The sequence below is a fragment of the Octopus bimaculoides genome, chromosome 3 (genome assembly GCF_046866305.1).
Source record: "Octopus bimaculoides isolate indiv1 chromosome 3, ASM4686630v1, whole genome shotgun sequence".
In the NCBI taxonomy this organism is placed as follows: domain Eukaryota; kingdom Metazoa; phylum Mollusca; class Cephalopoda; order Octopoda; family Octopodidae; genus Octopus; species Octopus bimaculoides.
This window is the reverse complement of record NC_142930.1, coordinates 50,260,975-50,393,629: the sequence shown is the minus strand read 5'-3', so window position 1 is coordinate 50,393,629 and position 132,655 is coordinate 50,260,975. Positions and strand designations below refer to the sequence as shown.

General features: G+C 36.4%; 2 protein-coding genes across 10 annotated transcripts in view; one reads left to right on the top strand and one right to left on the bottom strand.

Moving 5' to 3' along the window:
• The first annotated feature begins 11,224 nt into the window (after nt 1–11,224).
• Nucleotides 11,225–110,846, top strand: LOC106868417 (tubulin monoglycylase TTLL3). Of its 5 annotated transcripts, none has more exons than XR_016241030.1 (21): nt 16,336–16,448; nt 22,801–22,917; nt 37,746–37,898; nt 41,448–41,584; nt 55,566–55,758; nt 59,023–59,072; nt 61,754–61,882; nt 66,282–66,396; nt 71,223–71,399; nt 72,737–72,858; nt 80,157–80,212; nt 81,817–81,968; nt 86,170–86,265; nt 89,832–89,976; nt 96,374–96,487; nt 98,965–99,070; nt 99,915–100,062; nt 103,032–103,624; nt 108,731–108,771; nt 108,904–109,028; nt 110,637–110,846. XR_016241030.1 is itself a non-coding variant. In XM_052966487.2 (18 exons), the coding sequence occupies exons 2-18, from the start codon at nt 22,809–22,811 to the stop codon at nt 103,697–103,699; spliced, it is 2,670 nt and encodes an 889-aa protein (XP_052822447.2). In that variant the 5' UTR covers nt 11,225–11,279; nt 22,801–22,808; the 3' UTR covers nt 103,700–104,185. The 5 variants fall into 5 exon arrangements, 3 of the variants coding, with proteins under 3 accessions (XP_052822447.2, XP_014769148.1, XP_089205097.1); XR_016241029.1 differs by lacking the exon at nt 16,336–16,448 and adding an exon at nt 22,118–22,276; XM_052966487.2 differs by lacking the exons at nt 16,336–16,448; nt 108,731–108,771; nt 108,904–109,028; nt 110,637–110,846 and adding an exon at nt 11,225–11,279 and having other exon boundaries at nt 103,032–104,185.
• A 13,465-nt stretch (nt 110,847–124,311) lies between these two features.
• Nucleotides 124,312–132,655, bottom strand: part of LOC106868416 (pro-neuregulin-1, membrane-bound isoform-like) — a 258,580-nt gene continuing 250,236 nt past the window's right edge. For all 5 annotated transcript variants that reach the window (XM_014913660.3, XM_014913661.3, XM_089348969.1 and 2 more), the window contains exon 8: nt 124,312–132,655. This exon is cut by the window's right edge and continues 53 nt beyond it. In XM_014913660.3, coding sequence (XP_014769146.1) covers nt 131,899–132,655 — 757 coding nt within the window. In that variant the 3' untranslated portion in view covers nt 124,312–131,898.

Here is a 132,655-nt window from a genome sequence, read left to right as displayed (position 1 = left end):
TTTTATATTCTGGTGAATTTATGTCTGTGAAAATAATTGTACATAATACTTAGTCCCTATGGAAATATTGTTTGTTATTGTGAATAACATAATAAAAAAATAATTTGTAATTTGTACCAAAGATTAAAATAATCAAGTTGAAACTAGTCCCTCTTATCTTTAACAAATCTAATAAAATCCAAGCTGACGATTAAGGTTGTACTACAAATATATATATGTGGGGAATGATGTGGAAATTTACAGAGTATAATGTTTAAATCACTTGTAGCAAGATAAATAACTTGTTCAATCCTGATTTAAGCAAGCAGCTTTAAGATCAATGTGTAGTTTGAATCTGATAAATTCAAATTTTGAGTTCAAATATACAATTATGAATAGATATCTACTTCCAGAGATGCTACGACTTTAATTATATCTATATACATCCATCGAATATAAACTAGAAAAAGTTTATAAGTTTCAGTAATATCATTGTAAGTTTTGGAAATTTTGCTTTCTATATTATATCAAAATTACTGTGAGATATATGTAAATAGCTTAAAAAAGATTATCAATTATGGAGAATCTGATAAAATTTACATCGAAATATATTGTTAAAAGCTTTATTTAGAAAACTAGGCTTCAGTATATTCTGCATCTACTTGTTAGGAATTTATAATGTTTATGCTATCCCATGAAATAAGGCTTGAAAAGAAAAGCATGAAAAAGACAATTCTTATGGTCTTAATCTTAAGATTAGCTGCTACTTGTATTACTATTTTCTTACAGGATAGATTGAGGCAAATACAGTGCTGTAAAGTTTGAACAAACTATATATGTCATGCATTCCTCAATCAGGGGATTAAGATATACCTTATATGCATACACATTTTTGACATTTAAACATTTCTCAAAATTTTTTTTAAATATATCTCTTAATTCATTCTAGTTAAAATTAAAAAATTGCATTTTGAGCAATTCATAATAAATATTTGTTTCATGTTGATAGTTTTAAGTTATTTATATAAATTTTTGAGGTTAGCTCTCATTTATGCCTAATTATTGGAATTATACTTGTTAGAGTGAAGATTTATATTGGTAATTACTTTTATTAATTAAAAAGAGACCTAGTTTTACTTTTGTTAGAGATAAGCAGAATCCAGTTTTATAAACGTTTTGTTTAAGATTATTGATTAAATTGTGTTTATTATTAACTGTACTGTAAATTTTATATTTACATTATTATATGCATTGATATAGCTTTCAGCTTCTGTCTTAGATAACTTTGTTTTTGCTTTATTTATACAGATAAGTTGTGTGAGATATATTCAGCCATGTAGTGCCTTATGGAGGTTTAAATAATTTTGGTAACTTGGATTCTATTCTTGGTTTGAATATTTATTTGGGATATAGTAGAAAAGCTTGCTCATTTATTTAATTTACAGTTCTTATAGCCATTCCACTTATTAATAGCTATTACATTTGTTGTTCATTTCCAAATATCAAACATTATCATTTGAAATATTCTGTCTATTCCCACCATAATATGATGAGACACTCCTAAACCAATTGTCAATGTTTGACTGTTGATAACAATATTTATTTTCTTAATTTCTGAGAGAAAAAAATACGTCATCTAGGATCTAGGACTTGAACAATAGAATGGTAAATTTTATAATTGAAACCAGAAGATATCAGTTTCAAATGTTTACCTCTGTACCACTTTAGTTGGTAATGGTTGCATATTTAACAAAAAAAAAAAAGATATTTTGAAGGTATCCTTACAAGTTTCTGATAATGTACATTGGCAGAGAAGTTCTATAAGATATTGCAATTAAAAAGTTTGCTCATGTTTGTGAACATTATTCCTGCAAGTTCTTTTTAATTCCTTAGTTGTTGAACTTACTTGATCTGTGTCTGTTAAATGTTGTATTAGATTTTCTTAAAGCATATAATTTAACCATATGCATTTAAAAATATACTTTCAATGTAACTTAATCTGTTATTGTCATCAAATTAGTTAAGTTTCTAAATTGTAAGATTCAGTTGTGACTTATTTTAATTATAAATAATGAGATGTTGATTAGGGTATGGTAGAGAGGATTCTTTAGAGGATTCTCTAGTTCAGGTGCCACAAAATGCATCTTATACACTCTTTAAAATGGTTGGTATTAGAAAGAGCAATTGGCCTTACAAATGGAACATACAAGGTTTTCCTTGACTGATTTAGGAGGTAGCAATACTAAAAAAGAATTGAATCAGTTTTTGATGACATGTCCAAACCATGCCAGCATGAAGAAGCAAATGTAACATATTTATCTTGATGACGCTTCTTGATTCTAACTGAAATTTTTTCACTAATGCTATTGGAAAGACATGGATGCCCAAATTTTCTGTTTGAACTCACCACATAGCATTAAGACATCCTGGATATTAGGACATCCTTAAATATTAATTTAGGTTTTCTTTTTGTTTCAAAACACCAACCACTTTACAATGTAGGGGATGCATTTTACTATAGCATCAGCACTTAGGTAATCTTATCCCTAGCTAGACTAACAAATCCTGTCCGTCTTACCCTTGTCAATAACTCAATATTTATAATTGAAATAATACATAACTAAATCTTGAAACTCTTGAAACATGACAATGAAAAGAATAACCCTTTAGCATTCAGATTACTCTGTCAAATATAATGCTTATTTATTCGCATTGTCTTCAATTGATCTGGCTGGTTTAAAGATAAAACAGTTAGAATATTTTGGCAGGATATAGCTGGTTTAAATGCTAAAGGGTTAACATAAACTGAAAGTATTTTGTTAAATTATATATATAATATTTAACAGACACAGATCAGGTAAGAGATTCAACAACTGAAGAGTATTTTATTACTAGATTCTCAACACCACCACCCCCTATTTATTCATATTTTGTACTTTTTAAGAATTAATATTTGATGAATATTTTTTTACTGTAAATTCTTATATTTTATCTTATAAAATAAGTAACCCATCTCATCATGTATAGACATGTATCATGCTCTTGTTTTGCTATTCCACTTAAAATTAGTGATCATAAAACATTTAACTGATAATAGAACTTTTCTTAATCTTTTTACCCCTTTTCTAATTACAAGTGAAATATGACCATGCGAGAGCACTGCAACCTTAACTAAATTTAAGTTGAAATCTCTTTCTGATATTTCATGTATTCTTGGGCCAATAACGATATTCATGTTTTGGTATTCATTCTTACTTTCGTTTGCCCCCCCCCCCCCTCGCTTCCCCCTTCAAAGTGATCTTACACTATAATAGTAAAGATGGTGATTTTAATACTTTGAAAATTTAACTTTTGTAGAGCTAAAGAAAAATTGTGTATTTTCAGTGTTTCAATTTTTTCTTCCATAGCTCTCTATCATCTGCTGACCTCGTTATTGAATTGGATGCATGTTAATACTTGTTGACTGTGGTTGTGAAATACTGCCCTTTGTGTACCACTCATTAATGAACAAAAGGTTACGCATGTGTATGTTTGTGTTGTGAGTACACTCTAACTTCTCTCTCTGTCTCAAACACACACACACACATGTGTGTATGTTTATATATATATATATATATATATATATATGTATGTGTGTTTTATGTATATATACATATATGTTTATATATATGTGTGTGTGTATGTATGTTTTTATAGATATATTTATTATATGTATATATATATATATATATATGTTTATATATATATATATGTGTGTATGTATGTTTTTATATATATATATATATATATATATATATATATATATATATATATATATATATGTGTGTGTATGTATGTTTTTATATATATATATATATATATATATATATATATATATATATATATGTTTATATATATATATGTGTGTATGTATGTTTTTATATATCTATTTATATGTATACATATATATGTATGTATGTTTATATATGTATGTATGTATATATGTATGTATGTATGTGTGTGTATACATATATGTATACCTTTGTTGGATATTCAGACATATAATTATATAAATATTTACAAAAGGTCTATTACCTTTTTTTCTTTCATGACATTAGTTTACTAAGGTTTAATTTCTTTTCTTTTCTTGACTGAAAGTAAATTTATATCAGAATTATAATTTCAACACTGATGAAAAGCAGATTTTAATGTCTGAAATAGAAAACTAAAATAACTCTCATTAGCAACCAATAGCTATAATTTTCTTACTAATCACAGGATTCTTTTCTACAATTTCATGATTTATTACTTACATATGCTATATTGATAATAATATAGTTACAGAGCTATGTGACAAGTTCTAGATGACCTGGGTCTATGGTTTAATGTTAATACTCATTTGGAGCCATTTGATTATACTAATGCTGCTAATACTCTTGAGAAAAAAATAGAGGCACCATACAATCTTATTTCCCTACTTTTATAATTCTGAGGCCTTGTATTTATAGTTGGTTTAGAATTGATTTCTGGAAGTAATTAAAAAAATACATCAGATTTCATTTGTATCCTGCAATTTCTCATTATTTACCTTCATTTCTTGTTGAAATGAATTTAAAATAATGTAAAACCACTCTAGTGAGAATTCTTATTTCCAAAACTGGAATAAACCTTCAGAATATCATAAGTAATGGACTGATTCTACATTATTTATGAATACCATTAAACAAACATTCTTATGCAATGAATTTAGCATTGCAGTCTTGCTATTTTTCCTCAATTGTGTTCTCATAATACTATACTGTTAAGTCATAGATCTAAATATTATACTGGGATTAATATTTGTTTGGATTAAATGAAACCACTTTATATTTTTTCCTACAAATGACATTTGCCTGAACTATTTTGCCAAATGTTTTCATGAAAATTTGTTAATGTTTAAAGTATTTTATATAAAAAATTTTATATTGTTTTATTGTCATTATTTATTTCACTCTCTGTAAAATACCACTCAGGTTGTTCTATGTTATGAATAAAATATTTCTTCAGTATTAAGAATTATTTCCACTCAAGTAATTTTTATTATTCAATAAAGTATACCTTTTCCCCAATTACTTAGATGATTTCTTTTCATTTTTCTTTTCTTTTACTATAAATGATTTAACTCTCCGCCCCCCCCCCCTTTTTTTTTTCAACATTTGAATTTTATACATTACTGAAATTTCTGCCATTTCAAGAACGGTTTTAGGTATTTCAAATAAATTAATATAATTTTGATAAATTACTCATAAATAAAATTTCTGAATAAGAGATTAGAAATGCAGACTATTATAAATAACACTGTGTAACAAAATTTATTTATTTAATGTCTTTGGCCAGTAAGTGTTATTTCTTATTTGTTTCTATCTAGAAATCAAAGGAAATGACTACTATTCCCTTCAAACTTTGCTTTTGTTTACTTGGACATCAATGTTTTAAAACTGATCTATTTTCCATTACATCTCAGACAGATTCAGTGCTGAGTTGCTGAAGCAGAAATATCGTTATAGCAAATATTCTGCTCAATATCACAGATTTGCTTGTCAGTTGCATGACCTTAACCACTTGAGCATGTCCCTTAGTAGCTGATAATATGTGCATCTCTGATCATGAGCAGGAGTAGCAGGAAGCATCATAGCCATGTGTTTGAATAAATATTGTAACAAAAAGCAAAGTTTAAAGGAAATATTAGCCATTTTTCATACTTTCTAGGGATGAGCAAATAGGAAATAACAGTTGCTACTCAAAGACAAAAATAATGTTACACAGTGTAATTAGTAGCAGATTCCTTTAGATTATTTAGGAAATTTTATTTATTTGCAAAGCAGCTTTGGTCTGAGGTCATGTGTGTTGAAACTGAAATTGTTAAAGAGTTGTTATAAACATATAAAGCACACACACATGTACACCATTCTATTGGTTTATATTTTACTTTGTAATAGTTTTATTATATTATAAAATAACTGGAATAGAATATTAGTGACTAGATTGTATATGTATGATGAAAGATTTTGATAATTGAGTAGGAAACCATTTTAGTATATGGGCAAATTTAAAGTACATAAAAATCTATAGGGAGGGGGATTGCTTTGCTGAGAAAAATAATGGATCTTTAATTTCACAAGTTCATTGGTAAAGAACTTATATTAAATTACTGCTTTATTATTAAGGTTTCAAGTATCTTCAACAACTGGTGTTTCAAATTTGGATGCAGCTGAAATTTTGCCTGAGAGTGAAGGGTTCCTGAACTTTGTTTTAAGTATTCAAATATTATTAAAAGTAAAACAAAAGTGAATATAAGAATAAAGATACATACCACAGAAAGAGAAAATGAACCAAGGAGAACAAGAGGAGACACATGGGATAAAGAGTCACTGAAGAGATCACAGGATGTGTGATGAAAGAGCTTTGACAAAGAAACAATAACAATAATAATGAAGTTGAAGTAAAGACCAAACATACAGTGCATGTGTTTAAATGGCAAAATATGACCATCCCCAAGTATAACAATAAAAATGAATATAACTGTGTTTTAATTCATAGCTCTACCAAAATGCAATTGTTATTTAAGGTCAGTACACTGAAATAGTACACTTTATCATGTTTAGCTTGGAAGATAATCCTAAAAGGTACAAAAAGGGTATAGTTTCTGATAAACTAAAGAAGCTAAAGACAAAAGTAATTGATGTAATTATGAAAGAAGTTTCGTTATTTGGTTTGCAAGATTCTTTATGTGAGTTCGTGTGTTGAAGCATATTCTGTTGTGTCTGGGGAGAGTCATTCTCTTTTAGTGCCTTATAATTTAACACACTCAGCAACTGTTGAAAAGGTTGCAAGACACAATGAAAATTTTAGAAAAATAAATAAGTAAATGAATGGAAATTTTACCAGTGGGTGTGTTAAATTATAAGGCATTAAAAGAGAATGACTCTACCCAGGCACAACAGAATATGAAAGAAGTGCTTAGACATAATATTTAAAAAGTTATGTTTTTGTTTGAAATTAATGTGACTTATTTCCATCTGAAATGGCCAAAAGTGCATAAGTGTGCTTGAAATTATTGACATATATACTACCAACATCTTGACATATACTCTACCAACACTTAGAGTTGTTTGTAACTAGTAACAAGTTGGTGAATAAAATTGGTAACTGAATATTAATGTTCTAAACTTAACCATATGTATATATATAGAGAGAGAGAGAGAAAGAGAGAGAGGGGAGGTGAAGCTCATCAAGTGGACAAGGTGTTGAACTACTGGCCAAAACACCTAATGTCCACACCCTATATACAACAATACAGGATATACATGTTCAGTATACTATACATACAACATACTTTATATACAACAATATACTGTATACACAGTTGTTACACTTAACTCAGATACATTAGTCCACTTTGCTGTTGATAGGTACCATGGGCAGAACATCTCACAGCCACATGTAAGGATGACACTATATAATTATTTTCTTACAAGTCCACAACTGGCAGGTGTAGGGTTTACTCTGTTGAATTGATCTCAGTATGTGACTGGTATTTATTTTAATGATTCTTGAATGGACTTGAGGTAGAATTGACCTCAATGACATTTGAATTTTGTATGTCAAGCAGAGGTTTTCAAATTGTGTCACTGGTACTTTCTAGTTATGTCATGAAATTAAGTTAAATCTCACCAGTTTTTAAGAACAACTTGGCTGTAAAGAATATTTAAGGTCTGATAACTCTGCCATTCAACACATGACTGGTGACATGTGATACAATATTTTCTTACTAACAAAATTTAATGTATCCTGAAAAATTTTATTATTGCAATGTGTGTTGCCAATATGAAAAATTCAAGAAGTATGGTGTAGTGGGATGAAAATAATGCTTTAAGGCAGGGGTTCTCAACCACCAGGCTGGGGACCAGTATTGGGTTATGGATCATTTACTCCTAAGCTACACAAGAAGAAGAATTCTTAAAAATTTGGGTTGTACTATATATATATATATATATATATATATATATATATATATATGTATGTTTGTATTACAATATAATCTTAGTTTAAATAGATTGTGTGCAAGAGAGAAGACTGTGCTGCTTTGTTCATGTGATGTGGATGGATGTAGACAGATTCATAAAGATGTGCCAATCACTTAGAGTGGATAGAACTCGTGGAAGTAGGAGACCCAGGAAGACATTGGACAAAGTACTGAAGGATGACCTCAGGACACTGAGCCTTATGGAGGAGATGACAAAGGACCAAGATATCTGGTGCCTTGCTATACTTAAGAAGACCCAGCCTTCATGGCAGAATCGTTACTGCCACTCCCCCTGATGAAGAGGATTGGCCTGCAAGAGCCCTGTGCTGGTGCCATGTAAAAAGCTCCCATGCTGGTGCCACATAAAAGCACCCATGCCAGCATCATATAATAGCACCCGTGCTAATGCCACATAAAAGCACCCATGCAGGTACAATGTGAAAAACCCAGCACATTCTGTAAAGTAATTTGGCATTAGGAAGTGTATCCAACCATAGAAACCATACCAAAATAAACAATCAGAGCCTGATGCAGCTCTCCAGTTTACCAACACCGGTCAAATCATCCAACCCATGCCAGTATGAAAAAAGGACATTAAATGATGATGTAATAATTACGTTTGCATTATATATGCAATAATTGAATTATATATATTACACACTTTGTATTTTGTTGTGTGTGATCTCCCAGTCTGTGGGGGAATTATCTTGCATAAAACTGGTCCATTGTGCAAATGAAGGAAATTTTGTCAGCTTGCAATATTGAATTCAAATTCTCCATGAATATTGATTTCAAATTATAGCACAAGGCCTGCACTTTTGGGGAGGCAAGTAGGTCGATTACATCAACCACAGTGCTTAACTGGTACTTATCTCATCAACCCTGAAAGGATGAAAGGCAAAGTTGATCTCAGCGGAATTTGAACTCATAACTTTAAAACATGAAATGCCACAAAACATTTTGCTTGGTGTGCAAACAATTCTGCCAGCTCGCTGCCTTAAATTTTCCATGAATATTGCAATGTTGTCCTGAGATCAGCCTTCAATACTTTTCCTGGGCCTTCCACTTTAAGTGATCTGTACATGGCTCTCACAGCCCTCACTAACCATTCTTCTACCCCTAGTTTCCTCATTGACCACCAGATAATGGATTGGGGGACCCTGTCAAAGGCTTTCTCCATGTCAACGAAAGCCAAGTACAGAGGTTTATCCTTGGCTAGGTATTTCTCCTGCAGCTGTCTTACCAGAAATATAGCATCAGTGGTGCTTTTCCGTGGCACGAACCCAAACTGCATCTCATCTAAGCTGACTTGTTCCCTAATTAGTTGGGCTATGACCCTCTCTGTGACTTTCATAATCTGATCTAACAACTTGATACCTCTGTAATTATTTGTATCTAAAGCGTCCCCTTTACCTTTGTAACAGTTGACTATGGTGTTGCTACACTAGTCATTGGGTATCACTCCTTCGTGTATCACCTGGTTAACAATACGGGTGACTAGGCTATAGCCGACACTACCAGATATTTTGAGCATCTCTGCAGTGATTCCTGATGGGCCAGGGGATTTCCTTGTCTTCATACTCTTAATTGCTTTATCTACCATGGTACTGTCAATTCGGATAACTGGTCCCTCTGTTGGGTCGACATTCGGCAGACCCTCTTTCTCCCATTCATTCTCATTATTGAGCAATCTTTCGTAGTGGCATCTCCGAACCTCTTTCTTTGCAGCCTTGTTTAGTGCAAGTGTACCATCATCCATGCGAACACATTTCTCTCCCACAACATCACGATTCTCTCTCACACACTGTCTTGCAACACGAAATACTTCACTGTCAATGTATATCAATTAATTCAGAAAATAATCAAGAATTTGAAAGGGTTTATTTAGCAAAATAACATTTTTCATCATTAATCAGGAGTTTGGATTAAATCATCATTAATTGTAAGTTAACAAAAAATTCTTACATAAAATTATGATGAAAGGTTTGAATTGAAATATTATTGCTTTAAAATACATTTTGCATGACAATCAGAACCAGAACTCTTAATACTAATCCTCTTGAAAGGATTAGTATTAAAAGGGCTAATATGATATTCAGCTCATTTTGTCTTAGTTCTCAAGGCATGGTAGTTGTCATCATCGTCATCAGATGCTTGCCCAAAGTGACATGCAATAAGATGAAACCTGAAACTGTGATTATGTCACCCTTGTTGACTTCTGTCAACTTGAGTCTCTACATGGCTAAGCCTGTGCCCCCACCCACCCAAATGAGTTTTTACAATGACATTTCATAATGGCAGTGAAAAAAATGCACTGAAGTAATCATCATCATCATCATCATTTAACATCCATCTTTCTTGCTGGCATGGGTTACATGGTTTGACAGGAGCTGGCAAGCCCCAGGATTAAACTAAGCTCTACTGTCTGCTTTGGCATGGTTTCTATGGTTGGATGCCCTTCCTAATCCTAGTCAGTTTACAGAGTATACTGGTGTCTTTTTATGTGGCTCCAGCACCAGTGAGATCACCAAGTAACTTGCAAGACAAAAACCCCCTCTGCTGAGAGAGGAGGTGTGGTATTGGGGGAGGTGGCTTTGTGCTGGGTGATGAGAGGTTTAACCATGATAGAAGGACAGAAACAAGTAACTTGCTGTAAAGGAGATACATGGGTACTCAAGTTGGAGAGAAGAGAGAGAGAGGAGAAAGAGAAAAGATGGTGATGATGTTTTAGAGCAGGAGTGTTATTATAAATAGCAAATGAACACAACCTTTGCTTTGTCTGTTTTATTCATAGGTACACCAATATTAACTTACCAGCTACATTTAAATCCCATGCAAGCTGGTTTAAGTAATCAACCATCCACCAAACCAAATATTTATCATAAAATTAGTAACAATAACAAACAAAGATAATTTTAGTATTGCAAACTCCTCTCTTACAGAATCAAACATCTTGTCTAATTCAAAAGAAATCAATACATCCTTCACATTTTCTTTACATATTGTCAACAAAAACTAAAGTATCAGACGGAAAAAAAAAAAAAACATCAGTATTGATTGCTGTATATAAGTAATTTGGTGCAAAATTGTTGGCAATGATGATGGCTAGTAATATGTAAATAACACAAGGCCAGAAAGTTGACAGCATGTGAGAGTGGGTGGATGGATGTTTGGTTAGTGGGAATTTCTGTTGCTAAGTTTCCACTTCCTTTCCCCACCAACAACTAGCAACAATTTTGCAGGTGATAATTCACAGGTAATTTCTAACTTACCTTTTGTTTTCCATTGAAAGAATTACTAGATTTCTTTTTCAGTTTTGTATATATATTTATAGATTTACATTTATTTTAAATAAGCATTTGATATGGTTTTAAATGATTATAGTTATGAAATATTTGTGGCTAGAAAACATAATTCAACTCTCAAGTGAAAGAATATTATTACAGACACAATGATACAAGCCAGTAAGAACACAATTACATCATTTCACTTCCTCACAAAATTATCACACGAATCCCCCACACATACACACACACACACTCACACACATTTATTGTTATGGGATGAAATTACTAGCCATCGTGAGGTATTGAATTTTCTAGTAACACCCCCATCCTCCTCCAAAATTGTTACTCTATGGTTATATTGAGTTCTCTCTTTAAGTTAGCTATACATAGAACATTATATTTAGGCTTATATGTATATGTGTGTGACTGGCGTTGAGCCAAAATAAGAAAAGTATACACGTGCATGTATATATATGTGTGTGTGTGTATGCATACATGCATATATGTATGTATAAATGTATGTGTGTGTGTATGTATATATATATATATAAAAGGTACATAGGTATGTGATTAGAAAGCTTGTTTCCAAACCATGCAGATTTCTACTTTAGCCCCCAAAGCCTGTGAGTGGATTTGGTAGATGGAAAATGAAAGAAATCCGCTGTGTATACATATACATATATATATATGTATGTATGTATGTATGTATGTACATGTGTGTGTGTGTGTGTGCTTATATATACTGTTGTCTAGACATCACCTAATTGTTCTAAATCAGCATCAATGTCATGCAAGTGAGTTTTTTTGCTTTTAGTCTGCTGTGAAATGCATAAAATATAACCTTGCTTGGAAATAGGAGAAAGTGGGCAACAAGCAGGGCATCCACCATTGAATATCTGCCCCAACAAGCATAGAAAGTTGGATTTTAAATAATGATGACAGTGATGATGATGAATATATATATATACAAATTATAATTAAGGGTGTCTAAAAGATACCACCATACTAGAGATAGCAGTCAAAACTTGACTCTAAAACCACATCAAGTATTCATACAGCAACAAGAGAAAAGACTTTACTCCTGGTGTTGTATGAATACTTGATGTGGTTTTAGAGTCAAGTTTTGACTGCTATCTGTAGCATGGTGGTATCTTTTAGATACCCTTAATTATAATTTTAATGATAATTATTACCTATAAGGTTTTTATTCCCATGCTGGCCACTTGATATGATCGGTATTTTAAATAATGATCTTATCCTTATATATATATAAGTATATATATATATATATATATATATATATATATATATATATATATATATATATATATATATATATATATAAAATTTATTAATAAGGGTAGAAATTGATATTAATCAATTAAAACCAGTGGTCTAGCATATTAAAAAATCCGAAGATTAAAATTATATTACATACAAAAATAAGAAGAATGACCAGCAAAAGTGAACTCCTATATGCTAGAAATAGATGCCAAATAATCTAACCATGAAAAATATGTTCTCAGTAAAAATTTAGCGACACAACAGACTGTAAAAGGGCAAGACAAATGAAAAAATACTAAATAAAAAACGATTAACCTACGTACCATGGTTTCACCTGTTAAAATTTACATAAGTAAACATCTGCAGGATCATCAGCGTAGTCTGTCGATTTATAAAATATAATTTCCAGAACTAGACACGAGACGTCCACCCGAAAGGGAGCACGTGTAGAATTCTACAAATTACATTCAGTATATCCTTTCAAATGTCTTCAATCTGGCACGCTAAGTCCGGAAATAACTCTGCAGTTAATAAATTTTTGCAGCTAATTTACCGGTTTGAGAACATCATTATTTAAAATTTATTAATAAGGGTGGAAATTGATATTAATCAATTAAAACCAGTGGTCTAGCATATTAAAAAATCCGAAGATTAAAATTATATTACATACAAAAATAAGAGGAATGACCAGCAAAAGTGGACTCCTATATGCTAGAAATAGATGCCAAATCATCTAACCACAAAAAATATGTTCTCAGTAAAAATTCGGATTTTTTAATATGCTAGACCACTGGTTTTAATTGATTAATATCAATTTCTACCCTTACTAATAAATTTTAAATGTTAATAGCTGCCGTTGATTTGTTTCTATAGATGCAGGTATGGCTGTGTGGTAAGAAGCTTGCTTCTCAACCACATGGTTCTGGGTTTAGTCCCACTGTGTGGCACCTTAAGCAAGTGTCCTCTACTATAGCCTCAAGCTGATCAAAGTCTTGTGAGGGGATTTGGTAAACGGAAACTGGAAGAAGTCTGTTATATATATATACATACACATGTGTGTGTGTGTGTGTGTGTGTTTGTGTCTTTGTATCTGTTTGTCCCCCATCACTGCTTGACAACCAGTGTTGGTGTGTTTATGTCCCCATAACTTAGCAGTTTGGTAAAAGAGACTGATAGAATAAGTACCAAGCTTAGCAAAAGAAAAAAAAATTAAGTACCAGGATCAATTCATTTGACTAAAAATTCTTCATCACAGTGCCCCAGCATGGCTGCAATCTAATGACTGAAACAAGTAAAAGATGAAAAATACAAGATACAAAAGGGTTTTACAACCCAATATTTACATGCTGTTCTCTATGGCTGTATCTAATGTGCTTCCAGAACATTTATTCCAAAAACACATTATCTCACATACTCTGGAAACTTTATAAAATTCTTATGACGTCAACAATAAATATTAATGTAAATAGTTTCTCCATCTGCCCATGCAACTGCGTATTTAAAAAAAGCACTGGCTTAGGGGTGCTATTTGATCAACTAAATCAGTGGTTCTCAACTGGAGTCTATATGACTCCTGGGGTCCCTATAAGCAAAATCGTAAATAGAGGACCCACAGGAGTATATTAATGGTCCGTGAAAAGATTTTGCTTTAGATGTATTTATTGCAAGAAACAGATGGATTTCTTTCTTTAATATTTTACATAGTTCAACCTGCACAATCGCTCATCGCTTAACGTCCGCTTTCAATGCTAGCATGGGTTGGACGATTTGACTGAAGACTGGTGAAACCAGATGGCAACGCCAGGCTCCAATCTGATCTGGCAGAGTTTCTACAGCTGGAGGCACTTCCTAACGCCAACCACTCAGAGAGTGTAGTGGGTGCTTTTACGTGCCACCGGCATGAAGGCCAGTCAGGCAGTACTGGCAATGGCCACACTCAAAATGGTTTATTTTATGTGCCACCCGCACAAGAGCCAGTCCAGGGGCACTGGCAACGATCTCGCTCGAAAATCCTTACGATCTCACTCGGTGTGAAAAACAAAATTGTAATTTTGAAAGAAGTATCTATAAAATTAGTCTTTAAACATCAAATGGTTATGAGGGTCCACTAGAATAAAATAGTAATCATAGATTAAAAAAATGGTTGAGAACCACAGAGCAAAAACTTTCAAGACTATGGCTCAGCATTGCTGTAGTTCAATGACTGAAACAAGTACCAAAATAAAAGGACAAAAGAACAAATTTACTTAAGTTCTTAGTAAAAATGGGTTTATAAGAATAAAAGAATAGAAAAATAAAAGAACTAATTTATTAAGTTTTTAGTAAAAAAGTGTTTATCAGAATAAAAAAAAACAAAAGAACAAATTTACTTAAGTTGTTAATAAAGAAGGTTTATAAGAATAAACGAATAAAAGATAAAAGAACGAGTTTATTTAAGTTCTTAGTAATAGAGGGTTTATAAACTGTCTCCTAAGAATACTCAGTTTCTAATAATTTTCCAACACAGGATTGAAATTAACCCAGTTGATCCCCTCTTTTTTGTCTATAATGATATGCATAAAGTCAAGATGTTTATACATGTCTGTTACATAAAATGTTGGCTAACAACTGTAGTGTAGGTAAAGTATTCTATATAAACTGAATAATGTTACTGACAAGTGTCCTGTTTTTGTCTGTTGGATGTTTCCTTTATATTTAAATAAATTGTTATTTATAATTTAATTATCTATTAGTCGTCTGTCTGGCTTGCACCAGATTTTTGTCTGTCTGTATGTGTGCATGTTCAGGCATGCGTGTGTGTGTGTGTGCACAAATGGGATGTTTTCACAGGTGTTTGAGTGAATATTGATGACACTTCATATCCACTGAGAATTATTTATAGTTTGCAAGGCATCAAATCATACACTTCGTATGGATTCAATTGCATCATCATCATCATCATCATCACCACCAGCACCATTACATCATCATCATCGTCTTTGTTTTAACATCCAGTTTTCCATGCTTGCATGAGTCTGATGGAATTCATTGACATTGATTTTTGATGGCTGAACATGCTTCCACAGAAGATTGCAAATGAAGCACACTACTTGTAGGAAAAGTAACACTCATTTACAACTATCACATGGTATCAAGACGATGCACACACACACACACACACACACACACACACAGCTAGATAGAAATGATGAGCTCCTTTCAGTTTTGGTCAACAAAGTTCACTCACAAGGCTTTGGTTGGGGCAGGGTCACAATAGAGGACACTTACCCCTTGGTGCCATGCAGAAAAACTGAATCTGAAACCAAAAATAGTCATAAATCAGTTTCTACATATGCCCATAAAACTGTGCCTTGAAAAAATCCTACACACACACACACACACACACAATAGATTAACAAATGGAAGGGCAACAATTCCACTCTCACTAAGCTATCAAGGGCAGGCAAGAGATTAATCACAAGATTAAAAAGAAAAGGAATGTATTATTGAGACTAATAAGATATATTTATATAATACTAATATCTTAACTATTAGAAGGACAAGACTCTTGTTTGTATGTGTGTACATGTGCTCATGTCTATCTGTCTCTCTTGTACAGACTTGTTTCTGAAGAATGTCTATAGTTATTACTTGGCTTGTATATGTAACATCAGAAGAATGAGGCTTAACAGTTTACAAAGAGCATTATCAAGATTGGTTGTTGCTTGGAAATATACAAACAAACACAATCAATACATGTGGCTTAGAGTAATGACTAGTTGAGCCTACATTCAAAATGATTTTATTTGTTTATATCATCTTATACAAATCTGCATAAGAGCAAGGAATATAACTAACAGAATTTAAAAAAAAAGGTATTTGCTGTTATTTCATATATAATCTGAAAGAAGTTATGTTTTGCCTTCATATATGTACATTGAAACACTCAAATTTAGGGAGGGAAATTATTCATGGTTATATGACTTGGTAGAAATAGCAGTCATCTCCTTCAAATTACACTTTGCTGTCTTGAAAAGAAAAAAAAAAGGCCTGATTGAATAAAACTTCCCAAGGATATACTGTGTGGAAAAAACAAACAAACAAAATTGAGGAACGGTCATAGCTGTAACATTTTTGATAATAGGTCTGCTGGATTAGGGCTGACTTGGGGTTAAACAACAATTGTAAAACCCATGAAATACATATAGACCCACAGATACAAACACACACACACGCACACTCACTCTCTCTCTCTTTCTCTTTCATACACATACTTTCTCTCTCTCACACACACACGCACGCACACACACACACACACACACACATACACAAACAAGCATTTAAGTAAATGTTTGTGTTTACTAGCAACAGGAAAATGCACTCAATATAAGAAGGAAAGCTCATAGTTTTTTTTTAATATATTTTGATGTTGTTGCTTCTCAAATAACAACTTATTATTTCATATTACCTATCTTTCTCAAAAGTTGGAAACATGAAACTAGCAGGTTCAAATTATGGAAAAAAAAGCATATGTTTACACCATACCAAAATGGTAAAAAGGTATAGAATAATGATTAAGGTTCCTTTAGTCTTGATTCACTTAGGACTTACCAGCTTCCCTAATGCTGGAGCCACAAGAAAATTCAATAAGAAAGACATGCAGCATTAAAAACCAAGCTAAAATGACAGATATGAAAACAGTGGCTTTGAAACAGTGGATTTCAAAAAGAAATGTCTCAGAGTATGAGTACCTATCCATCCCATACTAACAGGAACATGTATAAGTACAATTGTTGTCAGGGGCCATTTAGCTTTATGTTAGAGCATTCTGCCTGTATCTGAAGGGTACAGTGTTTGACTCCCCTGTAGCTGCCTGCTGGTAACTTTTTTACACTCTTTTAAGGGTTAATACCCAATCTTTCTCTGCTATTTTCACAACTATACTGTGTTTGAAATTTACTTTCTTGTCTGTAAAATAAGTTCAATATGCTTCAGAGTTGTCAAAGACATGCTTCAATGCTTCAATTTCTCTACAGTTGAATAAAATAAATAAAATAATGAGGAATACACGTGTACTTGTACATGAGGAACAAAATGAATAACAACAACAAGAACAATAATAGTTAATTCTGGTTTAATTGGCCACAAGGCCTAACATAAATCAAAAACATGTAAGGACAAACACAGGACGAAAAGTACAAAGGGTTTTGCGAAAAAGAAAGGTCCATGTAAACATTAAAAACAGCAAAAAGTATAACAAGTAAAACTCCCAATAGGGGGAGGCGCTTTGAAAGGTTACTCGTTGAAAAACCCAAAAAAGCCATGGGAGCCTGGTCAAATGGGGGAGAGAGAGCCCCTTCTCCTTTTATATTACCTTTTTTTTACAGGTGTAACTTCAGAATTGGTCCGTTCATCATATTGGCCATTTTACCAACATTCACCCACCTTTCAATAAATTTGCTATGAGACAGCACTTCCCTCTCTACTTTCACCTTCCTTTTCAAGTGGATGAGGCCAAAGTTGATGAGGCCTTGGTCAAAGAGGAAAGTGTCTGACCTTAGCTTTTCAAATGGGTCCACCATACCACCTCTTTTGCTATAGCCACCAAACAAAGGAAAATTGCCTTGCCCTCCTGGTTAAAGGAGGTTGGTGGGGCAAATCTTCACTATGGATTCAGCTGATAGCCGGATCCATCATACATGCGCCAGTAGTTGTTTGACATAAACCCACAGGTCAGTGATACTCGGGCATTGGACGAGTGCATGCAGAATAATTTCATTGTCCTGAGTGCACCTCGGGCAGGCCTGGCTGATGGCACTTCCGTGTGTAGCACTGCCCGGCGAGGGACCTTTGGAAGTTATCCATGGGCCCCGGCTCAAAAGTTCTTCCAAACAGACAGTTAAGCTGATTATCATTGAAGTCTAGAGTTTCCCCGAGAACATCGTTGTTACTTTTCCTGCCCTAACCCTCTATAGAAGGTTAGAGTGGAACTACTACCGATTGCATTGCCTCCTTGGTGGAGGGCGGTGAGAACTTGATGGCACTCGAGGTTCCAAGCGCCCTTTCTCGGTCTGTGTTTAATCCAAGACAGCAGCTCAGTTAAAGAGATGAGCTGTGGAAAGTTGTGTCTAACGGTGAGCAGGTGTCAGACTTGTTAAAGAGGACAACAGACATTAAGGCAAGGCAAACATCTCAAGTCGTATACAATGTTATTGGGAAAAGTTCAAAGTCTTTAACAAGTATATATCTGCTGCACTGGAAATCTCCAACAGCTCCATAACTACTGTCTCAGCTTTAACCTTGGAGCCCTAGTAATCTGTTACAGCACTTACCTCTCGTACCTAATCGTTTAGATCACCTGTGAACTAAATCTCCATACTTTGTGTATATATATTGAATTCTCCCTGTGTGTATATATATATATATATATACGATGGCTTCTTTCAGTTTTCATCTACCAAATTCACTCACAAGGCTTTGGTTGGCCTGGGGCTATAGTATAAGACACTTGCTCAAGGTGCCATGCAGTGGGACTGAACCTATGTGGTTGGGAAACAAGCTTCTTAAGCACACAACCACACCTGCACCTATTACAAGGCTTTCAAACACACATACATGCATACACACACACACTAGAGTACAAATATAAAAACAGAAAACAGCATACAATGTGTCATTTAGGACATATTTGTAAGTTAGCAGTTAATGACTTCGAAGAACATTACCCAGATTTTCATAGATACCCAGATACATGTCCATGAAATTCTGTTCAATTACCATGTAAGTGACTTTATCCATTAACTTACACACAGACACACAAATTACCACTCAGATGTGTGTTCATACATATATTAATCTTTCATCTAAAACTTTCACTGTCAAACTAATATGTTCACTGTGTACATCCATTTGATTTTTGTTGTTTTTGCTTTTGTTCTAAAATTCACTGTTCGTCACTGATTTGCCTAAATACATATGTTCATCCTTTTCATTTTTTTATTCGTTTATTTGAATTGATTTTCTCTCTCTCTCTCTCTCTCTCTCTCTCTCTCTATATATATATATATATATATATATATATAATTTAGATTCAAAATTGAATGCGGTACTTATGTTTAGGCACCAGAATATAGTATGGTATTATCCAAACAATTCCAAAAAACAAGGTGATCAAAAATCAAAAAAAGCAGCACGGATTTTAAAGGTTATTGCAGTACACACGTTTCATGCTACTCCATTTATTTAAGTAATGCGAGCATTACATTAAATGCAAAATGCAGAGCAATCCTCAGCTGCATAAGGATATAGAAAATTTACTGAAAATTTCATTTCAGCAGAATGGACATATTTACTGTTGTGACAACATTTAAAATCTAAGTGGCTATGTCAAGATGGTTTTTATGGATTCTTCTTTCCCACTTAGATTTTAAATGTTGTCACAACAGTAAATATGTCCATTCTGCTGAAATGAAATTTTCAGTAAATTTTCCATATCATTGTGCAGCTGAGGATTGCTCTGCATTTTGCATTTAATGTAATGCTCGCATTACTTAAATAAATGGAGTAGCATGAAACGTACGTACTGCAATAACCTTTAAAATTCGTGTTGCTTTTTTTGATTTTATATATATATATTCAGTAATCTTTCAGCTTCTGAGTATGTTTTTTACATGACAATTCGTTTTTACTACAAAAATAACCTCAAAAACGAGGTTAGGTTGCACAATTTCAAGGTCTTTAGCTAAGGGAGGTAACTCTGCCCAAACAATCTTTATGTCTTAGACAGAGCATAATGAGAAAGTGTTTAAAATACATGGAATTTTACCAGGGAATGAAATGAAACTTCGAAGATATACTGTCAGTTTTATTAGGATTATTTAGTAGATAATCTTTTAATGTGAAGTATGTTTGTCAGCGTTTTGTTTAGCCCAGAGTTGCCTCTGATGTAGCAGACCCATTGCAGTCTTCTTTTTTTTCTTCCTGAAATATTGTAAATCTGTGTCTTTCTTTTGATGAAAGAGTGTGTTTTAAGAGAGATTTGGCTGCTATTTGTTGTAGCTCAAGTTACCACAGAGACACCTGTGTGTGTGTGTGTGTGTGTGTGTGTGTGTGTGTGTGTATTTTGCTGTTGTGAAAAAAGTACTTTTTTTCAGAAGGTTTTGCACAATGATTTTTAAAGAAATCTGGAAATCTTTCTTACTGCTAACCATTCAACTTCAAATTACAATTGTTAATTGTTGGAAGTCAAGTACAAGATGTACTTATAGTTATAAAATAGAGTGGAAGTCCAATACAAAATTTTGAACTCATTATCTTGTGGTTAGTAATCCATTACTTTAAATTTTAAGCCATTAAGTCTTTAAACATTATTTTACTAGGTTTAGTCTTTTGACTGTCACCGTGGTGAGATATCATATTCAAAAGTTTAATTGATCATACTGACCTCAGTATGTATTTCAATCTGGCATTTATTTTATAGATCTCTGCTTGATGAACTGCTAACTTTGAGTCATAGTGGGACACAATACTCGATCTAACAGCAAATGTAAACACACACACATTAGGTACAAGAATGACTGTGTGGTTGAGAAGTTTGCTTCCCAACCGCCAGAACGTCTTGTTGACAAACCACAGCAGTAATTGTTTTCACCTCAATAGACGTCATTGATTGGTTGAAATTACCGAAATACAACTTTAACACGAAATAACTTCGAAAATAAAGAATTTTCTTAAAAACGCCAAGAGTAAATGTTTTAAATGACACATTCTACCATATACGAAATTTGAAAGTATTTAGTTACAAAAAATTATTTTTTCTATGTGCCGGCCAAAAGGAAGAGATCCCTTTATTAAAGTTGTTTTTGTTTCAATCTACGTGGAAAAATACGGAGATTAAGAATATGGAAAAAATAAAATTAAAAACGGCTACACTTTGCTGATGCGGTCCATTAAGTCGAAACGTGCTGTGATAGAAATTAAGGAAAGGCGTACGCAGGAGGACGGTGTTACCCTGTTTTCAGCATATTGTGGCGGGAGGCTTATTGCGGTTAACTCTTCTCTCTTTCTCAATTTAAGCTTTACGTATCAAAGGGTATACCTAATTCATAAAACTCATTTCCGTCACTGAACATATCCAGAATTATCACCATACTGTTAAAGATTATACTCATTCTAAGCTGCTGTCCATATTTAATAAAAAATTTTTGTGGAAAGTTTGGCTGACTACATCAAGTGTGCGACCGTTCATTTTACTCATAAGTTTTTCTGCAGCAGGCGTTCCCGAGTACTTTACTTTTAATCATTCTTTCAAGTTATAATTTCGTAAATCGCTCTCGCGCACACACACACACTTGAAGAAAAGATAAAGAAAAAAAAAAACAAGAATTCGCCGTAAACCAAATAAGACGTTTGCAACCCAGCCGCAAAATTTTTTCACCGACCGCTCAACAAAACAATATCAAAACTTCCATATAAAATAAAATTACGGACTTCTGGATGGCATATCCTAAGGATATCGAGGAAAAAAATATAAACCTAAAGGAAGCTGAGAAACCGAGGTTACCAACATCATCGCCAGTAGGAACATAGTTTATTTCAAATGGAAACGCTGTATTTACGGAGAACATTTCTAAGACGTTTTTGCGGGAGATGATTTTCAGTTTCAAAAATAGGAATTAATGTATGGACATGACTAAGTTAAACGGTAAATAAGTTTTTCTCTCTGATAAAATAGTGCAAAACAAAGATAAAAGCACAGGATTATTTTTTTTCAGCGGATATGTATCTAAGACGATGGTTACCTTAAAGGAAAGAATTTATCCATGAAAATATTTTTAATAACGATGAATACGAGCTGATAAAGGGGTACTCTCTACGTAGATGGTCTCGCTCGACTTGAGCAAGTCACTCTCAAATCAGACCCTCCAGTTTTAAAAAGACGGGATGGTCGTAGCTGGAAGGCTTTTGAACTTAGGTTCAAGCCTTGGACCTAAGCACCAATACTATACAATTATGTGAAGAGTAATGTTTAACTATCGGCGAACCGAATAAATGGTTTGGTTTAGATTCTCTGTTACAACAGTTTGAGTTCACCAATATCACTAATGATCTTTAAGAAAGTGTTTAATGTCGCCGTGCCTAAGCTGGTTTGGAAGTTTCAACATTATTTTGAATTTAAAAGTTGAAACTGAATGCTCAAAACCATTTCTTATTTTTCTTTTTTTATAGGTGAAACCATGTCACATCAAACTGGTCAGAAAACTTTACAAACTGGATGTTCGGAAGGATTATCAACTGTTGGTACTGAACAGAATGCTTCGCAACAATCGTATAATTTAGATTCTGGTAAAGGCTCTTAAACCTTCTTTAAAATAACATTGTTAATATAAGAGTCTGTTCGTAGACTTTTGTGGAGGCGCAATGGCCCAGTAGTTAGGGCAGCGGACTCGCGGTCATAGAATCGTGGTTTCGATTCCCAGACCAGGCGTTGTGAGTGTTTATTGAGCGAAAGCACCTAAAGCTCCACGAGGCTCCGGCAGGGGATGGTGGTAAACCCTGCTGTACTCTTCCACCATAATTTTCTCTCACTCTTACTTCCTGTTTCTGTTGTGCCTGTAATTCCAAGGGTCAGCCTTGTCACACTGTGTCACGCTGAATATCCGGGAGAACTACGTTAAGGGTACACGTGTCTGTGGAGTGCTCAGCCACTTGCACGTTAATTTGACGAGCAGGCTGTTCCGTTGATCGGATCAACTGGAACCCTCGACGTCGTAAGCGACGGAGTGCCGACAACATAGACTTTTAGTTTTGTTTCTAAAATGAACAAAATATGTTACTAATTGATTAACCCCAGGTTATCCACTTGATCGGAGTGACCTATGATAAAAAATAGTCATTCCTATGAAGTATGCCAAACGTAGTATGTCAAGGATTACACTATACAATGTTCTCCGACTTTTTTAAGGGTGAAACTCGAGGTAGATGGTACTACTAAATCAGCGCTGATCCGAACGCGCAGTCGCGCGTCCGCGCTAGCTAGTCGTGAGTGGTCGATCCTAACCCTAACCCTAACCCTAAACACGTATTCATTTGCACACGCGGGTTAGGGATAGGGTTAGGGTTAGGATAGACGACTCAAGACTAGTTAGCGCGGACGCGCGACTGCGCGTTCGGGTCCGCGCTGCTTTAGTAGTACCAGGTAGATTTGGTTGTTAATTCTAGCGGGCCGAGTGATTGTGGTGTAATTTCCTTAGTTCACTTAAAATATTGTTATTTACGGTGTTCCATGTTTGAATCAATTTTAAAAAGCTCGCTTTGCAACCACATGGTTTCTGGTTTAGTTACATTGCGCGGCATCTTCAGTGTCATCAACTATAGTCCCGGGCCGATCAGTGCCCTGTGAATGAATTTGTTAGACGGAAACTATATAGAAGCCCGTCATGTATGTGTGTGTGTGTGTGTGTGTGTGCTCGCGCGCGCACTCCCCCTCCACTGCTTAACAACCGATGCTGGTTTATTTACGTCTCCGTAACTTAGCTTTTCGGCAAAACAGACCGGTAGAATAATTACCAGACTTAATAAGAGATAAGAATAGGGAGTCGATTTGTTCGACTAAACTCTTTAAAGTGGTGTTCCAGCATGGCTGCAGACCAGTGAGTGAAACAATTAAAAAAATAGATTGAAATGAAAAACACTTTGTAATATTCACTGGAAATTTTCGACTCTTGGATCACTAAAAGAAAATTATTAAAAAGTAATATAATTTTGGAAAATGTGTTCTATCAATCAACTTTGTGTTTGAATAAGTTACTTTACAGCCAGTCTATTTTCTGGGATGGAATTCTGGTTTTAAGTACCCCTTATAACCCTTCATAGCTTTTAGATTTGTTTTGAATTTTCAGAATTTTTTGCGATTTTTTTTCTACAACAGGAATTCATACTAAAAAATATTAAAAAAAAATTTTTTCTTTAACTTCCCCCACCTCCACAAATCCTAAAATGTCCGCTCTTTTACGAATTTTTTTTTTGTTTTAATCAGTTTAAAATACGAACAGTCCGAATTTTTTTACTTAAATCCCTGCGATGGACCATTAAATGAGTTTACGGGGGCACAAATATTGAAAAACATCAATATATGTCAGAGTTACAAAGAAGTGAAGAAGGTATCAGATGATCGTGAGATGTACTAAAAGAGCCGCTAAATCACCCTTCAATCATCACACGCAATTTTTTTCCCCCTAATCGAATGAATTTCTGTGTGTAGAACAAAAATTCGCAAAAATTATCTGAAAATTCCAAAAAATATAAAGGTACTTAAACCAGAATTCCACCTTTCCTGGTTCATTCACATTGCACAACACCCTGATCCTGTCTTCTACCACAGTTTTCTAACAGTGCAATATGAGCCACTGAGAGAGCTTCTATGTAGTTGCTCGACCTATCCTACTAGAAACAACAGTCAAATATCCGTAAACTCACACCATTCAAGGATAGACTGAATGTGTTCATGGATTCTTAACAGATAGGATTGGAAAGCCTTTCATTTTAGCATCTGATCAATGAGGACTGATCTGAAGTGAAATATATTTTATGCTGAAAGAAAAAATATGTGTGTGTGTGTGTGTGTGTGTGTATATATATATATATATATATATATATATATATATATATATATATATATATGTGTGTGTGTGTGTATATATGTGTGTGTATATAAACAAGAAGTATAAACGAAATTTTTACAAAGGACTTGAGAAAGGAAAAAGCAGAATAGGATCTAAGAGATTCATATTTATCCTTATGAGAAGAAAGATATGGATAAATATGAATCTCCTAGATCCCATTCTGCTATTTCCTTTCACAAGTCCTCTGTAAAAATTTTGTTTATACTTCTTGCACTGAAGAGTACAGTGATATATAATTAATTTAATTTAATCTAATTAATTTAATTAATTCTTTTCAACCATGAATTTGCATGATTTTTATATCACTGTACGAAGCGATCGTCTGCATGAATTAAAATTCTCTTATATATTTTAACATCTCTTCTCCATTTTTATCAAAATTGTTGAGTTTTATGGGATTTCTTTCCATAAATTCACAACACACCATATACAAGTATTATTTTCATATTCACAATCTTACGCCAGTAAGCTACCAGCAAAATATGAAGAATCTATATTAGAAATCTTTGTTTGGAAACCTCCAAATTGAAAGACAAATGTAATTCAACCTTTTCACACACACACACACACACACACACACACACACACGCACGCACGCACGCACGCACGCACGCACGCACGCACGCACACACACACACACACACACACACACACACACACACACACACACACACACATGTATATATGGGTGAGGACAGCTGCACGAAGAAGTGCCATGCTCTAATTGTGGAGAGTACCTGTGGAAGGGGTAGACCCAGGAAGGCATGGGATGAAATGGTGAGAAAAGATCTTTGGATGCTGAGCCTCACTGAGTAAATGACAAGGGATCGGGAGATGTAGTGGTTTGTTGCATTTGATAAGACATATCAAGCTAAGTAAAATCTTCTTCCACACATACTGGCTTGTCCTTTCAGGTGCCAGTGCCACTTAAGAAGCACCTGTACCAGTGCTCCATAAATGCACCCATTCTTGTAACACATAAAAAGCACCCAGCACACTGTTAAGTGGTTGGCATTAGGAAGGACATCCAGACATGAACCGTCCAACCCATGCTAACATGGAAAGTGGACATTAAACGATGATGATGATGATTTATATATATATATTATCTGAAGTGTACAGTATTATATTTCTATTATGGCTGATCTTACCAATCTATTTTGCACAAGGTATTCAGCGGAGCATTAGGTAACAATCTGATTATGTAATCCTGCACTCATCAGAGGTAGCTGATATGAAATGAAAAATGGAGATCCAGAGATGTTCAATATAGAAAACAATTAGTAGCACTCAAGTGATTTGAACTTAAACTCTGAAATCTTTACCGAGGACTAAGTCTGCCGGGTAAAGAGTGACTAGAAGAGGAATCCAAGTGAGCAGATATGAAGATAATGATGCAAATAAGGAAATGAAACTGCCAGTTCTGGTGCCATGTTAAAAGCATCCAGTCCACACTCTAACATGGTTGGCATTTGGAAGGGCATCCAGTTGTAAAAATCATGCCAAAACTAACCTCACCTGTGCTAGTACCACGTAAAAAGCACTGAGTCCACTCTATGGAGTGGTTGGTGTTAGGAAGGGCATCCAGTCGTAAAATACCTGCCAAAACAGACACAGTAGACTAGGGTAGTTTTTCTATCTGGCCAGCTCCTGTCAACTATCCTATCCTTGCATGCATGGAAGATTGACGTTAAACGTTGACAATGATGAGGAAGAGGATGATATACATGTAAATAAAGAGAATACAAAGACTGGAAATATCCAGATAATGAATATTCATGTGTGAACATATAGATATATATTTACACATGAATGTTCTTTTTCTGAATATGTGCAGTCTTTGTCTCTATATACATGTATACAGTAGTACCCCAGTATTCACGGAATTTACGTTCCTAGAGCACCCACAAATAGTGAAAAACCGCAAATATTGGACGTGGTCCATAAAAATGCCTATAAATGTCAAAATATAATGTAATATATATATATATATATATATATATATATATATATATATATATATATACATATATATACATATATATATATATATATGTACATATATATATATTTATATATACATATATACTCTCTGAGTGGTTGGCGTTAGGAAGGGCATCCAGCTTTAGAAACTCTGCCAAATTAGACTGGAGCCTGGTGTTGCCATCCGGTTTCACCAGTCCTCAGTCAAATCGTCCAACCCATGCTAGCATGGAAAGCGGACGTTAAACGATGATGATGATATATGTATGTATATATAAAATATATGTGTTTATATAATATTTAATAATAATTTAATAGAAAATAAAGTAAAATGCACAGTTACTTACCAATAATGAATGATATTGATTTAAGATGATGATGATGAAAATAATGAAGGTAATGACTGCTGCACAGCAGAGAAGATTTAAACTTCTTCAGGTGATGCCTCTTCAAGTGTTTTAGGGGATGCCGTATCTTCGTGCCGTATCTTGGTGGGCTTGAGGAACATTGTGATGAGAAGTTGCTGTCGTTTCTTCATGGTGGTGAGGAGAGTTTTATATGTCTGTATGGCAGCATTGATGGCACTTTTAAAATGGAGATATAGGGATTCCATGCTTTCACCTTCCCTTGCAATTCCTTTGCTGTCCTTAAAAGGTTGGACAGACGTTCGATTGCCAGGCTCACCTCATCCTCCTCTGGATCTGGCACTTCCTCTCCTTCTTCGTTGGCAGACTTCGTTAATTCCAGCAAATCTTCATCTGTCAGGTTTTCAGAATGGGCATCGATGAGGTTGTTGACCTCATCTCACCTGATGGTGTCAAAACCTTCACCACTGCATTGTTGGCAGCCTTGTACTGAATATCTTCAGGTGAGAAGCCCTCATAGTCTTGGACACACTCTGGCCATACCTTCTTCCAGAATGCGATGTAAGTTTTTTTTTTATGTCTTTAAGAGCAGCGTGGATGACTGACAGGCATGTTGTGATCGTGAAGTTAGGCCAGTACACCTTTACTTGAAATTCTTGTCTGAATCCATTGCGTCCACATGGTGGCGGAGAAAGTTCCGAGTGTAAAGTGCCTTGAAGGCAATGATCATGCCTTGATCTATAAGCTGGTTGAGGGAGGCGGTGTTGGCAGGGAGGAACTCGACTTGGATACCCTCATGATTCAAATCCAAAGAGTGACCTCCAGCATTATCCATCACAAGTAACACCTTGAATTCCATGCATACATTTTGGAGATATTCCTTGGCTTGAGAGATGAAGCATTGATGGAACCAGTTCAAAATTAGACTTTTTTAATCCAGGTCTTGGGGTTGTGCATCCAGTGGATAGGCAGAAAGTTTTTAGTCTTATTTTTGAAGGTCATTGGGTTCGTGGACTTGTAGATAAGTCCTGGTTTCATCATGAAGTCAGCAGCATTGCCACACATAATTAGCGTCACTTTGTCCTTCTGGGCCTTAAATCCTGGGGTTCTGGCTTCGTCCTTCATGATGTACATTCTGGAAAGCATCTTCTTCCAGAAGAAGCCAGTCTCATCCATACTGAAGACCTGTTCTGGCTTGTATCCCTTGTCCTCAATGATCTGCCTGAAGGTCTTGAGGTACTTCTTGGTGGCTTCTTTGTTGCCAGATGTTGTCTTTCCATGCAGGGAAACACTTTATTTTAAACCGTTTCTGGAAACAGTCAAGCCATCCCTTGCTGGTTTGAAAATCTTTGTGCTTGGGTGCTGTCAATTGTCTTGGTTGTAGTTCTTCAGTGCCTTCTGCTCCGTCTCCTCTGTCAAACTGCTGGTATAATTTCCGCACTTTCTTGTGGATCATGTTACTGCTCAAAGGAATGTTTTTCTTCTTGCAGTCACTGATCCACAATGCCAAGGTAGATTCCATCCTGATGAAGTTTAGCATGTTCATTGAAACTTATTGCTATGGTAGTCCTAGCTGCCACCTCACTCTTCTTTATATAGCGTATGGTGCTTTTGTTGACGACATAATAGTTACCTACTGCAGCATAACTTTTACCTTCCCGGAGCATATCCAGCAGTTGTACCTTCTCATGGAGCATCATAACCTTTTTCTGGTGCTTAGGTTCACTGCCAGAAGCCTTAGAAGGTGTAGGGCATTTGGGCAGCATCTTAGGGCTTTAAAGATGCCGCCCAAATGCCCTACCCAAGGTGTCGGAGAGAGTTCCGAGTGTAAAGTGCCTTGAAGGCATGGATCATGTGAAAAACAAAACACTCGAGATAGCTGCTGGACACAGTTAAAAGAAAGAACATACAAAAAATCTTCCTTGCCTCTAATATGCACATACCACAGATGGGAGATTGAGTAGAGATTAAAAATAATCAGTTTGTATTACCACTAGACACAGTAATCTATACTATAATAATAAGAGTGAGTATATTGGCTCATGACCTTAGAAATTCTTTTGTTATATTTAAAATTAATTGAAAGAAACACAGAGCATCTCAACAATAATATGGTTACAAAAGGGTTCAGTTGGTGTTTGGAACATAAATTAATGTGAAATTGTGGTGGAAGGTTTTAATTTACAGGGTGGGTGAAAAGTAAGTAGGTATTAAAAACTGATAATAAAATCCATTTTCCTTTTACAAATTTATTGAAATAAATGACACGTGTTCTTTATTACATTGGAAAATGACAGTAAATCTTCATATTTCAATGTAAGCACCAGTGGCATCAGCCAGTTTCCTCAAACTGGTAGGGGTGGAATGAATAACTTTCTGAAGGACGTTGTCTGGGATATCATTGAGAACCTCCTGAATCCATGTCTCCAAGTCCTCCAGTGTGTGAGGTTTTGTCTTGTATGCCTCCTCTTTTGTGTAACCCCACAAGTAAAAGTCACATGGAATGAGATCTGGGCTTCTTGGAATTTTGGACTTCTGTGGTTACAGTCTTCAGGTTTTAACTCCTGCACATAATGGGGTTTCTACAGACAAAAATTCAATTCTTTATGCAACACTGTACATTTTGTGTCTTGTTAGTTCACTTTCACGAGCTGCTTGATGTGTTGATTTTTGTGGGCTGTGACTAAACGTTTCCTGCACTGTTGCCACGTTCTCCATTGATTGGGATATGGTTGGACAGCCACTTCTGGCATTGTTCACAGAGCCTGTGATCATGTAATTTGCATGACAACTTTTTATTATCTCCGGACGTAGTGTTGCATGCTTACCTTTTCCATGTACACCACATCTCTGAACCAAAACAATAGGATTCCTCACTTCATAAAGTGCTGCTATCTTAGCTCGCAGCTGAACAGTTAAGCGACCAGTGATCTAGAAAACAAGAAATAAGACTAAGAACTCCCCATTAGTGTTGTCTGTTTAAAAAATGTTTTCATTATGACTGCAGTAATACTAAAAATTCTATAAACAATTTCTAATGCCTAGTTACTTTCCACTCACTCTGTAGATCACTTTAAATAGGAAGTTTGTATTGTAGAAGTAGGTGCAGTCTCTGTTGGGTTGATGTCAGAACAATTAATCATTATTAGGGTCACTTTGCTTTTCATCTCTATGGAATCAATTAGTACTGAAGATCAGAAGCATAAAGTATTCTAGACTGCAATAAAGTGTGCCAAGTGAATCAAAATATTGAAAGTGAAAAATGTGTTTGAAATGACAGTGGTGTAATTAGTTTCATTGATGCCGAGAAGAAAAAGTCCTTGAAATGTTATTACAAGAAGTTGCTGAATATAAAAAAATATATAGGAAGAAGAGGATCTATTCCAAGTAGACCCAAAAGAGAGACCAACTTTTGAAATAGACATTGAAAATGACCTTTAAGAATATGAATTCATAGAAAGCTGCCAGACCATCAGATATAGCTGCTGAGATAATGAAAATATCCAGCAAAGTAGAGATGTTGAAAAGATCCAGCAAAGTGAAGCTCATTTTTCATTCGCTGTTGACTGAATTAAATATTTGTTCTATTAATTGTATTAAAAACAAAATTATGGCTTAGTCATAGAAAGAAATGCAAGCCCATGACTCTTTTCAGGGTGTCTGAGACTGGTGGATGGAAGGGAGGAAGTTATTCTTAGATTGTAGACTGGCCTGAATACTTTCATCAACCAGATGGTGGCATTAAATCAATCAAGAGATTAAGTATATGACTCAAGATTTTTGGTGTATGTATGTATGAATGCTTGTGTGATAACATGCATGTCTGTTAGTCTGTAGCTTATATTGTATCTGTACATTGATGTATGTATTTTGAAGTGACTGTCTGTTGTGGAGGTGTATATGTATATACACAATTATATTCATATGCTAATTATATTTAAGTTAATGTTGTACAATCTTGCTAATGTTATAAATATATTTGTGGCATTAATCCTATTGCTATTTCTAATCTTTGTATTAAATATTCATCTACTCAAACCCTTGACATGATATCAATTTCTAGTGGTAAAATATGATGATGAGGCTTTTATCTTATTTTGCCCCAAATATTGGAATGCTTTTCAAACATAAGGGTAGGTTTAGAGAGAGAGAGAGAGAGACAAAAAGGGAACAAATATATTTGGAACAAAGAATTTGGAAAGAACAGTGGTTATCTTTGAGGTGTATTGCTTGAGAGTAATAGGAAGTGCAAATGGCTTTGTTGTTTGAAACGACTAGAGATGCTCTAGTACTTGACACATGGTGAATCTAATGGAACAGAGAAGGATTTTGGAAGAAATTTATTGTTTGTGTGGAGAGAGAGAGAGAGAGAGAGAGAGTTAGGTGCAAAGTGGACAGCAAATGTGGTTGGATTCTCTACAAGAACCCTGTTTATAGAACCATAATTTTGAGGAGTGGAGAGAAGGATTTGACAGAATTGGTAAAGACCATTTTTGATAAGAAATTGGAAGGACTGGCTGCATAGAGCTGAGTGAACCACTTGAAGGGTTTGGAGCTTTGAGTTGTGGTATGTGAAATGTGGAAAGACATTCCTAAAAGGATAGTTTCAGGTGGTGAAGGTTGGATCACATACCGCAGAGATAACAGAGAATGGGCATAATTCCAACTAGTCAGCTGATTTGAAGAGTCATAGGGTTGGGGATGTATTGTATATGGGTGTGTGGTGGATCACTGAGATAAGCCAGTAGTTGAACAACTGATAGATGCAGAAATAGTGATGAATTTTGGAAGTGAGAAAAAGATCAAGGATGCTTAGAGTGTCTTTGTGTAAGCCAAGGATGAATCTAAGAGATAAAACTAATTTGTGTAGAGTTGAGGATTTCAAAAGGTCCGGTTTCTGTACTGGCAGCATCAGTGTAAGTGTGAGAGCCAAGAAGAGTGGTGAGTGTTAGTCACTGAGGATGATGATTTGATGGGGGAGTAAAATGAGAAAAATATCCTTGATGCAGGAAGGGATATGGTCAAAGAGTTGGAGGGTAGTAGAGAAAACAGATGTATTTAGATAAGTAGAAGGTGGAGACTGAGCAAGAGTAACTGGAAACCTTTGTTGATGATATCCAGGTGACTGGGTGCAAGATTTAAAAAAGATGTGCAGACACTACCTTTCAGAGTGAAGTTTGAGTATAAAGTGTAATCTGAAAAGCAGTGATGATTTGCCTAAGGGTAGAAAATTTGCTATTCAGAGAGGAACAGTATGTGTATTTTGTGTGTTAATAAGAGAGGATGTGTAGGTTCTAGGTTGAATCAAAATCTATAGCTTTTAGAAAAGAGGAGGGAAAATTATCCAGCAGATTTACTGTTGTTATTTGGCATTTAAAGAAGTGTAGTGGTTATTAGAGTACTGTGAAAGCACACTAACAATAATTGTAATCCTATCATGAGTTTGGTCTGAATGTTTCTGAACGTAAACTTCATGAGAGGCACCTATTAGCCAGATGATGACAGAAAATGGTAGAATGATGTGGCTGCCCCCTCACTTAAACAATGCGATCAGAGAAGAAAATCCAAAGAAATTGATAAACAATCTAATGTAGTACAAATTGCAAAAGAGACATAGTGTGTATATGAGGTTGATAGATGTGTATTGGGAAGAATCCTTGATGTAGGAAGTGCAATGATTGGATTTGATGAAGGTAGTGGTGTTGGAAATGTAAGAGGAGGTGTGGCTGCAGGGATGAGCATAGGGGAAGAATCTAGGAGTGGGTTGGAGTTTGGAGAAGGAAAAGCTGTGGATGAAGAGGCTGCTTAGGTTACAAACCTGCTTAACTCAAAACTTGGCAATGAATTGTCTGTCTTTCAATGCTTTTAATCAGCTGATCACTCTTCTCAGTATCTCTCAGTCTTTGGTTGGGCCTCCAGCATCAGATTTCCTGCCACTTGCTTCCTGAGAGAACAAGAGGTCATCTTTCTGAAAACACAAATACCTTTTTATTGTATGAATTCATCCCTCTATTTTTTTCCAGCTTCCACTTCCTGATCTCTACTCCCCTTTTCCCTTTCACCCTGCATTTCTACCCACTACTTACACCTCACTCCTCTCCACTTCTGCACTTACTTCTACACATTAACAAGGCTTTCACATACTCTTCCCTTTGATCATCTATCCCCTACACATTCACAACTTTCACTTATGCATGCATATACACACATATTTTTACCTACCATCTTGTCTTTTTGGTGTACACACATACATGCACCAGCACACTGGCACACTCCATCACATGGCCATACACCAGCTCATAGACATAGACCAGCACATACAGCATTACACACACACACACATACACCAACTGACAATTACTCCTTACCCACTCTTATTCACCTACCATCATCTGTCTTTGACACATGCACACACACATAAGCGCATATTCAAATACTCTTTACATATGCACACACACACATGCACACTAATTGGTACCCTTTTACATATTTTCTTCCCTTCACTTACATATACTGGTTCCTAGCTAATTGTCTTTTCATGTTGGGGATCAGATGATAGTCAGGGTGATCAACTAGTTCAAAGCCACATTCATGCACAGCAGCCATTGAAAGCAAGGACTTGTGAGCTGGAGCACTGTTCTGATGGAACAAAACTCTTTTCATCAGTTTTCCTGGACATTTGGTCTTGATAGCCTTTTGTAACTACCTTAGTGAGTTGGCATAGTACTCTCCATTGATGGTGTGGCCCTTTTGAAGATACTCAATAATGAAAATGCCTTGTGCATCCCAAAAAATTGAGGCCAACACCTTCCCTGCTGATGAAAATACCTTGGCCTTGGAGTAGGTGAGGAGCAGTGTTTCCACTGCAAGGATTGTCTGTTTGTCTCTGGCTGAAAGTGATGAACTCAACACACATTATGGGTTAGAAAATGTTTAAGGAAACCAGCTAGATCTGCCTCAAACAATGTCAGATTTTCCTGTGATATCAACCTGGTGTGCTTTTGATCAGGTGTCAGAAGACGTGGCCCACACCAAGTAGAAACCTTCGTGATTGCAAGTTCATTATACAGAATATTCTCTACTCTCTTACAAGATATGCTAATAGAATTGATTATTTGATTTATAATCAATCGCCTGTCATCCATTAGTATGTGGTGAACACGGTCGCTATTTTCCTCATTAGTGGCAATTGCAGGACATTCAAACCCTGGGTCATCTTCAAGGTTCTCTGTTCCCCTTCTAAATTTAGCTGCCCACTTTTGCACAGTTAATAAAGCTGGAGTGTTATCCCTTAATGTAGTAACCATGTCAGCATGAATATCATTGGGGGCTAAATCCTTTTTTTACAGGTACTTGATAACATTGTGATGTGAAATTTTGTCCATTTTTCACGAGAAATCACTACTAGTTACATTTGAAATCTTTTTTGAACAGTGAAATGTCAGTTTACCCTGAAAGAAATGATGCAGTTATTAAGAAGAGTTGAAGTTAATGCATGCAAGATTTCACAGCTCTAGCATCACTCTTTCTTAGTCAGCTTATGAACTTTTCAGTCCACCCTTGTAAAACCAACTGAATCCAAGATTCTAACTAACATTATAATCCCAGTTGTTCTAAATAAGCATTTTTTGGTGAAGAGTAAATTGAAATCTCAATGATCTTTTTTCTTTGGCACCTTTTCTTTGACAAACTTTGGCTATATTTAGATGGTGTGCCTGCTAGTTAGTGGTTGTACGCAGCCAAGATCAATGGCTACAAAAACATACACTGCTTGACTTAGGCTACAAAATTCAGTGACTGCTACACCCATCTCTTATGGACACTAAAATGGATCCACTTGCTGGTCTCACATCCCTTTTCTATTGTTACCAGAACTACCACTGTTCTTTCATTATGCACACTTTCATATTACCCAATTAACAAAAAACTCACACATACACATCAACATGCTCCACTCTCATTAACCAATGTTACAATACTTGCATGCATTTATGCACATGTTGTTGTTGTTGGTACTCCGTCACTTACGACGTTGAGGGTTCCAGTTGATCCGATCAACGGAACAGCCTGCTCGTGAAATTAACATGCATGTGGCTGAGCACTCCACAGACACGTGTACCCTTAACGTTGTTCTCGGGGATATTAAGCGTGACACAGTGTGACAAGGCTGACCTTGTCACAACAGAAACAGGAAGTAAGAGTGAGAGAAAATTATGGTGGAAGAGTACAGCAGGGTTCGCCACCATCCCCTGCCGGAGCCTCGTGGAGCTTTAGGTGTTTTCGCTCAATAAACACTCACAACGCCCGGTCTGGGAATTGAAACTGCGATCCTATGACCGCGAGTCCACTGCCCTAACCACTGGGCCATTGCACCTCCACATTTATACACATACATGCATCAAACTAACACACACACAAACAACTTGAATTACCCTGGATTATCACCCAGATTACAAAGGATTAGCAGGTTGGGCAAAATGCTTAGCAGTATATTGTCTGTCTTTGTGTTCTAAGTTCAAATTCTGCCAAGGTTGACTTTGCCTTTCATTCTTTTGGGGTTGATGAAATAAGTACCAGTTCAGTACTAGGATTGATACATTATTCATATTTGACAGATATTTGTCCTCATCTTGTTTGTTGCTAACGTTTCGGCTGATATACCCTCCAGCCTTCACCAGGTGTCTTGGGGAAATTTCGAACCTAGGTTCTCATTCCTAAGGTATTTTCGATGTTGTTGTTGTTGTTGCTGCTGTTGCTGTTGTTGTTGTTGTTCAGGTCACTGCTTGGAATCAAACTCGGAATCTTGGGGTTAGTAGCCCACGCTCTTAACCCCAAGATTCCGAGTTCGATTCCAAGCAGTGACTTGAATAATAATAATAATATCGATAAATACCTTAGGAATGAGAACCGAGATTCAAAATTTTCCCAAGACACCTGATGAAGGCTGGAGAGTATATCAGCTGAAACGTTTTAACAACAAACAAGATGAGGACAAATATCTGTCAAATGTAAATAATGTAAATAATGTACATAATTCCTCATCTCTTAAATATAGAACTGTACTAGGATTGATGTAATTGACTTATCCCCTCCCCCAAATTGCTGGCCTAGTGCCAAAATTTGAAACCAATATAATGGGGTTACAGTGGCAAATAGTGACTACATACTAATAATATTTGAAAGTGACAAGGGACCAGGAGATGTAGTGATTTACTGTACTTAATAAGATGTGTCAGCTAAGTAGAATTGCTGTCTTCCACACATACAGGTTTGTCTTTTAGGAGCAGGTGCCATTTAAAAAGCATCTGTGCTGGTGCTGCATTAACACACCCATACCAAGCGAAATTGTGATGGCACCTGTACCAGTAAATCACTAAGAGCACCGTCCGAGCATGATCGTTGCCAGAGCACCAGCTGTCTGGCTTTCGTGCCGGTGGCACGTAAATAGCACCATTTGAGCGTGACCGTTACCAACGTCGCCTTCCTGGCACTTGTGCCAGTAGCGCTGGACTGGCTCCTGTGCAGGTGGCACATAAAATATACCATTTCGAGCATGGCCGTTGCCAGTACCTCCTGACTGGCCTTCATGTCAGTGGCACGTAAAAGCACCCACTACACTCTTGGAGTGGTTGGCGTTATGAAGGGCATCCAGCTGTAGAAACTCTGCCAAATCAGATTGGAGCCTGGTGTAGCCATCTGGTTCACCAGTCCTCAGTCAAATCGTCCAACCCATGCTAGCATAGAAAGCAGACGTTAAACGATGATGATGATGATGATGATGATGATACGAGCGCTATGTAACTAGCAACCATGCCAGTGATGTGTAAAAAGTATCCAGCACACTGTTAAGTGGTTGGTATTAGGAAGGGCATCCAGTCATAGAAACTATGCCACAACAGACAGTTGGAGTCTGAGCAGCTCCATGTCAAACTGCCCAACCCATGCAAGCATGGAGACTGGACATTAAATGATTATGATGACATTGTAATCATATTGCTTTATATTGATGTTCACTGAATCTTTCTCTAATGTAAACATTACCTATTGCTAAGATACCTAAAATTATAGACTTGAGAATCATTTTATATGATAAAGCTCTTTGACAAACTATCTAATTTTATTCTATTGTATTTTTTTCCAGAATATAATATGATTAAATCCTATACCCGAATTCCCTTCAAACTGTGGAAACATCCAGCAAGTCTGGATCAAATAAAACTGAAAGGATCAATTGAACATGCACATAAAAAAGTTCCAAAACCAAAGAATAGCAAAAATGATAAAGACAAGAATGGTAATGATATTTGACAATTGAATTTACTCTTATTGCCAGCTTATCAAGCAACTGCAAATATAATTAGACTTCATAAGTCACTCGAATGATTTCTGGTAGGCATTGGGCAAAACCACTATACTGCATCATTACATATTTTCTGGTTATGTATGGTTTCCAGTTAGTTCATTCACCAGAAATTTCCCTATACCTATTATGATTGCATTATATTCAGGAATTCCATCCTGTAGTGTTTTGTCTAATTCCTTTCAAATGAAGGACATGTATTAGAGCATTGTCCTGATGAAACAAGACCCTTTTCATCATTTTACCTGGGTATTTGGTCTTGATAGCCTTATGTAACTGCTTCACCGAGTTGGCATAGGACTCTTTGTTGATGGTGTGGCCCTTTTAAAGATAGTTAATAAGCACAATGCCTTTTGCATCTCCCAAAAATTGAAGCCATCACTTTCCCTGCAGATGAAATGACCTTGGCTTTGGAGCAGATGAAAAGCAGTGTTTCCACTGCATGGATTGTCTGTTTATCTCTGGCTCAAAGTCATGAAACCAACATTCTTCCTGGGTTAGGAAATGTTCAAGGAAACCAGTTTCAATCCCTTTTTACATTCTATTCCCAGATGGATCTTACTTCAGGTTTCATCTTTTTGGAGACAGGACCTACAGATACAGGTAATCTAAAATATAATGGAAACATTCTAGCCTTATATAAAAAGAATAAAAGAGATTACCATACAGAATTCTGGAAAAAATATCGAGATCTCAGTAGGCTAAAAAGAAAAAAATAGTATACTTTTGAAGAAATTGCTCTTTCCTTCAAGCTTATTCAAAAATGGCAAGTCAAGGCAGCAAAGAAGCAGAATCATGAGCATGCTGGCAAAATGCTTAGCGTCATTTCCTCCATCTTTACATTCTGTGTTCAAATGCTGCTAAGGTCGACTTTGTCTTTCATCCTTTTGGGTTCAATAAAATAAGTACTATTTGATCACTGGGGTCAATATAATTGATTTACCCCCATCCCCTGGACTTGCTAGTTTTGTCCCAAAATTTGAAACCAGCATATTGACATATCTGTATTCTATGTCTGGACACCAGTGGTTGTTGCATCTTATCCTCTCCACTTTCATTACCTATTAGTTTATGACTTTATCACCTTCATAACTTAGTCCTTCAGTTTGAAACTTTCCCCTTGCAATTTCTTTCAGTCTAATGCACACCTGCTATAACTCTTGTATTAACTGGCCATCAGGGATAATGCCTTACACAATCTCATTAGATTAATGACTGGCTAATATAATAATCATCTTGCAGCAACCATCTTTGAAGGCCCTGCAGTTTTTCTTCTTTTTGTAGCCTTACTTACTTTACGCACTATCCATTTTGTCATCAATACAGCTAGCACCCCACAACTGTTTCTTGTGGATCCAATGTGAATTAACACTTTGTCTAGTTGCATCTTTTGTTTAGCCTCTCATAGTAATGCTTTCATGCACCTTTTTTTATTTATTCATTAAAAGTGTGATTAAATTATTTCAAAATAATTTCATTCTCTTCCCTCTCTCTTTCTGTGTCTGTCTCTATCTCTCTGTGTCCATCTGTCTGTCTCTCTCTGTGTCTCTCTGTTTGCCTGTCTGTCTCTCTCGCTGTGTCTGTCTGTTTGTCTCTCTCTTTATGTCTGTCTGTCTGTCTTTCGCTGTGTCTGTTTGTCTCTCTCAGTCTGCTTCTCTGTGTGCCTGCCTCTGTGTGTTTGTCTCTCTCTATGTCTGTCTGTGTGTGTGTCTGTCTGTCTCTCTCTGTGTGTCTCTCTCTGACCTTCATAACCTGATCCTGTAGTTTGATACCTCTATAATTTCCTAGCTCTAAGGCATTTCCTTTGTCTTTGTAGCAGCTTACAGTGATACTCCTATGCTAGTCATTGGATACAACACCTTCCAGTATAACTTGATTAACTAACTAGGTGGTAATCATGTATCCTACCTCTCCAGATACTTTGAACATATCTGCAACTATCCCTGATGTAACTGCAGCTTTACTTCTCATGTCCTTAATCACATATTTACCATGCTGCTGTCAACTTGAATAGCTGCCCCCGTGCAGGGTCAATTTGAGGTAGAGCCTCTTTATTCCATGCATTCTCCCTGTTCAGTATTCTATCATAATAAGACTTTCATACTACTTTCTTCTCTTTCATATTAATAGCAAATATGTCTTCATCCTTTCAAATATACTTCTTGTTAATGGCATCTTGATTCTCTCTCACTCACTGTCTTGCAACCCTGAATGCTTGTTTGATTCTCATGATGCATGACATACACAAGTAACTTCCTTTCTACTTCACCCTTAGCAAGGATATCTGTCACTTAGCAGCCCCTCTAGCCATTTAGTAATGTTCTCTACTACTATCATCCTTCTAGGCTTTTTAAGCCTTTCTCTTAGTCTTTATTGCTCTATCAGTGGTATCATTCCACCTCCACATCGTCTTCTGTTTGGCTAGGACTTTGCCCCAGTCATATGTCTGATCTCTATCTATAAGCAGGTTATTTTGTAGAAATTCCCAGTTGTCATCTATGCTGCATCTATCTAAATCTTTCTCCCTAGAGTCATATGCATCAATTTGAATTTTTCTAAACCCATTCCTAAGTGTGGAATCTTTTGGCTTTCAAATCTTTCTTCTCCATACTGTCTTGTTTTTGTGTCTACCTAACTCTGAAGTCACTAGCCACTCATCTATATTATATTGAGTATTCTTCATCAGGAAAGGCTGTGGTATTGCAATAACCCTTCTGTTCTATTTCCTAGTAAGAATAATTCTGACTTGTGTGGTCACCTGTTTGGTAGGTGGTAAGGTTGTTGGCTAAATACTATAAGAGAGTTGCAAATTGTTAGATTATTTGCATCACAACTCCAGGAGCCTTACACTCTCCTCATTTCTTGAATTATATTCATAGCTTTCATGTATGTCACAGAAGTCATCGTTGTATTGACTAACTGTACCAAACCTTGCCTATTAGATATTCATCTTGCTCTCATCTAGTGGACACTACGAAAGTATTTGCAGGAAAAAGTTCAGGTAGGTTTTCTTTCTTTGCACTGTTTCACAACTGGACATTGCTGGTTGATATTAGTATTTTTTTAGTTTATTAGTTTTATTCGTTTTAGTTTACAAGGCTGGGCAAGAGGAGACAAAGGATAGGGAGTCACTGAAGATATCACAGAAATGTGTGACAAAAGAACCTTGATGAACAAATAAATTAAAAATAATAATAACAATAATAAAACTAAAGTGAAGATCATGTAAATAGTGCATGTGTTTAGTTGGCAATAGATGACCATCCCCAAGTATACCAATATCTATTTCAGCACACATTTTCACATTGAGAATCTTTCAAAACAAATATATAAATATAAAAAAATACATTTGATACAAAATAATAATTTAAGAATCCACATCACTAAACCTTTAAATGTTATTTAAATTTGAATAAATATTATTATACTTAAATTACTGTTTTAGCTAAAATACAAAAATTATTGATTTTTTTTTTTTTGCAGCTATCAAAAGCCCTCAACATTCTTCAGATGATAAACTTTTACCTGCTGTTAATGTGCACAAGATATCAAAAATAGTTCCTACTTTCAATGCATACAAGCTACAGCTTGCTCGTGAAAGAACAGAAAATGCTATAAAGGTTATATTTTACAATTTTTAAAACTTTTATATGTAAAATATTCTACATTTCTGAGATAATCTATATTCATTCTAAGGTGGTGATCTGGCAGAATGGTGTTCGTCAGCATGCTGGGCAAAATGCTTAGCAGCATTTTGTCTGTCTTTACATTCTGAGTTCAAATTCTACCATGATCAACTTTGCCTTTCATCATTTCAGGGTTGATAAAATAAATACCAGTTGAGTACTGGGGTCGATGTAATTGACTTAACCCCTCCCTTGAAATTGCTGGCCTTGTACCAAAATTTGAAACCAATATATATTCATTCTTCTTAGAAGTAACTGGACCTCTTCCTGTATAACCAACTTTTCATTTTTTGCATATACATACTTCTGCTTTGATTTCTTATTAAACAAATAAATTTATATTAGAAGAGATGTCAAAGATGAGTTGACTATATGTTGTTTGTTTCTTCTCGAGCCATGCTTGGCTCATAAGGGCTGCTTTCCCGGTTTCATTGGCGTATAGGTTCCCCACCTGGACGGGATGCCTGTCTTTCACAGGTGAGCTGCTAGATGCAGGAGGAAAGAGTGAGAGAAAGTTGTGGCAAAAGAGTCAGCAGAAGTTCACCATTACTTTCTGTCAGAGCTGTGTGGAGCTTAGGTGTTTCGCTCATAAACACACACATCGCCCAGTCTGAGATTCAAACCTGCGATCCCTCGACTGCGAATCTGCTGCTCTAACCACTAGATCATGTGCCTCCACATTGACTATATACTTATGAGTAAACAGGGAATTATTAATATCTATTTATCTATGTACAAGCTGGATCTATAGGCATGGACATGGCTGTGTGGTAAGAAGTTTGCTTCCCAGCCACATGGTTTTGGTACTTTGGGTAAGTGTCTTCTACTATAGCCCCAGACTGACCAAATCTTTGTGACTGTATTTGGTAGATGGAAACTGAAAGAAGCCCATTATATATATATATATATAAATATATATATATATATATATATATATATATATATAAATATATATATATATACACAATATATATACATACACATACACACACACACACATACACACTGTGTGTGCATGTGTGTGTGTGTGTGTGTGTGCATGTGTGTGTGTGTGCATGTGCATGCTATTGTCTCCTTGCCTTGACTACACATGATAATTGTAAAACAAGTGCCACTGTCATGCAATTCATTTGGCTAAGAATTCTTTAAAGCGGTACCCCAACATGGCCACTGTTTAATGACAAAAACAAGTAAAAGATCAAAGATAATAAATAACCTAAATCTTACCTTATTTGACACCTGGGTAGAAGTAATAAGGTTCAACCTAAACGATAAGAAATTAATAACAGAAGAATGTGCATTACAGTTCCCAGTGTAAGGATGGCACACAGTCAGGGAAAATCATCAACATCAAGGTGAGATCAACAAATTTTGACTTTACACTGCATTCTTGATTCATTATCAATAAACTATCCTAGCTTTTGCTTAAAAATATTGGTATTTTGTGTAGCTTTGTTGTCATCAGACAAACTACTGTACGCAGAATGTGCAGCAAAATCTAACATGTTCTCTAATCTATTTAGACTAATTTTCATCATCATCATTTAGCATCTGCTTTCCATGCTGGCATGGGTTAGATGGTTTGACTGAAACTGGTGAGTTATAGAGCTGCACCAGGTTCCAATCTCATTTGGCATGGCTCTATGGCTGGATGCCCTTCCTAACACTAACCACTCCAGGAGTGTAATGGGTGCTTTTTATGTGCCACTGGCACAAGTACCAGTTACATGACAAGGGCATCTGACACTTATCAATGAATATTTTGTTCTGGTTTCTATTTTCTCAACCATTCACTTTGAAGTTGGTCATTTTGCTCAATGAGAAAGACATTTACATATCAAGTTCAGTTTAACTCTGTCTTTTACCCAATTTAGTTCATTCCTGATGTTTCCTATTCAGAACCCATGTCTCACTGCTAAATAGTATTGTTCATGTTATTCAGGCATCAATTTGTCTTTGCTTAGAAAGAGTAACTTGAAAATAGGCAATATCTCCCTCAACCTCATCTATATTCTTACTCAGTCTATGATACTTTCACCACAACTGCTTACATCACAAATCATGTCACTTAGATTGTGGAAAGTATTATTTGAATTGTCTATCTGAGTAGTACATGGATTTCATTATATGGCTGTCTTGTACCTAGGATGCTGTTTCCTGTCAACCTACCATAAATTCACTATAATTTTTTTTTTTCATCAGTAATTGTTTCTACTGAATTTCAACCAACCCACTTCTTACATATTGTGCCAGTTTACTTCTTAGTTAACACTTGGTGTTTGTACTTTCTCACAAATAACCAGTACCATGTTTTGCCATGTTTACATTTAGGTTTTTCCATTCTCATTCTGATATCAAATCTTATATTCTATTATGAGAAACAACTCAGAAGCATATAAAAATTCCACTAACATCTAATCTTGAAAGCTATAATTTAGTACGAGGGGGTGCTGAAAAGTTACTGCTTTTAAGGGTATTGTGAAAGGATAGAGCTGTTACCTTTACAGGGAGATAAGACAACTCTTTAGAAGATATGCAAAAAAATCACGATGGCATACAATATATCTTTCTTTTTTTCGCAGATTTAACGCATGATGGCAACTCCAAAAGTGGATTTTGGTACAATTGAAGCATGAGCAGTCATGAAGTTCTTCTTTGTGCAAGGCAAAGGAGTGGCAAAATCCATAACACGATGAAGAAATTCTTGAAAAATGGCTGCCCATCTTACTTCACAGTGAAAATCGGGGTGTCAAGGTTTCAGACTAGTCATTTCGATGTCAAAGATGAACCCTGGTCAGGATGACCAACTTCTGTGAGAACAGAGGATAAAGCCAATGCTGTGTATATCATGATTTCTGATAGAGTCATAGCTGAGACTGAGGAATTCCTGAAAAAGAGTTGGCCACATCATCCACAACATTCTGGTCATGAGAAAGTTTTCTGCAAAATGGGTGCCGAAATATCTGAACATAGATGAGAAGCACATCAGAGTAATAACATCAAAGGCGATTTTGGACTGATTTGCAGTGGGAGAGGCTTAGTCACTATGGATGAAACTTGATCCCCAGACCAAGCAGCAATCAGTGGAGTAGTGCCACTGCGGTTCACTGTATCCCATGAAGTTTTGGACCCAGAAGTCAGCTGGAAAGATTATGGCTTCAGTGTTCTGGGACAAAGATGGAGTATTCCTCATAAAATACCTGCCAATGGGTCGGACCATCAATGCAGAATACTACATGTCTCTGTTGGATGAACTGCATGAAGCTTTGAAGCAGAGACACCATGGAAAGTTGAGCCATGGTGTCCTGTTTTTGCAGGACAATGCACCAGCACACACAGCACATGAAACTCTATGGAAAATATGCAACTTTGGCTTCAAGTTGGTAGACCACCGACCTTACTCTCCTGACTTGGCTCCCTCTAACTATCACCTCTTTCCACAATTGAAGAAACATCTCAAGGAACAAAATTTTACTCTGATTCAGAAGTGATTGATGCTACAGAGGCCTGGTCAGAGGCCCAAACTTCCAAGTTCTTTTTACAGGGCATAGAAAAACTAAAGGACTACTATAATAAGTATGTGAATCTAAGAGAGGAATATGTTGAATAAAATCATAATTAACTTAACTGATTCTCCTGTATTTTCTTTTACCCAAAGCCAGGAACTTTTCAGCACTCTTTCATAAATAGTATTAAGAATAGAACCATAGTAAGCACTATTTGTAGACTAGATTCTTAACTGAAATCACTGCTATTTCCTGATGTTGCTTATAAATGGTCTGAACAGTACCATCCATTTACAACCATCTTTTCCAGTTTGCATCAGACTACAGAATCTAGGACCTTCAAAGCAGAATTCATTGTTCTTAGTTGAAAATTTTTCTTGCAGATAAATGACTAGAAGTATGGAAATATGGAAAGATCCTTGACCTGGTACATACTCAAAGCAACTCTTATGGAACCCAACTTTGTCTTTAGCACGATTCTGTACTAACTTGACCCAACAGCCAAGTCTTCTTGTTTCCTTACTCTTGTTGTTGTCTCCAAATAGGCTCTGATTGAGTAGACCTATAATCATCCTCCTGTGAGGATCTTTGTCTAAATATCCAAGACCACCTTGTCTTATTTTGGTGAATAGTAATATCATAGACTACTTCATCTAGTGTATTCTTTTTTTAAGTACTAAGGTGTAATTTGAGGGGTATATGGCTTCTATTTCTAACAATTTGAGCCATCACATTGAGACTCTTTTGGTTACTCTATCCACGAGTACCAGCTGTACTGCTACATAAGTTAATGAATGGGGTCAATACTTTGTGTCAAAGAGAAGCAAGATAACATTGAAGCATAATTACAATGTATGGGTTAAAATGAATGCTTAGAGCTAAGAGATTAAGTAATAAATATTCGAAGCATTTTAGTTAATAGGTTTAAAGTATAAACACATGTTTCTAATGTAGTGGAAGTATTTTACCCTAAGTTCACCACAGGATTTATTAAGAGCATTACCTAAACATTTAGGCAATTATGGAATCCTAATATAATCTAATGATTTCTACACCTCAGCAGCTGTCCCTAATAGAAGTGCACCTCTCGTTTCATTAATTTGTCTTGTATATATATCTACAGATTACCTCTCTGTTGATTCCTCTTGAGGCTGACCCTCATAATTCTATTCATATTCTTTGTTCAGAAGAGACTTCTATATCTCTTTCTTTTCAGATTCACTGATTTATCAGTTTTATTTTGAATATAATTCTTTGTAATTATCTCTTTTATCTTTTATCTGTTTCCATCATTAGACTGCAGCAATACTGGGGCAACGCCTTGAATTTTTAGTCGAATGAATCGACCCCAGTAATTTTTTTCAGCCTGGTACTTATTCTGCCTGCTTGACAATGTAGCAGTTTGGCAAAAGTGACCGATAGAAAAAGTACAAGGTTTAGAAAGAATAAGTCCTGGGGTTGATTTCTTCAACTAAATAACCCTTTAAGGCAGTACTCCAGCATGGCTGTAGTCAAATGACTGAAACAAGTAAAAGACTATACATATATATGACGGGCTTCTTTCAGTTTCTGTCTACCAAATTCACTCACAAGGCTTTGGTTAGCCCAAGGCTATTGTAGGAGACACTTGCTCAATATGAATACATTATCCTGCTATTTGGAATTATTTCATGCTGCTTATTCTAAAGGCACAGAACACTAGTAATCTTGTTTTTATCTTGGTTAAGTAAATCTTAGCTCACTTTCCGACCCTTGATATTGCTTCATGGTTTCTACTTTATTCACATAAGTTTGGCAGCCTGTTCCAGTGACAGGACTGATCAGTGGCTTGCATCCAATTGTCCATTAGGAATACCTACATATGTATCCTTTATCCTTTACTTATCTCAGTCATTAGACTGTGGTTAGGCTGGGGCACCACCTTAAAGAATTTTTAGTTTAATGTATCGAGCTCAGGACTAATATTTTTAACAGCCTGGTACTTATTCTATCAGTCTCTTTTGCTGAACCACTAAGTTATGCGACATAAACATACCAGCACCAATTATCAAGCAGTGGTGGGAGACAAACACAGACACAAAGATGCACACACATTTATATATATGCATCTTTATGACAGGCTTTTATCAGTTTCCATCTCCCAAATCTTCTCACAAGGTTTTGGTCAGTTCAAGGCTATAGTAACAGACATTTGCCCAAGGTGCCACACAGTGAGATTGAACCCTGAACCATGTGGTTGGGAAGCAAACTTCTTACCACACAACTATGCCTGCACCTATATCTGTATATTAATATAGTAGCACATTCCTACTTACCTTTTCTATCATGCTTGGGAAAGTAATTCATAAGAGGGAGAGAAAAAAGAAGGGAAGATAAGAGATGTTAATGATAAATAATGATGGCAGCGGTGAAGATGTTTGTCATTTGTAACAATTACTTGCACTAAGGCACATACAGTAAACCATATAATGCTTTTTTTTCTTTAAATTTTAGCTAAAAATTAAATTGTTAGCTGTTTGTTCTTCACTACTTACGTGAACCACCACCACCTTAATGCTCTAATCAACATCATCACCACAACAAACTATTACAGTTCAATATGCGAATATATATATATCATCGTTGTTTAACGTCTGCTTTCCATGCAAGCATGGATTGGATGATTTGACGGAGGACTGGCGAAACAGATGGCTACGCCAGGCTCCAATCTGATTTGGCAGAGTTTCTACAGCTGGATGCCCTTCCTAACGCCAACCACTCAGAGAGTGTAGTGGGTGCTTTTACGTGCCACCGGCATGAAGGCCAGTCAGGCGGTACTGGTGTATTTTACGTGCCACCTGCACAAGAGCCAGTCCAGGGGCACTGGCAACGATCTCGCTCGAAAGTCCTTGCACATGCCGCGGGCACAAGTGCCAGAAAGGCGATGCTTGGCACAGGTGTCATCACGATTTCGCTTTCGCTTGCCCCAACAGGTCTTCGCAAGCTGAGTTTCGTGTCCAATGAAGGAGACGACGTTGGCATGGGTGCCAGTCGTCGAATTTAATTCGATTTCGATTTTTTTTTTTTTTTCTTGTTTCAGTCATTTGACTGTGGCCATGCTGGAGCACCGCCTTTTAGTTGAGCAAATCGACCCCCTGGATGCCTAGTACTTATTTTATCGGTCTCTTTTGCCGAACCGCCAAGTTACGGGGACGTAAACACACCACCATCGGTTGTCAAACGATGTTGGGGTACAGGCACAGATACACAAACATATAAACATACATATATATGACAGGCTTCTTTCAGTTTCTGTCTACCAAATCCACTCACAAGGCTTTGGTCGGCCCGAGGCTATAGTAGAAGACACTTGCCCAAGGTGCCACGCAGTGGGAATGAACCCTGAACCATGTGATTGGTAAGCAAGCTACTTACCACACAGCCACTCCTGCGCCTACATATATATATATATATATATATATATATATATATATATATATATATATATATATATATATATATATATATATATATGTATATATATATATATATTTGTTTTGCAAGACTTTTGATGTGAAATCGTGTGTTGAAACAGATGTTGTACTTGGGGATGGTCATATTGCCAGTTTAGCCAATAAAAACACACGCACTGTATATTTGGTGTTAATTTGCTTCAGCTTTATATTACATTAATCTTAATCTTATTTCGGCCAGAGTTCTTTCGTCACACTTCTGTGACCTCATCAGTGGTCCTTTGTTTCCTTCTTTCTTATGTGTGTCTCACCTTGCTAACTATCAGCCATTTTGTATTTTGTATTCCTATTGTATGTGTCTACGCATGCGTGTCCTTCAACGTGTCTATGTCTTTTGTAAGTGCATGTGTGTGTATGGGGCGTGTCTGTATCATCTATATTCTCTGTTAATACGTGTTCGTTTGTATTTGTTTTTATTTATTTATTTGTTCATGTGTGTGTGTGTGTGTTTTTTTTTTATCTACTGTTTTTTTTTTTGTGTTTAATTAAATTTTGTTAACGTATGTAGTATTTAATTCCATTTGTTTATCTATGTATTGTATTATATTTTGTTCATATTATTATTGGTTTATGGGTAACTTGTTGTCACATGTTGTGGTTTGTGGTTTGTTAGGGGTGTGTGTTAGTGTTCCATTCTAGTTTCCTATTCAGGCTAGGTTTCTCTTCTATTATGTGTGTAGCTTCAGTAATTTGTCTAAGTGCTGCATCACTGCTATGTGTGGATGAGATTTTAATCTCTATGTTGTTGATTGAGCCTCTATGTTCTTGCTCAGTGTGCTGGTACAGAACTGATGAGTTCTTCCCTTCCTTAAGTTCCCTCCAATGTTCGTTTGCCCGCTCCCCTATGCTCCTTGCTGTTTCGCCTACATATGTCATTGTCTTATTTCTGCATCGTCCATCTGTACATCTTATACTATAGACCACATTTCTGGTTTTGCAGTTCGTTTGTGGGCTAAATCTATATACGGTACAGTTCCTATCAGTGCAGGGGGTTCTACTGAAAGGGTATGTTCTACTGATAAGGGATTTAATAGGGTTGCCTGGCCTTTCAACAACCTTAATTCTTAGCTTAAGTTTGTCTAGGGCCCTTCTAAAGCGGTATGCCAGTTCGCCTCTAGGGGTGATGTCGACGAACATGACGCTCTGGTACTTGTGGCTATCGTACCGTGAGCTTGCCTTCCCTATTTTCTTCTTAGTCCTTTCTATGGTGTTCCATGATTTGCTCCTATAGAGTGGGCAAATCCCATTCCTATCGTTGCGTTTGATTGTTTCAAAATTCTTCATAGCTCCTTTGTATACCCTGATCCTTTCTTTATGGCTGTAACCTGAGAACTGCATGCGGTGGACGAAATGTTGTATATGTCTCTTTAATTCTGTAGGGTCGCACATGCAGGAGACATTTCGCATTACTCTGACGAGGTCTGCCATCAATATGTTGAATTTGGCATTGTCCGCAATAGCCGAGTTCCGGTGGATCAGGTATTTGGAGGCCATAGGTTTTGTAGTGTGAATGGAGGATTCTGGTTTTATTGTTCTTAGTTTCTAGCCAGAGTTCAGTATCTAATACAGGTAATCTATGGTTAGGGTGTTTAGTAGGGTAGTCTATCGTAACTTTAATACTCTGGTGGATGGAGTTAGCTATTTGCTGGATGCTCTCCATAGTCTTAGTTTCTATTTCTATTTCAGGAGTACTCTCTTGTGGGGGTGTCTTTACCACTAAGTTGATATCATCGACATATCGAGAGTACACATTCACGAGTATGGAGTTCTGTGTCAAGCGTTCCTTAAGCCTTCTGTCCCACCATACCATGAAGAGATTGGCCACATCACCGGCGATACTTTTACCGATGGCTGCCCCCTCGTCCTGGGCGTATAATTTGTTGTTAAATTTAAAGGTGTGGCCTTTTAGGGTGACCTTTATACTAGCTCCTAGTGCATGTGCGATCATTTTCTTTACCTGATGGATATTAGTGGGGGTCCGTATGGTTCTGGTCCATCCACTCCATCTCTCTATAGGGGTCTTCCTAGCCATAGAGGTAATTGTGGGTGGTCTACCTCTTAGACGTCTACTAGGGCAGAAATCTCTAAGGTCGTATCTATCTAGATATACATCGTCATATGTCAATCTAAGTAGGAGGCCCAGTTCTTCTGTATTGACTTTTTGGAACTCTACTTCGCTCTCGTTGATCATCTCCATGCACTTTTCCACTGCAAAATCCACGTCGATAGATGGGTATAGTGATACCACATCCATGCTACCCACTATACACCCTGTCAGGTTGCAAGTGTTGTTACAGTCGTTGATCCTGCTGAGGAGATCTTCCGTGCTGTCACAGACATCAGGTGACATCTGGATTATGGGGCGTATGATCATTGAGAGGAAGTAGGAAATCCTGTAGTTGCTAGCGACATTCGCTCCACAGACTGGTCTTGTTGGTGGTCCCACATACATACATACATATATATATATATATATATATATATATATATATATATATATATGTGCACAGTCCTTCTGTTCATCATCTAGTCCAGCAATGTGAAGCATTTACAGAGATAAATGTCACTGTTACATTATACAAGACTATTCTTAACTTGATAATCCTATCACATACCCTGACTACCTCAATCACCTTATCTACCCACTTCTCTGCCAAAAGTATACTTATACTGCCTACCCCATCACTACTCCCTATTCAGAAGAATATATATTTATGCTCTTTACCCAAAAGCAGTCTAGTTGAGGCTCCCTACCATCATACCTCTTTTATGCAGCAAACCTACACATTTCTTCACTTGAACTTTTCAACAATCTCACTAAATCTGCCTTTCATGGTACTGACATAGATTGTGGCTGTTCTAAGTTTGTGGACTTCAAGGGAATGTGAGAATATACAGGGATTGTGTTTGACATCTGTGAAGAAGAATACTTTATCGGGCACTTTCCTGGAGGCAATGGGGCCTTGCGTATGTCAAGGAAAGCAGGTATGGGTAAATATGCATATGCTACTCAATGTTTACAGTCTCCCTGCAAGTCCAAGTCTTCAGAAGACAAGCTGTAACAAAACAAGGTGGGATGGGGCAGGTGTGGGTAGGGCAGTCATAGGGCACCAGTCAAATTCTAGTGATATTGAAAGTAGGTTTATATATATGCTTTCTCATATTTGTATATGAAACATATATATATATCTGCTTAGGCATAAAAGCATATTTACACATATGAGGGGGTGCTGAAAAGTTCCTGGCTTTGGATAAAAGAAAATACAAGAAGATCAGTTAATTATGATTTTATCCTACATTCCCTCCTTAGATCCACACACTTATTGCAACAGTCCTTCAGGTTCTCTAAGCCCTACTGAAAAACTCAGAATGTTGGGCCTCCAACCAGGCCTTTTGCGATACCCTTAAAGCCAGGAACTTTTCAGCGACAACTTCTATATATTTGTAGATATATGTAAACAAGGTGGCGAGCTGGCAGAGACGTTAACATACCGGGCGAAATGCTTAGCGGTATTTCGTCTGCCGTTACGTTCTGAGTTCAAATTCAGCCGAGGTCAACTTTGCCTTTCATCCTTTCGGGGTCGATAAATTAAGTACCAGTTACGCACTGGGGTCGATGTAATCGGCTTAATCCCTTTGTCTGTCCTTGTTCGTCCCCTTTATGTTTAGCCCCTTGTGGGCAGTAAAGAAATAAGATATATGTAAACTAACATAGGTGCTTAAAACATCAAACTATGTCTTGTTATGTAGACAACTACATAAACCCATTCACATGCATACATGGTTTTGTGCACTTTTCATTCACACATATGTGTATATGTGTGTATCTGACATTAATAAGGGTAGAAGTTAGGTGAGTGGAAGGGATAAGGAGAAATAGTTTTGGTAGCTGCTCATTTAGTCTTTGTTTAAATAGGCTCCTGAACATGTAGATTCATCCTGCATGGAATTTAAGAATATATATACCTGAATGGGAATTTCAATAAACTTCATAACTACTACTTCGGCAATGAATAATATTAATAGTCATTGACATGGCATCTGTTGAGACAGAGAGGAACTATGGTGAATTGACTCGGACATTGAAATGAATTATATCGAAATATTTATCAAGAATATTCGAGCAATGATAATACAGGAAAAACTGAATCAGGGATTTTATGTTAATGAAACTGGAGAATTAGAGAGGGAAAGTGAAACAATTGGGTTGCAAGTTACATTTTATCGACAAGGGAAAGAGAAATTTGTAGAGTGGCTTATCTCAGAACATGGAGATTGAGGGAAAAGCAGATTTTAGCTTACATCTTGGTCAGAAATATATAAACAATTACATGATGCTTAATTCAATAGGTAAATATTGGCTATGTCTAGGTCAATGTTTAAAATTTTACCTCATGGTGGTGGATTATATATTAAGATCATAACTTTTATGACCGCATTAAATAAATAAAATTTTATCGAAACATTTGTTGTAAATTTTAAATGCCATTTGTGTTTACTTCTTATACCCATGCTGCACCAAGGACCCACCCCTGAGTGAGATCTATGATTTAAATTGTATTTGGTACTTGTATATCTATGATATGCTACTAACACTTAATGTATTCAGTGTTGTTTATTTCACTATGAGCTCTATTTTATTGTACCTAGCTGTTTCTGGCAACCTGCGAGTTAATGTGCCTTACCTCCATATTACAAAAACGTGTGTTTATGTATGTGCACATGGATGCACATGCATATGATTATACATCTGCATCAGTTCAATAGTATTTCATTTTGTTTCTTTTTTCCTCTCATATTCCTCTTTTTATCACTGATCACAACTTCCTCTTTCATCACTCCCTCCTCCCTGCTCTCTCTCTGTATAATATATATATATGTATATGTATGTGTGTGGTGTGTGTATTGTTCAGCCATGGCAGTGGGTAGATTTATTCTTACGGTCAACTTTTGGTTACTCACAAGCACTTCTAAGCTTCATCAGTAATTCAGTTATTAGCCAAATTGAATGTGGGTATTTTTTTGAGACGAAATAATTTAAATTTGGTTCTTTAAAAAAATGTTTGGTCAAAATATGAGAGGTCAAAGATGGGAGAGTAAGGTGAAAATTGACTGAAAGAAAAATCTAGATTACTTGGGTTTAAAAGAATGTGCTCATTGAGAAGAATCCTTTGGTGAAAACCTTGTTAAAATGTATTAGCTAGGGAAAATGTAATTTGGCTTTAAGTAAAAAGAAATGGTAACCCCAGAAATTGACTTTGAATCAAAATATCTCAGTTATTGTTAAAGAAAACTATACAATAATTGTGTTGAAACGAAAGAGCTATATGAGATGAATCTTATGGTAAAAACCTTCAAAATTTTAGCTACAAAAAAGTGGTGTGGCTTTAAGCGATCATTTTAACAAATTAAAATATTTTTGTCATTTTAATATATTTAGTATTGTAAAAAACAGTATCTGATGTCATGAGAATTTTTTGCAAACTTGTGTTCTACACATGGGAATTCATACAGTTATGAGAAAATTTTTTTAATATTTTTCAACCCCTTCACGAATATATCCTAAAACTTCCACTCTTTTTTTGAATTTTTTTTCTTTAAATTGGAGTTTAAAATACAGCCAGTCTGAGTTTTTTGCTTAAATCCCAACAGTGGATCACTCTTGGGTGCATCATCATTCCATTAAATGTGTTAATGTGGAGAAAAATATTGTAAAACATTAATACATATCAAAGTGACAAAGAAAGAGGATGGTATCAGGTGGTCGTGGGATGTGCTAAAAACAACAGCTAAATCATCCTTAAATCACATACAAAAATTTTTTTTGCTTTCTTTTCGTAGAACACAAATTTGCAAAATTTTCCAAATATTGCAAAAACTAAAAAGGGTTATGAGGGTGATTAAACCAGAATTCCACCAAACTTATTGCATTTCCTTATGGAATAAAGTTTTAAATAATCTTACTGCTACCATAGATATAATATGAAGAAGAAAGTTTCCTTTGGCTCAAGGTAACATGTCTTCAATTTAGCTAAATGTCTGAGTCAATAAGATCTGGATCTAAACTGTAGAGAACAAGCTATTTAGTGGTGTAAAGTTTTCTATATATGGATGGTACTCAAATTCAGGAATTGTTCCATATTTTTCTAAGGTAACTAATTGACAGACTTGTGAGAACATTGGATATAATGCTTTGTGGTATTTATTCTGCATTCTGAGTTTAAATTCCTCTGAAGTCAAATTTGCTTTTCATTTTTTGACAGTTGATAAATACCAGTCTTGTACTGGAGCTGATTCAACACTCTGTTTGCTGTTTTTCTCTCTTTCTCTTACTTTCTCTCTATAAATTAAGAGTTGCTTTTTTTTAAAACGAATCCTATGAAAACTTGTTTCAAAGAAATCATTAGTTATACTCTTGAAGTTTTACTCAATATCTGGTTTTTACTAATATTCTGGTAATATTTATTTCATTAAATTCTGTGAGATGAGTGAGCCAATGAGGAAGTGTTTACATGGTCTTGCAATTGGTTAGAAATAGCATCCAAATCTTTCAATAAATCATGTTATTATCATAGAAAAAGGGAAGACAGTGTGGGGTACACTATACTAGAAAAAAAAAAGACTTGTCATAACTAGAAAGCCTGTGATCATAAGTTAGCTGAATTAAGGTTGACACTGGGCTTAACAACAACAACTGAAGTGTGAAAGACTTATTGTTTGGTGCAACCAGATTAAAAGATGTTACTGAACAATTTAATCTTAGAATACGTTTTAGCCATGTTTGATGGATAAATGTAAGTTCATCATTACTTATGATAAATCATAATTTATTATTATTTTTTTCTTTTTGTTAATGACATTTCTGAAATATATATATTTTTTTCTTTTTATTTTCAGCTGAACCAAATATTTACTATTCAAGGAGGCTATTCGACTGTACGATACTGTCTACGACAACGTGGCTGGGTGGAAAATTATTTTCAAATGACTAAAATTTGTAAGCAACCTCAAGTAAAAACCATTCCTTTGGATGGTATTCAAGATGCTACAGAGGATGACGCTGATAATGACATTGATGAAAATGATAATGGTAGTGTTTTCAGTTTTTTATTCCTAATTTTCACTCTTATCTTTTATCTTTTACTTGTTTCAGTCAGACTGCAGTCATGCTGGAGTTCTGCCTTCAATAATTTTTTAGTTCAATGAATTGACCCTAGTACTTTTTATTTTTTAAACCTGGTACTTATTCTAGTGGCCTCTTTTGGTGAACCGTTAAGTATGGGGATGGAAATACATCAACACCGTTTGTCAAACAGTGGCAGGGGAGACACAGATATATATATACACACACACACACACACATATATATATATATATATATATGGAAAAAAGACAAAGTAGAAAATGCTAAAATACTTTTATAAAGAACATTACAGAACCGGTTTCGATCCTTGAGATCTTTTCAACAGTAAATATGAATAATAAGTTTTTGAAAAATTATTGAAAAATTAAATTTTGGTAAATTTAAAAGAAAAGTCTTTTTAAAAACATATTTGTATAGTATTCAAATAACAGGGGCATTTTTCTTGTTTCTGCCTGTCTCTGTTTCACTTGTTAACTCTTGTGGGTTCGAAAAGACTTTTCTTTTAAATTTACCAAAATTTAATTTTTCAATAATTTAAAAAAAATTTATTATTCATATTTACTGTTGAAAAGATCTCAAGGATCGAAACCAGTTTTGTAATGTTCTTCATAAAAGTATTTTAGCATTTTCTACTTTGTCTTTTTTCCTTATATATATCTACTCGTGTGTTCCTCTGCAAACTTTTACATATATATATATATATATATATATATATATATATATATATATATATATATATATATATATATGTGCAAACACCCACACCCACACACACACATATTTTTTTTAACAGAGTAAACAACAGGTTGTACGGTGCACTGCATGGATAAATCAGGAATAGGACAGAAAGAACACAACAAGCGGAAATACAACATGCGGAAAAATCAACAGTAACATAACAAACAGTAAACAGAACAAAAACAAGATACACGAATCATTTGCAGCCGATTTCCTCTTCAGTCAGTATCCAGAAAGTCCTTTCAGTTTTGCACTTTTTTATCACTGAGACTGCTTGAATCTGGTAAGTGCCAGAGACTCAAGCTAAAAGCATTAAGCCTCTGGAGAAAGCAAACGAATGTATACAAGAATGGAAACAAGAATGGAAACAAAATCAAGAAAGCTAGAATTATACACATACAGCAGACGAATGCCTCTCAGCTATAAAACAGAAAACATTATGTTCGTCTGATAGTCAAAAGACCCTTTCTGTTATTTATTTGTATTTGTAAATGTACAATTATTTTCCTTCAGTTGTATAGCCAAAAGGTGTTCGTCTGTTGTATGTGTATAATTCTAGCATCCTTGTTTATGTTTCTGCTCTTGTTTTCACTCTTGTATACATTTGTTTGCTTTTCCCAGAGGCTTAATACTTTTAGCTTGATTGAGTCTCTGGCACTTGCTAGAGATTTGAGCAGTCTCAGTGATAAAAAAGTGTGAAACTGCAGGGACTTTCTGGACACTGACTGAAGAGGAAATTGACTGTGAATGATCAATGTATCTTGTTTTTGTCCTGTTTGCCATTTGTTATGTCATCATCTATTTTTCCGCATGTTGTGTTTTGTAGGATTTCTGCTTGTATTTTTGTTTTAGTCCTACCCTTGATTTATATATGTATGTATGTAAACACACCAACATCGGTTGTCAAATGGTGGTGGGGACAAACACAGACACAAAGATACACATGCTTACACACACATACACACACACACACACACATATATATATATGACAGGCTTCTTTCAGTTTCTGTCTACCAAATCCACTCACAAGACTGAAATCATGAAATCATGTATTATGAGAGTCATCATAAGGTATTCACTTTGGCTTTTTGAGATGGAAAAAAACAATGCATGTCTAAAAAAATCAATGTGGATGGAATTTAGTGGACAGGAATGTGCAGAAGGCCAGTGTGTGTGTGTGTGCATGTGTGTGTGTGTGTGCATGTGTGTGTGTGTGTGTGTGTGTAAATATGTATGTATGCATTTCTGAGTCTGCATCTGTGTTTATGTTTACAGTGTTGTCTTTCCCAAAACTTCACTGTTCAACAAATAGAGATCAATAAAATCAGTATCAGATGGAATACATACTGGGATTGATATGATTAACTAAGCTCTTGAAAGGGGTGCTCCAACATGACCATAGTCCAATAATTGAAACCAGTGAAAGAATATTATAGCATTTTAAGATTTCTATCAGTTTCATCTTAAGTACAGTAGAACATTGGGTTTACGCTTTTAATTCTTTTCTGAAGACTGTTTCATCACCTGAAATGTTCATAAACCAAAGCTTATTTTTCCCATAGGAAATTCTAAAGAAGGCTTGGTGAATTTGAGCAGGGATGTGCTCTGAGTGAAAGCTAGACAGTAACTGAAGCTCTCCTACTGATACTCGCCACTTATTGCTAACTGTTGTTGCTGGCTTGTGTGATTGTTATTCAAGACACAGTTCATCACCTGAAACGCTTTCGTCATCATCATCATCATCATCAGCAGCAGCAGCAGCAGCAGCATCTGTTGTCTATGCTGGCATAAATTGGATGGTTTTACCCGAGCTGGCAAGCTGGGGAGCTGCACCAGACTGCAATCTGCTTTGGCATGGTTTGTATGGTTGGATGCCCTTCTAATGTCAACTACTTTACAGAGTGTGCTGGGTGCTTATGTCATACTGTATGGGTGCTTTTATGTGGCCCCTCATGGGTGCTCTTATGTGGCACTGCATGGGCGCTTTTACATGGCACTGCACAGGTGCTTTTATGTGACGTTGTACAGGCACTTTTATGTAACACCACATGGGCGCTTTTATGGGATACCACCATCAGTGCTTTACACCATGAACAGGATCAATCTTAACACTTCTGCTGCAGGGTATTGGTCTTCTTGAGTATGGCCAGGTGCTAGGTATCTCAGTCCTTTGTCATATTCAAAGAATTGTTCATAAACTAATTTGTTTGTGATGAGGTGTTTGTAAACCAAAATTCCACTAGAGTTGAAATAGAAGAAATATTAAAGGATCTTGCCAGGTTTAACTGTGAAAATACAGTGGAGGATTAAATAATTCTTCTTTTTAAAAGGTTTAATGTAATCAAGATGTTTTCAGTTAGCCAGCTTTTAAAATCCACAGTTACGATGAAAATATTTATTTGTTAAATGTTAATGGAAAAAGCTATTTTGAAATGAATTGATTTTTCCCTGTTTTTTTTTTTCTTTTTAGATATTTCTAATGTAAAGTGGAGGGAAGAAGATAGGCTTTATAATATAATGGTAAAATAAAGAACATTTCTACTGTATCTGAACTAGATTTGAAATATTGTATTTAATGTTACCATGAATACTTGAACGATTCTATTCATTTGTGCAATGTACACTGCAAAGACTTTTACAGATAATATATTCTGCTGTCAATCCTTACAGAATGGATCTGGAGAATCATTAGGACCTCAAACAAAATGTTTTGCAGTACTTAGTTATAGACTCCTTTTATTGGATACATAAAATCATCAATCTTCCTAAGTTTTAAACATAAATTAAAATGAATGATTAATACAACAATCTTAATCATCTTCATAATACTTGGGTAAAACCATTAACTTTTACAAAAGAATTATAAGGCAGCTAATATTAGTTTATCTTTAAATTTTCAAAGCATTAATATTGCAGAAAATAAACAACCAACAAATTAGCCCGATATGGCTGAGTTCAAATTCTGCTGAGGTTGGTTTTGCTTTTCAGCTTTCTTGGGTTCGTAGAGTATATGAGGTGGTATCAAAAAGTTCCCGGACTAGAACTGTAGTGCACCAACAGATCACAGCACACAGTGCCAAGAGACATCACTGTGTTCACTTATTAATAGTAGTATATTAAATTCAAATTATGATGAACGTAAACAAACAAATGAAGTTTGCTTTTAGAAGCGTTGAGATGTCTTAGAAAGTTAAAGAAGTGATTTTAAATTCTCAATCGCAGGATAATGCTAATAATATAGCTTGAACAGGATAAACTACCCCTATTTTGCAGAAAAAAAGTGTAGGTGGCCAGCTATAAGACTTGAACTCATACCTCCGTGATTACGTGTCGCAGTGCTCTTAGACCGATTAAGTTAAACTGCCCCACCACAAGTTTTTCTGCAAATTTACAGTCAAATGATTGAAACAAGTAAAAGAATAAAAGAATAAGTGTATATATATATATATATATATATATATATATATATATATATATATATATATATGAGAGGTATTGGTATCTAGAAGATTCAAAGAGTGGCAGGTAACACTAAGTGCTATGGACAGACTGTAGTTAAACTCTTGGTTTGATAGTGATACAGTGAGTAGTCTAATGTGGGTCTTGTATTAGTGTGCATATACTAAATACACAGGTGAACAGAAAACACACAAGATCACCAATTCTTCATCAATTATTGGCTGGAGGTTCAGATGCAATTTCAGCCATTATTGAAATTGCTCACAAGGCTTTGGTTGGCCTGACGCTATAGTAGAAGACACTTGCCCAAGGTTCCAAGCAGTAGGACTGACCCCAGAACCATATACTTGAGAAGCAAGCTTCTTACCACGCAGCTTGTCTGTGCAGTAAAGTAAAATTTTAAATTTATGTGGGTGTAGAAATGAATTTGCTTGCTACAAGATTTGAGATATCTTTATTCAGCATCAGCATTGTTTAACATCCATGCTCCATGAGTTGGATGGTTTGAAAAAATCTAGTGAGCCTAAGGACTGCATTGAGTTCCAATGCCTGCTTTGGCAAGTTTTTTTTATGTCTGGATGTCATTCCTAACACCAACCCATTTATTTGTGCTCAGCATTTCACTTAGTAAAATTTAATCGAATACATTTATCATTATTTTATGGGCTTTGACATTTTCTTCTGTTCATTTTAGAATTCTTTTAATTGTTCTTGATTAAAAATAAAATCATAACATTTTAATGGTGCTACTCTAGCATGGCCACAACCGGCAAGCTGAAACAAGTAAAAAAGTAAAATGTGCTTCAAGATTACTAAACCTTATCAATGAATTTACCTGTCTAAATTAGTAATAATATATATCAGTGACTATTGTGAAGTATTCTTCAGAACCTTTACTACTAACAGATTGAATATGTCTAATAAAGGTGTCTAATAAATATGTCTAATAAAAGAGCTGGCAGAATAATTACAGAGTCAGCAGAAATGCTTTGCAGTATTTCTTCCAGTTCTTTGTTCTGAATTCAAATCCTGCTGAGCTAAACTTTGCCTTTTCAACCCAAATTTCAGGCCTTGTGCTTGTTATGTGAAGTAATTGTGTTTAATGAAAATTGCCACATGAAAAAAATCTATTCATTGTCTTATAAAAAAATTCCAGATGGAAACTAGAGAAAAATATATATATTTTCATTTATTTGGATTAAAAAGTAAATGGTTGAAATAGTTTTGCCTTTCCAAAATAGATATTTACTATTTAATATATTTCCAAAGTATGTCAATTGTTTTCTTTTTATATAGCTCATACTTTTCTTTTTATATTACCTTAGATATATCTCAATCCATTTTGAAAATAGATTTGCATATTAATTTCTCTCAAACTGTTTAATGGATCACCAGCTCTACATAGCTTTATGATTATTCAGTTACTTGTATATGATGCATAAATACATTATTCTTTTATAAAATACTTTTGTAAAACATAAGTTGAAAAATATATTGCTAGTATTATAACAATAATATTTTCCCAGTAAAGATGAAAGAAATTATTGATATACTAACCCATATTGTAAGAACGAGATTTACAATTAAAAGTACTTGATTATCTTTAAACTTTGGTTTGAGAATATTGTATATCTATGAAATTTTGATATGATTTCAGTGCATTATAACTAAAGCATTTTAGAAAAAGCATTGTGATTATTTTAAAATTTATTGAAATATCATCAGTCTTTAATATATTCTAGTCCAGAATGGTCCGAAATGTGCAACCATCTTTGATTTGGGTGTTACAAAGAGATTATGTTGATCATCAATTATTAAACAAAGATCAAATGATTAATCATTTTCTGCAATCAGGAGTATTTACCACAAAGGTAAGCGCAACTTTCTGGAATACAGTTAAGAGAGAGCTGATATATATACATATATACAATAAATAAAGAAGGATTTCTAATCTCTTTAAAGTACACATGTAATCAGAAGATAAAAGATTAGTGTTGATGATGATTACTGTCAAGAGGGACAAAGAAGACTCCAGAATTTAAATGGATAAAAATGTAAATGTGGTTATGTAGGAATGAATCTGATCTTTAGTAGTTACAGTGACAACTCCAAACATATTTCAGTCTTATCAAACTTCTTTTGCAAAACAGAACCTAACACATAACAGCCATATCTGAGAATGATTTTTAAGTGAATGTTTTTTTTGGGGGGTGGGGGTGGGGGTGGGGGTGGGGGAATTATTAACTAGTAAGACAATTTAAAACATATATCAGGAAATTTCCCCAGGATGTCTTCTGCATGAAGGATGTTTTGCATGAGCTAACATACATAATGTAGTGATCCAAAAAGAATTTCTTTCTTTATTTTTCATCGAATTTTGATTTGATGAACATTCAATTTTTTCTTCTTTAAATCTTTAGCATTTAAACCAGCCATGTGTAGCCAAAATATCCTTTCAGTTTTATGGTCAAACCAACCAGGTCTGATTTCTCACACCTTCCCTGCAGTGTTCACATCATCAAAATCCTAAACTGAATTGATGCATGATTGATTAAAAACAGCATGAATAAATAAGCTTTACAGATTAATTTGAATCCCAAAAGGTTAAATTAGTGATTGAAGCACCATTTAGTATTATGATGATGAAAGGGAATTGATGTAAAAATTATTTTAAGAGCAATTAAAAATTCATTAAAATTTTTAGTATCAGTTCTTTTTATGTTTTTTCATCAAGTTTGCTTTAAGAGTCCAATTTCAAAATATTTCATTTTATATGTTCTGTGGTCTTCTCTATTATACATGTACAGTTTTCTGATCCTTTATACAATAGTAAACACAGGATTACCTTCTGCAATAAATACACTATATTGCTATTGACTTAGATCATTGTAAAATTATGTTAAAAAAGGAAATTTCCATCTTTTGTAACATCTGAGCTATCATGTATATGTCAACATTTCTATTTGAATATAGAAAATAAATGTTCATAAAACAAATCTATCAATAACTAAAACAATTATTTCCATATTCCAAAATAGAAAAGAAAATACCAAAAGTTACTATACCTTCTAGTATTCCAATGTTAATTTGAATAAAGTTTTCCTATATTTATTGTAAAAGAATTTATTATGAGTATTCACTCTTAGTTTACTATTAAATTTGTTTGGGTCATAGTCATTTATGGTATTTTGTTAAAGGAAATATTCAGTTAGGGTCTTTGAAATCTTTAATAACAATCTAAATTTAGGACTAGATTTAAGTGCTTTGTAATGATAGATTCTATATTGACCCTTGGAATCACAGATGGCCCCCACAGAAATTATTTTCATATATATATATATATATATATATATATGTATAATAGCAGCTAAGCCCAGTTTCTCCTGGTCAGTTTGGATGATGTGGCTGTAAAACCTGCTCTGTAAGCATTTGACTTGGTTGGGCATGCTTACATTAAAAAAGCAATTTTAGAATGACTTTTTTCTGTCAAAACACTAAAAATAACTGACCAACAAAAGAAAAACAACCAAGATTCAACCAAATCGAAAAATAAACCCAAATACTAAGTGAACAAAGATGCACCATCCCACTTCCATTGCGTGCGCACATGCACACACACACACACGCACGCACACACATTCACATACCCCCCTTTTACATACAGACGCATATATTCACACAGAGTTGAAACGCTGTTTGATTTTCTGTGTACAATTTTCATCATTCCACTACCAAGTATGACATTACTCCTTCCTTCCTTATTCATCTATCACCCCTTACTTTCTCATTCATAAACACAAGAGTATTATTATAGTAGATTATCTCGGTAACCATGGGAGCTATGAAAAAATACAAAGCCCAGTATCACCACTGGATCATTCTACACATCTGTGTAATTTTTCACGCAATTCCACCCAGCCATTTGTTTGTGAATCCTAAGACAAGAAAGAATCGCCCATGTCAAATTTACATGTGTGTGTATATATATATATATATATATATATATATATATATATATATCGGAGTTCCTCTTTGGTCACGAATAACCATGGGATTGCACCTAGAAAGTTACCCTCCGAGGCACAAGTCCGGGCAAGGTTGTTTATGGAAGACCAGCAGTCGCCCATGCATACCTGCCTCCCCTCTCCATGCCACTGATGTTATCCAAGGGAAAGGCAAACGCCAATACAGCTTGGCACCAGTGACGTCGCAACTCATTTCTACAGCTGAGTGAACTGGAGCAAAGTGTTTTGCTCAAGAACACAACACGCAGCCTGGTCCGGGATTCGAACTCACAACCTCATGGTCGTAAGTTTGGTGCTCTGACCACTGAGCCACATATATATATACATACATTTGTGTGTGTGTGTGTGTGTGTGTGTGTGTGCTTGCTAGTGTCTGTTTTTCCTTTAGTTTTTGCTTACTTATACACATCAACAAATGAGCCAATAAGATACTCTCTGTGTGGTTGTTCAATTTGCTAGAAATAGTAGCCAAATCTCCCTCATACTATGCTCTTGTTAGTATTAAGGAAAGAGAAAATGTTTACTCCTCTCCATCATTATGATTAAAATTAATATTTTTGAATTTGTTCACCTCTATGAATTTAATTTTTTTTAAATGCTTCTGTCCATTGCTTGATACAGGAAATTGAAAAATCCTTACCAAAGCAGAGAAATTCTACCTTAACAAAAAATATAGAAAGAGAAAGAAAAGGTTTTGTTTTCCAAAGCCAAAAGATGTTTTTTTAGCTGGGTGTAATTTTATAATTTAAACAAATTCAAAATTTAAATTTCAGAACATAAGACTTACCACATTATCTGGTGTATAGCTGCAGTTCAAATGGATACAAAACCTAAGACAAATGTGTGTGTGTGTGCGCGCATGTGTGTATGTGTGTAGTTGGGTCTTTAATAGCCAGGGGTCACTTTAAGTTCAATCGCAGAAAGGAATTCAAAACGGCAACACACGCAATCATATACATACAAACATACCCATACATACACATACATAAACAAATACATATCTATCAGCCACTCCCAAAAGCCAATTTGATCCAAAATTCTGACCACCATTCTTTATATATTTGGACACACACACACACATACACACACACACACATTTAGCTTTTCGCTTTTATTCATTACTTTTTTTTCTTTTAATCGTTTGTCACTATTCATTTGTTTTTAGTTTTGGGGGTTTCACTTTAGCGGCACCAGTTACACATGATACCAGGAATTTGCTTGGTGTTGTCAAAGTGGAAAAGTGTTTTTTTTAAGTTATTGAAAATTTGAAACTAAAAGGCATGGTTTATTTAGACTGACTGTTGCAGAGATGTGAAAATATAGCTACTACCCATTAATTTCAAATTAAACTTACCAAAGACGAGGGTCTTCCAGCGCCCCACTAGCATCCCAAACTCTCTTAATGCCCCCGCCTAGTGCCCCTTTGCTCCAAAATTCCCCACTCGAGCTCCAAATGCTCCTCCCATAGAGAGGGGGCTTATGGCCCCCATTGAGAACCTTTGTTTTAAATGAACTTGATTTTTATGAAACCTTTTGACTTATATATTAATATAAACCAACTTCAATATCATCATCATCATCATCATCATCATCATCATCATCATCATCGTTTAACGGCCGCTTTCCATGCTAGCATGGGTTGGACGATTTGACTGAGGACTGGTGAACCAGGTGGCTACACCAGGCTCCAATCTGATTTGGCAGAGTTTCTACAGCTGGATGCCCTTCCTAACGCCAACCACTCTGAGAGTGTAGTAGGTGCTTTTATGTGCCACCGGCACGAAGGCCAGTCAGGGGTACTGGCAATGCTTGAAATGGTGTATTTTACGTGCTACCTGCACAGGAGCCAGTCCAGCGGCACTGGCAACGGTCTCGCTCGAATGTCTTTTCATGTGCCACCGGCCCAAGTGCCAGGAATATATATATATATATATATATATATATATATATATATATATATATATGCATATATATATATATGGTTTGCTTTTGTGTTTTTTTTTAAGTGACTGTTTTCTGAGAGTTTATTTATGCTTTATATAACATCATTGTCATTTGATTCAACTTAAAAAAAAATATTTAAAGATAGTATGTATTTAAATTAAATTTAAATAATTTTCAGATGAATATTAATTGATTTTAACTAATGAAAGTAACAGAAAAAAACAGAACAAAAATTACAGCTATTGATGAAAACCGTTATTTCCAGATTTAATATGAAGAGTAAATTTTTATTATATTACAGGTTGGTTTGTGTTTGAATTTACGAAATCTTCCTTGGTATGATGAAACAGATCCACACACATTTTTTCCTCGTTGTTACCTACTCTGTCATAGTGAAGAAAAGCAAGAATTTATTGGTAAATATTTAAACATCATATTAGTATATGGTGATTTTTGCCATATGAGGGTGGGCTGAAAAGTTCATAGGCTATGAAGGAGTGATGTTAGAACTGTGAAATCTTACATGGATTAATTTCAACTCTCCTTATGAATAATTGCATTATTTCTTTCCAGGTAAACTGACATCTCACTGCTCAAAGAACACTTCAAATGTAACTAGTAGCGACTTCTCTTGAAAATGGACAAAATTTAGCATTATGATGTTATAAAGTACCTGCAGAAAAAAGGTTTAGCCCCGCAGTGACATTCATGCTGACATGCTTGTTACATTAGGGGATGATGCTCCAGCTTTATCAACTGTGCAAAAGTGGGCAGCTGAATTTAGGAGAAGGGAGAGTCTTGAAGATGACCCAAGGTCTCAATGTCCTGAAACTGCCACCACCAAGGAAAACATTGATTGTATTCACCACATGGTGATGGATGGCAGGTGATTGACTATAAATCCAATAGCCAATGGATTAGCATATCCTGTGAGAGAGTCGACAATATTCTGCACAATGAACTTGGCATGATGAAGGTTTTGGTGAGGCAAAAGGCATTGTGTTTACTGACTATTTTCGAAAGGGCCACAGCATCAATGGAGAGTAATATGCCAACTTGCTTAAGCAATTACAAAAGACTATCAAGAGCAAATGTCCAGGAAAACGGACAAAAGGTGTCTTGTTTCATCAGGACAATGCTCCAGTGCACATGTCCTTGCTTTGAATGGCTGCTGTGGATGAGTGTGACTTTGCACTGATTGATCACCCTTCCTACTCCCCTGATTTAGCCCTGTCTAACTATCATCTGTTCCCCAACATGAAAAGCTATTCAGCTGGGAACCAGTATTGCAGTGATGATGATATCGTGTCTGCTGTGGATGACATTTTTTTACCAACAGGATGAAAGCTTTTCCACCAGCGGGATCCAAGCATTGCATCACTGATGAGAGAAATGTGTGGACTACAAGGGGGACTATATTGAAAAATAAAGTTCATTTGGTCACCATTCATGAGAGTATGTTAGCCAGCCTATGGACTTTTCAGCCGATCCTTGTAATACTCTTTGTAAATTTTTAAAAGTCTCTCAAAGAAATTTTGTATTTTCTTTAACAACAGACATCAACATTCCTCAGCAAGTAATTTATTTGCTGAATCCTGTAAACAAGAGCCTCAAAAGTCTTTTAGATTCATTGGTCTGGAGAAGCTTTGGCTGAGAGGCATACAACAAGGTCAAAACACCATTGTCCCAAAGTACCCTTAACCCTATAAATCAAGTTTGTTATGAAGACACATTCATTTAAAAGTGGTTGTTCTCCAATGATTAAACACAATGGCAATTAACACATGTTCGAATCTGCTAGAACATATTAAGAATGAATGTGGATCATTCTCATGAAAGTTAAAACAGCTTTTCAAAAATTTCTAGAATGTCCAGAAAAATTACTATACACCTATAAAGGTATGTTGAAATGGTTCATATATGGACAAATATTGATACTGGGACGTTTTCTTCCAGATCTACTCTGTTTGGAAGACAGACAATATTTATCTTGAAAATGCCACACCTATTTTCGTCATGCAGGTCACTCCAGGTAAATGAGAATTGTTACCACAAACATTAATGTTGAGCAAAGATATTAGCATTGTTTTAATTCAAAGTTTAATGTAAATAAACACCATGAGGCATTTTTTGCTGCTCTGGAGAGATTCAGAGGAATTCACAGTTAATATTTTCAGGTGAAGCAAGATATTTTGTGCGATGTCATACATCATATGATTTGGATCCTCTTTAAAAAATTCAGCATACATTCTTGGTAAAAAATTTTTTTCCTGGGCAGTCAAACTTTATTCTAAAGAATAAATCAGTACAATTCTTGTAAATGGTCAAGATTTACAACTTGTGTCTGGCTGTCATGTACATCACATGAGAATGGTCCATATGTATGTCATTACATGAATTATTGCCACCATAGATTATTTGCCATCTAACATCAATGATAAATACAGACACTAATATATATATCATCATCACTTAACGTCCATCTTCCATGCTGGCTTGGGTTGGATGGTTTGACAGGAGCTGTTCAGGTAGAAGACTATATATATAATCTCGAGTAGAACTATAGAAAATTTAACTGCATTAAGGTGCAGGCATGGCTGTGTGGTAAGAAGCTTGCTTCCCGACCACATGGTTTCAGGTTCAGTCACACTGCATGGCACCTTGGGCAAATGTCTTCTACAATAGCCTTGGGCCAACCAAAGTCTTGTGAGTGGATTTGGTAGATGGAAACTGAAAGAAGCCTGTTATATATATATATATATATATATATATATATATATATATAACACGATATGTATATGTTTATGTCTTTGTGTCTGTGTTTATTCCCCACCACCACTTGACAACCAGTGTTGGTGTGTTTATGTTCCCCAGCGTAGCAATTCAGCGAAAGACGCTGATAGAATAATGGTACCAGGCTTAAAAAAAATAAATCCTGAAGTCAATTTGTTTGACAAAAGACCTTCAAGGTGATGCCCCAGCATGGCTGCAGTCAAATGACTGAAACAAGTGAGAGAAAAGATTGTTGTTGTTGTTGACTGTGATTGAGCCTTCTGTAAGCAACTTGCTGCTGTTTTTGTCTATTTAGAACTGCAATGTCCATTTTGTAAGCTAGTAGGGTGTGATATGAAGTGACTTGGCTACCTTTTTTTGTGCGATTTGAGCAAGTATGTAAAGGCTCCCTCAACTTGATAATAATAAACATTACTTTTACTTGTGGGATTCAAATGCTAGTTTAAGAACTAACCAATTGCAACCTACTATATATATATATATATATAAAATTAAAACATAGGGTAAAAAATCAGATATTAATTAATATCGATTTATTACCAGGAAGCTAGCACATTTAAAGAATCAGAGAGATTCAGAAAAAATATCTGAGATCTTAGGGGATTAAAGTATATTTTTATATATAACGATGACCACTAAAGTGGACATTTAATGTGCTAGAAATAGACCACATGTTGTGTCTACTAAGACCTAATTGTTCTCAAAACGAAATTCAGCGAAATACCATAATTAGTAGACACAACATGTGGTCTATTTCTAGCACATTAAATGTCCACTTTAGTGGTCATTGTCATATATAAATATATATATATATATATATATATATATATATACATCTGCACACACTTGGAAACAGGTGAGGGTCGGCGATAGGAAGGGCTTTTGGCCATAGAAAATCCACCTCAATGATTTCCATCCAAACCATGCGAGTGTAGAAAGGTGCATGCTAAAATGATGATATATATTTATAGATAGAAATTTTAGTAATTTTGCTTCTATCTTTTACTTGTTTCAACCATTAGACTGCGGCTATGCTGGGGCACTGCCTTGAAGAACTTTTAGTCAAATGAATCAACCCCAAGACTTAACTTTTTTTGTTTTATATAAGCTTCATTTTATATAAGCCTTATTCCATCAATCACATTTGCTGAACAACTAAATTACAAGGTCATAAACTCACCAGCACCAGTTGTCAAGCAGTGGTGGACCACAAACACAGATACATACAGACACACACACACACACACGCACACACACACACACACGCACATACATACATACATACATACATACATACATGATAGGCTTCTTTCAGTTTCCACCTACCACATCCACTCACAAGGTGTCTCACAGTGGGGCTGAACTTGGAACCATGTAGCATTGAAGCAAACTTCTTACCCTACAGCTGTGGTAAGAGTTTCAGTCATATGAAATTTCATTACAAGTTAGAAACTAGTCTGGCTGTGTCCTCTTCTCCTGTTCACAAAAATATTGTCCATGAAGCCAAAGAAATGACATCTGTCTGTCACCTACGATGTTGGCTAAAATCTGTAGATTTATTCTGTAGTACAGAGTAGCACAGAAACGCTTTTAATGTCCTCTAAATTTATTAAGATAGGTGGAGGCATGACTGTGTGGATAAAGTACGAGCTGAATTGTGTGGGTAAGCAGTTGTTTGCTGTATAACCATGTAGCCCATATACATATGCATGGAAGATGGATGTTAAACCATGATGGTGATATATTCATTTATTGTTTTCAGTCATTTGACTGTGGCCATGCTGGAGCACTGCCTTGAAGGATTTTAGTCAGATAAATCAACCCTCAGACCTATTTTTTAAAGTCTAGTACTTATTCTATCAGACTCTTTTGCTGAACTGCTAAGTTACAGGGATGTAAGCACGCGAACACTAGTTGTCAAGTGGTGAGTGGGGAATAAATACCCCACCACACACACACAGCAGGCTTCTTTCAGGTTCTGTCTACCAAATCTACTCACAAAGCTTTGGTTGGCCTGAGGCCATAGTAGAAGACTCTTGCCTAAGGTGCCACGCAGTGGCACTGAACCCAGAACCATGTGGATGGGAAGCAAGCTTCTTACCACACAACCATGTCTGCACCTCATATAAAGAGAGGAAGAGAGAGAGAGAGAGTGTGTATGTGTGTGTGAATGTTGACATTCCACATCTTTGCCTGTTGCTGATGTGATATTTATATTCCTTGTTGGCATTACAACTTGTTGCTCTGAGCTTTCAAAAACCAGTGGAATAGAGACCTTGAATAGCTGTTAAGTGTTGGCAACAAGAATGACATTTGGTCATTAAATGCTGTGTCAAAGTAGTCTTTATTCAACCTCTGCCAGCATAGTAAAATAGATGTAAAATCAATGACTGAACAACAGTTGAAATCAGAATAGTAACTTTGTAAAATTTAATCTCTCTCATTTCAGATGACTTCAATCTTACTGCCTGTACAAGCATTTTAAAAATTGTCCTTGAGGCATACTATTCAACTTCTAGACGATATAACAAGGGATACAATGAAGAGATTAGAAAAATCATTGCAGCTGATAGAAGTGGGGAAACTGAAAATCTTAATTTCGGAGAAGAATCAGAAAAAAAAGATGGTAAGTAGATTTATTTTATCGAATAACTAGAATTGTTTTAATTAGTATTTTGAGGGATTATTATCTTGATTGAGGGTTAAACACAAGATTATATTTGTAAGGAGGTGTAAGTTTGATTGAACTGATCCCAAGCTGCTTCTTAATTCCTGTTATATCAGCTAGTGCTCCATTGGTTGCGATGACGAGGGTTCCAGTTGATCCAATCAATAGAACAGCCTGCTCGTGAAATTAACATGCATGTGGCTGAGCATTCTACAGATTACTGGACTGAGCATTCCATTTGATTACTGGACTGGGCTGTGTGTTGTGTTCTTGAGCAAGAAACTTTATTTCATTTTGCTCCAGTTCACTCAGCTGTAGAAATGAGTTGTGACGTCACTGGTGCTAAGCTGCATTGGCCTTTGCCTTTCCTTTGGATAACATTGGTGGCATGGAGAGGGGAGGCTGGTGTGCATGGGTGACTGCTGTTCTTCCATAAACAACTTTGTCCAGATTTGTGCTTTGGAAGGGAACTTTCTAGGTACATCCCATGGTCATTCATGACCAAAGCGAGTCTTTACTTTCTCTCTCTTTCCCTTCCTCTTCCTTCTGATTGGGTAACCATGTATCTCCTCCACAGCAGCATACCTGTTTCTGCCCTCATCCTTGATCATTCTGTCCTCCCTTCTCTGGCTAGGTAACCATGCATCTCCTTTATAGCAGCACACCTGTTTCTGTCCACTTTCTTGCTAACTCACTCTCTCCAGGTAACCATGTATCTCCTCTTCAGCAACACACCTGTTTCAGTTCTCATTCTTAATCATGTAAAAAGCACTCAGTCCACTCTTTAGGATGATTGGTGTTAGGAAGGGCATCCATCTGTAAAAATCATGCCAAAACACACAGTCGCCTGGGTTAGTCTTTTTTTTTTTATGACTTAGTAAGAGGAAGAAGAATATTGATGATGAGCTTTGCATGGCTCACCTGACTTGTGAGGAAAGTGATGATACACTCTATAGCCCACCTGGTAAATCCATTCTACAAATTTCTATACAGTTTGTCTACTCAATTTCACAGACAAGGCCATGCAGTAGGATAGAACTTGTAACCATGTGATTGTGAAGCAATCTTATGTAAACAACCAGGCCCTTACTCATATATCCATCAAATATAATTTTGTTTAATTTCTCATGACTTCATTAAAAAAATTACTAATATCTTTTACTCTGATATTTTCAACTGAAAATGTCGAAATTCTTTCACATGCATGATGTTTATTTCTTACTTTTAATATCATGGCTTATTTATCTATTAAACCACATGTTCTGATGATTCTTGTTTCTTATTGTGCTGTTCAGAAAAGAAAACCAAAAGAGAAATTCTCAGATTACCAGCTGACATAGTTGAACAGGCTGTCAGGTACTGTGATCTATTTTTAGGCAGCAAGGATAATCAAGATCTTGATTCCAGAGTTGAAAAAGTAAGAATTATTAGCTTTCTCATTGCTACCAGTTTATTTGTTTTAGAATAAGGTATATATTCATTTACTTCTTTTATGTTAATAAAATTGAAGCAATGGTTTAGATTGACTGGATTTGAGGATCCAAGAATGGTAATGAAGAATCAGTTATTTGTTGATTCAGTTCTGGACTTATTATAAGCATAGATTTTAGAATAAAAGGGAAAATGTATGGAAATTTTATGTAGTGAGGTATCGTGCTTCACCTCCTCATCCCAGGTCTTCCTGGGTCTACTTCTTCCACAGGTTCCCTCAACCGCTAGGGTGTGGCACTTTTTCATACAGCTATCCTCATCCATTCTCGCCACATGACCATATCAGCGCAATCGTCTCTCTTGCACACCACAACTGATGCTTCTTAGGTTCAACTTCTTAGGTTTTTTACGCCCCCGTAACTTAGTGATTCGGCAAAAGAGACCAATAGAATAAGTACTAGGCATCCAAAGAATAAGTTCTGAGGTCGATTTGCTCGACTAAAGGCGGTGCTCCAGCATGGCCACAGTCAAATGACCGAAATAAGTAAAAGAGTAGTGGGGGACTGGCAAACCAGACTCCAATCTGATCTGGCAGAGTTTCTAATTGGAGTCTGGTTTGCCAGTCCCCAGTCAAATCGTCCAACCCATAACGTCCACTTTCCATGCTAGCATGGGTTGGACGATTTGACTGGGGACTGGCAAACCAGACTCCAATTAGAAACTCTGCCAGATCAGATTGGAGTCTGGTTTGCCAGTCCCCAGTCAAATCGTCCAATCCATGCTAGCATGGAAAGTGGACGTTAAATGATGATGATGATGATGATATATTATATATATATATATATATATATATATATATATAACAATTAGAAAATGGAGGATAATATGCTAGCAATAGAAGTATTAGATATAGCGGAGGTAAGAATCCTAACACTGCTAACAACAATAGTAATGGGAATAACAGGGCCCTGGGGTTAAATGGAAGCGCAATAAATGGCAGTAGCATAACAAATCCTAACACTAATCACACTAACTATGGGCACCTAGGTAGAACTTGCAATTGTAGAGTAAAGGAAAGCTGCGTGTTCGGAAATAGCTGCATGAGAAGAGAAGTGGTATACCAATGTGCGACTAAAAATAGTATGAAACAAAGGTTTAATTATCACAACTACACATTTAGGAACGGGAACAGAAGGAATTCTACCGGATTAAGTAGCTACATATGGGAACTAAAGGATAAGGGCATCAACTTTAACCTGCACTGGAAAATATTAGCGTCCGCACCTGCATATAATAACAAAAATAGGAAATGCTTATTATGCATAAATGAAATCTTTTTCCTAATTAGGACCAAAATCCCGATTATTAATAGTTTGAAGGAAAGAAACGTTTCATGCCTTCACAGAATTGGATGTACTTTCTCTAAATTCAAGTAGAACTCAGGTCTGGATACCGCGCATGTTTTAAATAATACATATTTAAGTTAACCACTATTCTTATGCTGGGTTATGGCATATGTAATTCTGTTATCTACATACATATATCTAATATAAGAAAATACCTAGTTCTAGGACACTGCTTTTCGCTAGCGATAACTAATTATGCTCTGCTGACATTGGGATGGCTAACACTTGATACTTAAGTGAACATATATGTGGGTACATGGATGTGCATGTGTATGTATATATATATATATATATATATATATGTATATTTGTGTATGTGTGTGTGTGTATATATGTGTATGTATATATGTGTGTGTGTGGGTGTGTATATATATAGCTACAGTAATTAGGAGGTAAACCTAGCTTGATATTAACATACAGGCAGCAAGACATACACTAGAAAATGGGTAGCACTGCAGACACGGCCCCTTTATCAAAACTAATAGAAGTGGCTATGCGTGTGTATGTGTGTGCACATGTAGATGTACCTACATGTGTTGTCGTTGGTATTGTTCTTGTTGTCGTTGGTCTTTTATTACTAGAGATAACTCCTCCTGTGTGTATGCACATGCATATCTATTTGCTTGTGAGTGCATACGTGGATGTATGTACGTGCATGTGTGTATGTGGATGTGGATATCTATATGGATGTATGTATGTGTATATATGTATGTATATATATGTATATATATATGTGTATATATGTGTATGTGTAGGTATATGTATATGTGTGTGTGTATATATGTATAAGTATGTGTGTGTGTACATCTATTTGTGTGTGTGTGTGTGTGTGTGTATTTACATATGTGTATATGTATAGGTGAGTATGTAGGTAGGTATGTAGTTGTGTACATACGGATGTAATGATAGTTGGCCACACAGTTGTGTATGTATGAATAAGTATGGGGATATGTGTGGGGACATAATGTGTATAAGGGTGTATATATGGATATGTATAGATGAGAATGTAGTTATCCTCATTGTTTCTGTTGTGGCTATCGGCTTGTAGTCTTCTTGAAAGTCTACCAATTTAACTCTATTGCCATTGCATTGGGAATTTTACCCCCTCACCGTGAGTATATAGTAGGATTAAGAGATGTGTGGCTGCGCGCATACATGTGTATATACATACACGCACGCATTAGCGTGAGTACGGGGAGATATACAGAGCACGCGTGTGTGTGTGGGGGGGGGGATGTGCGCAGGCAAGCTAACATCTTGACCGGTCAGTGGCTATCCAACCGTAGCTAAGCGTAGGCAGTTTAAAACAATAGTTGCCCAATTGGAAGGAGGGAAGTTAACGGTAGTAATTAACCCTCCCCCATTAGCAGCAGAATGGTAGAGCCGTTGGAAGAAGCAACAGGATATCTTATACCGCTAAGTTTGAAAGTTTGGCATATTATTGTTGTTGTTGTTGTTGTTGTTGTTGTCACCATCATCGTCACCATCACTGTTATTGCTACTAGAACATTAATAACTTGTATAAAATGAACTTCTACATAGAACCTTTGTTCTTATATGTCGCATTCACACTCTCACATATTCATACATCTTTTATGCCACACAATAACTCTTGTTATTCATTTCATACGGTTGTCTTTTTTCTATCGTCTCATTACTGGTATTTACGAATTCACTAATGTTTGTAGTATAACGTAATTACTTGTATATCATCTTTGATATATATTTTGGTTTCGACCGTGTGACACGTTTAAATAAAAGGAGTCCTCTGTTATTCCATTCGTCACCATTTCTCCTTTTTGAGTTCGCACGGTCGTTTTTTCATCTTGGGTTAAGAAAATTTTTCTTCGAGGTTTTCGCTAATGGTCGTACAGAGATTTGTCTGTCGATTGTCTGTAAAAGCGTACCTCTTCAAACACTCATCACCAAACAGCCTTTTTGCCACCAGCGTCGTGCGCCAACCAAGATTACCACTGTGACGACAACAATTACTACTACCAACTACAAGCATTCCCCCCGACGTCGCCAAGTTTCAACAGATCCTTACCACTGTCAACATCATTACCACCACACATACAGAACACAGCTATAGCAGTTCCTGCGCCGACGTCTTCATCAATGTACTCTATCTCGGTGTTTTGGGACTTTTCGCAGTCTATACTACAGACACTTTCACTTGTTCTGTGTTTTTTCTCACACACACACTTGTGCACTCATACATTTTCTTTCCTTTCAGGGAAAACAAACACTCAGACTTTTACATCGCGTGATTCCAGTTTCCTGGACAGTTGTCATCACGGTTGTTTTGTCATTGTCATTTCATTTATACGTTGCATGCATGTGTTTTAGAAGTGTACATTTCATTTCTTTGACTTTTCTTTGTGTGTGTTAGTACCACATCTTGTGGGTGGTTTTTCAGTGGCCATCCTGCCTCAGGTGTTCTAACAGATTTCATTTATCGTGCGTTTCCGCACTGGCAAGGGAGCCCTGTAGTAACACTGTGCGCATGCGTAGTCTCACGCATGCGTAGAATTAAACAACCAAGCGTTCCCGCTCAATTCATTCTCTTTCTTGCTGGCCAGCATAGAGCAATGGACGTGTCAAGAGTGTCTCTAACATTCGAACTCTGGAGACAGCTTCTTTACGTGTTAAGCTGTCTCTCTACATCTTTCGGACTTACGCTCGACAGCTCACTCACACCTACATAACAACGTCCCAACAACAGAAGTTGTAACAACAAGAACTAAAGATGTATATATTTACCACCTAAATAAAGTGTTGTTTAAGTTGATAGTCTGGAGTTCAGCGTTCCGTTATATTCTATAAGTTTATAGTAGGAAAGTCAGGTATACATCTAAAGATGTATAACCACTTTCTACTATACTTGTATATGCACACATGGGAGTAAGGGGACATCCGAGTAAGGCTGTGCACACGGACCCACACATATATATGTGCATTGGAGTGTCTATAGCTACCTATTTATAATGTTTGTAGGCTCTTTGTGTGCCTTGTATTTTTAAGGGTTTTTTGACATATATCTTTTTTATATTTTTTCATGTCCCACCTGCTATACCTTCATTTTTCATTTATGTATTCTTTATTATTATTATTTTTTTTTCCTGCTGTACCCTTATTTTTATTTTTATTTTGATTTTAATTCTATTTTTTATTTTTATTTCTATCTTATTTTTGCTGTTGTTTTTCTTCTGGTCTCTACCACACCTCTGTTTTTACCTCCTGCTCTACATTTGTATGAAACCCTTTGTGAATCTCTGAAGAGGTCTAGCGGTTTGGGCATGTAACCCCATTTCAAAATGTCATCCGATAATCACTCCGGAAAGGAATATTCGGATAGAATGGGGCTTGCTAAAACTAGGCCGAAACAGCTGTAAGATTAAACTTCTGTTCATCCTCTAATTCCTTATGTACTTTGTACTTCTATATGTAAACCAGGTTGGCAAAATAACATAGTCTGCCATAGACACCTGTGCTTTGGTTCTTTCTTTCTTTTTCTTTCTTTTTTTGTCACTTTTGCTATGAATTAAATTAATGAATTCAACGGGATACACCGTCTGCAAGTAGTTGGGTTCAGCATATTATCCTCCATTTTCTAATTGTTATACAAATTTTGGGTAAAACCTCCACTTTTACCCGCTCCCATTGATTGCACGTAGTATAGCACTAGTGTAGCAATAATTGGGTACCCTCCCAGCAGTATACTGGATAGATACTATCCCTTAGTGGGTTGAACCCCCAACCCCTAACTCTCTCACGTTATATATATATATTATATATATATATATATATATATATATATATATATATATATATATATATATATATATATATGTATATATATATATCTTAGATATATATATGTAACTATATTGCATACGTATATATATATATATATATATATATATATATATATATACGTATTAAATAATTACAGAGGCATCAAGCTGTTAGATCAGGTTATGAAAGTTACAGAGAGGGTCATAGCCCAACTAATTAGGGAGCGAATCAATTTAGATGAGATGCAGTTTGGGTTCGTGCCAGGTAAAAGCACTACTGATGCCTTATTTCTAGTGAGACAGTTGCAGGAGAAATACCTAGCTAAGGATAAACCTCTGTACCTGGCTTTCGTTGACATGGAGAAAGCCTTTGACAGGGTCCCCCGATCCCTTATCTGGTGGTCAATGAGGAAACTTGGGATAGAAGAATGGTTAGTGAGAGCTGTGCGAGCCATGTACAGAGATGCTGCCAGTAAGGTGAGGGTTGGAAATGAGTACAGCAATGAATTCCGGGTAGAGGTAGGGGTCCACCAAGGTTCCGTCCTCAGCCCCCTCTTATTTACCATAGTCCTCCAGGCAATCACAGAGGAGTTCAAGACAGGTTGCCCCTGGGAGCTCCTCTATGCTGATGACCTTGCCCTAATTGCGGAGTCACTATCAGAACTAGAGGAGAAGTTTCAGGTGTGGAAGCAAGGTCTAGAATTGAAGGGCCTTAGAGTCAACCTAGCTAAAACCAAAATCCTAATAAGTAGGAAGGTAGATAAAACACAAACCCCTTCAGGTAGATGGCCCTGCTCAGTATGTAGAAAAGGAGTAGGTAGTAACTCTATAAGATGTACCCGGTGCAAGCTATGGACACATAAGAGGTGCAGCAACATCAAAGGCAGGTTAACTAGCAAGTTAGTTTTTGTTTGTGGCAGATGTTCAGGTGCAATAAAGACTGCAAACAAACAGGAAACAACTTCTATCTCATTCCAGGGTGAAAAACTAGAGGTAGTCGATAGCTTCCGCTATCTGGGCGACCAAGTTAGTAGTGGGGGTGGGTGCGCTGAAAGTGTAGCTGCTAGAATAAGAATAGCCTGGGCAAAGTTTAGAGAGCTCTTACCCCTGCTGGCGACAAAGGGACTCTCACTCAGAGTAAAAGGCAGACTGTATGACGCATGCGTACGAACAACCATGTTACATGGCAGTGAAACATGGGCTGTAACTGCTGAGGACATACGTAAGCTCGCAAGGAATGAAGCCAGTATGCTCCGTTGGATGTGTAATGTCAATGTGAATACCCGTCAGAGTGTAAGTATCTTGAGAGAAAAGCTGAACATTAGAAGCATCAGTTGTGGCGTGCAAGAGAGACGATTGCGCTGGTATGGACATGTGGTGAGAATGGATGAGGATAGCTGCGTGAAAAAGTGCCACACCCTAACAGTTGAGGGAACCCGTGGAAGAGGTAGGCCCAGGAAGACCTGGGCTGAGGTGGTGAGGCAAGACCTTCGTACATTGGGCCTCACCGAGGCGATGACTACTGACCGAGACCTTTGGAAATGTGCTGTGCGTGAGAAGACCCGGCAAGCCAAGTAAGATCGTTGCCAGTGCCCCTGGACTGGTTCTTGTGCGGGTGGCACATGAGATGCACCATTTTGAGCGTGGCCGTTGCCAGTACCGCCTGACTGGCTCCTGTAGGATTTTCGAGCGAGATCGTTGCCAGTGCCCCTGGACTGGCTTGTGCGGGTGGCACATAAAAGACACCATTTCGAGCGTGGCCGTTTTCGTGCGGGTGACATGTAAAAGCACCCACTACACTCTCTGAGTGGTTGGCGTTAGGAAGGGCATCCAGCTGTAGAAACTCTGCCAAATCAGACTGGAGCCTGGTGTTGCCATCCGGTTTCACCAGTCCTCAGTCAAATCGTCCAACCCATGCTAGCATGGAAAGCGGACGTTAAACGATGATGATACATGCACACACACACATACACAATGTTTATCTTTATTTTTAAAATATATGTAAAGGTTAATGCTGAAGTAATATTAGAATTGTCTGGAAATTAAAGTACAAATGTGTTTTCTATATTTTTATTTTATAGTCTCTAAACGAAGCCGAACTAGCAGATTTACGTCATTGGCATTATCACGTTATACAGTAAATATATTGTTTCCTAATTTTTACCATAATCATTTACTTGTAACTATCCAATTACACACACACATACATGCATACACTGTTTCATCTCATATGCTAAGTTAATATTGTTAAAGCTTCTCCAGTGTCTTACTCTTACTTTTCCTCCTGCATTTCACATGACTTTCTCACTCAACAAGTGTCATTGTTTTCCATGGCATTATATCTTAGATGGGCGACCTAATCTGATCATCATCACATTTGATTGCACCCATCAGTCCACTGTGTTGCAGGTATATGTAGTAAGTCTCCAACCTGTGTATAACTTGTGAGTCATAGTTTCTTCCTTTGTTCCCTCACCTGCCAATCTCAGAAGTCCTGCAAAGTCAAGAGCAGTACCTTTCCTCCTCTGATGAAGCTATAAAAACCTTCACCCTTTTTTTTTTGTTTTTTAACTAACTTTAAAAATTGATTGCAGTGGATGTCATTATTATAGATATTGTTGGTTTTGCTACTCACTACCACTCGTGTGGAGGCACAATGGCCCAGTGGTTAGGGCAGCAGACTCGCGGTCATAGGATCGCGGATCTGATTCCCAGTCCGGGCGTTGTGAGTGTTTATTGAACGAGAACACCTAAAGCTCCACGAGGCTCCGGCAGGGGATGGTGGCGAACCCTGCTGTACTCTTCCACCACAACTTTCTCTCACTCTTACTTCCTGTTTCTGTTGTGCCTGTAATTCAAAGGGTCAGCCTTGTCACACTGTGTCATGCTGAATATCCCCGAGAACTACGTTAAGGGTACACGTGTCTGTGGAGTGCTCAGCTACTTGCATGTTAATTTCACGAGCAGGCCGTTCCGTTGATCGGATCAACTGGAACCCTCGACGTCGTAAGCGATGGAGTGCCAACAACAACAACCATTCCTGTCTGCTCTTGAGGCTACACATACACACTTATGTGACTTAGGTAATGTTGGTGCTGGTGGTGGTGGTATTGTCTATGCATTTCAGAAACAAAAACATTCAGCAGTAATATAACATGTGAATATGTGGAATAATGTACCTTATTTGAAATTTAGGAAGGGTGGACATGAGGAAGAACATCTGGGTATAGAATACTGCCTTGAAGATGTCTTGTCTTACCCATGCAAACAAGGAAATACAGACATGAAAATGACGATGATGATGATGATGTAATTCATCAGATGGAGCTGTGTGTAAAATACACAACCTGTGTACTCATTAAGGTGTTAATTATTACATGAAACCCACTAGTGTAGCTAAAGTGTGTTGCCCAGTGTGGCCCTTCAGTTTGCCACCCCAGGCCACTGCAAAAAATACATATTGCCTACAGCAGACCTAAAAGTGGTGTTGCCTCTATAAAAATGCCGCTCGGGATGGATTGCCCCTTCTGCCCCCCTCTAGCTATGTTAGTGATGAGACCTTTCTTTCATGAAAATGAAATGTACTCTTGATTATACTTAGACATTCATGTGGGAGTGTAAGTAAGAAACAATTTTACAGCATTGAAATTTATTACATATATTTTTGTAGTAATATTACATTCATAATAAGAATTTCATATCCCATGAATTTTACATTCAAATAGTGATTAATGTTTTTAGTTCTGATTTAGCCATTGAAGGTGTGACTTCAGCCTTAGCCAACCTATGTGAAAGCACCTTAAAACGTCTTCGATTGCAGTGTCCTCAGTTATATTTGGATGGCAAACACAATATATGGATCCTTAAACCAGGTGCCCAATCTCGAGGAAGGGGTTAGTTATACATTTTTTTGTAAACTTATTTTTTTGTACTTTGTATTGTTATTTGCTAGTTAAAATCTGCATGTTGTTTCATTGGGGAAAATCTATACCATAGTCTTTGAAAAATAGGAATAGCTTATTAACCATTTAGCATTCAGATTATTCTGTCAAATACAATACTTATTTACATTGTTTTGAATTAATGATACATCATCTCATAGATTTTAGATTTCAATGATGTAATAGTTTATTTTTGATATAACACTTTAGAGCAGGTGTGAGAGGTCAGATTTGGTTGGTTTGAACGTAAAACAGGTTGAATATTTGGGCTGGATATAGCTGGTTTAAGTTCTAAAAAAGGATTAAAAATTTCACAAATCAAAAAGATACACAGATCCAAATGATGAAAAAATACAAAGATAGAATATTCTATCCATCTTATAGAAAAATGAATGTAGAACAGACAATGATTCTAACATAGTGTAAGCCAACGATCATAATGCAGGTCATCAAAATTAGAAGTTATCTTGTGAAATTAAAATAGTGCAGCCTTCAAGAAAACAGATAATATATTTCCTATTTAATAACACAGTGTGACACAGTTTTTGGGTAGCATCTGTCAATTTCTATTTGCTTGCCCCTAGAAAATATGAAAAAAGGCTAATAGTTCCTTCAAACTTTGCTTTTGTTACATTTATTCAAACCCCCAAAGAATTTCTCTCAACACATGACTATGATGCTCCCCTGCTACTCCTGCTCACGATCACAGATGCACGTATTGTCAGCCTCTAAGGGACATGCTCCAGTTGTTAAGGTCAAGCAACTGACAAGCAAAACTGTGGTATTGAGCAAAATATTTACTATAAGGATATTTCTGCTTCAGCAACTCAGCACTGAATCTGCCTGAAATGTAATGGAAAACAGGTCAGTTTCAAAACATTGATGTCCAGGTCACAAAAGCAAAGTTTGAAGGGAATAGTAGTAATTTCCTTTGATTTCTAGATAGAAGCAAGTAGGAAATAACACTTATTGACCAATGACAAAAAAAATAATTTACACTGTGTTATCATTAGAAGTAGTGTGGAGGGACCCAGTGGAAAAGGTAGACCCTGGAAAATGTCGGATGAGGTGGTGAAATATGATCTTCGGGTGTTGAGTCTCACGAAGATGATGACAAGTGACTGAAACTTTTGGTGATTCACTGTGCTTTAGAAGACATGTCAAGCCAAGTGAAATCATAGTTGTGGCTCAGTGCCAGAGACATGTAAAAGGCACCCAGTACACTCTGTTGAGTGGTTGGCAAAAAGAAGGGCATCCAGCTGTAGAAACCAAACCAAAACAAGTCACTGGAGCCTGTTGCAGATCTCCAATTTACCAGTTTCAGTCAAAACGTCCAATCAACAAGCATGGAAAACGGGCATTAAATGATGATGATGATGAGCACGCTTGGGTGTCCATTCAACAAGTTCACTTTTGCAACCATGTTGTTTTGTTGCATGACACTGTGGACAAGTGTCTTCTATTCTAGCTTATGGTTGATCAATGCATTGTGAATGAAATTGGTAGATGGAAACTATATGGGAGCTTGTCATATAAGTGTGTGTATTTGTGTGTGTGTGTGTGTGTGAGTGTGTGTGTGTGTGTGTGTGTGTGTGTGTGTGTTGATATCGGTTATATGTTATGTAAAACTGAGGCACTTCATATTACATACTTGGTGCAATTTTTTATGCCTGCCATAAAATATATATTTAGCATTGAGCTGTTTGTCATTCAGAAGACCTAGAAAATAAGTCTCTTAAAAAAATTAAGAATTGATGACAGGAAGGGTATCTGTTGGTAGAGTACTACCACAAAAATTCTCATACAACCCATGCCAACATGAAAAAAGCAGTTGTAAAAATGGTGAGGATGCAATCATTAAAGGATTTGGTGTTTTTGTTTCTCTACTAGCATGTCAAGAATTAAATAAATATTTGGAATTTTCTGCAGTGGAATTCAGGAAAAGAAAAAAGTATTTAAAAAAAATAAGTAGTTATATACCTATGTATAGTCTCTCTGGATATATTCTATAATCAAGTATAATTTCATTCATAGCTTTTTTGAAATACCTTTGTGTTATTTCTGAATCCAAGATGTATGACCTCCCATATAGGCAGGATCTAAAGTGGGAAAATATTCAAAATTTTTTATTGTAAATTTAGAAGTATTCATATTTTCAGGTTTGAGAATGTGCTTCTCAAGGTTAAACTTTAATGTAAATTTAAAAAAAAAAGTATCAAGAACATTTAGGCGCAGGAGTGGCTGTGTGGTAAGTAGCTTGCTTACCAACCACATGGTTCCGGGTTCAATCCCACTGTGTGGCACCTTGGGCAAGTGTCTTCTACTATAGCCTCGGGCCGACCAAAGCCTTGTGAGTGGATTTGGTAGACAAAAACTGAAAGAAGCCCGTCGTATATATGTATGTATATATATATATGTGTGTGTGTGTGTGTGTTTGTGTCTGTGTTTGTCTCCCCACCATTGCTTGACAACCGATGCTGATGTGATTATGTCCCCATAACTTAGCGGTTCGGCAAAAAGGGTCCGATAGAATAAGTACTAGGCTTACAAAGAATAAGTCTTGGGGTCGATTTGCTCGACTAAAGGCGGTGCTCCAGCATGGCCACAGTTAAAAGACTGAAACAAGTAAAAGAGTAAAAGAGAGTAAAAAGAGAGTATTTGTTAATCTGCTGCTACAGAATTCAGGTAACAAAAAAAAAAAAAGAAAGCACTGTAAGCAAGCTTAAAATTGTCTGAATGTTAGCCAGTATACTAAAAAATATTTTCAGGCACAGACATGGCTGTTTGGTGAGAAGCTTACTTCCCTGCCACATGGTTCTGGGTTCCGTTCCACTGTGTGGTATTTTGGGCAAGTGTCTTCTACTATAGCCTCAGCCAACCAAAGCCTTTTGAGTGAATTCGGTAGATGGAAATTGAAAGAGGCTTAGCGTTTATATGTATGTGTGTGTCTTTGTGTCTTCTTTTGTCCCCTGCAACCATTTGACAACCAGTGTTGGTGTGTTTATGTCCCCATAACTTAGTAGTTCAGCAAAAGAAACCAATAGCAGGCTGAAAAAATAAGTAGTGGGGTCAATTCATTCAATTAAAATTCTTCGAGACGTTGCCTCAGCTTGGCTGCAGTCTAATGACTGAAACAAGTAAAAGATAAAATTAATTTATCTTTTGAAAAATAAATAAATAAATAAATAGATGAAATAAAAGAGAAGTATCTTTGTATAAATTTTTGTTTATATGATACAATTTTCTGTTTATAGCTTCTGAAAATTCTGTTATGCAGACAACACTTTGATATGAAAACAATAAGAATTAATTGGAATAAACAATTTTTAGTGTTTAATATTCTTCAGCCTGTGTTCCATATGACATTGGAATCTATTTCAAATCAAATTGTAAAAATATTTTTACATTGGAATGAACCTGGAAAGATTACTAGAGTATGTTTAACTTTTATAGTTCAATGTTGTTTGCTTTTTTTTGACAGCAATCAACTATTAGCTATAAATAAACTCCATAATAGAAATAGATATAAAGTTAAATTATATCAGGAAATAAATACAGATAAAGCTATCAGTTGTTTTGATTTATTCCCCAAAGTATATCAATAATTTATTTACATGAAGCATACAAAATCAGGACTGATTTAGTAGCAATAAGCATGTGAGAAAAGCAAAACATGTACTGACTTTAAGTATGATGTATCATAGAGGAACCTGATCAGTAAAAGTAGAAAGCAAGAAACATCTGGAAAAGATTTCGAAGTACAAGTGTTGTTAGCTGTATATCATGACTAAGAAATGAATCAAGTTTGAATGGGCTACTACTAATAATATTTATTATTATATTATGAGCTAAGATGACAACTGATAATTTAAACCACCAAAGAATGCTGTGAGAGAAAATGCTGAGGTTGCATAAACATCAGATGGAAAGTGAGTTGAGAAATGTAGATTAATGTTTACTGGCAATAGATTTGGGAGAAACTGAAAAAAATTATTGAGTAAGACAGACTAAATCAAAAAGTGCAACAATTCATAGAAACAAAATTTATAAATACAAAGTGAGGTTGGGAAATAGTAGTTGCCTACACTGGTCATATCTTTCATTATAGCATCCACAATCATATAAACTAATACATTGTTTTTGTAATTTTCAGGTATAAGTTGTCATGATGATTTGGATAGTATCTTAAAAGTTGATGAAGGGAATGTAATAAAGAAGGAATCAAAATATGTAATACAAAAATATATTGGTAAGTAATAAACTTCTTCAGGTTGAAATATGAATGTATAGTCTTTAATCCAAAGGAATTCAGATCATTGTACATATTTCAATTTATAAGAAACAGTCTTGTAGTTCAGTAATACTAAGAAAGGAGAGAAAGTGCATATCTAAAGTAGATACTTATCCCTGGTTCATTATCAATGCTTTTAATCTGGTAGAATATTGGTTTCAAATTTTGGTACAAGGCCAGCAATTTCAGAGGAAGGGATAAGTTGATTACATCAACTTCAGTTCTCAACTGGTACTTATTTTATCGACCCCGAAAGGAAGAAAGGCCAAGTTGACCTTAGCAGAATTTGAACTCACAATGTAAAGACGAACAAAATGCTGCTAAGCATTTTGCCTGGCATGATAATGATTCTGCCAGCTCACTGCCTTGGACAAATATTAAGAAATGAATATTAAATTAGACATGAACTGGGTCACTAATGGCCAGAACCTTTTTAAATTATGGTTGCTAAGTTAAAGAAGGGTTGTTCAGAGATCACTTAATTGAGAAAAAGTATTAAAAAACTGCCATCCTATTGCATAATGTTACAATATTAAATTCATTTAGTCAGCAGTCACAATTAGTTTATACTGTCTCAGCACAAGAAGTACTATTTTCTCCAATCTAGGTTGTTTAAGTTATATTTAAATAGGACTGTCTTGATTCCCATTCTAGTTTCCACATTTCTCTCAGTCTTATACTTTCCCAAACCCATCAGCTTACTACATCACCCTCTCAACAATCATAGCTTGCTTGGTCTCTCCTTCTCCATGCTAATGATATTGCATAGGTGATACACTCAGTGATAATACTTTAAGAATTATACTTCTCACATACCTCTAATTATATTGAATTTGGTATGTGCCTAATTAAAACTGGGTGTCACAGTGCAAGACTATACTCTGTGTACAATTAACTGAGTTAGATACTTTGGAACCTCAGTTGGTGTATTCAGCATAGCAGTGGTGTCTGAATTATATAAAGCAAGAAGGATTGCTGGCCTTCACTAAAAATACTGCATGGATTGCATTAAAAAAAAAAAAAACCATTGAACATTATTTGCACTGGGCACAGAAAAAAGTTTATATTTTATGGTGAACTGGCTTTTGCAAGCAAGAACACTTAAAGCTCTGCTTTCTAACCTAAAGTAAAACATTTGTGTCTTTGGTATTAATAAAGAGAGTAGAAAACTTGCGATAGCTTTCTGGAGCAATCTGGTAGAAGCTGTATCTATTTGAAAAAAAACCCCAAAAAAACTGTTGGACAGGGCACATCTTACTCTAATGGGTGTTATGTCTCTTTGTCTGCTCCCTCTTCATGGCCAAATGGCTGGACCAATGATTATGATATTTTTGGGGATTACAAAGACAGTTGTCGGGAAGGTTTTTAGCATTAAAAAATCAGAAAGTGTGATTATTTTGTGGATAGTGAGTTTTGAATAGATAAATCACCATCGCATTTTTATTAAAAATTCATTGACCACGAGTAACTGTGAATTTTCATTGTATAGTTCATGGCCCTATCGTAGATATGAAGGGGGTTGTGAGGATAGTTAATAGCAAAAATAAAATGGAAAAAGTGTGTGTCAGTATATAGTGTGTGTGATTATTTAGCGATTATGAAGTGTGAGCAGGATTCGAAACAGCTAATTGAAGTGGCTGTTGTTTACATCTTTGTTTTGTCAATCAAAATAACCCATAGTACCAGACATTATATGCATAGAACAGTGAGAGGTAAGTCTTAGTTTGATTTTTTGCAACCTTATGGATTCCACTTGCACATTCACAACAAACAAGGCACAGGGCCAAATTTCAGATTGTGTAGGTATATTTTTACCCTCTCCAATGTTTACACAATGCCAGTTATACGTTGCTATGAGTAGAGCAACGGACTCCAGTAATTTGAAAATTAGTGTCGACCAAATAGAAAATATCATCTACAAAGTTTTGTAATCATATTAATATTATTGAAAGGAATATGATTCATAATTTAAATTAGGAAATTTGTGAACTTTGAATGTATAAGAATATAAACAAGTGTTAAATAGTGTAAGCAACTAAAATAAAAGTATATTTAAATAATGTTTTTTTCTTAATACTTTTTATGTAGTGGTCGAAGGAAGCTCTGGCTTTTGTTAGGAGTGGTCCACATAAGCATTCATGATACAGAGGCTGGGAACCTATTTCAGTTCAGGAGTGAATTGTCATCACATGTCACTTAGTCGCAAACACGTCATATAGCTGCAATAGAATGCTGTATCACCAACAACAATATGATTTCTCTAAGACATCACCCAGTAATCTATCAAGTCTATCTCCACATTTCTCAATATATACATTCTGCTGTTATGACTTCCCTCCTTCATTTTATGCCTCCATCATAGATGGGTAGATTTGCTAGTGGTAATAATTAGGAAGAGGAGTTAAGTACCTGATACTCGACAAATGCAAAAGGTGGAGGCCCCCAGTATGTTAAAAATGTAATAAAAACTGTGTGTTGCATCATGCATGTGGAAGATGTTAACTTTATCAGCTATCTGATTTCTATTGAAGCATTCATAACACTAAAAGAGTATGCAATTCTATCTAAAAGAAGTCTTGCTCTTGTAGAAATACCACTGGTGCCAGCCATAGACATGAGAGTATTATTCAGATTTTTGAAAAATAAAAATAACATCAGCATATCTTTCTATAGGATATCTTCCTCTAAAATTGTTGCAGCAGTGAAATTTATTGCAGCCTTTTGCTTTTGTATCTTTATTATAAATTCCCATTCATATACAGTACCTGAGGTTTTGTTGCAAACTATTTGCAGGGTAAATTAAAATACCTGCTGTTTTCTAAAAGAAAAGAACAACGATCGGCTAATTCTCTAGAAATAAGGACAATTTGTATGACGTTACGAGAACAAATGTATGAAAGCATCATCATCATCATTTAATGCCTATCTTCCATGCTGGCATTGGTTTGATGGTTTGACAATCTGATGAGCTGGAGAACTGTGCTAAGCTCCAATGTCTGCTTTGACATGGATTTCTATGGCTGGATGCCCTTCCTAATGCCAGCTGCTTTGAAGAGTGTATTGGATACCAGACAAGACAAACATAATAAATATACATCAACACAAATTATTGCTGCAGTCTACACTCCAGAAGAGCCTTGTAAAGGAAATTGGCAAATAATTAATTAACCCTTGAACATTTAAACTGACCCTATCTGGTCCATAGGTTCTACATGTTTTATGTACAAACCGGCCATATTAGTCACTCACACCTACCCTACAATGTCATTCTAAAAATATTCAGTCACATCATTTAGATCTTGAAGCTTCAATATGAAGCATTGATTAATTCAAATCAATTTGAATAAATAAGCATTACCTTTGACATAGTAATCTGAATGCTGAAGGGTTAAGGAAATTGGCAAATAATTAATTGTTAACTGTCTTCAGCACACATACTCATTTATTTATTTATAAATTAACTTTGTTTCTAACATAAATTTGTCTGTAATAACCAAAGATAATATTAAATATTTTATTTCCAGAACGGCCTTTACTGATTTATAATTGCAAGTTTGACATTAGGCAGTGGTTTTTAGTCACAGATTGGAATCCACTTACTGTGTGGTTTTACAAAGACTGTTATCTGCGGTTTTGTTCACAACAATTTACTCTTAATGATTTTAATGCGTGAGTTTCTTATAGTTTTATGTTCTCAATTCTTTTCTGTTCTATTCATCCATCCATCTTCTCTGCCCACTATGCCTAGAAGGATTGTGAGGGGAGACTCCTCAGGCACCTCTTCTATTGGGTCCTATCAGAAGCAGTTGTCATTATGCTTTCTGGTTGGGTTCCCAAATGTGACCAACTGGGAATATGGAAATTATCCAACCATCTCATTCTTGTTAATGGCTTTTAGAGACACCATATTTTGTTATGCAATCATAATATACTACAAAGTATATTAAATGCTTTATAAGTCAATATTGTGTCCTACTGTGTTATCAGTGCTTTTACATCATTTTTTTTAACGGTTATCTCTACAGATTTTCAATAGAAGTTATAGCCAACACTGATTTGTTATGATGTTTCTTATCTGAATATGTCTAATGTAAACAACAATGTGGTCGAAAATGGAAAAAGAGATTATGCATATTTCCGGAGTTCTTACTCCTTCATTAGCATCAACAATGTTACATTGCTATATTTGATTCCCATTTTACTTAACTGGACACCATAGCAAATTGATGTTTAAAAGAAGTTCTATCATATTTTTATAATTAAATATCATTAGGAATTGTATGAAAGGTTTTGTGTATTGCAGAAGTATAACCAATTTTATGGCACATAAATGTAAACAACAAAATCATATATGGACTTCCAAGGGCCATATGGACCCAGGTTGAGAACCACCTGTTTAGACCATTTGTTCATCATAATCATTTAATGTCCACTTTCCATGCTGGCATGGGTTGATAGTTTGACCGGAGCTGTTAGGAAGATGACTGCATCATACTTTGCTGTCTGTTTTGGCATGGTGTTTATTATTGGATTCCCTTCCTGACACCACCTGCTCTATGGAGTTGACTGAGTGCTTTTTATATGGCACCAACACAAGCAAGGTCAGTTTTGGCATGGTTTTTTACAGTTGGATGCCCTTCCAATTGTCACCCACTTTACAGTGTGGGCTGCATGCATTTTACATGGCACAAACACTGGCAGGGTCACCAAGTAACTTGCAAGACAAAGATCCTTTGAGAGGGTGTGTGACATTGGGGGGGGGGGGGGTGATTTCAGGCCAGATGATGAAAGGTTTAGAATATGACAGAGACAGAAACAGGTGTCTTGTAGAAGAAATATGTGGTTACCTGGTCAGAGAGAGGGAGGAAGAGAGAGAGAGAGAGAGAGAGAGAGAGAGAGAGAGAGAAAGAGAGAGAAAGTGATCAAGATTGAGGCCAGTAATGGGTCTGTTGCTGTAGAGAAGATACTTGGTTATGTTTCTATAAACAACCATTTTCTCATTTCTCTGGCCTTCAGCAAATCATACCTGTTTTGTTTTTCATTGCATTAACTCTTAAATTTTCAATGTCTTCATCAATATATAAATATAAAATGACTTATGGAATTTTCTGTCTAGTTAGAAGTTTTGTCTGACCTTATTTAATATTTATTTACTGATATATTGAAAGTTACTTGAATAAAAATGCTTTACTGAACTTTCTTATTCTGGGGTTATTTTCAGCCTGATATATTTATTACTTTACATATCACAAACTTTTCATTTCTGTCTTACTTTGCGATATTTTATGAGTGTGTATCTTAGTTTTAGAAAAAGTGTATTGTATTGTGGTGTGTTATGAGAAGGGTTGGCAATAAGAAAAGCTTCTGAAGTAAAAATGCTGTCTTCACAATTAGACCTGTCCAACGAATGCTAGTAGAGAAAGATGGGTAGGAAATGATGATGATATACTTGATTATATATATATATATATATATATATATATATATATTTATGTGGAGAATGGAGCAACAAATACAAGAAGGAGCAATTCTGTTGGGCTAGTTAGCCATTGTTTTATTGTGTGGAGGTTATGTAATGAGTTGTTGTGGAGGTTGAGGTTATGTAGTGAGTCATTGTGAATGTTATGTAATAGTCATTTACGTACGTTTCAATCTAGCCAATGGTTTGGCAGATCTCATCAGAATGTTGAGGAGTATGTTAAGAGTTCGTTGTGCGAGGGATATAGGAGAAGTGATTGGAGGGTATATTAATGTATATGGTGGTGTAGTAATATCGATAGGTAAAGAAAGCCTTACGTTTTAGTTGAAGTTGTGTTGGTCTTCCTGTAAGGGGATGTAGGATGGGTGCTATTTAAGTTCATTATTCCGGTTTTAATCAAATGCATCTCCACGTGATTTTATGATTGAGGGATCCGTCGTATATTTATAGCACCGGAGGTGTTAGTACAGGGAAGCAACCTTAAATTTAGGTGAAAAGGGGGCTAACTCTGGTCTTATTCGTATCTACTTACAATTAATAATACTTAGAGGGAAAGTTCTTTTATGCTTATTTAGTTTAGCTTAGGAGGTGTAGTGTATTATATATTTAATTATACTTGGAGAATGAGTATTTAGTAGCGTGAAGACAGATTAGACTAGATTCATATCTCCTGTTTAATAGGTCATTCTTAGCCATTAGGATCTCAAGGCACTCGGTTAAACAGAGCTGACAGCGTCTGTTAGTTGGGTTATAGGAATTAGCTACTTTTAGTATGTGCCACTTTAGTTTATATTCTATCTTATTGTTGTTTAGTTCCCAGATATACCTACTCAGCCCTGTTGAATTTGCCTTATTTCTGTTTTTAAAACTGGATAGGTGCTCATTATATCTAAGACGTATTTGGTTTTTCGTGGCCCCAATGTAAGATTTAGTGTGGCTGTTTGTTTGTACGTCACATTGGTAAACTATATTATCTGTCTTGCATCTATTGGAGAAATTACATTTATTCCTGTCTCTACAGCCACATAGGTTGTAAGGGGTGTCTATGTCTGTGTGTTGTTGTGTGGTCCTATTGTTTTTTTTGGTGTGCGTCCCTCCTAGTAAGGGGTGTTGGATTAGGGTTGGAGTTAGTTCTATTATTTGGGGGGTTGTTGATTTGGTTGTTCGTGGCGTTTCTAGCTGTATAGAATGCGTCTAAACAAATCTAACATAGTCCGCTCGCTAATGAACATAATTGATAAACACCTCAATGTGAACAATAAATACGCAGAAATATTTAAGAACAAAATAAGAACAGGCTACAGCCTGACAGGTAACTTAGCTACCATAATAGCATCTATTAATAATAAGAAATTAGACGCATTCTATACAGCTAGAAACGCCACGAACAACCAAATCAACAACCCCCCCAAATAATAGAACTAACTCCAACCCTAATCCAACACCCCTTACTAGGAGGGACGCACACCAAAAAAACAATAGGGCCACACAACAACACACAGACATAGACATCCCTTACAACCTATGTGGCTGTAGAGACAGGAATAAATGTAATTTCTACAATAGATGCAAGACAGATAATATAGTTTACCAATGTGACGTACAAACAAACAGCCACACTAAATCTTACATTGGGGCCACGAAAAACCAAATACGTCTTAGATATAATGAGCACCTATCCAGTTTTAAAAACAGAAATAAGGCAAATTCAACAGGGCTGAGTAGGTATATCTGGGAACTAAACAACAATAAGATAGAATATAAACTAAAGTGGCACATACTAAAAGTAGCTAATTCCTATAACCCAACTAACAGACGCTGTCAGCTCTGTTTAACCGAGTGCCTTGAGATCCTAATGGCTAAGAATGACCTATTAAACAGGAGATATGAATCTAGTCTAATCTGTCTTCACGCTACTAAATACTCATTCTCCAAGTATAATTAAATATATAATACACTACACCTCCTAAGCTAAACTAAATAAGCATAAAAGAACTTTCCCTCTAAGTATTATTAATTGTAAGTAGATACGAATAAGACCAGAGTTAGCCCCCTTTTCACCTAAATTTAAGGTTGCTTCCCTGTACTAACACCGCCGGTGCTATAAATATACGATGGATCCCTCAATCATAAAATCACGTGGAGATGCATTTGATTAAATCTGGAATAATGAACTTAAATAGCACCCATCCTACATCCCCTTACAGGAAGACTAACACAACTCCAACTAAAACGTAAGGCTTTCTTTACCTATCGATATTACTACACCACTATATACATTAATATACCCACCAATCACTTCTCCTATATCCCTCGCACAACGAACTCTTAACATACTCCTCAACATTCTGATGAGATCTGCCAAACCATTGGCTAGATTGAAACGTACGTAAATGACTATTACATAACATTCACAATGACTCACTACATAACCTCAACCTCCACAATGACTCATTAAATAACCTCCACACAATAAATCAATGGCTAACTAGCCCAACAGAATTGCTCCTTCTTGTATTTGTTGCTCCATTCTCCACATAAATATAATTATAAACTATGGTTTAAACAATAAATTACCTGCCTCTGGATGCCCTCTACCCAAGACGGTACCCGTACAGGTGATCCTCAGGAGTGCCTCCAGATTTAAACATCCCCTGGTTGCTTGGATGCTTCAGACTACCCCTGAAGGATTGAGGCATGGCTGTGTGGTAAGAAGCTTACTTCTCAACTACATGGTTCTGGGTTCAGTCCCACTGCAGAGCAACTTGGGCAAGTGTCTTCTACTATAACCTTAGGCCAACCAAAGTCTTGTGAGTGGATTTGGTAGACAGAAACTGATAGAAGCCCATCACATATATATATATATATATATATATATATACAGGGTGTAGTGAATAAATTGTCGTTTAAATTACACAAAAATGAAAACAACACTGACATCTCATTTTAACATTTATTTACCAAAATTACATAAAAATATCTTGAAATACTAAAGAGTAAATCTATTCAATAAAATTGCCATTGACTTCAACCACAGCTTCCAGACAACTTTGGAATCTTCTGCAATTCTTCTAGACAGTCTCCTTGTTTAAGTTGATGAATGCTGCCATAATCCTTGCCTTCAGTTCATCTTTGGTGTTACAAGGAATTTTGTTGGTCTCTTGCTCAACTGCGCCCCACACATAATAAGCAGAGTGCAATCTGGGGAGTTAGGTGGCTAGATGTTAGGGGTGATGTGGTTGCAAAAATTGCCTGACAGCCATGCCTGGGTTCTCTTGCTTGTGTGGCATGATGCAGAGTCCTATTGCCAGATGGGTCTTCCAGCAGCCACCTGTTGACCTAAGGCAGCACTACCTCCTCAAGGCACTTGGTGTAGGCCTCTGTGTTGAGAATGAAGTTGTGTGAGAAGATGAATGGAGGCATAGTGTCGCCATCACTAGTGATCACTCCAAACACCATGATGTTGACTGAATGTTTCATTTTTATCACTCTCGGTACATGTTTTGGGGACACAATTAGTCAATGGTTGTTCTGTGTGTTCACCATCTGATCCTGGCAAAAATTTTTCTTGTCTGAGAAAAACCAAAGCATGTTCGGCTGGAGGGGATGCTTGAGTTTGTTCAAAAGTTTCGTAGTACTGCCTTTCCTCTTGTCCTTGATGGCTGGGGATAAAAATTGGCCCTTTCTCAACTTGTATGAGGAATACCAAATGTTTTCATGCATTACCTGCCTGATAAGAAACTCAGACATTCCCATGCCCCTGGTGATGAACCTGATTGACTTGGAGGGATCATTGTCAATCATAGCCTGGAGCTCACCAACAAATTCAAGAGTTGTTTTTTTTATCAGAATGATCAGAGAGAGGTTTTCGAGCTGAAATAAGCTGAAATAATTTTTTTATAGCTCATGGTTAGCAACTTGATGCTAATAAAGATCCAAATTGAGAGAGTGGAGCAGGTAAAATTTAGGTTACATATTTTTCCTAGATAGCAAATCCTCTGATGTAATAATTACTCTATGAGGGGTACTCATAGCTAGCTACTCATCAGGCTGGAGATACCCTAATTATATGAAGGCTACATTATCGTTAAGGAATCTCAAGCTAACTTGCTGAAGATATAATTTGAAATGACTGAACAGAAACAGGTGCGTTGCTGTAGAGGAGATACATGGTTAACCAGTCAGAGGGAGAGAGCAAAAGAAAGAGAGAGAATGGAAGAGAATGAAAGTGCAAGAGAGAGCAGGAAAGAGATGGTTGTAAAGTGACAGGGCATATTCACAAGGAACAGGGATCAGAATATAAATGGGACAGTAGAGTAGAGCAAGGGAGAGATGGATGGTGGCAAAGTGTCAGGGCTCACCCTCAAGGTACAGGGTAATAAATGGTAGGGTATTGCCAAAGGTGCATGAGTAGGGAGTAGAGACTTTACATGAATGCAAAGAGTGTGGGGGTGAGGAATGCAGATATATATGTAAAGGACTTTCTCAAAGTTAGTTTGAATGATAATCATTTTCAGGTTTCCAGTGATTACTTTAAAAAATTACTTCTGTTGTTTTAACATGTTATTTTTGATGACATGTGTTTAGGTCAATTCATCTGTGTAACAATGTAATACAAAGAAATTATAAAAATGGTCCTCGAGCTAAAGAACTACCTGAAAATAACATGTGGACTCATCATCAATTTAAAAATTATCTCAGGTAATTATTTCCATATAAAAAGTTTTTTTTTAAATATCTTTGATTGGTTTAATAATGTTTGTATTTTATGTCATATTTGAAATATGTTTCATTTTACTTGATGTAAATAATTTTCTTTCTTGATTAATTCTTAAGCATTTAAACCAGCCTTATCTGGCCTAAATATTCTATCTGATTTATGTTGAAACTGGGCATATCTTGTCTCTCACACCTACCCTATGATGTAATTTTAAAACTAAAGAATCATAGAAATCTTGAAGCTATGGGATAATGTATGATTAATTCAATACAATGTGAATAAATAGGCATTACATTTGACTGACTGAGTAATCTGAATCATCATCGTTTAACGTCCGTTTTCCATGCTGGCATGGGTTGGACGGTTTGACTGAGGTCTGGAAAGCTAGTGGCTGCACCAGGCTCCAATCTGCTCTGGCAATGTTTCTACGTCTGAATGCCTTTCCTAACACCAACCACTTCAAGAGTGGTGTAGTGGGTGCTTTTTACGTGCCACTGGCATGGAAACCAGTCAGGTGGCCCTGGCATTGATCATGTTATCTATATATTTGCAAAATACAATATTAAAAGCTCTGAATGAATACTTGAATGGTGCTTTGAATAGTAAATGCCTTTGGAGATTTTGTTGTGTCTTAAAAGAGTCGTTAGGCCAATATTAATAATACATGCACTGGTTCAATTCCACTCCTTTGTTATTAGCTAGTTAGAATTGAACCAGTGCATGTGTTATTAATATTGGTATAATGACTCTTCCTAGACACACCAAAATTGTTTTCAATTCATGAATTCACATAATCTTGCAAACTAGATACAAAAACGTTTTACAAAATTGTTTGTTGTATTCATATTGACTGTGGAGAAAAACTATACCATCAATATCACATTTGTTTCACTGAACATAGCTTTAAATGTTTGCTTCAGTATCATAACTACTACTTCCAATGCTCATCTGTGGAGAGTTGTGTAATGTACAACACCTATAGGTATGTGAAGGTGCAGGGCTCAGTGGTTAGAGCATTGGCCTCACAATTATGAGGTAGTGAGTTTGATTCCTGGACCAGGCTGTGTATTGTGCTCTTGAGCAAGACACTTTATTTCACATTGCTCCAGTTCACTCAGCTGTAGAAATGAGTTGCAACATAACTGGTGCCAAGCTGTATTGACCTTTGCCTTTCCCTTGAATAACATCGGTAGCATGGAGAATGGAGCTAGTATGCATGGGCAACTGTTGGTCTTCCACAAACAATCTTGTCCAGACTTGTGCCTCAGAGGGGAACTTTCTACATGCAATCCCATGGTCATTCATGACTGAAGGGGGTCTTTTGTAGGTATGGTGAACTGGTTTTGGCAAATAGGAACACTCAATGCTATTTTAAGGATGACCTGAATAGAGCCTGTGTCGTCGATATTAATCAAATCAGTAGGAAGCTACTGAGGAAACTCTCTGGAGATTGGTAATCTGGGAGAAGCAAAAAAGGTTTCTTTTCTGTTAGACTGAAAATTTACACACTATTTATTAACCTGGTTCACTGCTTTACTAGAAATAAATATTTTAAATGTCAATATGTCAATACTATTTAAAGATGAAAATGATGACTTCAAATGTGACACCTTAATTCACATTTCTGAATGCATATATTTTCTTATGTTTACATAAATGAATAAAAGAATATGTTTATGTATTTGTTTTGCAAGATTCTCGATGTGAAAATGTGTGTTGAAACATCTTTTGCCAATGAGAGACGAATGAGTGATGGACAACTTTGATAGACAAATAAAGTAAAATAATAATATTAACAAAACTGAAGTGAAGATCAAATAAATAGTGCGTGTATTTAATTGTCTAAAGATTACCATCCCCAAGTATAACAATAAAAGAATAAGTATAAAATAAAATGCACAATTAAATTAAAAATGGAAATAAAGCATACCAAGGTAGAGGCTGTTATTTTTCTCTTTGAATGTTTTAATAATTAACACAGTATTTTTCAATGGCATTAAAAATATAAATCCTTGTATGTTGTTGGGGATCCATATGATATGTGGGACTGTTACAGTGGATTTTAATAAAGGTAGGTGATTTGATAAGTGCAAGAAAACAAGTGTTAGAATACAATTCTACAAACTTCAATATAAGATTTTGATATTGGGAAATAAAAATGGCAGTTAAAAGTATAATTGGTAGAGTGCCTTGCAATTTGAGCAATTCTCTTTATCTTTTCTGTTCAAATCCCATCAGAGTTAATCTTGTCTTTCATCTTTATTGTCAACTACGTATAATTTAAAATCAATTTTAAAATAGAATTCTTAAAATCCTAATATAAAAAAAATAATACAAATGGGAAATTGTCTAGAGAGAAAAATAACCTTTTAGACAGTTAAAAAGTTCATTAATTATAAACTAGGTTGCTACACTGAGGAAGTTGCCTTCCAGATTTATTCATCCTAATCTGTTTTAGAATGCAGTCCAGCACTGACTTGTGGGAAGAGTCAATTTATCCAAAAATAAAGAAAGCAATAATCTGCTCAGTAATTGTATCTCAGGAACTTGTTGAAACCAGAAAGGTATGCCAAACTTTTACTTTTGTACTTCTAATTCAGTTATTTGTATGTATTTGTGAATGTGTTTAGTTTATATAGCCTTATTTCCATGCTGGCATGGGCTGGACGGTTTAACTGAGGTCTGGAAAGCCAGTGGCTGCACCAGGCTCCAATCTAATCTGGCAAGGTTTCTCCAGCTGAATGCCTTTCCTAATGCCAACCACTCCAAGAGTGTAGTGGGTGCTTTTTACGTGCCACTATATTAGGAAATGTAAGTTTAATTATCAGAATATTATTACAGTTCTCTCTTTAGATCATTGAGCTAATCTTTGGTGCTTCTAAAATTTTTTTTTTTTTTTTTTTGTGTGTGATAAAAATTATGCAAGTTGAAATTGAATGACTTTTTAGTTGGTTGAATGTCTGACTGTTTCACTGATTTCTTCTTTTGAAAATTCCTCAGCTGAGCCAAAACATTTTTTTTTTTCAGCTAGCATTAAACTAAAACTCAATTTCTGTAGACATCAAAACAATATTTCAGACGGTTTTCTCATATTATATATTGGTTTCAAATTTTTGCACAAGGTAGAGGTGAGGGTATGTCAATTACATTGATCCCACTGTTCAGCTGGTATTTATTTTATTGACCCCGAAAGGATGGAAGGCAAAGTCGGCCTTAGTAGAATTTGAACTCAGAACATAAAAGACAGGCAAAATACCACTAAGCATTTTGCCCAGCGCAGTGATAATTCTACCAGCTTGCTGCCTTTTTCTAATATTGAATATTGATGAATACTAAATGAATTTATTTGAAACAATTCCTGATACCAATGAAAATTTTAAATTATTATTATCATTATCCCTTTTGTAGGGCTCTTTTGAACTTTATGGTGCTGATTTCATGTTGAGTGATGATTACATTCCATGGTTAATAGAAATTAATTCGAATCCTAGTATGCAACATAGTACAAAAGTAACGTCAGTGTTATGTTGTAAAGTATTAGAAGATACTCTTAAAGGTAAGAATTTGTCTATTGTCTGTAGATTACTCAATTTACAATAATTGTATTAATATAATGTAGGAATGAACGTAATATCAAGTAGTTGAACATATTAAAAAGAAAATAATAAATTAAGGATATGCTTAGATGGCTATTAAAAGAGATATCAATTATCTTATTCTGCATCTTGTTGGGATGTACATTGAAATCTTCTTTGTCACATTCAGTCTCAATTAGAAATTCTTGATTTTTAAATTAGCAAGAACTGTGCTTGATGCTAGGCTGTGTTTGCCCAAGCTATTTAGTTTGTACCCATACAACCTGTCTACCCCTTCAAAAAACATACACTTACCACCAGATAATAACATCACAATCACATTCTCATGCCATTTCATAGAAAAACAAATGCATTTTTACTCCAGCCTGACATCATCCACCCGGGAATCTAGGCTCTAAAGAGAGAGACCCAAATTAGCTCTTTCCAAACCCATCAGATCTTTGTTTTTTACAAATAACATAAAAATATATACTCAGTAAATCAACCATTATGCTCAACATTGTCAATGTACTGCATACATGGAAGATAAAAATACAAGCAATTATTCACCACACCTCTTCAACATGACACCATATAGACAGTTAAGAAACAAAATAATATTCAAACATACTTAGAACCCTCATGAGTTCTACATTTGGTTGAACTGTAAAAAAAGAACACAAGTTCATAAATAATATCTAAGATTCACCATGGATTATATTTATCCCTGTAACCTGCCTCAATCTCTCCATAACAAACTATAATGACCACAAAAAGCATTCTTCGCATCATTACAAGTTATCCACAGATGAAACAATAATACTAGGAATGAAAGACCTTCTAGATATAGTTTGTTATTCTGACTTGCTCTTTTCTTGCCAGTGTATGTAAAAACACTTTGTCAAAACAGCCATACACATTTATAACACCCTTAAACTCTAACAATACTATTACTTCCAATCAGTCTAAACCAGTGATTCTCAAGCTGAGAAATACCAGGCCTCTACAAAAAATATTAGTGAAATATTTGACAGTATCCCTTCTGTTAGTCCAAAACAATACATCAATAATTTAGTACCTTTCATGTTTTTGAAGGAAAAAAAAAACAACTAATTCATTATGGCCTTGTTTGTAACTATCATTTTCAATATTTCCTAGGTGAAGTAAATAATAATTAGTGAATATATCTTGTGTACCATTTTGAATTTCATTCCTCCTGATGATTCCAGAGAAGTCAAATCTATTGACTCTGTGAATAGTTAACTTTCCTAAACTGCCACAGAAATTTATAGACACATTAAAAAACAAAAAAAAAACTCTTGCACTTTAGCATGTGAATTACTTTATCAAGTTTTCTTTTTGTGATTTAGGTTTTTAACTAATTAATTAGGTGCATGTGTTGTTTTATCAAAAATCATGCTATATCTGAAAGTGCACCCAAACCGTGACATCATTCTCGTCTGTTTTCTTCCTCTTTATCAATAGCTATCGAGTATCTAATATTTCCAAGCCTTATATTCTATCTGTTGCTAATATTAACTGACAAAAGTCTGTTATTAATGGAAAAGGTTCGCTGCTGTTGATATTTTAAATCTAACATATCGTAATAATTAAAAGTAGAATGTGAAAGTTTTTTATATTTCAAGGTGAAAAAGCTGCATTACTTCCCTTCGATATAAAGAATTCCATCCTCTGCACATGCTAGTACTCGCTCTCCAATGATCACTCTTAGAGGCTCCATATTCTTAGTATTTTCTAAAATTTCCTGGCATTGAAACTGCACTTAAACTCTGAGATTTGTTGACATAATGCAAAGCTTAAATGCACCCATAATAGAAGAGTTGAAATGGCTGTCTGCTATCAAATACTGGTAACTGAGACCATTTTAAAGAGAAATTCATTTGGCTGATTAATGACTTGCAGATTATGACTATTGCCCTGTGTTTGTTCTCATCCTACAATAGGTTTTATTTTACAAATCTTCATTACTCTTTGTCAAAACTATTTGTTGTAACTTTGATATTGCTTCTTCTGAAACTTGCCCCTTTTCCCTGAAATCCTGCCCCAATTGATACATTATGTCCTTAATTCTGAGAACCACTTCATTGTTAAACTTCATTACTCCATTGTATCCTGCAACACTGCAACCTCTTTCAAATTTATCAACCTGATATTTATTTTCTTTACATTCTGAACTGAAAGATGTCTTGGAATATGAAATCTATCTTGTTCTCTTTATTTAGTAAAAAAATAAAAACTTGAAGATAAGAGAAAAAAAATGTTCTTTAAAAGTAAAGTTGAACTATCATATACAAAACCGAAGATCATTAAGGAATTTCACTCATTGTTAGCTTGATCAAGCAAAGTGATGGGGAAAGACATTTCAGCTATGACCATTCCATCTTTTATTCAATTACTGTGTTTCTAGGATTTCATTAGCTAATGCACCAACCTTCTATATTTGAGTGAGGTTTATCTATTTCTAGCAAGTTAACCAACTATGTAGAGCCCCTTTATATTGTTGTAAAGCCAAATCAAAACTAACTTACATGGGGTTGAATTATCTTTTATAATCATTAGTACTATATTTTTTTGTTTTTCACAGACATAGGTTAGGTGGCTTTTTACAACAGTATGTTTCCTTTTACTGTGACCTTCTGTTGTCTTAACTCTGAATACAGGAAACAAAATCTTTCCAGGCACAATTGCTGTAAGATTAAGAGGTGGAGCACTTAAAGCTTTAAAATATAACATTGTACAGATTTAATTTATGTAAGTGATACTAAAGTAATCATCAGAATGAATAATTGGTAGAATTTCACTTTTCACAATCATTAAAATTAAAAGAGCTGACTTCATTTTTATAATTAAAAGATCTATAAAACACTTGTTATTTGGAGACAATCTTGATTAATTATATATATATATATATATCTTTTAATCATTTCAGTTGTTCTTGATCGAAAATATAACAAGTGTTGTGATACAGGAAGTTTTGAGCTGGGTTACAAACAGAGTGTAATCAGTTGTCCTCTGTACCTTTGCTTAAACATGTCTATTGAAGGCCAAAGAATGAAGACTCCAACTTCAGTTGGGAAACAAATTTTGAAAAGTCCAGTAAGAAGTCCATTAAGGAGTTCATCCGTAAATAGCAAACATAAAAAAGGAAATGAGTCAATGCCAAAAGATACGGATCGAATCTCAGGCTCATTAAAATATAGAAAAAACTCAAAAACTGTCAATTCAAATTGCCATTTTTTGAATGATATGAATACTGTAATTAATATTAATAGAAGCAAAATATGTAAACCCAAAGCTTGTTTTGGAAAATTTCGAACTATTAGACCAAAGGAAGAGAATGGAGATCAGTCACTACTTGTAAGTACGAGTATTGGAGAGAGACAGTTTAAAACACGAAATAGTAAAAATATACTTCTTACTCAAAGAAGCAGAAGGAGTCCAGAAATCAAATCTTTTAAACAACAGAATCATAAACTGTCTCTTACTGAATATAGGAGTTCCAAAGAAGCTTTCAAGGCTCATGTACGTAAAACTTTAGTTCCTAACATTGCTCACATAATATTTCCAATGATCTCTAGAATTTCTGCATTGAAGTAAAATACAGAGTATAGTTCACAAAAAACTGGTGATTTGACTTATTTCTGGAGCTAATTTCATTAAACCAAGGAAATTATTTCTGGTTGAAGTAATTTCTTATTAAAAAGTTGCTTCAACAATTGATAAATTTCTGAACTAAGAAATAATGTACTTGAAACATTGGAAAATAATGAAAAAATTGAACTATTTTAAGTAATGTAAAAAAAAAAGACCATCTTTTGACAATTGATCAGTTAATCAAAACTTTCTACAACAAATTCGGTTTTATGCTGTTAAAAGCATTCTTCAGACTAAACTTGAGCATTTTTGAGCAAATAAATACTTACCATACTCATTGTACTTCCATATTTTGATAATGCTTTTGCTTTTTTTGTTTTCGTTATGTGAAAGAATGAAATTTATGCTTTAAAAATTCTTGAAGGATTATATTTTCTGTCAGCAAGAAGTTTTATTTCATGATTTCTAATAAATGATTTTGCAATATAAGTAATTTTCTTGATTACATATTTTAAAAATTATTCATTTTAACATATTATTAGTTTTTTCCAATGCAAAAAAAAATCGTGGGGCATACAATTTTAATGTTGGTATGCAAGAGGAAATTCTAATATTTGATATTTTTGTAAGAATGAATAATTTATTTTAAGTTTTAATTAATTTTCATTAGCAAATTGGTATTTTACATTTGTATCAACAGCAAAAACATACTAATAAATCTTTCCTACTTTTTTAATTTCCACAAATGTTTATTTATATATTTTGTTTGTTCTTTATATCACAAATGAGGAATTCTGAATTCTGAAAGTTTAGAAGAAATACAATCACATTAGGTAGAAATTAGAATATAGGTTTTTTTTAATGTGTTAGTCTGTAAAGGAGAAGCTCTATCCATATCCTGGACCAAAGGAGTGGATTAACGGCATTTGAGTACAGGTATGGCTGTGTGGTTTAGAAGTTCACTTTGCAGTTATGTGTTTTGAGATTTAATCTCATTGCACTGTACCTTGAGCAAGTGTCTTCTGTGATAACCCTTGAATGAAATTTGGGAGGCAGAAACTGTGCATAAGTCCATCGGCAGGACTATACTTGTTCATAGGCAAAAGACTTAATCTCTTTCCTGGTTAAATGCAATCACTTGACCCTTGGTTGTCTTCAGTGGAATATGTTCTGTTGCATAGTTTGTATGTATTTGGGTCTGTTCTCTCATCTCAGGGTGACTGCCACCCCCACCCCACAACAATTTCAGTGGTTCTGAAAAGAGACATGGATGCTGCCTTTCTTCCCCTAACTAAGCAAAAGGGGAAAAAAGTTAGTGATTGCAATTGACAGTGAATTATAAAATATTAGTAGTTAGAGAGGTAACATGGGTAAATAAATAGTTTCAGTGAGTGGTGGATGAAGTTTGGAGGAATAAGAATGTTTTGTGTACTGACTGAGAGAAGAATTACAACTAATTGGTGTTAATTTAGGTACACAGCCAGCAATTTGGGGAAAGATGTTTGTCAGTAGCATCAACCCTTGTATTTGACTAGTACTTCCTTTTGTTGACCCCTAAAAGGATGAAAAGCAAGGTTGACCTCAGCAAGATTTGAACTGAGAATGTAAAGAGCTGGAATAAATATTATGAGCCACTTTTTTTCTGACACTCTAATCATTCTACCAACAAACAATTCAGTTAAATTGAGTAGGTGTGACATAAATATAAACAGTTCAAAGTAGCTGATTCCTTCGACTGGCACCCATGCCAACGTCGTCTCCTTCATTGGACATGAAACTCACCTTGCGAAGACTTATTGGGGCAAGCGAAAGCGAAATCGGGATGGCACCTGTGCCCAGCGTCGCCTTTTTGGCACTTGTGCCCGTGACATGTGTAAGGATTTTCGAGCAAGATCGTTGCCAGTGCCCCTGGACTGGCTCTTGTGCGGGTGGCATATAAAATACACCATTTTGAGCGTGGCCGTTGCCAGTACCGCCTGACTGGCCTTCGTGCCGGTGGTACGTAAAAGCACCCACTACACTCTCTGAGTGGTTGGCGTTAGGAAGGGCATCTAGCTGTAGAAACTCTGCCAAATCAGATTGGAGCTTGGTGCAGCCATCTGGTTTCACCAGTCTTCAGTCAAATCGTTCAACCCATGCTAGCATGGAAAACGGATGTTAAACGATGATGATGATGAATGTGTTGTACATTTAATTGCATAGTGACTGTGTTTTGGTACTATTAAGTAAATCAGTTATGTCTTCATTGCAAAATATCATGGGAGAATGAAGATGTTTGATGCATGTCACTAAAACTTGCGAATGATAAGTAAAGGAAGAAAGTTGAACAGGGACTAGTAACTTCATTTTATAAGGGCTCACTTTTGATGCTTTTTACATTTGCCTATCATCCACATGAAAATAATCCCATATATCATCTTACTTTCATTACTGGCAATGCTTAATTAAGTAAAAATGAAACAAATCATGACACAAAAGACTGTTTAAAAGTCATCAACTCACAATGACCCATATATATATACTCTTTTACTTGTTTCAGTAATTTGATTGTGGCCATGCTGGAGCACTGCCTTAAAGAGTTTTAGTCAAAGGAATCGACCCCGGAACTTAATCTATTGGTCTCTTTTGCTAAACCACTAAGTTATAGGGATGTAAACATACCAACATAGGTTGTCAAGTGGTGGTGTGGGTACAGAAAACACACACATGAATATATACATCTATATACAATGGGCTTCTTTAAGTTTCTGTCTACCAAATCCACTCATAAGGCTTTGGTCAGCCTGAGGCTATAGTAGAAGGTACTTGCCCAAGGTGCCACACAGTGGAACTGAATCTGGAACTATGAGGTTGGGATGCAAGCTTCTTACCACACAGCCACACCTATTAAATTTGATGTTTTCAGAAAAGGTCTGAGGCCCACATCTCAGTGGTTCACTTGTGGGCTACAGCCCACTTGTTATATTCCCAGAGTAGGAGGTGACAATGAATAAATCATTAAGAGAAGCAAGGAAGTGGATCAGGGAGGAGCATTTCTCATTGTTTACTTTCATGTTGATAGGATGGGGATAGAAGAGATTTTGCAATAAATGATTTGATAATAAGGGTTGTTAAATAACTGCCAACTTAAATATTTCAGTTTTAGGAGGAGTTCATTTGACGATGGCCATGCTGGGGCACTGCCTTTAAGAATGTTTTTTTAGTCCAATGGATTGACACCAGTGCTTATTTTTTCTTTTAAGCCTGATACTTATTTTATCAGTTTCTTTTGCTGAACTGCTAAATTATTGGGTCGTAAATACACCAATGCTGGTTGTCAAGTGGTGGTGGGGAGACAAACATTGATACAAAGACACACACACATATATGATGGTCTTCTTTCAGTTTTTGTCTACCAAATCCACTCACAAGGCTTTGGTCAGCCTAAGGCTATAGAAGAAAACACTTGTGCACGGTGCCACACAGTGGGGCTGAACCTGGAACCATGTGGTTAGAAAGCAAACTTCTTACCACACAGCCACGCCATGTATACAATAAGATAAAAAGCATAAAAACAACAATTATACTTTGGTCAAGAGACCATTGGCGTTGCAATGGAGCTGGTTTTATTAAATGTGGTCTAGTTCTTGTTATTGCAAAATCTGCTCTGGCCAGGCAGATCGAAAGCATTCCAGCCATGACAATCCCATCTTTTCAAGAATAGTTTATCTCAGACAACATTATCCAATATGTCCATCTTTTTTTAAATCTGATATGAAGATGTGATTTAAGAAAGATTTGGCAACTATCTATGTCCTATAGAAGGTTCTCCTATGGCTTGTATTCTAGCTGTTGAGGAAAGAAAAAGATTGATAGTGTTACAAGAGGTGATTGATTATGATCATCTCCAGAGTTTTATTCTATTAGAGGAAGGAAGAATCTTTGTTTGAATTTTCTCAGCATATATATTGGGTCATCCCATAAATAATGCGTTTGTTTTACACTTTTTTTTATTTTTCAAAATTAAGATAAAGTTCTTATGGTTGTTTTCCTTCTAGCACTGATTTAAGCTGCTTGCTGTAGATCTCCTTTGTTATTGTTTGGTTTGGATTTAAATGTTCAAAGTGGACTAAACCTTTCATATCCCACCAAACAGACAACAACACCTTACATGGATGAAGACATTCTTTAGCCTGGGGTGCTGGTGTTTCTCCTTTCCCTACCCACTGTCTTCGGCACTTGACACTTTTATAGAGAACTCATTTCTTGCCACCAGTCCTATTCGGTTAAAAATGGTTCATTCATGAGATGTGACAGCAAAGAAGAGCACAGTTTGTGAGGAACCCATTGACTCAATTTGCTGACTTTTCTGATGGCACACAGGTGTTGATGAATGGTTGAATGATCAAATCCAAGCTTCTCTGCAAGTTCCTCAACAGTAACAATGGGATTTTGTTCCACCAAGGTTTGCAGGACGTCCTCATTGAGCTCTTCAGATCTTCCAGGATGTGGCTCATCTTCTAGGCTGTAGTTTCTGGGAGCACTGTTGACACTAGCCCTCGCTTATTGTCCGATTCCCATATATTGCATTAATATTCCTCACACTTTCCGTAGCATTGTTGCCTTTATTGAACTCACAAAGCAAAAAATGCCGAATATGCTCCTTTGTCACTTCCATTATAGCTTTGAAAAAATAACACTTAAAATCAAACTGCACTCTTCAAAATTTTCACTAAGAATAAGGACAAAGTAAAATTACTACCTGCTTTTATAGCAAGTTGATGCAGGTAGTTTATCCCATCCCCCTCTGACTATTAGTTTACGCAGTTGAAAACACCAACATTATTTATGGGATGACCCAATATATGTGTCTGTGTACATATATATATATATATATATATATATATATATATATATATATATATATATATATATACACCTTGTTCAGTGTGTCAACACAAATCCAATCTGTAGCTCAGGAATTTTAATTATTGCAATTTTATGAAATTTACAAGTTACATATATTAAGTATAGTTATTACTGTATCTGTTGTAGAAGCAAGCAGAAAATTTACCAAAGGTACTTGAAAATAAAAGGTAGGAAGTAACCTTGTCATTTTTTTTTTTTTATATATTAATGCTAATTAATATCCTAAACATTTTAAATGTTCTCACAACTTTCAATCAGACAAATAATAATAATAATAATCATAATGATTTTTAACATAGGCACAACTCCAGAAAATTGGGAGGAGGGTTATAGCCAATTATATCAACCCCACTAATTGACTGATACTTTAAGAACCTGGAATGATGAAAGACAAAGTTGACTTTATAGGATTTGAACTCAGAAGGTAAGGAGTCAGAACACATTCTTTTCTACTCAAGGCACAGGGCCCGAAATTTTTGGGGAGGGAGCCAGTCGATTAGATTGACTCCAGTACATAACTGGAACTTCATTTATTGGCCCCGAAAGGACGAAAGGCAAAGTTGATCTCGGCAGAATTTGAACTCAGAATGTAAAGTCAGACGAAATACTGCTAAGCATTTCGCCCAGCATGCTACTGTTTCTGCCAGCTTGCCACCTTAGCCAGGACACATATTGACCCTTTAATGCTTTTACCAGTATTAATAACTGTTTCTTTCATAGGCCACAGATTTAGAGGGAAGAGGGGCTAGTTAAATAAACTCTCAGTATTTTAGGTGTTTTTCTGACCTGCTAATGGTTCTAATTTAGGTAGGGGGTTCAGAAATTTATAGGGGTGGGGTTACTTGATTAAATCAAGCCCAGTACTTGACAGATATCTTTTACTTGTTTCAGGCATTACACTGTGGCCATGCTGGTGCATTGCCTTGAAGAATTTTTAGTCAAATGAATTCACCCCAGTACTTATCTTTTAAGCCTGTACTTATTCTATTGGTTCTCTTTGCTGAACTGCTAAGTTATGGGGATGTAAACACCAACACTGGTTGTCAAGCAGTACTGGGGGACAGACACACAAACACATGTGTATATATATATATGTATATATATATATATATATATATATATATAAAAGTGAAAGTGAAATCATGATGGCACCTGTACCAGTGGAGCACTAAGAGCACCGTCCGAGCGTGGTCGTTGCCAGTGCCGATGGACTGGCTCCTGTGCAGGTGACACGTAAAATACACCATTTCGAGCGTGGCTGTTGCCAGTACCCGCCTGACTGGCCCTCGTGCCGGTGGCACGTAAAAGCACCCACTACATTCTCGGAGTGATTGGCGTTAGGAAGGGTATCCAGCTGTAGAAACTCTGCCAAATCAGATTGGAGCCTGGTGTCGCCTCCTGGTCCACCAGTCCTCAGTCAAATTGTCCAACCCATGCTAGCATGGAAAGCGGACGTTAAACGACGACAATGATGATGATGATGATATATATATATATATATATATATATAGTAATAATAATGATAATAATACTTGGATGAAACTTATAAATATTTTAATGCATTGCTACCTGCATTTCCATGCATCACATGTTTCTTAAGATCATAGCCCATATTCCTGAAATAATTACTGTACAGTCCATAGTATCCATGGACATTGGATAGATCATGTTCATGCATTCATTTCTTATCATTATTACTTATATTTGTCCTACATTATATCGACACAGCTTGATGCGACCCCAAAAAATTGGTATCGCCAGTTGGCATCATTGAGCTGTAACCAGCATAATAAAATAGAAGCTTTTATATACATATTCAAAACGTTTCCCATAAACGAACTTAAAGGATATATATATATATATATATATATATATATATATATATATATGTTGTGGATAGTCTAGTATGTGTATATGCTATTGTAATTTTATTTTATTTTGAATGCAGCGTATATTTTATTTTATTTGATTTTAATGTGTTAATTCGAATATAATTAATTATATGTAATTTGAGCCCATTTTTCTATTTAAGGTTTTCTATTTAACGCATCCATGACCATTATTTGAAACGACCAATCAAACAGATCTATGTGTTCCAAATTTTAAATTTTATATTACTTTTGATTGCATTGTTATTCCTTTCCCATTTCTAACAAAACTGTCCGATGAACGGGAACGTGAAACTCAGAGTAACAGTATTTGTTATATTTCTGCTGCTTTTAAATAAAGCATATTACCCTACCTCTGGTATTTGAGTACTCTTTTTTCCACCTTGTTGCCCATTCTATGTGCTTACTCCGGTATATGTATATATATATATATGTTATAATTTAGGACAAACAGTAAAAGGTTATCGTTATGGTGCTTGTTGTTTTGAATGTCGGAGCGAAGAGCTACAATACATTCTCATCAGCTATTAATAGCAACAGATGCTATGAAAATCTTTTAAATAAAAGGGAAGACTCTAAAAGATGGAAAAAGAAAAAAGATAAAAAATACACACAACCATATTCTCACAATAGAGACATAAACCTCCTGCATTCACAATCTACATACATACACACTCACACAAACATGTATACGTACATGTACACACACAGAAACATATATATACTCATACATACACACATATCCACATGTATATATATATATATATATATATATATATGTATATATATATATATATATATGTATATATATATATATATATATATATATATATATATATATATATATATATATATATCATCATCATCATCGTTTAACATCTGCTTTCCATGCTAGCATGGGTTGGACGATTTGACTGAGGGCTGGCGAACTAGATGGCTGCACCAGGCTCCAATCTGATCTGGCAGAGTTTCTACAGCTGGATGCTCTTCCTAACGCCAACCACTCCGAGAGTGTAGTGGATGCTTTTATGTGCCACCAGTATGAGGGCCAGTCAGGCGGTACTGGCAATGGCCACGCTCAAATGGTATTTTTTATGTGCCACCTGCACAGGAGCCAGTCCAGTAGCACTGGCAACAACCTCCCTCGAATGTTTTTTCAGGTGCCACTAGCACAAGTGCCAGTAAGGTGATGCTGGTAACGATCACGCTCAGATGGTGCTTTTTACATGCCACTGGCATGGAAGCCAGACAGCTGTTCTGGCAATGATCACGCTCGGATGGTGCTGTTAGCTCTCCACTGGCACGGGTGCCAGTCATCAAATTTGGTTCAGTTACGATTTCACTTGCCTCAACAGGACTTTGCAAGCAGAGTTTAGTGTCCAATGAAGGAAAGGTATGCATAAGTGGGCTGGTCACACCATGGGTTATGGTCTCACTTGGCTTGCCGGGTCTTCTCACGCACAGCATATTTCCAAAGGTTTCGGTCACTAGTCATTGCCTAGTCATTGCCTCGGTGAGGCCTAATGTTCGAAGGTTGTGCTTCACCACCTCATCCCAGGTCTTCCTCTTCCACAGGTTCCCTCAACCGCTAGTGTTGTATTTCCCTCAGAAGACTCGCAGAGATAACACAACGAGTTATACAAATTTAATTATTACATTTATTATTCAATTACATACAAAGAACGCACTCACCCAATGTTCGTTATGAATAAACAAAAGTCATGTCCGCCATATATCTATCAATGACATTTTACTACGACAGTCACACAAGACAACAACAATGAAACAATGAACTCAGACGAACCACAGTGACACACGGAACGTCAGACGAATTACATATCTAACAGTCCATATAACACCTCCCCACTGAAATTGATGCTACACAAGAAGTATCAACAGCAAAGTCTCTCTTGGGTTTTACGGGTTCTCTTGGACCGTCTTGGGTTGTCTGGTCCATACTCTGGAACAGGTAACATGATCTTGGGTCTGGTTTGTCTTTGAGTTAGTGGCACAGTTTCTGAGATCTCCATCGGGTGATCTGTTGCAAATTCAAATACAGTGTTTTCTGCATCACCAGGTTCATTGTCTTCCTCAGTTGTGTACCGCGGTCGCAGCTGTTCCCAGTGTCGTCTCCACATGACCTTCACGTTAAAGCAGCGAGTACCCAATGACTTCTTAATGATTGCTGGTACCCACCGGGGATCTTTGTCTCGGCGAGGTCCATAGTATAGTGCATACACAGGATCTCCGGCCTTGTACTGCCTGGTAACTTTAGCGACATCAGCCGAGCTTGGAGTCACCTGAGACTTATCTGCTTCCTTAGACTGTTTGCCTTGAGCAATGTGTGCTGGCGATGGCAGCAGAGAATCAATCCTTGTTCGTATCTGCCGGTGATTCAAAAGTTCACTTGGAGAGAATCCACAGGATGTCGGTGTTCTCCGGTACCGCATCAAAAATTCTTGAAGTGCTCGTGTCGGCGGAAGAGAAGACTTCCTCAGAGCTTGTTTGAAGGTTTGCACCAAACGTTCCGCTGCTCCGTTGGTAGCTGGGTGGTAAGGTGCCCCTGTCAGGTGTGTGATCCCATGTTCTTTGCACCAGCTCTGGAACTCCCCAGACGTAAAAGTTGGTGCGTTATCGGTGACCAATGTGTGAGGAAATCCGAAGTGTGCAAAATCTTCCTCAAGCAGATTTAAAGTGGCTTTGGAGGACTTGGAGGAAGTAGGATGAATGCATGGGTACTTGGAATAAGCATCTGTGATCACCAGCCAATTTCTACCCATAAAATTTATTGCGTGGTCTAGGTGTAAGCGGCTCCACGGCTTTTCTGGTAACATCCATGGGTGAACTGGAGGCTTAGATGGCTGCCTTTGATGTTCATTACACGAATCACATCGTTGACTGGCTATCTCTATAGCAGCATCGATACCAGGCCAATAAACAGCAGTTCTTGCTAGTTGTTTCATGCGTTCCATGCCAAAATGTCCAAGATGCAGAAGATTGAGGATCTTTGGCTGCAAGCTATGTGGAATCACAACTCTAGATCCATGGCAGATACTGAGTGAGTTTGATAACTTACAGAACTTGTTGACTTCGTCATTGATCTCCATGTTCTTTGGTGGCCAGCCTTCACGGACGTAGTGCATCACTGTTGATATCACTGGATCTTTCCTTGACTCTTGACGGAGGAGATTAGCATCCACAAGTTGGACTTGAATACTAAGAGCTTTGATAGCACACACCATGTCTATGTCTTCACCATTTTCCTTTCTGTCAAAGTCGTTATCATGGCATCAACATTGCCATGATCTGCTGATTTCCGATATTCAATGGTGTAGTCAAACTGGTTCAGCTACAGGGCCCATCGTGCTAGTCTGTTAGCAGCGAGAAGTGGCGTCCCTTTCCTCGGACTGAATAGTGATGTCATTGGCTTGTGGTCAGTCACAAGTACGAATTTACGACCGTACAAATATTGGTAAAACTTCTGCAAGCCAAATATGATAGCTAGGGCTTCCTTTTGAATTTGACTGTAGTTACGCTGTGCAGAAGTGAGAGTCTTAGACATATTGGCTATTGGGCGCTCGCTTCCATCAGGATAGCGGTGAAACAGGACTGCTCCAATACCAACGTTTGATGCGTCACAAGCCAGTCCCAAAGTTTTGTTTGGATCGAAGTGTATCAGAACTTGACTTGATGAAAGTACATTTTTCAAGTGATCAAAAACTGACTGTTCCTCATCTCCCCACTTCCAAATAGTTGACTTTTTCATAAGGCAATAGAGTGGCTCTGCTATACTGGCTAGGTTTGGGATAAACTTTCCATAAAACTGAACTGAACCTAGGAAAAATTTCAAGCTTGATTCGTTCGTTGGAGATGGCATCTTTAAGACTGCTTCGACCTTGGATCCCTTCGTGATCCCTTCAGCCGACAAAATGTGTCCAAGGTATTCTACACTGGGTAGTGCAAACTGGCACTTTTCACGGCGACATCTGAGTCCATTGTCGCTTATACGTGTGAGCAGACACTTTAGGTTGTTTAGGTGACTGTTTGCATCTTTCCCACTGACAAGCATGTCGTCCTGGAAGACGGCCACTCCAGGTAGATCATGGGTCAGGTTTTCCATGATCTCCTGAAAGTAACCAGGTGCTGACTTGATTCCGAAAGGGAGTCGTTGTTGCAGGAGTACTCCACGGTGAGTGCTGAGTGCAAGTCTGCGTTGACTCTGGAGCCAGCTTGATCTGATTATAGGCATCAGCAAGGTCTATCTTTGTATATCCGAATCCACCTCCGAGTTTCTGCATCAGTTTAGCAGGGAGTGGCATTGGATGATGGTGATCAGCAAGTTGGTCATTAATTCCCACAGAGTAGTCACCACAAATCCGTAGTTTGGGCTTCAGGTTGCTTGAAGTGTGTGCTTTACGAATCGGTACCACTGGCGTTCCGTATTTGTTGAACTGAACTGGCTTCCAGATTCCCTTGGTGATGCCTTCTTCGTAACCTTTGGCCAGGTCATCACGAAGAGCAAATGGGACCGGACGTGCCTTGTGAAAGACTGGTGTTGCGTCCGATTTGAACTTCACTTCCAGTTCAAAGTTCTTGAGACATCCCAATTCTTGCTTGAAAAGATCTGGAAATTTATCACACATGTTGTGACAATTTTGCTGCAGGGAAAAACATAGGGCTCACTTGAGGTCTTTGGGTATATCCCTTCTGCAACTTCCCTCTTGGCTTGGCTGTCTATGCTTTTCAAACCTAGAGCAGCGTCTACGGAAATTCCCAGAGTCTGGATAGCATTCTGTCCCAGCAAATTAAGATCAGAGATCTTGGTGACTATGTAAAGTATAAGATCCTGCTTACCAGTTGTCGGATCCTTGGTTTGGCCCATGAAAGTTCCTAGAACAGGCAGGTTGTGCTTGCTGGCAGATTCATAGCGATGCTTGACATCTTGCAGCTTTGGTCTTCCAAGTTGTTTCCAGACTGACAAGGAAACAAAATTGCCTGTAGTAGCAGTGTCCAATTCCATTGTGAACAGTCTGTTCTGGATTGTTACTGGCACAATTAAACTATGAGCATCTTGGGAAACTTCACCTAAGATCGCCTTGACTAGCTCAGCTTTTGTGATTCTTTTCACAGGAGTTTGTGAGTGGCCATTTAGTTGCTGATGTTTTTTCCTACACACTGCTTGCAAATGTCCCTTTTTGTCACAAAAATGACATTTGGTTTCTCTGAAAGGACAGTCTGTCGCTTTGTGGGCCTTTCCACATCGGTAGCATTTCTCCTGGTTTGTGGAATAAGACTGCTGATGTTTCTTTTGAGGACTCTTATTCTTGTTCTGTTGGACCTTGTAAACTTGCTTGGTTTTGGAACCGTATACAGTTTCTTTTGCAACCTTTGCTGCATCTTCCGTCTCGATGGCAACTTGGACAGCACGGGCAAAATCTAGTTCTGTGTCTTTTATCTAAAAAAAGCGCCTTCAGAACCGCTTCATTATTGACTGAACATATGAATCTCTGTCTCAGAGCTTCATCCTGTGGGTTGGTGATCGCTGGAAAATCACAGGTAGCTGCATCCTGACGTATACGTGCTGCCAGCTCCTGGAGCGTTTCGCCTGGCTTCCGCTGCATATCACTCCAAAACTTGAAACGCTCTCTCACAATGAAAAGTTTAGGGTCGAACTGTTCCTTCATGAAGTCAACGATTTTGTCCATTGTCAAGTTGTTGATATCTTTAGGCGGATTTTGTTGGGTAGCCAGATTAGCAAGTTGCTTGTAAACAGTAGCAGTCTGATTGGTCAGGAACACTTGTGCCATGTGTTTTTCAGGTACAGCATTAGCAGCCACAAACGTACGGAATCTTGACCAGTAATCAGGCCATAGTTCTGTCGCTGAATCAAATGCAGCAAATGGTGGAATCGACACCGTTGTCGAAGCAGCTGAAAAATAGCCACTAGGATCGCCTTCAACTTGTCGAGCACCAAACAGTTTTAACAGAGCATCCATATCTCTCTGATGTTGTTGCATTTGCTTGTCCATTTGTTCCCTAAACAATTTAATAAGCTCTACTGTCTGTTTTTCAGCCATTGTTATTACGATGAATAATTTTACGATAAAGTATGCATGTAATCCTATCGGCGACGCCAATAAACTCTGTTGTATTTCTCTCGGAAGACTCGCAGAGATAACACGAGTTATACAAATTTAATTACTACATTTATTATTCAATTACATACAAAGAATGCACTCACCCAATGTTCGTTATGAATAAACAAAAGTCATGTCCGCCATATATCTATCAATGACATTTTACTACAACAGTCACACAAGACAACAACAATGAAACAATGAACTCAGACGAACCACAGTGACACACGGAACGTCAGACGAATTACATATCTAACAGTCCATATAACAGCTAGGGTGTGGCACTTTTTCACACAGCTATCCTCATCCATTCTCGCCACATGACCATACCAGCACAATCGTCTCTCTTGCACACCACAACTGATGCTTCTTAGGTCCAACTTTTCTCTCAAGGTACTTACACTCTGTCGAGTATGCACACTGACATTACATATCTATCGGAACATACTGACTTCATTCCTTGTGAGCTTATGCATGTCCTTAGCAGTCACGGCCCATGTTTCACTGCCATGTAGTATGGCTGTTCATACACATGCATCATACTGTCTACCTTTTACTCTGAGCGAGAGGCTGTTTGTCACCTGCAGAGGTAAGAGTTCTCTGAACTTTGCCCAGGCTATTCTTACTCTAACAGCTACACTTTCAGCACACCCTCTCTCGCTACTGACTTGGTCAATTAGGTAACGGAAGCTATCAACTATTTCTAGTTTTTCTCTCTGGAATGTGGCAGAAGTTGTTCTCTGCACATTTTCAATGTTTATTGCTCCTGAGCATCTGCCACATACAAAAACTATCTTGCTAGTTAGCCTTCCTGTACACGTCCTCATCCTCATATACACATAGTTGCTTACATGTATACATGTATACATGTAACATTATACATATATATTTAGACATTTATATATATATATATTGAAAAAAAAGTCGTCAGAAATACAGAAATCTTGCTTATTTATATAAAACGTTTTTTTAAAATTTTGTTTATAAGAGAACATTGTTTTTATTTTGTTTTTTGGGGTGAGGCTTTGGAGACAATGGAAGATGGATAAGCAGACAGAAAGACAAACAGACAGACAGATAGATAGATAGATAGATAGATAGACTGATAGAAAGATGGGTAGGGTAAAAGAGAGAGAGAAGGGCTATTCATTTTCCTATCCACCACTTTCATGGTTTTGAAATTGTCTTTTTAAAGATTGTCAAATAAATAAATAAATAAAGGTAAAAACTTGTTTACTACTTACACCATTGTTTTGAGATGGTTTCTAGGGATGGTAAGAAAAGGAAGAAAAGAAAAGAAAAAGAAAGAGGAAATATCTATATATAGATAGATAGATAATTCTGTACATCACACCTAACACTCTACACGCACACACACACATATATATATATGTTGTTGTTGGCACTCCGTCACGGGTTCCAGTTGATCCGATCAACGGAACAGCCTGCTCGTCAAATTAACGTGCAAGTAGCTGAGCACTCCACAGACACGTGTACCCTTAATGTAGTTCTCGGGGATATTCAGCGTGACAAGGCTGACCCTTTGAATTACAGGTACAACAGAAACAGGAAGCAAGAGTGAGAGAAAGTTGTGGTGAAAGAGTACGGCAGGGTTCGCCACCATCCCCTGTCGGAGCCTCGTGGAGCTATAGGTGTTTTCGCTCAATAAACACTCACAACGCCCGGTCTGGGAATCGAAGCCACGATCCTATGACCGCAAGTCCGCTGCCCTAACCACTGGGCCATTGCGCCTCCACACACACACACACACACACACACACACACACACACACACATATATATATATATATATATATACACACACACACATACAGACATGCATTTGCACTCCTGCATACGCACACACATATATATGTGGCAGACTTCTTTTAGTTTCTGTCTACCAAATCCACTCATAAGGCTTTGGTCAGCCTGAGGCTATAGCAGAAGACACCTACCATAGACACCATTCTGTGGGACTGAACCCAGAAGTATATGGCTGGGAAGCAAGCTTCTTACCACACAGTCACACCTCAGTACTGAAAAGATGAAAAGCAAAGTTGACTTTGATAAAATTTGAACTTAGAATGTAAGGAGCTGGAAGATATACTGCTAGGCATTTTCCCAACATTTGTCCATAATAATTGGTGCAAGGCCAGCGATTATTGAGGCAGTGAAGGGGGAATGACTTAGTTGATTACATTAACTCCAGTACTTGACTGGTACCTTTATCTTTTTATCAAACCAAATGGACGAAATTTGAGGTGGAGGTAAAGAACTGGAAGAAATACCACAAGGCTCTAAACAATTCTGATGCTCTAACAATTCTGCCAATAATAATGATAATAATTCTTTTTTCCCCACAAAGCCAACAATTTTGAGGGGAGGGGAAAATTGATTACATTCACCGCAGTACTTGACTGGTACTTTATTTTATTGATCCTGAAAAGATGTAAAGTAAATTTGACCAAGGTGGGCTTTGAACTCAATGCCAAGGGCTGAAGATACATAATTCATGGTATTTTTTTAATACTCTGGCTGTGTGGTAAGTAGCTTGCTTACCAACCACATGGTTCTGGGTTCAGTCCCATTGCGTGACACCTTGGACAAGTGTCTTCTACTATAGCCTCGGGCCGACCAAAGCCTTGTGAGTGGATTTGGTAGACGGAAACTGAAAGAAGCCCGTCGTATATATGTATATATATCATCATCATCGTCGTTTAACGTCCGCTTTCCATGCTAGCATGGGTTGGACAATTTGACTGAGGACTGGTGAAACCGGATGGCAACACCAGGCTCCAATCCAATTTGGCAGAGTTTCTACAGCTGGATGCCCTTCCTAACGCCAACCACTCAGAGAGTGTAGTGGGTGCTTTTATGTGTCACCCGCACGAAAACGGCCACGCTCGAAATGGTGTCTTTTATGTGCCACCCGCACAAGAGCCAGTCCAGGGGCACTGGCAACAATCTCGCTCGAAAACCCTACAAAGGCCAGTCAGGCGGTATATATATATATATATATATGGGAGAATATACAAATAATAACAACAGACGAGGACAGGTGGTGTAAATAACAAAAGGATATATTAGTATGACGCTCGGGAATACGGAAAGTCTTTGACGTTTCGAGCTACGCTCTGCAACAGAAAGAATACGGAGACAAGGAGAAAAACACGGAGAAAAAAAATTGAATAGTGTTCAGTCAACGGTCAATCATAATAATGGCCGATCATAACAATGGCTGACCGGAAGTTAGAAATTCTTTTTTCAGGAGAGCTAAGAAAGGGGGAGATAACAAACGGTGATCGGGAACGAGGGGCTGTGTGTGGGAGGTAGAATGCTGGTGATCTTGACGTATGTAGTGTGAAAATGGGGAAGGGAGGAAGGGAGAAAGTAGTTGGTCAGTTGTAGTGTGTGCATGGTGTGTTGCGAGGGTATTGGTGTGGTGTGATGTGAGGGTGTTGGGAGGTGGGGAAGGCATGGGTGGAGTGTGGGTTAGGCTGAGGGTGGGGTAGAGGTAGGGGTCTGTGGGTAGGGTGGGGTATGTGGGTAGGGGTGGGTGGTGGGTGTAAGGAATTGGATGGGGTGGAGTGGGAAGGTAGAGTAGGAGTGTGTTGGGGTGTGGTGGGATGAGCTTATGAGGAGGTGTTGACGAGGAGGGAGAAGGGGAAGGTGGATGTAAGAGAGGGGGAAGATGGGTAGAGGAAGAGAGGAGAGAGGGTGGGTATAAGAGAGGGAAGGTGGATTGAGAGAGGGGGAAGGTGGCTATGGGGGGAGAGAAAGAGGGGGAAGGTGGGTATGGGGGGGAGGTGGGTATGGGGGGAGAAAGAGGAAGAGAAAGAGAGTGAGAGAGAGGGAAGAGGGGTATGGGGGGGGAGAAAGAGAGTGAGAGAGAGGGGAAGAGAGTGAGAGAGAGGGGAAGAGAGTGAGAGAGAGGGGAAGAGAGTGAGAGAGTAAGGGTGAGAGAGTAAGAGTGTAGAGAGTAGGAGAGTAAGAGTGTAGAGAGTAAGAGTGAGAGAGGGGGGGAGTACGAGAGAAGAGAGTGAGAGAGAGTAAGAGAGAGGAGAGAAAGAGTAGGGGTGAAGAGAAGTGGGAGTGGAGAGAAGTAGGAAGAGAAGTTGGAGTGAAGAGAAGTAAGAAGAGAAGTGGGAAGAGAAGTAGGAATGAAGAGAAGTAGGAAGAGAAGTTGGAGTGAAGAGAAGTTGGAGTGAAGAGAAGTAGGAGTGAAGAGAAGTAGGAAGAGAAGTGGGAAGAGAAGTAGGAATGAAGAGAAGTAGGAAGAGAAGTAGGAGTGAAGATGGGTGAAGAGACGTACAAAGAAGTAGGAGTCGGAGCAGGAGGTGGGGGAGGGGAGAGATGGGTGGTAGGAGGGAGGGTGGGGGAGAGAGACAGGAGGAGGGGGTTAGATGAAGAGTGGAGGGGAGTTGAGCCCATGTGGCGCAAAGGAGCGAAGATAGAAGATTAATCCCTGTTCACGGCGCAAACGGGAGTCCGGATGGCCCCTGTGCATGGACAATCCAAACACAGACAGGTGTTGCCGCAAGGAGTGGCCGGCAGTACGGAAGTGGCGTGACACCGGGGTGTCATTGCCGACGTTGATGTCTCGGAGGTGTTCCGCGAATCGGTCGGCCAGGCGGCGCCCCGTTTGTTCGATGTACAGAGATTGGCAGAGAGAGCAGGAGAGGCAATATATGATGTTGGTAGACGTGCAGGTGAAGGAGTCGGTGATGCGATAGGGTCGGTGATGGGTGCTGGTGAGGAGGGTGGTGTTGGAGAGGTAAGGGCAAGTGCGGCAGCGTGGGCGGGAGCAGGGGAACGAGCCAGGTTGGGAGGTTGGGTTGGGAAAGAAGCTGTGGACCAAAAGGTCCCGTAGGTTGTGGGCTCGTTTGAAGGAGGGGAGGGGTCGATTAGGGAAGATGTGGGAGGTGGAGGGGTCGGACTGGAGGCGCCGAAAAGCTCGGAGAATGGAGCGTTGGAGGGGTAGGGTGGTGGGATGGAAGGTGAGGGGAAAAGGGAGGCGGGAAACGGCAGGGCGGGTTCGGGGGGAGAGAGCAGATGCACGGTCCACAGAACGTGCTCTGGCAAGGGCGGTGTGGATGGTGGTGGGTGGATATCCACGCAGGCTAAAGTGGTGAGCCATGAGTTGAGACTGAGTCTCAAAGTCATGGCTGTCGCTACAAAGTCTGCGTAGACGGAGGAATTGGGAATAGGGGATGGAAAGTTTTGTGTGTCTAGGGTGAGAGGAGGAGAAGTTGAGATAGGAGTGTGAGTCTGTGTGTTTGTAGTGGATGGAGGTGCTAAGGGCGGAGTGGAGGATGCTGACCGAAATGTCGAGAAAGGGGACAGAGGTGTCAGAGACAGTACAGGAGAAGTGGAGGGCAGGATGGAAAGACTGAACGAAAGAGAGGAACGAGTCAAGATGTTCGCGGGAGAGTGAGGTGGCACCGATACAGTCGTCGATATACCGACCGTATAGTTCGGGAGTAGGACCAGTGAAACTGGAGAATATTTGGGCCTCAACATAACCAACGATGAGGTTCGCGTAGTTGGGGCCCATTCTCGTCCCCATGGCCACTCCCGAGACTTGCTGGTAGATATCTCCCGCGAACGAGAAGCAGTTGAGAGATAGGACAAGTTCGGCCAGACGAATGAGTGTGGAGGTGTCGGGTTGGGGGTTGGGGCGTTGGTCTAGAAAAAACTTCAGGGCACGCAGCCCCTCGTTGTGGGGGATCACTGTATAGAGGCTCTGGATGTCTAGAGTGAAGAGAAGCTTAGAAGGGCCGGGAGGGAAAGAGAAAGAGTTGAATAGACGAAGCGCGTGGTTAGTGTCATGAATGTGGGAAGGGAGAGAAGCCACTAGGGGGGGCGAGGACACGGTCTAGGTATTTTGAGATAAGCTCGGTGGGGCAGTTGCAGGCGGAGACGATGGGGCGGCCAGGGTTGTTCGGTTTATGGATCTTGGGGAGGAAGTAAATGGTGGGGGTGCGTGGGGTGCGAACAATAAGGTTGGAGGCGGTGGCGGGGAGACGGGAGGAGAGGATGAGGTCATGGATAGTGGAGGACACAGTCTGTCGGTAGCTGGGCGTGGGGTCGGAGGGCAGAGGGCGGTAGAATGAGGTATCTCGAAGTTGACAGAGAGCTTCGGCCTCGTAGAGGTCCGCGCGCCATACTACCACGGCTCCACCCTTATCAGCCGGTTTTATGATGATGTCCGTGCGGCGTCGGAGGGATCGAAGGGCCGTCGTCGTCGTTTAACGTCCGCTTTCCATGCTAGCATGGGTTGGATGATTTGACTGAGGACTGGTGAAACCAGATGGCAACACCAGGCTCCAATCTGATTTGGCAGTGTTTCTACAGCTGGATGAGCTGGATGCCCTTCCTAACGCCAACCACTCAGAGAGTGTAGTGGGTGCTTTTACGTGTCACCCGCGCGAAGGCCAGTCAGGCGGTACTGGCAACGGCCACGCTCATCTCGCTCGAGAAACCTCATGTGTCACCTGCACAAGAGCCAGCCCAGGGGCACCAGCAACGATCCCGCTCGAAAATCCCACAACAACCCCACACAAGAGCCAGTTCAGGGGCACTGGCAACGATCTCGCTCAAAGAAATTTCATGTGTCACCAGCACAAGAGCCAGTCCAGGGGCACTGGCAACGATCTCGCTCGAAAAACCTCATGTGTCGCCCGCACAAGAGCCAGCCCAGGGGCACCGGCAACGATCCCGCTCGGAAGATTTCATGTGTCGCCCGCACATGAGCCAATCCAGGATATATATATATATATATAAATTGGAAATGTAAAAATAAAAACAAAACACAAAGGATTCTGCGGTACACATGTTTCAAGCTTTATAGTACTGCATCATTATTGGTATATAATTGATAGTATAAAGCTATTTTCAGCCGCAAATGTATTCTTTCCCAAGAATTATATCCCAAAGAAGAAGTTAAAGGAGGGAGAAACATGAGAGATAAAAGGTGAGATTCCACTTGGTATTGTCCATTGTAATATATATATATATACATATATATATATATGTATGTGTGTTTGTGTGTCTGTGTTTGTCCCACCACCATCACTTGACAACCGATGCTGGTGTGTTTACGTCCCCCGTAACTTAGCGGTTCGGCAAAAAGAGACCGATAGAATAAGTACTAGCCTTACAAAGAATAAGTCCTGGGGTCGATTTTCTCGATTAAAGGCGGTGCTCCAGCATGGCCGCAGTCAAATGACTGAAACAAGTAAAAGAATAAAAGAATTCTGCCAATCTACCACCCTTAATTCTTTCTGATTTAGGCATAAGCAGGTAATATTAGCAGGAGTGAAGTTAGTGTTTAACTGATATTTTATTGGCCCTGCAGGGATCAAAGGCAAAGCTGATCCTGGTGAAATTTGAACTGTGAAGATAAAGAACCAGAACAAATACCTCACTTTTTTGGCCCTGAAGGGACAAACGGCAAAGCTGACCTTGGTGAAATGTGAACTCGGAACATAAAGAGCAAAAACCTCACTTTAATGGCCCTGGAAGGATGAAAGGTAAAGCTGGCCCTAGTGAAATCTGAACTCAGAACAAATACCTCAAGGCTCCCCCCCCCCCCACCCAATGTGCTCTAACACTTCTGAAAATGAAAAAAAACATTGAAATGAGGAAAATGCATATTTGTAAGAAATAAAACTATGAGTTAAGAAGAAATTACTTTCATTTAATAATTAACATATAAAAATACAATGCATATTCCAACAACTAACTAAATACATTACAGTCAATAGTTGGATGACTTTGTTTCTGGGTTCTTCAACATTTTAATAGATTTCTTTACAGAACATTAATTGAATTCAAGCATAAGCATTAAGGCACAATAAATGCCATTTAGCCTTCGTCAAATCAAAATTCTAACTAAAAAATTTGTAACCATTGCAGTGTGTGAGTGTATGTGAATATATATACTTATATATATGTGAACACACACATACATTTAAAATCCATTTGTCTTCATGCAGTAGTTTTCTTCTGAGGCTTGTGTTCATTTGCACATTTTGAGGCAAACACTGTTACTGTTTGACAGTATATAGGATGAGTAATGAAATGACAATATGTGGAATGATGACACTGTATGAACAATAATGCATTTCTAAGCATATGATATCTATATATATATATTAATTATTTACATGTAAATACAAATACAAAGAAATATAAATATTTATTTGTAAGACTGGCACAAGGCCATATCTGTTGGGGGAGAGAGTGTAGTTGATTATATCAACTCCAGTACTTGACTGGTGCTTATTTTGTTGAGCTTGGAAGAATGAAAAGCAAAGTCGATTCAAGAGACTTAACCAAACGTGTTACTACAATTCTAATTTTAAACCTGTCTTTCTGATTTCAGTGGAAATTTCTCCGATAACTTTAGAGACTTGGCTTCACAAATTGTATACTTAATAAATATAAATAATTTATTTGAAGTTTTTCTGTTTAAATTTTTTACATCAATATAAATAAGATCTTGTATCAAAATATTAATCAATTTTCAGAGCCTTGAAATTCTGCAGTCATGACAAAAACAAACACCTGCTAGAAAAGACTGGATTCTCGAAAGCATTCTGATAAGAACATAAAAAAAAAGAAGAAAAAAGAAACCGATAATCAGGAGATGAAAGTTACCAGATTTATTTGACCTGTTGGACACTTCAAATTGTATTTTATACTGTAATCAGTGCAGTATTTTAATTTAGTTATTCTGGTTCATAACTGCTACAGTTAAACTCTGTCAGCTTGGTTGGTAGAAGGAAGGGTAGCCTACAGTATGAGCAGTTTTTTCATATTATGTCAATCCACGATCAAAGTATTGAAAGATCATAACTCACCAATATTTTTTGGTTGAAACCTGTCCTCAGAAAAACAAAACTATACATAATAACTGACGCTAAACTTCAGTTACCATCCTATTTTCCTAAATCTAGTGCTAACTTTATTGTGTTAAAACAGCTCTGGATGACAATATACAAGTCAAGTCTAATTGTATACTTTCATCTGGTTACTCTGGAGCAGAAGCAGAATAGGACATGTTTTTTAATATCCTTTGCTACTCTTTGGAGTTTGTAAACTGGGATTTCTTTCTTTTATTTATTTATTATTATTTTTTTTAAATTCTTACATTCATTTAATCCCTTTACATTAAATATTTCTTTTTTAATCTTAATACAGACATCATTGTCAAACTAAACAGAAACCAATGCAATGAAGTACAGTGATGTGCTTCTTAACCTCTGTGGGTATGAACTGCTCTGGTATGCTCAATATTTGATTATTTAGAGAGGCTGAGAAGAGAAAAGTATTATTTAGAAGAATTATAAGTTTTGATGATTATTTAGAAAATTTTACAAACTCATTAATATTTACAGTATTCATATCTACATTACATTTCCATCAGACGAGTATACTTTTATTTCTAAAATATGACTTATATTTTTTTCTACTAGGCTAATGGCTGTTATCGTCATTTAGTTCTGGTTTGTTACCATAGAACAAACATATGCTATGAAAGTATTTAGCTGTATGTGTACAAGCTGGTGACTCAGAAAATTCAACACATTGAAGTATCGAGATTTTGTTCATTTTATATATTACTAGGATTTTTCAATTGCAAAATGAGATAAAAGTCAACTTTTATTAAGTACACTTTTGATCAGCATTTTGCCACTGAAGTGTGTCTGATCAAAACTGATTGTTTAACTAAACATCTGTTTTACCTTTAAATATGTATTATGAACATCTCAGGAATCATAAATTAGACTATTTGTTCTCAGCACTATGGGTAATATTTGGTTAAAAAACTCAAATAGAGGCTTCCTTGGCATATTTGCTGCAGAAGTTTCCTTACCTATGAGAGCAAAGGAAAATGTTCATTTCTTAGTCTATTTGAAATAATTACTAAATGGCTAAAATGGTAATCAAATAAGACTTAAAATTTTAAGACATAGTAATATGTCTTTTTTTTTTTCCTTCTTCTAATTTCAAAATATTTCTTTAAAATATTTCATATTGATTAAAGATTGACACAAATCTTTAAAAAGGATTTTTCAAATGTTCATGTATAGAATATTACTACTAGTGTAATACAAAAACTAGGTGAGGCAGAGTTTTCTGGAATTTGATCAAACAATAAAAACTGTTGAGTGAGATTAGAATGAATTTCAGCTCTCCAATTAACTATAACATTTTTTATCAATGGGCTTTAGATAATCATTATTTTATCTATATATGGCTATTGGACATTCTACCTTCATATCTATGTATGGAAAATACTCAGCTAAAACTTGCTTCAGTTGCAAAGTCTAACAGTCTTAGATGTTGCTCATAGCATTGCCATACTTGTAGTTAAGAAAAAGTTAGCTGATGTGGAGGATTGGAAGCCATCAGAATACTGGAAAAGAGTTACCTGTATCATGATGATTTGCACTGACATCGTGACTGCTGCTCAGTGCCCTGTGAATACTATGAAGACATGGACAGCTTCAATAGAGACAATGAGGCTGTGGTTAGAAAGAAGGGAAGAAGCAGACATTCTGAGTGTGTCCACACATTGGTGTTCATCCAGCAACTGATGAACAGAGCCTTAGGTTCTGGAAAGCTGCTGGAAATTGGTCAAACCCTGGCTGGAGAAGGTTGCTGCTGGAAGGTTATGTGCATGGCAGCAGGATTCAGCTCCTTGCCATATCTCCAGAAAATGTCAGAAGTGGGTGTCAGAGAATTTCTATGACTTTGTCAACCCCGGTTTCTGGCTTCCTAATTGTCCTGATTGTAATTTCATGGATTGCTATGTGTGGGGTGCAGTTGAGAAAGACACCAACCACTCTACCTGCACCACCAAGCCCAAGTTAGTGCCCAAGATCAAGGAGGTATTCAAAGATCTTCCCAGAGACACAAGCAAGGGCTTTCGAGACTGTGGTGGAAGCTGAGAGCATCTACTTTGAGTAAACTGTTATCTCCCAGCCATAATCTAGTTAATATTTTTTTTTTTTAATACTTTTTATTTTTGGATGGGACATTGTATTTTTTACCCCTTTTATGTAAACTGTCAAATTTAGATATACATCCTATCTCAGATGGTAGTGCTCCACACACACACGCAAGCATTTACACTGCACCTCCTCCTAATAAAAGCTGTCTAGCTGAGTGGCAGAGATTTACTCACCAAACTGCTCACAAGTGAGCCACAGAAAGTACTGTTTCTCTATATCTCTTCTACCTGATATCTAAATCATCTATCTGGAATGTTGGTTAGTCCAGTCAAACCTGACAGAGACATATGATCAATGACATTCCAGTCATGACCATCCTGTTTTTGAGGGTATCTAGAGCTACATCATTCAGTATGACCTTTCCTTTTTAAAGATGGTAGACTGTAAGTTTAAGGCAATTTGGTTGCTATTTCTAGGAGACTAACCAACAACATAGAGGCTTACTTGTTGACTTGTCTTTCATATTAGTTGCTTCTTTAGAGCAATAAAAAAAACATCCTCTTTTGAAATGTTTGTATAGAATGTCTGTACTACAGTCTGACTTCATCTCATTATTCCTGATATTACCCCTATTCATCATCCTGAAATTCTAATTTTTATATGACTCACTATTTTATGTCTATTTATCCCTATCACTAACTTGCAATATATTTTCACATGATGTATAAATTGTAATTCATCTCTATACTAGCATCTTTCCTACATTACTCAAAACTGCACTGATGCTGCTCAGTTGCTTTTCGATTCATATCTTTCAGTTTAAATGCCATACTTTCACAATACACATTCTCCAGGTGATTATTTGCCTTTACTGGCCCCAGTCATTCTCATGTGGTAAGCCTCATAGTAAAACTCGCCTAATTTCTTTTATTTTCTTCATACTTTGATTCCTATATAAAAGAATAATATTTGTAGCACTCTCTCTCTCTCTCTTTCAGGCACTCTTATGAAAAAGTAAGCATTGCATTGATTCCAGTGACTTATAGGGTCAGTTACACAACATTCTCCCCACCAATCAAATTGAATGTCACTTTGTCACAGGGTTTCTAATAACTGAGTGGACTGGAGCAATATTGAAAGAAGTGTTTTGCTCAGGAATACAATGCACTGCCCAGTCTGGGAATTGAAATCACAATCTTACAATCAAGAGTGCAGCATCTTACCCACTAAGCCACGTGCCTTCACACATGTACATTCAAACAATCACATAGTGTGTACATTTTTTTTATGAATTACAATTTATCAAATGTATTAATTTAGCCAATGATGATCATCATCATCGCAATATAATAAAAACAAAGACACTGTTAACTACAGAGGGTAGCACATGTATGTTGCTAACAATGTTAATTTAATCATTTCCCTGTAATCTGGAAGTTTAATGAAATGATAGAACATTATGGAACCTAGGCAAAGTTTAATTTTAAAATTAAGCGCAGGAAAAACATTTGAAATCTGTAGGATCTAATGGATAAAATTCTGTTAGTGAGGGAAAAATCAAAATTCTATTAGTGAGGTGAGAAACCATTTTGAAAATTAACTTCAAAATTTGTTTTTAACTTTAGTAGTTAAAAAGAGGATTTAATTTTAGTCTTGCTTATAAAATCTATCTTTTGAATTTTGCTTAGCAAAGCAAATTCTTTGAGAAAACAGTTAATGAAAGGAAAATTACATGATATTTATTAACAGTTGATAACTTTTAATTTTAGAAAATGTGAAAAATTTCAGCAATATATCTAACTGTTTTGTTTTTTATTTTTATGAACCATTTTAATTTGTACAATAATATCAGAGATAATAATCAGAGTAAAGCACTTTTTTTAATGCATATTAGTAAACAGTAACAGAATTAATCCCACTCCACATCATAAATGAGATAAAATTGTTGTTTAATCCTAGATCAATCTTGATTAAACATATTTTTGATCAAAGGAATTCTGGCCATTACAGAAACTTCTTTTTCTTGATATTTATACTTAGGACTATATTATCTAGTATGTTCTTAATTTTCTAAAATGTAAAAGGGTGTGATTTGACTGCTAATTTTAGCATGACAAGTGACTGGAACTGTCTCTTTTGAATCTAGTTTTGTTACATAAATTATAAAGAAAGAACATGACTGATCAGTTGCTTATCACTGTAAGATGACAGTAAACCAATATAGGCAAAAATTAAGTGCTTTCTGTTAAGATGGTACTGGATTAGCATTTCTAAACACTTTGTCAAATTTTGCAATCACTCATACTATACATATTGAAATATTTTTTAAATCATAACAAATAGGATTTTTAAATGTCAATTCTGTTTTAGAATACCTTTTATTTTCTTTTATTATTCTCTTATTTTTTAAAATCTAATATCATTTTTTAAATTTGTACATTTTACTGTTTGGTTTGCCAATATAATATTATTCAAAACATACTCTGTAAAATATCTTGCAATACAACTTAAGGTATCTTTCAAAATGTTTTATTAATTATTAATTACATATCACATCGCATATAATCCAGGTAAATAATAATAGTTTGTTTTTTTTTTGTATTTTTTTTTTTTACCTTTTCATAGAAAATTATGATTATTTAGATATTTTACTTACAACTTTCAACATAGCTGGGATATAGGGCAGGTTCTAAAAGTTATTTTATATAAATTTTGTTGTATCGTAAACTTAATGCTAAATTGCTTTGGGGGTGGGTTTTAGTATGCAATTTTATTACTGCCATCTACTGAATTTGAAAACAAATTTTTAAGTACATTTATTCTATTCTTTATTTATTTTTTGCAATATGTTTATCAAATTCCTATAAAATATGAACGGGACTCTTAGTACATGAAGCAATTTACACAGATGAATTCTAGAAAAAAAATGGTTGATGCACTTAAAAGCTTACATATTAGGTAATTTAGTTTCCATTATATAACATCTATTTTCTAATTATGTAAAACAAATGTCAGACTCTCTCTGTTTTAATAATTAAATTTCTACTTTTGGTAATATATAGCAACCAGTTTTTGAAATAATTCTTGCAGATTAATTTATACACCTTTCATGAACTTAGGTCTGTAGAAATTTTCAAATACTGTGTTATATGAATTTTGAATATTTTTTTTACATTCATACTTATTATAGTAGTAGTAGTAGTAGTAGTAGTGGTAGTAGTATTGTATTCTGGTTTCGATATCAGCAGAATTATTTTGAACAATGCTGACATTATAAAGACTGTCTTTAAGGAATTAGAGCAAAAAAAAAAAAAATTTGAGAAGAAAATACTCTTTATACTAAACATGTTGACTTTCAACTTCATTTTATAACATTTTGACTAAGTACAATGCCCTATATTTATAGGGAAGGGGAAATGGGAATTTGAATTTCATGCCTCTTTCCAAGTGTATAAGTGATATAAAGTAAAATGAAAGGGTTTCATTTTACATCTGAAACAGAGTTTTGTGGACTTGGCTTGCCGAGAGCTTACCTGTGCACTATAGTGCTCACCTTTGTTTTGTTCATCATATTTTCTGATATTTTATGGTAATATTTGGCATGGTTGCATACTCATGTAACTTCCCCCCATTTACATATTTACACTCACATATACATAATGTTTTTCATAATGTATTGTGTAATTTTACAATCAATATTCTGCCAATACTTTTTATCCTTTAAGATATCAGTTGTCTTTATTCCTGTAATTCCTAGCTAAGGTATTATTTTTAATATGTTGGATTATATAATCTTGGTATATACATCTATCTACTCATATTACATATATATATATATATATATATATATAGATATATATATATATATATATATATGAAATGATTTTAACACTGTGCATGGCATAAATAAATTTTGTTACATAATATCGTTGAAACTAATGCTTGATGCAGATACTGATTGTTTTTGTATTTTTGAGTTATGAAACCATAGAAACCAATTATGTAGAAAGCCCAATGGTTAAAAAGTGATCAGTCAAGAAATGAAGTTTTGTTTTGTTGTTGGATTGATATTCAAACTTTTATATATATATATATGTATATATATATTATACATTTTAGATTAACTTAGTTTGGAAGACTGAACTTTTGAAATTGTTTTCAGTAACTTCTGCAATGGTTGATTATTTCATGAGGTTCCTGCTTCTTTCTTTTTTTTTTTTTTTTTATCCATTATTGTTCCTCAGATAGTTTTTGCTCCTAGAATGAATAGCTATAACTGACATTGTGTAATGAAAAGAATTATTTTAAAATGCAAAATTCGGTAAGCTCTTATCACGGGTAACTTCACCACCACAACTATCAACAGATGTCTGAAATCCATTTATTAGCAATTGTGAAGCAGATTTGCCAACAGCAGGGATTAATGCTTGTCCATTTTGGGTGCTAGATTTATTAGGGAGTGGATTTTCTATTTGTCTCTCAGAGACAGGTATAGAGTAGTGGTCTGGTTTAGGAACCTTGCTGTGAGAATACATTACCTTTGGGCTGATTTTACCAGAAGAAGAAGGCTTTTGCTCAGCAGGATCTTTTACAATCAAATCTTCTTCACTTATGTGGAGCTTAATATTATAGCTATCCTCACTGTCACTGGAAGAATGGTTGGAACTTGAGAGCATTGAAGTTGAAGAATGCTCATCATTATTAAAAGTGTCAGTTTCAAGAGGCCCATCACATTTCAAATGACTATCACAAGGCAAATTCTTATTCAAATTATGGTTACATCCTTCAACAGGAAGATTTGGTTGACTGTGGTTTGGTTCAGCATATATCACTTGAGTTTCAGGTAAAGCAATATCTAGACCATTGGAAAGAGTTTCTTTATCTGTAAGCTGAGTAGCAGAAGACACAGCAGATAAACGGTGCCGTTTAGGAAGCTTTAATACACCATTCTGAGTGTCATTTACTCTTTCTTTTGGCAACTTGTTAGATGAGAAGCTCTGCATAAGTTTGGTATTCCCATTTGGAATGCATCTTTCATTGTAGCTCACTGACGGTACCTCA

Excerpts from the sequence above, each read along its gene's own strand:
- LOC106868417 (XM_014913662.3), top strand. The coding sequence starts at position 22,255 with ATGGACATGACTAAGTTAAACG. Across the intron at positions 37,899-41,447 it reads AAATGATAAAGACAAGAATG|CTATCAAAAGCCCTCAACAT; the intron begins GTAATGATATTT and ends TTTTTTTTGCAG. Across the intron at positions 99,071-99,914 it reads AACTTGTTGAAACCAGAAAG|GGCTCTTTTGAACTTTATGG; the intron begins GTATGCCAAACT and ends TCCCTTTTGTAG.